The sequence below is a fragment of the Phyllobates terribilis genome, unplaced genomic scaffold (assembly GCF_046119375.1).
Source record: "Phyllobates terribilis strain yellow unplaced genomic scaffold, ASM4611937v1 Scaffold_10__3_contigs__length_209671492, whole genome shotgun sequence".
NCBI lineage: Eukaryota > Metazoa > Chordata > Amphibia > Anura > Dendrobatidae > Phyllobates > Phyllobates terribilis.
Genome location: NW_027362770.1, coordinates 160,236,905 through 160,381,083, shown reverse-complemented (window position 1 = coordinate 160,381,083; position 144,179 = coordinate 160,236,905). Strand labels below are relative to the sequence as shown.

The 144,179-nt window shown below is 46.7% G+C and overlaps 3 protein-coding genes across 6 annotated transcripts; all 3 read right to left on the bottom strand.

Moving 5' to 3' along the window:
- Positions 1-25,256: 25,256 nt before the first annotated feature.
- On the bottom strand, positions 25,257-43,890 carry LOC141164190 (hepatitis A virus cellular receptor 1 homolog). Of its 2 annotated transcripts, none has more exons than XM_073649326.1 (5): positions 43,793-43,890; positions 29,312-29,653; positions 26,730-26,810; positions 25,925-26,001; positions 25,257-25,411 (listed from the first exon to the last, which is right to left on the bottom strand). In XM_073649326.1, the coding sequence occupies exons 1-4, from the start codon at positions 43,839-43,841 to the stop codon at positions 25,973-25,975; spliced, it is 501 nt and encodes a 166-aa protein (XP_073505427.1). In that variant the 5' UTR covers positions 43,842-43,890; the 3' UTR covers positions 25,257-25,411; positions 25,925-25,972. The 2 variants fall into 2 exon arrangements, with proteins under 2 accessions (XP_073505427.1, XP_073505428.1); XM_073649327.1 differs by having other exon boundaries at positions 25,257-25,408.
- Positions 43,891-68,159: 24,269 nt separating this feature from the next.
- Positions 68,160-120,932, bottom strand: LOC141164189 (T-cell immunoglobulin and mucin domain-containing protein 4-like). 3 transcript variants are annotated; one of them, XM_073649322.1, is made up of 4 exons: positions 120,833-120,932; positions 119,761-120,099; positions 69,472-69,606; positions 68,160-68,896 (listed from the first exon to the last, which is right to left on the bottom strand). In XM_073649322.1, the coding sequence occupies exons 1-4, from the start codon at positions 120,879-120,881 to the stop codon at positions 68,868-68,870; spliced, it is 552 nt and encodes a 183-aa protein (XP_073505423.1). In that variant the 5' UTR covers positions 120,882-120,932; the 3' UTR covers positions 68,160-68,867. The 3 variants fall into 3 exon arrangements, with proteins under 3 accessions (XP_073505423.1, XP_073505425.1, XP_073505426.1); XM_073649324.1 differs by having other exon boundaries at positions 69,472-69,576; XM_073649325.1 differs by having other exon boundaries at positions 69,472-69,555.
- A 4,271-nt stretch (positions 120,933-125,203) lies between these two features.
- Positions 125,204-134,893, bottom strand: LOC141164592 (polymeric immunoglobulin receptor-like). The gene is made up of 7 exons (XM_073650006.1): positions 134,735-134,893; positions 132,975-133,310; positions 131,365-131,700; positions 130,524-130,847; positions 128,825-129,148; positions 128,289-128,323; positions 125,204-125,544 (listed from the first exon to the last, which is right to left on the bottom strand). The coding sequence occupies exons 1-6, from the start codon at positions 134,808-134,810 to the stop codon at positions 128,298-128,300; spliced, it is 1,422 nt and encodes a 473-aa protein (XP_073506107.1). The 5' UTR covers positions 134,811-134,893; the 3' UTR covers positions 125,204-125,544; positions 128,289-128,297.
- Positions 134,894-144,179: the final 9,286 nt, after the last annotated feature.

The window sequence follows — 144,179 nt, the reverse complement described above, 5'->3', positions numbered from 1 at the left end:
TGGTTTTGCAGTTCCAAGGGTCAAATCTCTGTATTATCCTGCTTTTTTTGCATTTTTTGCCGTAAAGAAAACCAGTAGTGTCTTCTGATTGTTCAGACACAAATATATCTGTTGAAAATAGTCTGGTGTAGGCCCGAGAAATACATGTGTGGTTTTGCAGTTCCACGGGTCAAATCTCTGTATTATCCTGCTTTTTTGCATTTTTTGCTGTAAAGAAAACCAGTAGTGTCTCCTGATTGTTCCGACACAAATATATCTGTTGAAAATAGTCTGGTGTAGGCCCGAGAAATACAAGTGTGGTTTTGCAGTTTCACGGGTCAAATCTCTGTATTATCCTGCTTTTTTTGCATTTTTTGCTGTAAAGAAAAACAATAGTGTCTCCTGATTGTTCAGACACAAATATATCTGTTGAAAATAGTCTGGTGTAGGCCCGAGAAATACAAGTGTGGTTTTGCAGTTCCACGTGTCAAATCTCTGTATTATCCTGCTTTTTTTTGCATTTTTTGCTGTAAAGAAAAGCAGTAGTGTTTCTTGATTATTCCGACACAAATATATCTGTTGAAAATAGTCTGGTGTAGGCCCGAAAAATACAAGTGTGGTTTTGCAGTTCCACGGGTCAAATCTCTGTATTTTCCTGCTTTTTTGCATTTTTTGCTGTAAAGAAAAACAGTAGTGTCTCCTGATTGTTGAGACACAAATATATCTGTTGAAAATAGTCTGGTGTAGGCCCGAGAAATACAAGTGTGGTTTTGCTGTTCCACGGGTCAAATCTCTGTATTATCCTGCTTTTTTGCATTTTTTGCCATAAAGAAAAACAATAGTGTCTCCTGATTGATCAGACACAAATATATCTGTTGAAAATAGTCTGGTGTAGGCCCGAGAAATACAAGTGTGTTTTTTCAGTTCCATGGGTCAAATCTCTGTATTATCCTGCTTTTTTGCTGTAAAGAAAACCAGTAGTGTCTCCTGATTGTTCAGACACAAATATATCTGTTGAAAATAGTCTGGTGTAGGCCCGAGAAATACAATTGTGGTTTTGCAGTTCCAAGGGTCAAATCTCTGTATTATCCTGCTTTTTTGCATTTTTTGCTGTAAAGAAAACCAGTAGTGTCTCCTGATTGTTCAGACACAAATATATCTGTTGAAAATAGTCTGGTGTAGGCCCGAGAAATACAAGTGTGGTTTTGCAGTTCCACGGGTCAAATCTCTGTATTATCCTGCTTTTTTTGCATTTTTTGCCGTAAAGAAAACCAGTAGTGTCTTCTGATTGTTCAGACACAAATATATCTGTTGAAAATAGTCTGGTGTAGGCCCGAGAAATACATGTGTGGTTTTGCAGTTCCACGGGTCAAATCTCTGTATTGTCCTGCTTTTTTGCATTTTTTGCTGTAAAGAAAACCAGTAGTGTCTCCTGATTGTTCCGACACAAATATATCTGTTGAAAATAGTCTGGTGTAGGCCCGAGAAATACAAGTGTGGTTTTGCAGTTCCACGGGTCAAATCTCTGTATTATCCTGCTTTTTTTGCATTTTTTGCTGTAAAGAAAAACAGTAGTGTCTCCTGATTGTTCAGACACAAATATATCTGTTGAAAATAGTCTGGTGTAGGCCCGAGAAATACAAGTGTGGTTTTGCAGTTCCACGGGTCAAATCTCTGTATTATCCTGCTTTTTTTGCATTTTTTGCTGTAATGAAAAGCAGTAGTGTCTCTTGATTATTCCGACACAAATATATCTGTTGAAAATAGTCTGGTGTAGGCCCGAGAAATACAAGTGTGGTTTTGCAGTTCCACGGGTCAAATCTCTGTATTATCCTGCTTTTTTGCATTTTTTGCTGTAAAGAAAAACAGTAGTGTCTCCTGATTGTTGAGACACAAATATATTTGTTGAAAATAGTCTGGTGTAGGCCCGAGAAATACAAGTGTGGTTTTGCAGTTCCACGGGTCAAATCTCTGTATTATCCTGCTTTTTTGCATATTTTGCCGTATAGAAAACCAGTAGTGTCTCCTGTTTGTTCAGACACAAATATATCTGTTGAAAATAGTCTGGTGTAGGCCCGAGATGTACAAGTGTGGTTGTGCAGTTCCACGGGTCAAATCTCTGTATTATCCTGCTTTTTTGCATTTTTTGCTGTAAAGAAAAACAGTAGTGTCTCCTGATTGATCAGACACAAATATATCTGTTGAAAATAGTCTGGTGTAGGCCTGAGAAATACAAGTGTGGTTTTGCAGTTCCACGGGTCAAATCTCTGTATTATCCTGCTTTTTTGCTGTAAAGAAAAACAGTAGTGTCTCCTGAATGATCAGACACAAATATATCTGTTGAAAATAGTCTGGTGTAGGCCCTAGAAACACAAGTGTGGTTTTGCAGTTCCACGGGTCAAATCTCTGTATTATCCTGCTTTTTTGCATTTTTTCCTGTAAAGAAAACCAGTAGTGTCTCCTGATTGTTCAGACACAAATATATCTTTTGAAAATAGTCTGGTGTAGGACCGAGAAATACAAGTGTGGTTTTGCAGTTCCACGGGTCAAATCTCTGTATTATCCTGCTTTTTTGCCTTGTTTGCTGAAAAGAAAAACAGTAGTGTCTCCTGACTGTTCCGACACAAATATATCTGTTGAAAATAGTCTGGTGTAGGCCCGAGAAATACAAGTGTGGTTTTGCAGTTCCACGGGTCAAATCTCTGTATTATCCTGCTTTTTTGCATATTTTGCCGTAAAGAAAACCAGTAGTGTTTCCTGATTGATCAGACACAAATATATCTGTTGAAAATAGTCTGGTGTAGGCCTGAGAAATACAAGTGTGGTTTTGCAGTTCCACGGGTCAAATCTCTTTATTATCCTGCTTTTTTGCATTTTTTGCTGTAAAGAAAAACAGTAGTGTGTCCTGAATGATCAGACACAAATATATCTGTTGAAAATAGTCTGGTGTAGGCCCGAGAAACACAAGTGTGGTTTTGCAGTTCCACGGGTCAAATCTCTGTATTATCCTGATTTTTTGCATTTTTTACTGTAAAGAAAGCCAGTAGTGTCTCCTGATTGTTCAGACACAAATATATCTTTTGAAAATAGTCTGGTGTAGGCCCGAGAAATACAAGTGTGGTTTTGCAGTTCCACGGGTCAAATCTCTGTATTATCCTGGTTTTTTGCATTTTTTGCTGTAAAGAAAAACAGTAGTGTCTCCTGATTGTTCAGACACAAATATATCTTTTGAAAATAGTCTGGTGTAGGCCCGAGAAATACAAGTGTGGTTTTGCGGTTCCATGGGTCAAATCTCTGTATTATCCTGCTTTTTTGCATTTTTTGCTGTAAAGAAAAACAGTAGTGTCTCCTGATTGTTCCGACACAAATATATCTGTTGAAAATAGTCTGGTGTAGGCCCAAGAAATACAAGTGTGGTTTAGCAGTTCCACGGGTCAAATCTCTGTATTATCCTGCTTTTTTGCATTTTTTGCCATAAAGAAAACCAGTAGTGTCTCCTGATTGTTCAGACACAAACATATCTGTTGAAAATAGTCTGGTGGAGGCCCGAAAAATACAAGTGTGGTTTTGCAGTTCCATGGGTCAAATCTCTGTATTATCCTGCTTTTTTGCATTTTTTGCTGTAAAGATAAACAGTAGTGTCTCCTGTTTGTTCCGACACAAATATATCTATTGAAAATAGTCTGGTGTAGGCCCGAGAAATACAAGTGTGGTTTTGCAGTTCCACGAGTCAAATCTCTGTATTATCCTGCTTTTTTGCATTTTTTGCTGTAAAGAAAACCAGTAGTGTCTCCTGATTGTTCAGACACAAATATATCTTTTGAAAATAGTCTGGTGTAGGACCGAGAAATACAAGTGTGGTTTTGCAGTTCCACGGGTCAAATCTCTGTATTATCCTGCTTTTTTGCATTTTTTGCTGTAAAGAAAAACAGTAGTGTCTCCTGATTGTTGAGACACAAATATATCTGTTGAAAATAGTCTGGTGTAGGCCCGAGAAATACAAGTGTGGTTTTGCAGTTCCACGGGTCAAATCTCTGTATTATCCTGCTTTTTTGCATATTTTGCCGTAAAGAAAACCAGTAGTGTCTCCTGATTGATCAGACACAAATATATCTGTTGAAAATAGTCTGGTGTAGGCCTGAGAAATACAAGTGTGGTTTTGCAGTTCCACGGGTCAAATCTCTGTATTATCCTGCTTTTTTGCATTTTTTGCTGTAAAGAAAAACAGTAGTGTGTCCTGAATGATCAGACACAAATATATCTGTTGAAAATAGTCTGGTGTAGGCCCGAGAAACACAAGTGTGGTTTTGCAGTTCCACGGGTCAAATCTCTGTATTATCCTGCTTTTTTGCATTTTTTGCTGTAAAGAAAGCCAGTAGTGCCTCCTGATTGTTCCGACACAAATATATCTTTTGAAAATAGTCTGGTGTAGGCCCGAGAAATACAAGTGTGGTTTTGCAGTTCCACGGGTCAAATCTCTGTATTATCCTGGTTTTTTGCATTTTTTGCTGTAAAGAAAAACAGTAGTGTCTCCTGATTGTTCAGACACAAATTTATCTTTTGAAAATAGTCTGGTGTAGGCCCGAGAAATACAAGTGTGGTTTTGCGGTTCCATGGGTCAAATCTCTGTATTATCCTGCTTTTTTGCTGTAAAGAAAACCAGTAGTGTCTCCTGATTGTTCAGACACAAATATATCTGTTGAAAATAGTCTGGTGTAGGCCCGAGAAATTCAAGTGTGGTTTTGCAGTTCCACGGGTCAAATCTCTGTATTATCCTGCTTTTTTGCATTTTTTGCTGTAAAGAAAAACAGTAGTGTCTCCTGTTTGTTCCGACACAAATATATCTATTGAAAATAGTCTGGTGTAGGCCCGAGAAATATAAGTGTGGTTTTGCAGTTCCACGAGTCAAATCTCTGTATTATCCTGCTTTTTTGCATTTTTTGCTGTAAAGAAAAACAGTAGTGTCTCCTGATTGTTGAGACACAAATATATCTCTTGAAAATAGTCTGGTGTAGGCCTGAGAAATACAAGTGTGGTTTTGCAGTTCCATGGGTCAAATCTCTGTATTATCCTGCTTTTTTGCATTTTTTGCTGTAAAGAAAAACAGTAGTGTCTCCTGATTGTAAAGACACAAATATATCTGTTGAAAATAGTCTGGTGTAGGCCCGAGAAATTCAAGTGTGGTTTTGAAGTTCCACGAGTCAAATCTCTGTATTATCCTGCTTTTTTGCACTTTTTGCTGTAAAGAAAACCAGTAGTGTCTCCTGATTGTTCAGACACAAATATATCTGTTGAAAATAGTCTGGTGTAGGCCCGAGAAATACAAGTGTGGTTTTGCAGTTCCACGGGTCAAATCTCTGTATTATCCTGCTTTTTTGCATTTTTTACTGTAAAGAAAAACAGTAGTGTCTCCTGATTGTTCAGACACAAATATATCTGTTGAAAATAGTCTGGTGTAGGCCCGAGAAATACAAGCGTGGTTTTGCAGTTCCACGGGTCAAATCTCTGTATTATCCTGCTTTTTTGCATTTTTTGCTGTAAAGAAAACCAGTAGTGTCTCCTGATTGTTCCAGCACAAATATTTCTGTTGAAAATAGTCTGGTGTAGGCCCAAGAAATACAAGTGTGGTTTTGAAGTTCCACGGGTCAAACCTCTGTATTATCCACTTTTGGGCCATTTTTACCTAAAAAAAAAACAGTTTGAGTGTGTCGCTCACTGTTCAGCCGCAAATATATCTATTTAAAATTGTCTGGTATACCCCATTAACCTTAGGACGCATACCTGGGCCCAGCAGGCCCGCCCTGTTAATTGTTTTCTATTTTCTGCACGATTTCTTTAGATAGAATTTTGAAACTCTAGGTATTCCTCAGGTATATAGTTGTTTGTCATTTCCAGTTGGTCATTTATTTATTATTTGCACACGGGCCTAAAAGGCCCCAGGTATGTGAAAGTGTAGATTTTTATGGTCATGCGTTCTAGGGTTAAACAATAACTGTGGTTTTGCCATTCCAAGGTTAAAAATCTCTATTATTCAGCTTTTGGTATTTTTTCCGTAAAGAAAAATAGTAATAGTTTCTCTCTGATTGTTCAGATTGTTTAAAAGAGTCGGGTGTAGGCCAGAGAAATAGAACTGTGGTTTTCCTCTTCCACGGTTCTAATCTACTTTTTATTACCCTTTTTCCATTGATAGTGCGAGTGTAAGCTATTTTACTTACTTTACAATGGGCAAGGGGCGTGGCAAGGGACGGGGAAGTGGACGTTCTGGTGATGGTGCGTGCAGAGGACGGGGCCGTGGCCAAGGTGATAATGTGCCACAACCAACAGCCACATCTTCTCGCTCCCACTTCTTGACCGAATTACTAGGGAAGCACAGAACAACACCAGTATTGCGAACTGATCAGTGTGAACAGGTTATTAATTGGATAGTAGATAATACTTCCAGTTACCTAGGCCCCACCACCTCCGGTCTGTCTTCCACACGGTTAACTCTTAGTAGCCGTGAGTCTCAACCGCATACTCCTCCTCACCATGATGCTCCTTCCTCCCACCATGCCGAGTGTCGTCAGACAGCAACTGATCCCACACTTGGACACTCTGAAGAGCTGTTCACTGGTCCATTTCCAGATTTGTGCCCTTCCCCTGCTCCGCTTGAAGTGGTGGAAGAGGAGATCCCATGTAGCGATGCCCAAATATTTGAACAGCTACGGCCACAGGAAGTCGACGCTGGCAATTTGTCACAAGAGGTTGACGATGACGAGACACAATTGCCAGGAAGTGAGGAGGAGGATCGTGGTGCACAAGTGGAAGAGGAGGAGGTGGTGGATGATCTAGTAACTGACCCAACGTGACAGGAGGACATGCAGAGCGAGGCCAGCAGCACACAGGGTGAGGGAGGCAGAGTACCCCAACAGGCAGGAAGCAGTATGGTGGCCGCACACAGAAGGCGGACAACAGTTCCCCGTAACACCAAAACGAGGGACGTTGCCAGTACAACCTGTAGGTCTTCCAGAGTCTGGAATTTTTTTAAAGACTCTGCTGATAACCCCAAAAAGGCCATTTGTACCACCTGCCATGCCAGCATCAGCAGGGGTGACAAAACTACCAGCCTGACCACCACCAGCATGATCAGGCGCGTGGCAGAAAAGCACCTTACTTTGTGGGGCAAACCCAGGGTCCACGACCAGTGTCAGCGGGTGTCACCACTGCTTCTTCCGCTGTTGTGCGTGCAATAGTACCCCCTGTTGTGTGTGCAAGGCAATCCCCTGTCCAAACTGCATGCAAAGATGCCCCTCCTCTCAGTCTTCACTTGTTACGGCAGTTTCTCAAGAAACAGCATCAACGTCCACGTCCACGTCCCACCGCAGCGTTCAATTGTCCATATCCCAGACCTTTGAACGAAAGCGGAAATTTGCAGCTAACGCATCACAGGCCCCAGTCCTAAACTCGCACATTTCCCGACTGCTTGCGTTGGAAATGCTGCTTGTTAGGCTGGTGGAGACGGAATCCTTCCGCAACTTTATGGCGGTGGCCGTCCCTTGGTACTCGGTCCCCAGCCGACACTATTTTGCCCGGTGTGCCATCCCCACACTACACAAGCACGGGGACGGTACATCTCCCTGATGGCACACTGGGTAAACATAGTGGAAGCCGGGACCCAGTCGCACCTTGGGACGGAACACCTCTTCCCCACACCGAGGATTGCGGGCCCTATGTCAATCAGAGTTGCCCCCACAGTGTACAGCTCCTGCGCATCATCATCCTCCTCCTCCTCCTCATGTTCAGCCTCCATCTCAGATATCACCACATCAGTTACAAGCTGGAAGCACTGCAGTACTGCCTCCGCCAAGCGGCAACAAGCTGTGCTGAAACTCATAAGCTTAGGTGATAAACCTCACACTGCTTGTGAGTTGTGGACAACTGTGAAAGAGCAGGCAGATCTGTGGCTGAGACCGCTGAACCTGCATCCAGGCATGGTTGTGTGTGACAATGGCCGTAACCTGGTGACGGCTCTGAGGCGAGGCGAGATCACACACATACCATGCCTGGCTCATGTGCTTAACCTCGTGGTTCAGCGGTTTCTTAAATCGTACCCCGAGTTGCCAGATCTGCTCGTCAAAGTACGCCACCTGTCAGCTCATTTTTGCAAGTCGGCTACAGCTTCTGCTGCCCTTGCTGTGTTGCAGCAGCGTTTGCAGCTTCCGTCACACCGACTGGTGTGTGATGTCCCCACATGTTGGAACTCTACCCTCCACATGTTGCGAAGGATTTGTGAGCAGAAGAGAGCAGTTGTGGAGTACCAGCTGCAACAAGGCCTTCGATATTCAGGTCAGACTCCACACATAAGACCTCAGGAGTGGACCTGGATGTCTGACATATGTACCATCTCGACAAACTTTGAGGAGTCCCCTAAGATGGTGAGTGGCGAAGACGCCATCATTAGCGTCAGCATTCCACTTGTCTGTCTTTTGCAACGCTCTCTGGAGAGAATTAAAGAGGAGGCATTGCATCCAGAGTATGATGAGATGGATCAAGAAGCAGTAGCGGTCGATTACACACAGCCCAGCCTCATCTCATCCCAATGTGCATTGGGGGACAATGAGGGAGATGAGGAGGAGGAGGAGGAGGAGGAGGAAGAACAGGAGCTTGTATCATGCGCTGTAGACGGTAGTACCTGTACAACTGTCATACGTCGGTTCAGCGTGGGTGGCCTGAGGACAGGGGGGCCTGAGGAGGAGGAGGAGAGCATGGTCAGTCGTCATCTTGGTTAGGACACGGAAGTATTACCTGTTACCAGTCTGGCACGCATGGCTGACTTTATGTTACGCTTTATGTTACACTGCCTTAACCGTGACCCTCGCGTTGTCAAAATGTTGGGTGACAGTCATTACTGGTTGGTGACACTTTTAGACCCACGCTACAAGGAGAACTTTCATTCTCTTATTCCTGAGGTGGAGAGGTCTACAAAATTGGGGCAGTACCAGAAGGCCCTTGCTGCAGAACTGTTAAAAAAATTCCCATCTGAACATGCTAGCGGCAGAGGTCACAGTTCGTTGACCAACCAAGACGTACAAGCGAGAGAGAGGCAACTCCAAACCAGCAGAGGCAGGGGAACACTGTCAACGTTCTGGGACAGTTTTCTGAGACCCGTCCAGCTTACAGGCCCTGAGGCGTGGGGTACTCTCACAAGGAGTGGAAAGTTTCAAAAGATGGTGAGGGAGTACCTTGCCGACCATACCAGCATCTCTGTGATTCCTCTGTGCGTTTTAATTATTGGGTATCCAAGCTGGACACTTGGAATGAACTCGCTCTGTACGCCTTGGAGGTCCTGGCCTGCCCTGCCGCTAGCGTGTTATCAGAACGTGTTTTTAGTGCCGCTGGGGGAATTATAACTGATAAGCGCACTGGCCTGTCAACTGACAATGCTGACAAGCTGACCCTTATCAAAATGAACAAGGACTGGATTGGGCAAGACTTCTCATCACTACCAAATGACAGCAGAGTAACATAAAGTCAAATCCACTGTGTTATTTCGGGAGGTGGATTCACACGCAACGCTTCACACCCACACATGGGTATACGCTTCCTCATTTCGGCTGTTTTATGTTCTTCTCCTTATCCTCAGCCTCCACCACCACTATACCACCAGGGTGACCATGGTCCGTGTTGCCATTATTGAAAGTTCCTCCGTCCTTATTTTTGTCAGCTTTTGCTTGGAAGGCATAAGCAAAGACTGTGGGAGACCCACTCCCCAATAATGGGAATAATATTTTTAAGATGCGGTAATGTATGGCTCTTGTAAGGGACATTAAAAGCGTCTTGTTAAGCTACTGCGACCTCTACCACTTTTCCGAGGGGCATTAACAGCATCTTGTTAAGCTATTGGGACCTCCACGTCTCTTCTGAGGGGCATTAAAAGCGTCTTGTTAAACCACTCTGAACTCCACAGCTCTTCCAAGGGGCATTGAAATGTTGTTTTTAATTAACTCTAACCTCCATGACTCTTCGAACGGGCATTGCATTTCCTTCTAATTTTTGGCAGCTTTTGCTTGGAAGGCATAAGCAAATACTATGGGAGACCCACTCCCCAATAATGGGAATAATGTTTGTAATATGCTGTACTGCATGGCTCTTGTAAGGGGCACTGCAAGTTCCTCCGTCCTAATTTTTGGCAGCTTTTGCTTGGAAGGCATAAGCAAATACTATGGGAGACCCACTCCCTAATAATGGGAATAATGTTTGTAATATGCTGTACTGCATGGCTCTTGTAAGGGCTATTGCAAGTTCCTCCGTCCTAATTTTTGGCAGCTTTTGCTTGGAAGGCATAAGCAAAGACTATGGGAGACGCACTCCCCAATAATGGAAATAATGTTTGTAATATGCTGTACTGCATGGCTCTTGTAAGGAGCATTGCAAGTTCCTCCGTCCTAATTTTTGGCAGCTTTTGCTTGGAAGGCATAAGCAAATACTATGGGAGACCCACTCCCGAATAATGAGAATAATGTTTGTAATATGCTGTACTGCATGGCTCTTGTAAGGGGTATTGCAAGTTCCTCCATCCTAATTTTTGGCAGCTTTTGCTTGGAAGGCATAAGCAAATACTATGGGAGACCCACTCCCCAATAATGGGAATAATGTTTGTAATATGCTGTACTGCATGGCTCTTGTAAGGGGCATTGCAAGTTCCTCCGTCCTAATTTTTGGCAGCTTTTGCTTGGAAGGCATAAGCAAATACTATGGGAGACCCACTCCCCAATAAAGGGAATAATGTTTGTAATATGCTGTACTGCATGGCTCTTGTAAGGGGCATTGCAAGTTCCTCCGTCCTAATTTTTGGCAGCTTTTGCTTGGAAGGCATAAGCAAATACTATGGGAGACCCACACCCCAATAAAGGGAATAATGTTTGTAATATGCTGTACTGCATGGCTCTTGTGAGGGGCATTGCAAGTTCCTCCGTACTAATTTTTGGCAGCTTTTGCTTGGAAGGCATAAGCAAAGACTATGGGAGACACACTCCCCAATAATGGGAATAATGTTTTTAAGATGCGGTACTGTATGGCTCTTGTAAGGGGCATTAAAAGCGTCTTGTTAAGCTACTGCGACCTCCACCACTTTTCCGAGGGGCATTAAAAGCGTCTTGTTAAGCTACTGGGACCTCCACGTCTCTTCTGAGGGGCATTAAAAGTGTCTTGTTAAACCACTCTGAACTCCACAGCTCTTCCAAGGGGCATTGAAATGTTGTTTTTAATTAACTCTAACCTCCACGACTCTTCGAACGGGCATTGCATTTCCTCCTAATTTTTGGCAGCTTTGCTTGGAAGGCATAAGCAAATACTATGGGAGACCCACTCCCCAATAATGGGAATAATGTTTGTGATATGCTGTACTGCATGGCTCTTGTAAGGGGCATTGCAAGTTCCTCCGTACTAATTTTTGGCAGCTTTTGCTTGGAAGGCATAAGCAAAGACTATGGGAGACACACTCCCCAATAATAGGAATAATGTTTTTAAGATGCTGTACTGTATGGCTCTTTAAGGGGCATTAAAAGCGTCTTGTTAAGCTACTGCGACCTCCACCACTTTTCCGAGGGGCATTAAAAGCGTCTTGTTAAGCTACTGGGACCTCCACGTCTCTTCCAAGGGGCATTCAAACCGTCTTGTTAAGCTACTGCGACCTCCACGACTTTTCCAAGGGGCATTAAAACCGTCTTGTTAAGCTACTGGGACCTCCACGTCTCTTCTGAGGGGCAATAAAAGCATCTTGTTAAGCTACTGTGACTTCCACCACTTTTCCGAGGGGCATTAAAACCGTCTTGTTAAGCTACTGGGACCTCCACGTCTCTTCCAAAGGGCATTCAAACCGTCTTGTTAAGCTACTGGGACCTCCACGTCTTTTCTGAGGGGCATTAAAACCGTCTTGTTAAGCTACTGTGACCTCCACGTCTCTTCAAAGGGACATTAAAAGCGTCTTCTTAAGCCACTCTGAACTCCACAGCTCTTCCAAGGGGCATTGAAATGTTGTTTTTAATTACCTCTAACCTCCACGACTCTTCCAACGGGCATTGCATTTCCTCCTAATTTTAGTCAGCTTTTGCTTTTCAATGCAAAGGCGAAAACTAAGGGAGACCCACTCCCCAATAATGGTAGAATGTTTTTAGTATGCTGTAATCCACATCTGTTTCAAGGGGCATTGCAGTTCCTCATAATTTTTGGAAAGTCTTCCATTCACTGCTTAGGCTAACAGTGTACAGGAGACCCAGTTGCTATAAATGGAAAAAAAGGTTTAGTTAAGGCCCTCTGACCTCCATGTCATTTCCAAGGGGCATTGGAGTGCCTCAAAATTTTTGGCAGGCATTGCACTCACTGTATGCCCTATAACTGTGTAGCTGAACCGCTAGTTTTGTTACAGAAACATATCCTACAAGACATATGTGGTTGACTGGCCTGATATTGATGTGAATGGTCCCTGTTCCTCCTGCTCTTTCTCCTTTACCACTACCTCATCCATCATTTATCACCTGAAGCTTTGTTTTAGAGCTGGGATAGTAGCAGGAAAACATCCAGCAATCCTCGGAGGAGGTAGGATATGTGCCAAACGCTGACCACCTCAGGCCTAGCCGCTACTACATACATGCGCTTGCATTCCAAGAAAACAAAGCAGATGCTAACTTCTATCATCATCATCATGCTCCTCACCTTGGCACTCTCAACTCCCCTGATGGAGAAGCCAGGGCCCACCGGAGGAGTCTGGTTCTCTGGTGGGCTCGTCCAATGCTGCCCTAAAGCAGGCCGGGCTAAGAAAAGTGTGTGGGGGGGAAGTTGACAGGAGAAAGAGGGGCGGCTGGGGACCGTTTATGGACACCCGGGTGCCCCCAGGCGGCTGGGGACCGAGTGTGGACACCCGGCCGCGGGGCGGCTGGGGACCGAGTATGGACACCCGGCTGCCCCCTGGCGGCTGGGGACCGAGTGTGGACACCCGGCCGCGGGGCGGCTGGGGACCGAGTATGGACACCCGGCCACCCCCTGGCGGCTGGGGACCGAGTGTGGACACCCGGCCGCCGGGCGGCTGGGGACTGAGTATGGATACCAGGCCGCCAACGCAGCCATGACGTGGTGGCCAGATTCCGCCTCCAGATGCCTAAAAGGCCCAATTTCAAGTGCAAGCAAGCAGTATGGTATTGCAGCCTGGGGGTGGGTGGGTGGCAGGCTGCATACTTGCGCTTGCATTGCAAGGAATGGGAGAGGTAAAATTGAACACTGCCCTGGGACAAGGACTTGAGCGGGGATAGTTGCAAGTCTGCAACGACAGGTGCAGGGTGGGAGGCATCTTCGCATGTACCATGATCAGGGGTTTGGCATGCACACACTACAACGGAATAGGCTGTCCTTCCCACTAAATGCACTGGGGAGGGCACAGGTAATGTTTTGGTATGCGCGCTTAACCTTATGTATAAGGCACACCGGGACAAATAGGGGCGGCTGATGACTGAGTATGAATACCTCGCTGCCGAAGCAGCCATGAGGTAGTGGCCAGCTTCGGCCTCCTCCAAACTAAAAGGCCCCATTTCAAGTGCAAGCTAGCAGTGTGGACACCCGGCCGCGGGGCGGCTGGGGACCGAGTATGGACAACCAGCCACCCCCTGGCGGCTGGGGATCGAGTGTGGACACCCGGCCCCCAGGCGGCTGGGGACCGAGTATGGACACTCGCCCGCTCCCTGGCGGCTGGGGACCGAGTGTGGACACCCGGCCGCCGGGCGGCTGGGGACTAAGTATGGATTCCAGGCCGCCAACGCAGCCATGACGTGGTGGCCAGATTCCGCCTCCACATGCCTAAAAGGCCCAATTTCAAGTGCAAGCAAGCAAGCAGTATGGTATTGCAGCCTGGGGGTGGGTGGGTGGCAGGCTGCACACTTACGCTTGCTTTCCAAGAAAACAAAGCAGAAGAGGAGTCTGGTTCTCTGGTGGGCTCGTTCAATGCTGCCCTAAAGCAGACCAGGCTAAGAAAAGTGTGTGTGGGGAAGTTCCAAGGAGAAATAGGGGCGGCTGGGGACCTTTTATGGACATCCGGCTGCCCCCAGGCGGCTGGGGACCGAGTATGGACACCCGGCCGCGGGGCGGCTGGGGACCGAGTATGGACACCCAGCCACCCCCTGGTGGCTGGGGATCGAGTGTGGACACCCGGCCGCCGGGCAGCTGGGGACTGAGTATGGATTCCAGGTCGCCAACGCAGCCATGACGTGGTGGCCAGATTCCGCCTCCACATGCCTAAAAGGCCCAATTTCAAGTACAAGCAAGCTAGCAGTATAGTATTGCAGCCTGGGGGTGGGTGGGTGGGTGGTTGGCTGCATATTTGCGCTTGCATTGCAAGGAATGGTGGAGGTACAATTGAACAGTGCCCTGGGACAAGAACTTGCACGGGGATAGTTGCAAGTCTGCATCTTCTGATGCGGCAAGGATGACTTCTGATGGGCACACTTTTAGGCAGTGACCTGGGTGTCAGAGATGCTTCCAGGGGTCTTCCCCATGCTGTTCCCATGTCTTTTCAGCACTGTATGCATGTGTCACACAGCACATGGCCAGATAAGGTTGTAAAATGTTAAAATGACATTTCCCGGTGAATGCATTTGTCACGGTTGAAAGCAATACAAAAGTGCAAAAACGCATAAAAATTGCTACTTGTGAACATAGCCCAAGGTGTGGAGGAGTATTTTTTTTTTTGGGTTATTTATTTTACCTTATACACAAGTCTTTACCCTGGAAAGGAACTTCCTTAACATATTTCACAGGAAAGCAGTTTCAGTTTAGTTTTTGAACATTTTATTGTGAGCCCTTAAAAGTGGCTTAATACTTCTGACCACATTGTTGACAGCAGTGACCTGGGGGTCAGAAATGCTTCCTGGGGCGATCCCCATGCTGTCCCCATGTCATTTGAGCACTGTCACTATCGTTTTGGGCACTTGTTAGGCTTTTAAAAGACTGCCGGGGGTGCCGCTGCAAAAATGCTCGGGTCTCCCATAGACTAACATTGGGCTCGTTGCTCGGGTCGAGCACCCGAGAATCACGGGGAGCTCGGGCCGAGCTTCGAGCACCCGAGCATTTTAGTGCTCGCTCAACACTAGTTGTAATCAATGTTTATGAACGTTATACCAATTTTACAATGCCAATTTGTATATAAAGTTATCCAACTTTCGCCACTGTCTTAGAATTGGTCAGATTGACCAATTAAAACAAATGTCGAGGATGACATTCAAAAAGGAGGGAAGAATGTGACATGCAGAAGTAGTGCTGTTAGGCTATGTGCCCACGTTGCATAAATGAAGCAGAAAATTTCTGCTTCATTTCTGCAAGTCCTCTCCCGGAAAAACGCATGCGGAATTCCGCACGCGTTTATCGCGCGTTTTTCGCGCGTTTATCACGCGTTTTCCACATGCGGAATTGCCTTGCGTTTTTTATGCATTGGACAAAGGCAATTCTGCTTGCGGAAACGCAAAATTAATTGACATGCTGCGGATTTTTGAACGCAGCATAAACGCTGCGGAAAAATCCGCAGCATGTGCATAGAACTTGCGGAATCCCATTGGGGACCATGGGGTGCGGGTTACCAAGCGTTTTACAAGCGTTTCCGCTGCGGAAATTCCGCATCAAAAACGCTTGAAAAACGCTACGTGGGCACACAGCCTTACAGAGTGTGACATGCAGAAGTAGTGCTGTTGCAGAGTGTGACATGCAGAAGTAGTGCTGTTGCTTTAAAAGCATTCAGCAACTATTAGAAGTAACACAAGCACAGGAGACAGGAAGTGTTGTGCTCCAGAAGCATCCAGCAACTAAAGGGGTTAACACAGTCACAAGAAAAGAGAAGTGTTTTAGTAGGGCCCCAGGGGGATTGTGGGGAAGTTGTTTACTGTCTGGCCAGAGCAGAAGAGAATGATAGCTTATTATCTCACCAAAGGCAAGGGAACAGAATTCAGGGCAGGAGGGAAGCTAAACAAAGGTCAGTTAGACTCCCTGAGCTAACAGTGTGGAGTATTATCGGCAGGAAGATAAGGACTGGAAGGAAGCCTGTCATAGAGATCATCTCCCTCATCACACCTTTCTCCCTCCATCTCCATGCAGGATAAAGAATGATGTGTACTATTGAGTCCTTGTAAAGGAAAAGTCTGTGGTTGTGTATGCATTAAAACTGTGCTGTACGTGCTACCGGATAATAGACTGTGTACTGCTGTGCTGCAAAGGAGACTGTACTGTTATTTCTGGAGCCTGTTGCTTAAAAATACATTTGCATTGCACTGGGTGTGCCACATTTAATGTTACTGTTCTACCGTTTATGAAGACTCTTGTCAGATGTGTCTGGTCAGCAACTGAATCTATTGTGTGTCTGAGAGAAGCTGCAGCCTATGGTCGCCCTGAGTAACGGTTCCCTCCAGGATTCCAAAGAATTCATGTAACCGGTCTTGCCCCTATCTGAACTTAGGCGACGTGCGTGTAACACAAACCTCCCCACCAAATGATGGAAAATATCATTTATGAAATGCTGGAATATCGCAGGTGCATTGGTCAAACCAAAAGGCATAACCAGACTCTCGAAATGTCCTTCTGGGGTATTGAACGCTGTCTTCCATTCGTCCCCTTCTCTGATTCTAACCAGGTTGTAGGCTCCCCTTAAATCCAACTTGGAGAATACGTTAGCTCCCACAACCTGGCTGAACAAATCAGGAATCAGAGGAAGAGGGTATGGATTGCGGATGGTAATTTAATTTAATTCCCGGAAATCTAAACAGGGACGTAGACCGCCATCTTTTTTTTTTTTCACAAAGAAGAACCCTGCCGCCACAGGCGAAGATGAGGGTCTGATATGTTCCTTCTCCAGACTTTCCGCAATTAAATCCTTCATGGCTTGTTTCTCAGGGCCAGAAAGATTATACAGTCTGGACTTCGGTAGTTTAGCTCCGGGGGTCAGGTTAATAGGACAGTCATAAGCACGATGAGGAGGCAAATCCTGACACCCCTTCTCAGAAAAAACGTCCTCAAAACCAGACAGAAAAGCAGGTAATATTTCCGTAGAGACAGTATCAATGGAAATATCTAGATAGTTCTCATGGCAGTAATCTCCCCATTCAATAATCTCCCCGGTTTGCCAATCCACCATCGGATTATGTTTAACAAGCCAAGATATACCCAAGACAATCGGAGTAGGAAGATTGTCCAGAACATAGCAAGGGATGACTTCACAATGAACTGACCCCACGCTCAGTTTTACATTATGTACAATCTGAGTAAATGCTTTCTGTGCAAGTGGCACCGAGTCAATTGCAAAGATGGGATTAAGTTCAGCTAAAGCACCGCAAGCAAGACCATGAGTTTTCATAAACTCAGCATCAACCATGCTGACTCTGGCACCACTGTCAACAAACACAGACATTTGGTTTTGCTCTCTAGCACCACCTCTGCAGTCAGGACAAAGGGGGAACTGCAGTTTGGCCACAAATGCACCCCTTGTTTATCCAACTCCAGACTACCGAGAGTTAATCAAGTCTCCTTTTGTTTAGGAATTGAAGGACAGGTTCCAACAAAATGTCCCTATATTGCCTCCACAGCAATCGCCGCACTCGTGCCTCCCCCTACTTTCCCTGGCGTATGGCTATGGCTAGGGATGGAATGAGATGAGCACTAGTCAACCTCCACTAAACACTATAGACAACAAGGGAAGACAAAACAGCAGGAAATTGCTTAGCTTTAGATGAGTTCAAATATGCACACGGCCTCAAGCTCCAGAGAGGTCAAAGTGCTGCTCCTGCTAAACTTCACAAGTAGAAATGAATATAGCTGGCGACTCCCTCTTAGACACACCAGGTATATATACACCCAGGCTAGAGAGCTAATTAGCAAGAGAGAGGTAGCCGCTCAGTCCTAAAGATAGCCTCTTATCTAAGAAGCTGTTTGCTATGCCAAACGTAGAGATCTCCTGCAACCCACTGCAGGGCGACTGTCTCACCTCTGACACACCCATGACAGCAGCCCATTTACGCTCTACAGGTAGTCCAGCTGATCTAGGATAGCACCTCTATACGTGCTTATTATGTCTCCTGTGACAGTCTCGGGCACAATCACCAACATATGGACCATTGTACAAAGAGTGCCAGACAGAACCATAGAGAAACATCAACCAAGCAGAAGGACCAATATCTGCTCCTTTGTTTGAAGAACACAGCCAGAGCTCTACAACATGACCTCCAGTGGGCAACAGATGTTCATGTTTCTGACCAACAGATACCATGAGGGTGACTTGATAGTCCCACTGTCCTGTAGTAGGAGCTGTGTTTACAGCCAAGCACTGTGCAGCCCAATTGTCATTCATCAAAGAACACCATTGACGGTTCCTTCTCTACACAGATGTGATCAGGTTCACGCTGAACACATGTGACAAATGTGAAAAAGTCTGAAGATGCTTTGTTGTCTAGTATTATCCAGCATGGTCGGTTTGGGAATGATACCAACGTTACTTAACTGCTGTTAGTTACCAAGAAGAAATCCTTAGGGCCAGTGTCAGACATTACACTGGTGAAATGAGCCCTGGGTTTCTCCCAAGGAAGGACAATGCCTGGGCTCATGTGGCTAATGTGTAGGCAATTCCTGGATGACCAAGCCATCGATGCCATTGACTCACCCTCACCTTCCAAAGATCTGAATTTAATTGAAGGCCTTTGGGACATTATATATTAGTGAATCCAATGCTGTAAAGTAATGCCACAGAATGTCCAGGAGCTCACTGATGCCCTGATCCAGGTCTGGGATCAGACCACGGGGACACCATCTGCCCTTTTCTCAGGAGCATGACATAATATTATCAGGAGTGCATACAGGCAGGTGGGGGCCATACAAACTATGGGTTGTAGTGATGAAATTGACTCAAATTGTATAAGCATCATGGGCGTACCCAGGATCAAAACTAGGGGGGGGCAATCCATGGTCACAGATACCGAAGAGAAATATATATATAGTACAATGCAAAGATTTCACTTCTTACATTACATGAGTGATATCTATTGTAAATTCCACAATAGCTCAGAAACCAGCGAATCGCTCCACACAGTATACTGGCCCCCCATAAAATGCTCCATACAGGATACTGGTCCCCATATAACACTCCATACAGAATACTGGCCCCCATATAACGCTCCATACAGAATACTGGCCGCCATATAACGCTCCATACAGAATACTGGCTCCCATATAACGCTCCATACAGAATATTGGCTTCCATATAACGCTCCATACAGGATACTGGCCCCCATATAATGCTCCATACAGAATACTAGCCCCATATAACGCTCCATAAAGAATACTGGCCCCCATATAACGCTCCATAGGATACTGGCCCTCATATAACGCTCCATACAGAATAATGGCCCCCATAAAATGCTCCATACAGAATACTGGCCCCTATATAATGCTCCATACGAAATACTGGCCCCCATATAACACTCCATACAGGATACTGGCCCCCATATAATGCTCCATACGGAATACTGGCCCCCATATAACACTCCATACAGGATACTGGCCCCCATACAACGCTCCATGTAGGATACTGGCCCCCATATAACGCTCCATGCAGGATACTGGCCCCCATATAATGCTCCATGCAGGATACTGGCCCCCATATAACGCTCCATACAGAATACTGTCTCCCATATAATGCTCCAAACAGAATACTGGCCCCCATATAACGCTCCATACAGAATACTGGCCCCCATATAACGCTCCATGCAAGCTGTTCCCCACACATAATGCCTCATGCAGGCTGTTCCCCCCCACATAATGTCCCACGCAGGCTGTTCCCCCCACATAATGCCCCACGCAGGCTGTTCCCCCCATATAATGCCCCATGCAGGCTGTTCCCCCCCATATAATGCCCCATGTAGGATGTCACCCCACCTTATAATGCCCCATGCAGGATGACACACACGCCCCCCTCCTTATAATGCCCCATGCAGGATGTCACCCCCCCTCCCTTATAATGCCCCATGCAGGATGTCACCCCCCCTCCCCTTATAATGCCCCATGCAGGATGTCACACACCCCCATCTCACCCCCCTCCCTTATATTGCCACAGGCCTCCATACAATAAAAAAAAAATAAAAATCAAATACTCACCTCACATCTCACCTGCTGCCGCTGCTCCGGACTCCTCAGCGTTGCCGGCCTCATCCCGCTCTGCGCTGTGACTGCTCAGGAGAGAGCGCGGTGTAAAAACGTCACCGCGCCCTCTGACCTGAGACGTCACAGTGCAGCAGCCGCGGAGGATGCAGGAGCTGCTGCGGAGGCACTGGGAGGGGTAAGTATTGTGCCGGGTGCCGGGGCCCTGAGCAAGCGGGGGGAGCGGGCGCTGACGGTGAGGGGCCCCCCCGCCTGCTCAGGGCCCTGGCATTTGCCCAGGTGCGCTGGGTGCTGACGCCGGCCCTGGTGTGCGGCTTGCGTGCCTACTTCTAGGGGGGGGGGGGCAGCTGCCCCACGGTGGGTACGCCCATGATAAGCATGACTACATTTTTTTACTTACTGATTTTCAAAGTGATGTGGAACCAGACCTCAATTGGATGATGATTTTGGCTTATGTTGTTGTTCACAAATCTATCCATTGTATAAATGATACATTACTGATCATAGAGGGATCAACCCTGATTGATCACGATAACTCAGGGTTCCCCAACTCCAGTCCTCAAGGCCCACCAACAGGTCATGTTTTCAGGATTTCCTTAGTATTACACAGGTGATAATTGCATCACCTGCACAGGCAATAATTCCATCACCTGTGCAATACTAAGGAAATCCTGAAAACATGACCTGTTGGTGGGCCTTGAGGACTGTAGTTGGGGAACCCTGCGATAACTGACTGGAGAGATGGCCAGACATGTGCTCCATTCATTCTCTAAGGAAAAGTTGGAAAAATCCAAGTACAGTCCCCAGCTTTTTCCAGCAGTCCCATAGAGAATGAGTGGAGCCAAGAGCACATGTAAGGCCAATGCTCCTTTCAGACTTGATTCTGTGCTACTCACCTGTCCTGGATCAGTGCTTTGCACCCCTCACCTGGTCCACTGAACTCTGTTGTGCTCCATGACAGGCTTTGCAGCTGGCCTGGCATGATCCCATGTGATCATCTGAATGGGCCTATATTAGGCCTATGAAGACACACACTTGTGTCTTAGTATTAAAAGGGTTGTCCAGTCCAAAATGGTAGGTCTGCAGTCACTCTGTATCTCATGAATCCCCCCAGCACATGCACTGTGCTCTGTGGGGATTCGCCAGTTTCTGAGTCAGGACCGGCAGGTATGTATGTGACGCGCCCCCTGGGCCGTGGGGTACCTGGTGCCGGGCCAGTAGATGCTGGGGGTTGTAGTCACAGTGGCGGTGACCCGGTCCGTGACCCAGGGCGGTCAATCCAAGGGGATTTTATATGTATGGGTTTTATTAAAGAGTCCGACTACGCCACCTGTGGAATGCGGCTAAGGGGGCCGCCGCTGCGGAACAGTCCTCGGAAGCTGGTGGTATTGCAGCAAGGATGTTATGACTCCCCACAGGAAGAGTTAGCTCCAGGGCAGTGTAAAAGATGTTGCAGGTTGTGCTGGGCGTTGTAGTGCAGGGAGTGTTTGCGCAGCAAGAAACACAGAGACAAGGTGGTGCAGTCCCAGGGTCTTTACTCACGGTTATTGCAGTCCAAGTTACAGGGCTCAGTATAACTGTCCACGTCGTGCTGCCTTTACTCAGTGAGGGGTTCAGTCCACCCTCAGATATCTCTGGAGTACTTAGCAGGACCCCCTTCTTTGTCTTTTCTCTGGCTGTCTCCCTGAACCTCATACCAAGTGTCCCAGTCCAGTACCTGCGGGCCTTGGCGGGCGACGTCTGTTCCGTCCCCTGGGTCCTATGTAGATACCTTCCTGGTGAGACTGGTATGGAACGTTGGCTACAGGACATGAAATGCTGCAGCCTCTGGTTTCTAGTTAAGATGTGCAATCTTTTGCTAGTTGAGGGATCCGGTACCCTGTATGCAGCCTGACCCCTCCACCTCCCGGTAGATGCTGGTGTACGGGTGGCCTTCTGCACGGCCCTTACCCCTAGGGTCCCTTCTTCCATTCCTGGAGCCTTCCTGCTCCCTCTCCTCTCTTCTCTCCTTCTCCTCTCAGCCTTGGGCCTCACTGTCCAGGCCCCCCTCTGGAGCAGAGCTCGTACAGAGCCTCTGCTCCTGTCACTTCTCCTCCTCTGACTGAACACACTGATCTAAGATGGTGTCTCTACTTATATCTTTCTTCTATGTGCTCCCCTTAACTACGTCCTCCACCCACACCCACTACATGGTTCCCCTTTACTAGGTTCCCCCCACTCCAGCCAGGGAAGGGGCTCAGCAATTACGTGGGAGGCATCTTGCCCCTCCAGCTGGCCTGGAGTGGTGTGTTGGATGCAGGTGTTAGGGTCCCGGGCAGTACTCCTTCCTTACCTGAGAGTAAGATACCACACCTCTGGGTGAGATGCAGTACCTCTGTGGCGACCGAACCCTCAGGGGCGCCACATATTCGTTATGTATACTTCTGGCCAGAGCCCAACTAGTGGGAGTGGTCCCGCTCCATATACTAGTATTAAACAAGGCCGTGCCCATCAGTTGGCCATGCCCACTGGACGGCCACGTCACTAGATGGGGCGTGGCCTCAGTGAATACAAGTGTATGGAGCGAGGCTGCGCCCACTAGTCAGGCTCTGGTCGGGAGTATGCATAACGCATACTGTGAAGATCCAGACAACACAGGGTGATGGTAAAACAGTGTGGCAATACTTTATTGAACCACAAAGCGGACAATAAACACATAGAACAGTCCCAGCAAATACCCAAGATGGTACAACATTACACAATCTCACCCTTCTTTCTCCGCCCACCTGGAATAGAACAGCTGCGACTTTGGAGACTTCCAGGGCCGACTACCTCAACCAGTGGCTACCCACTTCTGGCGGGCCTCCACAGAGAGAAGGTAGCGGCAAACTTAGGAAGCTAGCAGTCCATCGAGTTACAAGGCCAGGAGACCCGAGGAGCCCAACCTGGCCTCTCTGAGAGTTTCCATGGGGCTAGATGGCTTCTCTGAATGTCTCCATGAGTTCTAGGTGACCAGTGGGTCCCTCCTGGCAACCACAAACAACATATCCATGGGGCCAGGTGACTTCTTCGTCCCAACCTGGTCTCCCCAAAATGTATCCAAGGTCTCTCTGATGGTTAATGGAGCAGACCTGTATCTTTCCAGTCAGGGCTATATACCCTTAGACTGGAATCATGTAAAATCCAAATCTGTGTCTCTGAATGGATCTGTCATGCAATCAATCTACTCTCCTGAAGAATGTCTCTCATTCTCCTTGTAAAGTCTTTCTGATGCTCCTTGATTCTGCTTGCTGCACTACAGGCATCCCTGTTTATAATTACATCTGTGTAAGGTCATCAGTCACAGATAAGAGGTAAAGGTACATGGCTCACAAGGTCTCATTGTTTGAGCTAATCAATTTACATAGTTGATATCACAGGGACTATTGTAAATAAACATCTAGCTGACTTTTAGTACAATTTGTCATTAGCGTAGTAAACATGATTGCTTCCAAACGAATAGAATTCAACATTCAGGGTTATACAAATGCTGGTCTGTCCTTTAGAAATACACAAACATATACAAATCAATTTAAACACAATAGTGTATTTCTCTTGGCTTAACTAATCTAATCGTCTGGCTTATTAAGATTTTAAGCTGTATCGTCACACATACGTACTCATCAGCTCATAAACGAATCCCTGCAGTGCACTATGCATGTGCTGAGAGGATTCATAAGTCTGCAGTCACACAGATTGACTGCAGACTTATGATTTTGGACTGGAGAACTCCTTTAAGGCTTTTAGTGTTTCTGAGTCCTGTCTGTCTGCAGCTTTCAATACCTCTGCTACCTGCTTCCCAGTCTGCCTGTGGCCTCCAGTATCTCTGCTACCTGCTTCCTGGTCTCCTGTCTGCCTGTAGCCTCCAGTACCTCTGCTACCTGCTTCCTGGTCTCCTGTCTGTCTGCGGTCTCCAGGACCTCTGCTACCTGTTTCCCAGTCTCCTGTCTGCCTGCGGTCTCCAGGACCTCTGCTACCTGCTTCCTGGTCTCCTGTCTGTCTGCGGTCTCCAGGACCTCTGCTACCTGTTTCCCAGTCTCCTGTCTGCCTGCAGCCTCCAGTAACTCTGTTACCTGCTTCCTTGTCTCCAGTCTGCCTGTGGCCTTCACTACATCTGCTATCTGCTTTCCGGTCTCTTGTCTGCCTGCGGCCTCCAACGCTTCCACTACCTATTTTCTGCATGCCTCATCTGCCTATTATACCGATGCCTGTGGCCTCTGTGTCCACCTGGACCTTAGGCTTGGAGGATCTACCTCACCAGGTGAGCAAAAACACTATATAGAGGCCCATCTCAAGATCAGTAGGGGTCCTGATAGTTGGACCCCCACCAATCATCAGTAGAACCTATGAATAGGTACTAATTTCTAAAGATGGGAATAAGCAATGAAATGCTACCTAAACACACCCAATTGTCTGACTCTGTCGCGACAGCACCGCTGCTTCTGTAGTCAATGTTAGTCCAGCAGCTATGATATCATATTCATCATTCCAGGTCAACCCCTTCAGTTTTGTCCAAAGAGAAGATGGATTTATGAGATTTTCGGGGAATTAAGTACATGAAGTCATCACTGCATGACTAGTGAGAGGATTTTAACAATAAGTAACGTGTTTTTTTTATTTTATTCCATTTCTTACTCTTGGGCAACTTTCCCAAATCCCAAAGTACCTCCTTTGAACCTTTGAAAAGACGATAGAGAGACTGTTTATCCGAGAAGGAACCAGGTAGTCAGTCTGTCCCTATTGTGTTAGGAAAACTAACAAAGAATCAATTAGACCAAGACAAGTTAAACAAATCTATACATAGGAGATAACTTGCTAAATTGGGAAAACCCTTTAGCATCCACCTTATAATTCCATTCCATTATGGCAAATAGAGACCCTGTACCAGATCTTGCATTGGGCCTAAGATCTCCAAGTTACCTTAATAGTCCACGGAAGCCAATAAGGTAGGGTCTAAGTCTCACCTTTACTCTACATTAGTGGTCTCCAACTGGTGGCTGTCCTGTTCCTCCACTTCTAGTATGCCATGAGAGCCACCCACTGTCCAGATGTGTTGGAAGCCAGGTGAAGACTATTGGCGTAAACATGTAATAAATAATCAAAAATGTAATAATCTATTTATTATTTGGTTGCATTTGGCTTGATGTCCGCTCCTCCTCTGCTCCCTTATTAAATACACAAGAGATTTTATCACGTCTCTTATTGCACTGTAGTATGTCAGATGTCCGCTTCTCTCATTATTTCTGTTGATTTCATGCTGCTGATAGAGAAGGAGATAAAGTTTCTAAATTATTTATAAAGACTTGATTTTTAAAAATAACTTTGTATAAACTGTCTTTACTGCTTTTTGAACTAACAAAGGATCATGCAATCAGTTTGTAATCGGAAAAATGGTAGTTACAATTGGACAGGGTATTAAAAATCCTCCCAGGGCCTCTACAGGTCATATGCAAGACATCAAGTGGTTGCAATGGCAACATGCAGAATTAGGGAATTGTTACTTATGTGTTCTACTAATAAATTAAAGTAGTTTAAATTCCTTCTCAGTCCAGGAGGCGGAGTCACTCAGACACATGCTCATTCATAGAACCGCCCACTGGACTCATGAGTCCACAGTAAGCAGAAACTTAAGTCTATGATATCACAAGTTCAACTGGATCTTTCGCCACAAAACTATATATCAATCTGCTCAGCTCCTCCTGCTCTGTAACATACTACAAGGAGATAGAAAGCCATATTCAACCTGACAGATCAACTGTAATGAATGTGATACCTGGTTTATGATCCTTTTACTGTGGAAACTTCTTCCTTATATGGGGTTTTAATCTTCATCATCAGGACATTCTTCAACTGGAAGAGAATACAAAGTAATGACATCACAATGCAATATGTACCCATTATATATAGGGGGAGCAGCAGTCAGAAACCTTCCCCATAAGTTTTGACCTGATGGATGAACGATCTTTAGGAAGATTGATTTTATGCAGACCTAAATAGGTCCACCAGGATCTTCCTGCCGTTAACTTCATTGTATCAATCCATTGGGTTGCTGGTCTTCTTCTTCACCTTGTTCCTTTTATTCTTCCGACCATGATGTCCTTCTCCAGTGATTGCGCTCTTCATATGATGTGTCCAAAATAGGCAATTCGTAGCTTGGTGAGCCTTGCTTCAAGTGACATGTCTGGTTTTATGTCACCAAAATTGATTTATTTGTTCTTCTTGCCATTCATGGTATTGATAACATCCTTCTCCAATGCCACCTTTCAACTATGTTGATTCTTCTTCTGTCTTGTTTCTTTATCTTCAAGGTTTCACATCTGTATGTTACTACAGAAAAGACCAAACCATGTACGAGCCGTGTCTTCATCGCTAGTGACATGTTTCTCTATTTTAAGACCTTGTCCAGTGACTTAATTGTTGATTCATCCATACCTATTCTCCTGTTGACTTACTGATGCTTAAATAACCAGATCATTCGAGACAAAGCTGACAACGTGGACCTATGCCTAGATCAGGGATGGAGATGACAAAGCATGACATAGGGAATCACAAAACACCAAATATGATAAATGACTTACGCATGCTGAACATGTCCTCCTCTATAGTCATGGGATGATGATCTGTAGTTACAGTAGTTACTGAAAGAGGCCTACCGCGACCTAAGGAAACGTAAGTATTACAAATGAAACATGGTTGGTTACAAATTTTACACTGGGGCCAACGAGCAACATGTTAAACCTCTGATTTTGCAAATTTTAACATGCCCCACAAATATAGTGTATATCTAGACTATAAAACTTTACTAATAGCAAAATCACCCAGCAGTTAGATAACTAAGTAATAGAAGACCACTGGAGGACACAGACAGAAGAGGGCACTTGTACAAAAACAGAATATGGACCCTTTGCCATCCAATAACTCGTCATATTTCTAATGTAAAATGTTTTTGGATCCTACTAACTAGTTCATGACCCAAATTTGTTTCAAGGAAAGTGGCATTGGTGGTTCTAGAGCACACGTGTCAAACGCTGGCCCATGGGCCAAATGCTGCCCGCAGGTGATTATATTTGGTCCGCGACACTAGAACCACCACCCCTATGTGGGGCCATTATTCTGCATAGAGGACTATGTGGGGCCCATTATAGTGTACTAGATGGTGGCCCGATTCTAATGCATCGGGTATTCTAGAATATGTATGCGGTCGACAGGGCGCAATCAGCAGAGCGGTGTTTAAATTTGGCGCCAAAATCGCTGATTGGTCGCGGCCGGCAACCGTGACCAATCACCAAAGCAGTGTTAAAATTTGGCGGCTATATCGCAGATTGGTCACGGCCGGCGGTCGCGACTAATCAGCAAAGCGGGGTTTAAATTTGGCGCCAATAATGCTGATTGGTTGCGGGCAGCGAACGCGACCAATCAGCAGAGCGGGGTTTAAATTTGGTGCCAATAATGCTGATTGGTTGCGGCCGGCGGTCGCGGCCAATCAGCAGAGCGTTATTTAAATTTGGCGCCAATAATGGTGATTGGTCGCGGCCAGCGACCGCGACTAATCAGCAGAGCGGTGTTTAAATTTGGCGCCAATATTGCTGCTTGGTCGCGGCCGGCCACCGCCACCAATCAGCGAAGCGGTGTTTAAATATCGCTGATTGGTCGCGCACGGCGGTCGCGACCAATCAGCAGAGCGGGGTTTAAATTTGGCGCCAATACCGCTGATTGGTTGCGGCCGGCAACCGCGACCAATCAGCAGAGCGTTGTTTAAATTTGGCGCCAAAATCGCTGATTGGTCGCGCACGGCGGTCGCGACCAATCAGCAGAGCGGGGTTTAAATTTGCCGCCCATATCGCTGATTGTTCGCCGGGGAGCGGCGCTGCCTGTGCGGGTACTTCCGCTGCGAGCAGCTGGGAGATGAGCGGCTGCTCGCAGCAGAAGCATCCCGACCGGCGGCGCCGCTCCTCGGTCCTCCATTCACACTTGCCGTCAGGAGATCAGAGCGTTGTTTAAATTTGGCGCCAATCTCGCTGATTGGTCGCGGTCGGCTGGCGGCCGTGACCAATCAGCAGAGCGTTGTTTATATTTGGCGCCAATCTCGCTGATTGGTCGCGGCTGGCAGCCGCGCCCAATCAGCAGAGCATTGTTTAAATTTGCCGCCCATCTCGCTGATTGGTCGCGGTGGCCGGCCGCTACTAATCAGCAGAGCGACGTTTAAATTTGCCGCCCATCTCACTCATTGGTCGCGGTCGGCCGGCCGCTACCAATCAGCAGAGCGGCGTTTAAATTTGCCGCCCATCTCACTCATTGGTCGCGGTCGGCCACCACGACCAATCAGCAGAGCGGTGTTTAAATTTGCCGCCCATCTCGCTGATTGGTCGCGGTGGCCGGCCGCTACCAATCAGCAGAGCGGCGTTTAAATTTGCCGCCCATCTCCCTGATTGGTCGCGGCCGGCCACTGCGACCAATCAGCGTCGTATTAGTGTGGGCCCGGGAGCGGCGCTGCTTGTGCGGCTCCGTATTAGCGAGGACCAGGGAGCGGCGCTGCCTGTGCGGCTCCTTCTGCTGCGAGAAGCCGGGAGATGAGCGGCTGCTCGCAGCAGAAGCATCCCGACTGGCGGCGCCGCTCCCCGGTCCTCCATTCACACTTGGCCCTGATCTCCGACGTTACCCGCATGGAGGTCAGCGGCGCCGGTCGGGGTAGTTGTGCTGCTAGCGCCGGTCATCTCCCCGCTGCATCGCCGCTGACCTCCGTCCCGCAGATGAGCCGCTAACGGCCGCCATCTTTTTTCAGAAATCCCGCGGCGCTGATTGGCCGCTGCCGGACCAATGAGCGACGCGGGATTTCCAGGACAGACAGACAGACAGACGGGATAAGACAATTATATAGAAGATACTGGTTGGTCCGCGGCTTTGTCCAAGTTTTTCATTTTGGCCCTCTGTGTTTTTGAGTTTCACATGTGTGTTCTAGAAGATGACATTGCAACACTTTGCAATCTGGAAGTAGACATCTTCTACTCTCATCTGGAAGAGTTATATTTTTTGGTGAACCAACTACTATAGTCTTTTTTCTTCTCGCACGAGACCTCTAACTGACCTACTCGAAATGTTTCTCTGTCTCTGTATGCACCTACATGGGTTAATAGATGTATGAAGATGTGAACTCTCTCACCTTCTTGCATCTTCACTCCCACCTCTGTCTTCAAGTCATTGAATAATCCAGGGATCTCCACGCGGCAGCAGTACGTTCCTTCATCTTCTCTAGTGGCCTCAGTGATGGTAAGGGACACATCCCCCTGATTAATGTTCCCCAGCAGCTGATATCGGTCAGATTTCCTCCAGGTCACTTTATAGCCATCTGTCCACATGATCTCATTATTACAACGAGAAAATGAACAGTGTCCTTGTCCCCAGCACATGTAGTATACATTGCTGCCTTGAACGGTGTACCGGCAGGGTAAGCTTAGTGTATCATTCACTGAACCAGTCACAGTTTCAGATGGTGCTGCAGAAGCTGCGGGAGGAAATGAAATCTTAAGACCATATATTATTATATTGCTAAGACGTTTAGAAAGTATTTTAAAAGAGTTTTGGATTTATTTCATGCCTCAGGGAATTCACAAGCTTATTATATACTCTAGAGTTGAAGGCCCTTATGACCATGTTCCCAAAGCCACATTAAAAATTAATTTTTTTCAAGCAGAAAATGCTTCAGGAAATGCTTGGGTTTTTTGAAGAAGTTTTTCTTTTCCTGAAGGAGTTTTTTTCCTGGCGCGTTCTTTGGAGACTTTTTTCTGGACAGTGTCCAGGTTTCTTTCAGGACCTTCTTTAAAAAAAATGTTTTTCAAAACCTCTTCAGAATAAAAATACAAACTCCAAAAACTCATGAACAGAAATGTGGATTTCTCATAAAAAAAAAAGTGTTTGACAAGCTTTTTCGAAGCTGTTTGTGTGGAGAATACACTCAATAAAACTCCTCAAAAACCTCTGTGTGGACATAGTCTTACTAAATTCCCCTTCAAATCCTACAATAAAAGACTTCATGATGTTATAACTTCAAGGTTTTTCTGATTGTGAAGGCAATACACCACTAATTACAAGCCAGGGAAGGCAGGGTTTGTATCTTCTGCACCTTTTCCTATACATTGTATTAACAAATTAATAGAATTTGACTTTCACATGTGAAATTACTTTAATAAGAAATCCCCAAAAGGCACCGTGCCGTGTCCTCAAATCCTTAGGCCAGAGTCATCAAGACAGGCGATGTCTCCTCCCCAGAGATCTTACACTAGTCTGGGACTGGAGTAAGAATTAGGTATAAGGGACACCACAACTCTCCATGAATTAGATGAGCTGTGGTGTCCTGCTATAACCCCCCACCTAAGCTATGTCCATTTTGGCATAGCTGTGAGGAACTGGTGTGAAAACGGCCAAGTCGCAAAAATTTTAAGGATATTCAAAGCAATTCGCGCCAAAATTCTGGCAAAATTGCTTTGACGAATCACAACTGTGGAGTTTACACTCAGTGTCTTCTCCGAAAATTCCTCGAAAAACTTAGTATCAATATACCCTTAAGGAGAAAGAAGCCTTGAAAATATTTAGGGACAAGTGATTTTTGGGATACATCTAGCATATTGACCTCTTCAGGATACTAGAAATTAATGAATACTATCTTACTTAGGATATCACTAATGTTGACATCAGACATCCGAGTTCAGATTGCGATGCACGGCCATGGCACTCATGACACAAAGTTGAAAGGTTCATAGGTATATGTGAGAATGTTGACATGTCTGATTTTGATTAGAGTAATCAAAACCGGCAATGCAAGTCAATGGGTCCATGATCAAATTGGTTCATACATTGGTGACATCCGAGTGTGCTCTGATTTTCACAGACTGTCAGAATAGGAATAAACATGCTAGAAATAGGAGGAAACCACTATGGCTAAATAGAGCTGTAAGAGGCGCAATAAGTGACAAAAAGAAAGCATTTAGAGAACTACAGCAAGTAGGTAGTGATGAGGCATTAAATAAATACAGAAAATTAAATAAATTCTGTAAAAAACAAATCAAGGCAGCAACGATTGAGACAGAGAGACTCATTGCCAGAGAAAGTAAAAATAACCCAAAATATTCTTAAACTACATAAATAGTAAAAAACTAAAAAATGATAGTGTTGGCCCCCTTAAAAATAGTCTGGGTGAAATGGTGGATGAGGATGAGGAAAAAGCCAATATGCTAAATGATTTTTTTTCAACCGTATTTACACAAGAAAATCGAATGACAGAAAACATGATCAGTGATTATAAAAATTCTCCATTAAATGTCACTTGCTTAACCCAGCAGGAATTTACGGCTGCGTCTAAAAATCACTAAAGTTGACAAATCCCCTGGCCCGGATGGGATACACCCGCGAGTACTGCAGGAATTAAGTAACGTCATAGATAGACCATTATTTTTAATCTTTAAAGATTCCATAATAACAGGGTCTGTACCACAGGACTGGCATATAGCAAATGTGGTGCCAATATTCAAAAAGGGGACAAAAGCCGAACTTGGAAATTATAGGCCAGTAAGCTTAACCTCTACTGTGGGTAAAATCCTGGAGGGTTTCCTAAGAGATGCTATACTAGAGTATCTGAAGAAGAATAACCTCATGGCCTGTGATGAACCTGTAGCCGCCATCTTGGTAATGATAAATCATATCCAGGGATGGCCACACTTCAGCAGCCCCCACCCTTGGGACCTTCTGTTAAAACGTCAACTAGATAGTTTCCCCCCATCCAGGCTCCTGTAAGATAAGAAGCCTACTTAACACTTGAATGCTAGGAGCTTCAAAGACTTCGAGAGGAAACACAGCCAGCAGGGGGGGGTGCTTCGTCTATCTGTACCTGACCATTTGTCCCATAGGACTAGTTTCTTTGTCTGTCACAAGCATGGAGGCATAAGATATAGAAACATGAATAGTACACGCATGTTGCGTGGGATGGGCCAATAAAAAAATATCACGGCGTCCCGGAGCCATTGCGCACACAAGCCTCCGCGGTAGACGTTTGTACGTGCTCTGGAAGCCAAGATATAGCGCGGAGCCATTCCTGAGGACCGTATGGTATCATAATTGATATCAAAAGGTCGGTTACGGCGGCCCGAATCCATGGGAACCCCTGGGGGTATCATGAGACCATCCCAGAAGAAGTTATTGGGTTCCATAGAATTTGGGCTTCTGATCGAAGTTAGACCTGAGGGTGGAGACTGAGCCAGCTGACCTCACCAGCAGTGGGCGGGACGGGGCAGGTAAGATAGCAGGACAGACAAGAGACAAGTCAGTTTTTGACCCAAGAGTGGTGTGCTGAACATCTGAGCACCAGCTGAGGCCACCAAGGGGAGGAGCAGTTTGACCATGCGGTGGTAGGCCTCAGCCTGTAACAAAGAACCGTGCCTGCGACCGCAGAATCCTCTCCCTGCGTCACAAGAAAATCAAGAAACCGGTAACTGATATGCTGTGGTGATTCTGTGTGTTGTATTCCATTGTTGTATAGTTTAGCCTGACCTTATACCTGTGTATATTTAGTTGTATATCGTGTATCTAGTGTATTATTATAATCAATTACCTCAAGTAATTGTGGGCCTGCCTTTTATTCTGCATAACGAACGCACGTCCGTGTGAGCTCGGCTCAAGCCAAAACGCTACCCAGGGTTGGTTCCTGACCCGATATAGGCCCATTCACGGACTGGGCGTATATCTAAAATAGGGACTGGTGGCAGCATACCAACTGGGGATTGGGGAAGGCTGGTAGTGACGGTCGGAGGTTCAGATATATATATTCCTGGCGCGGCCAAGGAAGATATATATACCGCCCTCACTACAGAGGGCCCCGATACCCAGTAGGTTACAGGACAGTCTCCCTGGCGACCGCTTATCCTAGGTGCAGTTCCTTGACTGACCTGAGGCTAAGAGGGCGCTAGCGAGTTGTGCTGTGTAGTGACGTTACGGTTTAGTGACGTTGAAGGGATAACACACTACCGTGTTCCCTGCGCTGGTTGCAGCTACCTGGCACTACTTTCTCTAGGTGCAGTACCTTGACTGACCTGAGAGGTAAGGGGGCGCCAGAGAGCTGCACCCACCGGCCGGCTTTCATCACATTGGTGGCAGAGCGGTGGGATTGCAGAATAATAGTGTTGTGGGACCCCTACTCCCAGGCACTAAAGACTGCCAGTGGTAACTTCCACTGCTGGAGTCTTAAGGTCAGCCCAACGTTAGACGGTCAGGCTAAAAGTATAACAAGGTGTGTGCAAACTCAGGGTTGCAGCGGTGTCGGTTACCAAGATGGCAGACGGCACCAGGAGCAAGACCCTGCAGGAGGCTAATGCTACGGTCCGTGTGGCAGGAGGGGAGGACATTGTTACTCATGGCGAGGAGGAGTCCAGCCCGGGCACCTCAGGGAGCCAGTCCCCAGTATACGGTCCCGCAGTGGGCTGCCCACCACCTACCCAGCCCAGCCTGTCCAGATCACAAGCCCTTTTACAAGCGGCTATGGCAAGTCTCCAGTCTCATGGCGATGCCGTCTACAAAACCCTCCTGGCAGCATCAGAGAAGGCAGCGGAGGAGGAGCGCGAAGCTGCGGAGCGCCGGGAGGCTGCGGAGCGTGCAGAGCGGGCTGCAGAGCGCCGGGAGGCTGCGGAGCGTGCAGAGCGAGCTGCGGAGCGCCAGCACCAACTGGACCTGGCCCAGCGGGGGCTTCCGCTAGAGCAACCAACCCATCAGGAGACCAAGTCGTCCAAAGTCCGAGCTGAGGACTTCCCTCTACTGGAGAAGGATGGGGACCTGGACTCCTTTCTGGTGGCATTTGAACGGACCTGTCTTCAGCACCATCTGGCCCGGGATCAGTGGGCCAGATACCTGACCCCCCGTTTGAGGGGTAAGTCCCTGGATGCCTTGGGGGACTTACCTGCCGGGGAGGTACAGAACTACGACTGCATCAAGCGGGCCCTGATCCGGCAGTACAACCTCACTCCCGAGTCGTACCGCCAGAAGTTCCGGAGCCTGCTGCGTGGCCCCAAGGACACCTGGACCGATCATATGCGGGCGCTGTTGAGAGCCGCAGAGCACTGGACCTCGGGTCTAGCGCTTACTACCCGCCAGGAGGTCCAGGAACTGTTCGTCACGGAGCAGTTCTTGTGGAACTGCCCAGAGGACCTCCGACAGTTCCTCCGTGACCGAAAACCAACAGGGGCTTCTGCTACAGCCGCCCTGGCAGACGAGTATGCCAATAACAGGGCGCCTGAGCTGAAGAAGTCTGCCAGCAGCACCTGGAGAGGGGGTAAGCCCAGTCATGCCCCTGTTTCCCCGGCCCCTAGAACACAAGGGGTGTATCCCCCTGTTGCCCTCTCCAGGCAAGGACCAGACGTAAGACGTTGTCATCTATGCAACAAACCAGGACACTTTAGGGCTGAGTGTCCCCAGCGCCAAAAGACCCCATCCCAGTCCCAGAGAGCGCCCAATGTTTTGTGTGTGGGAGGGGGTGGTGGTAGGTCCCTGGACAACATCCAACCCGTCACCATAGGCCGTTCTGCGGTCATGGGACTGCGGGACACGGGCGCTGAACGAACACTGGTACGGCCTGAGGTGGTGTCCCCCCAGGACTTGGTACCAGGAAAGACTCTTTCCGTCTCCGGGGTTGGAGGCGTGGAGCCGGCACTTCCCGTTGCCATGGTGTATTTGGACTGGGGTGCCGGAAGGGGGATGCGGGAGGTGGGAGTAACGCCAAATATTCCCGCAAATGTTTTATTAGGGACCGACTTGGGGCGTCTAGTATCGCAGTATGTACCCTCTGAACCCCCAAGTTCGGCCCCCCAAGAGTGTATTGATTTGTCTGCTGCTAATGCCAACCATGTTGTATGTAGTGTGTGTCCTGCTGAGGAGGAGGGAGTGAAACCTGAGGGTAACACCTGCACAGACACAACACAAACAGGGTTAGTGAAAGCAGGTGGGGAGTGTGGGGATGCCCGCAGAGGTGCTCAGCCGGCGTGCCGTGACCTCTTGTCCTCCGGTGAGGGAGGGGGCGGGCAGGATTCTGTAGAGGGAAGCTCAGGGATGGAGAGGGGGGCAGCTACCGGCAGTGTAGGGCTCCCAGGGGTATCCAGGCTGCTGAGTATAGGCCCACTGCAGGGGGAGGAACAGGCCATGGGAGGTGGGGGTGTCCCAAGAGAGGAGCCGCCAGGTAAGACCCCAGGGCAGGAGTTCCCCACATCCGAGATATCCAAAGGCCTAGGAAGCCTGCCTGATCGGGCGGCTTGGTCAGAAACAGAGGGGAAGCAGGCACTACCCACGGTCACAGCGGTCATAGCCGCTGTCACCAGGAGTGGGAGCGCCGGAGCCCAAGGAGCCTTGCAGAGGTCCGACGGCTTCCCCACTTCTGACCAAGTGTCTGCCGGGTCAGACAGCGGCCAGGTGACATGCCCGGAGGGGCTGACGGAGGATGTGGCAGTTTCGTCGATTCTGGCCACATCAAGTCAGGAATTTCAGGCTGCGTTGGAAGCAGACGACAGCCTGAAAGCTCTCAAGGAACAGGCGGCACAGCCTCCCATGGAGTCAGACTGCGAGCGTGTGGTCTGGGACCAGGGACGGCTGTACCGGGTAACGGTCCAGCAGGGTTCACCGGAGGCGTGGCCCAGGGACCGACAGTTAGTGGTACCCTATCCGTTCAGGGCGGAATTGTTGCGGATCGCACACGAGATTCCGATGGCCGGACACCTAGGGATCGCTAAAACCAAGGCCAGGATAGCTCAGCATTTCTACTGGCCTGGGATGGGAGCCGCGGTGGGTGCCTACTGCCGTTCGTGTGACACCTGTCAGAGGGTGGGGAAGGCAGGGCCGCGCCCCAAAGCCCCACTGGTAACTCTGCCAATCATCGAAGAGCCTTTCTCGAGGGTCGCTGTGGATCTTATTGGACCTCTGTCCACTCCCAGCCACTCCGGGAAATGCTTCATACTCACGGTAGTGGACTATGCCACCCGGTACCCGGAAGCGGTAGCTTTGTCGTCCATTCGGGCCGACAAGGTGGCTACCGCCTTACTGGAGATCTTCTCCAGAGTGGGTTTCCCCCAAGAAATGCTCACCGACCGAGGGACCCAGTTCATGTCGCGGCTGATGGAGTCCCTCTGTAAGCAAATGCAGGTGCAACATCTGGTGGCCAGCCCGTATCACCCACAGACTAATGGCCTGTGTGAGCGGTTCAATGGCACCTTAAAGCAGATGCTTAAGATGTTGGTCGACTCCCACGGGAGAGACTGGGAGCGTTACCTCCCACACCTCCTATTTGCTTACCGGGAGGTTCCGCAGGCCTCAACGGAGTTCTCCCCCCTTTGAGCTCCTGTACGGGCGACGGGTACGGGGCCCCCTGGCTCTGGTGAAGGAAGCATGGGAAGGGGATTTGGCCACCCCCGAGGTGTCGGTCATCGAGTATGTCGTGCGCCACCGGGACAGGATGATGGCCTTGGCAAAGCTGGTGCAGGACAATATGGCCCAGGCCCAGGCCGACCAGAAGCGGTGGTACGACCAGAATGCTTGTGAGAGGACCTACCAGGTGGGTCAAAAGGTGTGGGTACTGGTCCCCGTACCACAGAACAAGCTTCAGGCAGCCTGGGAAGGTCCCTACTTCGTGCACCAGAAACTCAATGCCGTCACCTATCTGGTCACCCTGGATCACGCCCGTGGAAGGAGGAAGGCCTTCCACGTGAACATGATGAAGGCTCATCATGAGCGGGAAGCGACTGCCCACCCAGTGTGCAACCTTCCCGAGGAAGGAGAGGTAGAAACCCTCCTGGATCTGCTCACCCAAGCCAAGGCGGGTGGGTCCATCGAGGATGTGGGGGTTGGCCACCAGCTCACGGAGGACCAACGGTCCCAGCTGGGGACCACCCTGCACCCCTTCCGGGGGCTGTTCAGCAGCCTGCCCGGAAGGACTGAGATGGCTGTCCACGACGTGGACACTGGCGATCACCCGCCGATCCGGCGTTCAGCATATCGGGTCTCTTTCGAGGTGCAGGGAAACATGCGCCAAGAGATAGACGAGATGCTGAAGCTGGGGGTGATCCAGGCATCCAGCAGCGCGTGGGCCTCGCCTGTAGTCCTCGTACCAAAGAAGGACCGAACTACACGGTTCTGCGTGGACTACCGGGGGCTCAACGCTGTAACGGCCACCGATGCGTTCCCCATACCACGCATCGATGACCTGCTCGATCGGATGGCCGGGGCTAAGTACCTGACCATCATGGATCTGAGCCGGGGGTACTGGCAGATTCCTCTGACCCCCGCGGCAAGGAAACGCTCTGCCTTTATCACCCCTTTTGGACTGTACGAGTCCACCGTGATGCCATTCGGCATGAAGAATGCCCCTGCCACTTTTCAGCGGATGGTCAATACGCTGCTTGAGGGACTTGAAGGGTACGCGGCTGCGTACTTGGACGATATTGCAGTCTTCAGTCCCACTTGGGAGGATCACCTAGAGCACCTGCGGCAGGTGCTCGGTCGGATCCACCGGGCAGGCTTGACCATCAAGCCGGAAAAGTGCCAGCTGGGCATGAGTGAGGTCCTCTACCTGGGTCACCGGGTAGGCGGGGGGGTTCTGAAGCCAGAACCTGGTAAAGTGGATGCCATCGCATCCTGGCCCACTCCTAGGACCAAAAAGCAGGTGATGTCCTTCTTGGGGACCGCCGGGTACTATAGGAGGTTCGTCCCACACTATAGCACCCTGGCCAAGCCCCTGACGGACCTCACCAAGAAGAAGCTGCCCGTCGCAGTCGACTGGACAGTCGCCTGCGAGACAGCTTTCGGGGCACTCAAGGCCGCCCTAAGTATCTCCCCTGTACTGCAAGCTGCCGACTTCGACCGGCCGTTTGTGGTACAGACCGACGCCAGTGACTTTGGCCTCGGTGCTGTGCTAAGTCAGGTCAACACGACAGGCCAGGAACATCCTGTCTTGTACCTGAGCAGGAAGCTACTGCCCCGGGAGGTGGCTTACTCCACGGTGGAAAAAGAATGCCTGGCAATTGTATGGGCCCTGCAGCGTCTGCAGCCCTACTTGTACGGGAGCCATTTCACCGTGGAGACGGACCACAACCCCCTCAGCTGGTTACACACGGTCTCTGGGTCGAATGGCAGGTTGCTACGCTGGAGCCTCGCTCTCCAGCAGTACCACTTCTCCATTCGCCACAGAAGAGGCCGTGACCACGGTAACGCTGACGGGTTATCCCGGCAAGGGGAGGGTGCAGAAGGACGCACGGGGGAACACAGGAATGTGCTACCCCCTCGCGCCCTCGTATAGGGGGAGGTGTGATGAACCTGTAGCCGCCATCTTGGTAATGATAAATCATATCCAGGGATGGCCACACTTCAGCAGCCCCCACCCTTGGGACCTTCTGTTAAAACGTCAACTAGATAGTTTCCCCCCATCCAGGCTCCTGTAAGATAAGAAGCCTACTTAACACTTGAATGCTAGGAGCTTCAAAGACTTCGAGAGGAAACACAGCCAGCAGGGGGGGGTGCTTCGTCTATCTGTACCTGACCATTTGTCCCATAGGACTAGTTTCTTTGTCTGTCACAAGCATGGAGGCATAAGATATAGAAACATGAATAGTACACGCATGTTGCGTGGGATGGGCCAATAAAAAAATATCACGGCGTCCCGGAGCCATTGCGCACACAAGCCTCCGCGGTAGACGTTTGTACGTGCTCTGGAAGCCAAGATATAGCGCGGAGCCATTCCTGAGGACCGTATGGTATCATAATTGATATCAAAAGGTCGGTTACGGCGGCCCGAATCCATGGGAACCCCTGGGGGTATCATGAGACCATCCCAGAAGAAGTTATTGGGTTCCATAGAATTTGGGCTTCTGATCGAAGTTAGACCTGAGGGTGGAGACTGAGCCAGCTGACCTCACCAGCAGTGGGCGGGACGGGGCAGGTAAGATAGCAGGACAGACAAGAGACAAGTCAGTTTTTGACCCAAGAGTGGTGTGCTGAACATCTGAGCACCAGCTGAGGCCACCAAGGGGAGGAGCAGTTTGACCATGCGGTGGTAGGCCTCAGCCTGTAACAAAGAACCGTGCCTGCGACCGCAGAATCCTCTCCCTGCGTCACAAGAAAATCAAGAAACCGGTAACTGATATGCTGTGGTGATTCTGTGTGTTGTATTCCATTGTTGTATAGTTTAGCCTGACCTTATACCTGTGTATATTTAGTTGTATATCGTGTATCTAGTGTATTATTATAATCAATTACCTCAAGTAATTGTGGGCCTGCCTTTTATTCTGCATAACGAACGCACGTCCGTGTGAGCTCGGCTCAAGCCAAAACGCTACCCAGGGTTGGTTCCTGACCCGATATAGGCCCATTCACGGACTGGGCGTATATCTAAAATAGGGACTGGTGGCAGCATACCAACTGGGGATTGGGGAAGGCTGGTAGTGACGGTCGGAGGTTCAGATATATATATTCCTGGCGCGGCCAAGGAAGATATATATACCGCCCTCACTACAGAGGGCCCCGATACCCAGTAGGTTACAGGACAGTCTCCCTGGCGACCGCTTATCCTAGGTGCAGTTCCTTGACTGACCTGAGGCTAAGAGGGCGCTAGCGAGTTGTGCTGTGTAGTGACGTTACGGTTTAGTGACGTTGAAGGGATAACACACTACCGTGTTCCCTGCGCTGGTTGCAGCTACCTGGCACTACTTTCTCTAGGTGCAGTACCTTGACTGACCTGAGAGGTAAGGGGGCGCCAGAGAGCTGCACCCACCGGCCGGCTTTCATCACATGGCCCAATATCAACATGGGTTTACGAGGGACCATTCCTGTCAGACTAATCTGATCAGCTTTTATGAGGAGGCAAGTTCTGGACTGGACCAAGGAAATGCAGTGGATGTGTATATGGACTTTTCAAAAGCTTTTGATACTGTTCCACACAAAAGGTTGATACATAAAATGAGAACAATGTGGATAGGGGAAAATATATGTATGTGGGTTAAGAATTGGCTCAGTGATAGGAAACAAAGGGTGGTTATTAATGGAAAACACTCAGACTGGGTCTCAGTTAACAGTGGGGTACCACAGGGGTCAGTATTGGCCCCCCTTCTTTTTAACATATTTATTAATGACTTTGTAGGGGGCATACAGAGTAATATTTCAATATTTGCAGATGACACTAAACTCTGCAGGGTAATCAATACAGAGGAGGACAATTATATATTACAGGAGGGTCTATGTAAACTAGAAGCTTGGGCTGATAAATGGCAAATGAGCTTTAATGAGGATAAATCTAAGGTAATGCACTTGGACAGAGGAAATAAAATGTATAATTATATGTTTAATTGTAAAACACTGGGCAAAACTGTCACTGAAAAAGACCTGGGTGTATTGGTGGACGACAAGCTCACGTTTAGTGGCCAGTGTCAGGCAGCTGCTGCAAAGGCAAATAAAATAATGGGATGCATTAAAAGAGGCATAGATGCTCATGAGGAGAACATAATTTTACCTCTATACAAGTCACTAGTGCGACCACACTTAGAATACTGTGTACAGTTCTGGTCCACGGTGTATAAGAAAGACATAGAGCGGGTGCAGAGAAGAGCGACCAAGGTTATTAGAGGACTGGGGGGTCCGCAATACCAAGACAGGTTATTACACTTGGGGTTATTTAGTTTGGAAAATCAAAATCTTAGGGGTGATCTTATTACTATGTACAAGTATATGAGGGGACAGTACAAAGACCTTTCTACTGATCTTTTTACTCTGGGGCCTGAGACGGTGACAAGGGGGCATCTTCTACATCTGGAGGAAAGAAGGTTTAATCATAATCACAGATGCGGATTCTTTACTGTAAGAGCAGTGAGACTATGGAACTCTCTGCCGCATGATGTTGTAATTAGTGATTCACTATTAAAGTTTAAGAAGGGCCTGGATGCCTTTCTTGAAAAGCATAATATTACAGGTTATATATACTAGATTCCTTGATAGGGCGTTGATCCAGGGAACTAGTCTGATTGTTGTATGGAGTCGAGAAGGAATTTTTTTCCCCAATGTGGAGCTTAGTGTTTGCCACATGGTTTTTTTTTGCCTACTTCTGGATCAACATGTTAGGCTATGGGTTGAACTAGATGGACTTAGTCTTCCTTCAACCTTAAAAACTATGCATGGTGGGGAACTTTTTTTTTTTACTTTCTCCACGTATGAGAAAATTAGATGACACTTGTAACACATTCTGATAACCTTTGATCATAGCCTAATCAGAATAATCAATCTGTTTTTTGATACATTGAAAAATCGAACGTCTGAGTGAGCCTTAGGGTCAAGAGAGTCGTGTGGCCAGATATGCGACAACAAGCCTAAGACATCAATCTTTCTCGTACTAGTGCTAGCTGTGTTTTTCATGGATAGCACTCCTACCTATGATAGTTTATGGGGGCTGTTCACATGTTCCTATTTTTCCGCCGACTGATTCTTACAAAAGCACAGAGACTTGTCCAATATTGATCCGAGTTTTGGAGCAAACTCACCAATGAAAGTCAATGGATCTATGAAAAAAATTGGACGGCATCTCGATGAGATCCATGTGCTTTTGTACTGCTTGATGGAGAGAAACCTGAGAAACCTCCATCAGTTCCTTTTTTTACATCTAAGAAGAAATGATGATACTCATACCAAACTGTGATGAAAAAAAAGTCACATTTACCAAACTGTGATGAAACGCTGACCATATTTTGCATATGAGAAAAATCATTGACATCTGAATGAGCCCTGTGAAGACACGGGGTCTTTCGTGGGCGTAATACCATTCAGACAACGCACGGTGAGGGTAAAACAGCGTGGCAATACTTTATTGAACCACCAAACTGACAATAAACACATAGAACAGTCCCAGCAAATACCCAAGATGGCACAACATTAAACAGTCTCACCTTTCCGCTGGCCCACCTGGGATAGGACAGCTGTGACTTTGGGACTTCCAGGACTGACTACCTAAACCAGTAACCCCCCGCTTTTGGCGGGCCCCCACAGAGAGAAGGTAGCGGCAAACTTAGGAAGCCGACAGTCCATCGAGGTACAAGGTCAGGAGACCCGAGGGTCCCACCCTGGCCTCTCCGAGTGTTTCCATGGAGCCAGATGACCAGCTGGTCCCAATCTGGCTTCTCCAAATGTCTCCATGGGTTCCAGGCGACAGGAGGGTCCCACCTGGCAACCCCAAACAACATATCCATGGGGCCAGGTGACTTCAACATCCCAACCTGGTCTCCCCAAATGTATTCATGGGCTCTCTGATGGTCAATGGAGCAGATCCGTATCTTTCCAGTCACGGCCATATACCCTTAGGCTGGAATCATGTAAAATCCAAATCTGTGTCTCTTTGGTTAAAGCTATGCTTCCAAGCTGATGGTCTGAGAAAGTCTGATCTTTGATTCTCCTTGTAAAGTCTCTTTCAATTCTCTTTTTCAAATCTCTTTGCAGCAGGAAAGAAATTTTTTTTTATATTTACATATGGGGGTAAGGTCATCAGTCACAGCAGAGGTAAAGGTGCAGGGCTCACTCAGGTCTCATTGTTTGAGCTAATCAATTTACATAGTTTGTATTGCAGGGGGCTCTTGTAAATAAACATCTAGCTAGCTTAGTATAATATGCAATTAGCATAGTAACAAATATCATTGTTCACAGACCAATAGAAGACAACATTCAGGGTTATTCAAATACTGGTCTGCCGTTCTTGACCAGTCACAGAAATACACATACATTCATAAGTGTATTTCTAGTGGCTTAACAAATCTAACCATCTGGCTGATTAAGCTTATAAGCTGTATTGCCACAAACCCTTATTCTAAGGTGCTGCCTGCCCATACTTCATTTACTTAAAGGAACTGTAAACCAGGAATTGGATGATGCAGAAAAGATAAAATTCACCCGTAGGTCTGTAGAAATTAAGATCTCATGCAGACGAGTATATAAATTGGATGTGTGCCATCTGATTTTTGATCAGATAGCACACGGACAGCCCACTAATCCATATTATTCAATAGGGGTTTGCAGATGAACAATTTTATTTTTCTCTTGGTCCAAAAAGAAAAAGAAGTCACAGCCTTTCAAATTTAAGATGAGACTCACCCATTCAGGTCCATGGGTACGTAAAAAAAAAATCGGATACCACACAGAACAATGGTGATCTCTGACATTTTCTAGAGCTTGAGATGGAAGGTAGTTTTTATAATTTTTTTTTATATGTTTCTGCATATCCGATGAATACAGCCACACTTGATAAATAAATAATGATGCCATACAGTGTAGGTAGATTATACTGCCATACTACTGCTCATAAATAATACTGCCATGGAGTACACATACTGTAAATAATGTTGTTATACACACCAATACATATTTCCACTTTCTGGGCACAAATTAATTGGATATCAGAATTTGACTATTAGTACTGCCAGCATATCCCACAATGAGCCCTGATGGCATCAACATGTGACTTGTTGTAAGTAAAGTCGATACACATAACACAACACTAACAATCAGATTTGCCAAAATTTTAATAAACGACATGATATAATAGCAACAGAAAAAAGGAAATAAACTGGCAATACACGGCCGATCAGGTACTCACTTGTAATGGATAGGGCAAGGCAAATAATCCAAGCGGTCCACACATCCATTCTGTGCAGTCAAAGGGAAAATGCAGAACTTTCAGAAATATTCTGGGCTAAATGTATAAAAAAACACAGATATATACGAAGAGAAGGGGAACTAATAGAGACTGTGAAATGCGATGGTATCTTGGTGGCAGAATTGATGCAACATTTCTTTAGAATGGAAGAAGCTTAAATAAACTGCTGAAAAAATGAAGGGACCCAACGTCTTGCAGTGGGACCTGTCTGGAGACTCCATGGTGAACGTTATGCGGCCTGCAACATCTTTCAGCATCACAGGTTTGGTGGTGGGTCAGTGCTAATCTGGGGAGGCAAATCCTTGGAGGATCTCACAAATCTCCACATGATAGCCAACAGTATCCAGATTGTTTTTACATACCTGGATGAAATCATCAGAGCCATTGTCACTGGTGCAGTGGGTTCTCAGTTGGGTTTCTCATGGTGCAGGACAATGTCCAGCCTCATGTGGCCAGAGTGTTCCTAGATGATGAAGACATTCATGCCACTGACTGGCTCTCACGTGCCCCAGACCTGAACCAACTGAGAACCTCTGGTACATTATGTATCAGCACATCAAACACTGCCAAGTAGCACCACATTCTGTCCAGGTCTGGGAGGACATCCACCAGGACACCATTACCCATCTCAACAGGAGCAAACCCATAGGTTGTCAGGAGTACAGTCATGGCCAAAAGTATTGAGAATGAGACAAATAATAATTTTTCCAAAGTTTACTGCTTCATTTTTTGTAATGGCAATTTGCATATACTCCTGAATGTCAAAGAGTGATCAGCTTAACAGTAATTACTGTACTTGCAAAGTCAATATTTGCCCAGAAAATGAACTTTAACCCCCAAAACACATTTCAACATCATTGCAGTCCTGCCTTAAAAGGAGCAGCTAACATCGTTTTAGTGATTGATTCATTAACACAGGTGTGGGTGTTGATGAGGACAGGGCTGGCGATCAATCAGTCATGATTAAGTAAGAATGACATCACTGGACACTTTAAAAGGAGGCTGGTTCTTGGTATCATTGTTTCTCTTCAGTTAACCATGGTTATCTCTAAAGAAACACGTGCAGCCATCATTGCATTGCACAAAAATGGCCTAACAGGGAAGAGTATCGCAGCTACAAAGATTGCACCTCAGTCAACAATCTATTGCATCATCAAGAACTTCAAGGAGAGAGCTTCCATTGTTGTCAAAGAGGCTCCAGGGCGCCCAAGAAAGACCAGCAAGCGACAGGACCGTATCTTAAAACTGTTTCAGCTGCGGGATCGGACTACCAGCAGTGCAGAGCTTGCTCAGGAATGGCAGCAGGCTGGTGTGGGTGCTTCTGCACGCACTGTGAGGCGGAGACTCTTTGAGCAAGGGCTGGTTTCAAGGAGGGCAGCAAAGAAACCACTTCTCTCCAGAAAAAACATCAGGGACCGACTGATATTCTGCAAAAGGTACAGGGAGTGGACTGCTGAGGACTGGGGCAAAGTCATTTTCTCTGATGAATCCCCTTTTCGATTGTTTGGGACATCTGGAAAACAGCTTATTCAGAGAAGAAGAGGTGAGCGCTACCACCAGTCTTGTCTCATGCCAACTGTAAAGCATCCTGAAACCATTCATGTGTGGGGTTGCTTCTCAGCCAAGGGAATCGGCTCACTCACAGTGTTGCCTAAAAACACAGCCATGAATAAAGAATGGTACCAGAATGTCCTCCAAGAGCAACTTCTCCCAACCGTCCAAGAGCAGTTTGGCGCCCAACAATGCCTTTTCTAGCATGATGGAGCACCTTGCCATAAAGCAAAGGTGATAACTAAATGGCTCATGGAACAAAACATAGAGATTTTGGGTGCATGGCCTGGAAACTCCCCAGATCTTAATCCCATTGAGAACTTGTGGTCAATCATCAAGAGACGGGTGGACAAACAAAAACCAACAAATTCTGGCAAAATGCAAGCATTGATTATGCAAGAATGGACTGCTATCAGTCAGGACTTGGTCCAAAAGTTGATTGAGAGCATGCCAGGGAGAATTACAGAGGTCTTGAAGAAGAAGGGGCAACACTGCAAATATTGACTTGCTGCATTAACTCATTCTAACTGTCAATATAACCTATTGGTACTCATAATATGATTGCAATTATATTTCTGTATGTGATATAAACATCAGACAAACACTAATAAAAACCAGAGGCCAGCAGATCATGTGAAAATAGAATTTTGGTGTCATTCTCAAAACTTTTGGCCATGACTATACATACAGACATGTGGAGGCCATACACACTACTGATCACATTATGGGATGTCAGGAGTACATACAGACACGTGGGGGCCATACACACTACTTATCACATTATGGGATGTCAGGAGTACATACAGGCACGTCACGTAGGGGCCATACACATTACTGATCACATTATGGGTTGTCAGGAATACATACAGGCAAATGAGGGCCGTACACACTACTGATCACATTATGGGATGTCAGGAGTACATAGAGGCACGTGGGGGCCATACACATTACTGATCACATTATGGGTTGTCAAGAATACATACAGGCATGTGGGGGCCATACACATTACTGATCACATTATGGGATGTCAGGAGTACATACAGGCACGTCACGTAGGGGCCATACACATTACTGATCACATTATGGGTTGTCAGGAATACATACAGGCAAATGAGGGCCGTACACACTACTGATCACATTATGGGATGTCAGGAGTACATAGAGGCACGTGGGGGCCATACACATTACTGATCACATTATGGGGTGTCAGGAGTACATACAGACACTTGGGGGTCAAACACACTACTGATCACATTATGGGTTGTCAGGACAACTTACAGTCATATGGGGGCCATACGCATTACTGATCATGTAGCGGTGTCCAAAGAACACCGCAAGGCAGATTCAAGTACGGCACTGCAGACGAGAAGACTGAAACAAAACTCCGGCTTTATTATGTACAAAGAAATTATATGCCGGGAGATGAAAATAACAATATATACAATAACGATATTTTCAACATGAACATAGGAAGATATAGCTGGAGCGAGTCACAAACTATGCTCCAGCTGCAGCAAATAAAGCTCAGAACAGACAGTGCACAACAACTTTCAAAAACTACTCTGAGCTAATCCCCTATCTGGCTTTCCGCTAGTTAGGCCACGCTGCTACAGCATCCTAGCTGCAGCAAACTACGCTAAACCCTAACAGTTCACGCTGATGAGTCACTCATGGTTGCGCAGATCAGGCGCAGATGGCGGCTGCCGCTTGTTCCTGGTGTGAAAGAGCCGATGAATTCAGTTGTGTCCTTTCCTTGTATACGGGATCGCTTTCTTGCTGACAACAGGCAAGCCTTGTTTCACTCTCACAGGAATGGCTGACACGCTGTGTTGTATGTTCTCAGGTCCTCAGGCTCCAGGGAAAAACGTTCAGGAAAAGGATAAATTTCACTTCTACTTAACACAGTCCCAAACAACAAAACTTGCCATGGTCCGTAATCTTCTCTTTCCATAGAGTAACAGTGTCTTCTTTATAGTCTCGGTGATCAGAATCCTGCAGGAGTTTCTCCCTGTTACCTCAGACACATAGGAGGTATCTACTAGTGTTGAGCCACCCCCGTAGTGTTCGGGTTCGGTTCGGTTCGTCGAACACCGGGATGTTCGAGGAACTGTTCGTTTAACTGTTCGTCGAACACCTTAGAACACCGTCGAACACCGTTAAAACCAATGGCAGGCAAACAAAAACACATAGAAACACATAGAAAACACCTTCAAAGGTGTCCAAAAGCTGACAAACTGCTCAGAAGACGCTTTCTTTAAAAAAGCCGACCGGCAAATTCAGCAGCGGCATACACCGGTACCCGACAATTTAGACAAGAAGGAATAGAGCATCACACATAGATTAGATAGATAGAAACATGTCAGTCACACATATAAGAAGTACAGTGACAGTGTTGATTACTGTACTTGTCATTTAGTGTAAAGGATTTATTAAAAAATATAATAGTGTTTTCGTGCACCGTCTCTTTAAAAAAGCCGGCCGGCAATTCAGCAGCGGTACCCGACAATTTAGAACAGAAAGATAGAGCATCACACATAGATAGATAGATAGAAACATGTCAGTCACATATATATGAAGTACAGTGACAGTGTTGATTACTGTACTTGTCATTTAGTGTTAAAATAAAGGATTTATTATTAAAAAAATTGGCGTCGGGTTCCCCGTAATTTTAGGCTCTAGCGGAGGTTAAGCAGACGGCTGGGGCAGATGTTTGAAGCCTGGGAAGGGGGTAATACCCACGGAGCTTCCCAGGCTACTAATATCAGCCCCCAGCTGAATACCTAGCCTTTACTAGATATTAAAATGGGGGACCCCCCCCAAAAAATGACGTGGGGTCCCCCCTATTTTAATAGCTAGCAAAGGCTAGGCAGACAGCTGGGGGCTGATATTAATAGCCCAGGAAGGGAGCCATGAATATTGGCCCCCTCCCAGGCTAGAAACACCAGCCGTCAGCCGCCCCAGACATGGCGCATCCATAGGATGCGCCAATTCTGGCACTTAGCCTCGCTCTTCCCACTGCCCTGTAGCCGTGGCAGTGGGGTAATAGGGCTGGGGTTGATGTCAGCTTATAATGCCAGCTGACATCAAGCCCAGGTTAGTAATGGAGAGGCGTCTATAAGACACCCCCATTACTAACCCCATAGTCAAAGTTAAAAAAAAAAACACAAACACCCAGAATAAAGTCCTTTAATTGAAATAAACACACAATTCTTTATTGTTCTAAATTAAACTCTACTTACCATCACGCCCATTCCAGCTGAAGCCAACGATCTCCTGCAATAAAAGAAAAATAATAAAGCAACATAATCCTTACCTTTCCATGGTTCCCACTACAGCTTCAGCTCTGCTACATCGAGATGACAGGCTGGACCGCAGCAGAACGCTGCCATCCAGCCTGTCATCCCGCAGACACTGAGAAGCGCAGGCATGCTTGCGCTCCCCAGTGTCTCTCTGTGACGGCATAAAGATGAGCCGAGTTCATGTCCAATGAACTCAGCTCACCTCATGTACGTCACTGACAGCGTGGGAGAATTCTCACGCTGAAGCGCTGAGTGCAGGAGAATTTTCCCACGCTGTCAGTGACGTGCATGAGGCTGATATTTAAATTTGGCGCACAAATCGGTGATTGGTCGCGGGCAGCGTCCGCGACCAATCAGCACAGTAGTGTTTAACTTTGGCGGCAAGATCAGTGATTGGTCGCGGTCAAGACGGCGACCAATCACCGATTTGTGCGGCACATTTAAATAGCGGCAGCACCGCTCCCTGGTCCTCCCTTTACACCCTAGCCGCAAGGATGTCAGCGGCGCTACCTGTGCGGATACTTCCGCTGCGAGAACCCGGGACATGAGCGGGCGCTCGCAGCAGAAGTATCCCGACCCGCAGCGCCGCTCCCCGGTCCTCCCTTCACACCCTAGCCGCTGATGTCCCCACAGTATCCGCATGGTGTTACAAAGGTCCGGACATTTGTGTTAAAAATCGCTGATTGGTCGCTGGCGCTGCCCGCGACCAATCACCGATTTGGGCGCCAAATTTAAATATCGGCCGCGACCAATCACCCATCTTGGCTCCACATTTAAACACCGCTGTACTGATTGGTTGCGGACGCTATTTAAATGTGGCGCCAAAATCGGTGATTGGTCGTGCCCAGCGTCGGCGACCAATCAGCACAGCGGTGTTTAAATGTGGAGCCAAGATCGGTGATTGGTTGCGGCCGATATTTAAATTTGGCGCCCAAATCGGTGATTGGTCGCTGGCAGCGCCAGCGACCAATCAGCGATTTTTAACACAAATGTCCGAATCTTTGTAACACCATGCGGATACTGTGGGGACATCAGCGGCTAGGGTGTCAAGGGAGGACCGGGGAGCGGCGCTGCGGGTCGGGATACTTCTGCTGCGAGCAGTCGCTCATCTCCCGGCTTCTCGCAGCGGAAGTATCCGACCAGGCAGCGGCGCTCCCCGGTCCTCACCAATACGATTCGCTGATTGGTCACGCTCTCCGCACGCGACCAATCAGTGATCTTGGCGCTAAAGTTAAACACCGCTCTGCTGATTGGTCGCGGACGCTGCCCGCGACCAATCACCGATTTGGGCGCCACATTTAAATAGCGGCCGCGACCAATCAGCGAGCTTGGCGCCAAATTTAAACAATGCTCTGCTGATTGGTCGCGGACGCCAGACGCGTCCAATCAGTGAGATTGGCGCCAAATTTAAACAACGCTCTGCTGATTGGTCGCGGACTCCAGCCGCGACCAATCAGCGAGATTGGCACCAAATTTAAACCCCGCTCTGCTAATTGGTCGCGGATGCCGGCCGCGACTAATCAGCATTATTGGCGCCAAATTTAAACACCGCTCTGCTGATTGATCGCGGTCGCCGTCCGCGACCAATCAGCAGTATTGGCGCCAAATTTAAACCCTGCTCGGCTGATTGGTCGCGGATGCCGGCCGCGACTAATCAGCATTATTGGCGCCAAATTTAAACACCGCTCTGCTGATTGATCGCGGTCGCCGTCCACGACCAATCAGCAGTATTGGCGCCAAATTTAAACCCTGCTCGGCTGATTGGTCACAGTTGCCGGCCGCGACCAATCAGCAGTATTGGCGCCAAATTTAAACCCCGCTCTGCTGATTGGTCACAGTTGCCGGCCGCGACCAATCAGCGATTTTGGCGCCAAATTTAAACCCCGCTCTGCTGATTGGTCGCGACCGCGACTAATCAACATTGTTGCCGCCAAATTTAAACACTGCTCTGCTGAATGGTCGCGGTCGTGACCAATCACCATTATTGGCGCCAAATTTAAACACCGCTTTGCTGATTGGTCGCGACCGCAACCAATCAGCATTATTGACACAAAATTTAAACACCGCTTTGCTGATTGGTCGCGACCGCGACCAATCAGCATTATTGGCGCAAAATTTAAACCCCGCTCTGCTGATTAGTCGCGACCGCCGGCCGTGACCAATCAGCGATATAGTCGTCAAATTTCAACACCGCTTTGCTGATTGGTCGCGGTTGCTGGCCGCGACCAGTCAGCGATTTTGGCGCCAAATTTAAACACTGCTCTGCTGATTGCGCCGGGTCTGCCGCATACATATTCTAGAATACCCGATGCGTTAGAATCGGGCCACCATCTAGTTTCATGAAATAATTAAAAAAAAAATTGACGTGGGGCTTCGCACTATATTTGTGTCCAGCCAGGTACAGCAGGCAGGAACGGGCTGCCCCCAACCACCAGCTGCCTATTTGTACCTGGCCAGACACAACAATATAGCAAAGCCCTTTTTTTCTTAATTATTTCATGAATTTCATGAAATAATTAAAAAAAAAATACGTGGGGCTTCGCCCTATTTTTGTGTCCAGCCAGGTACAACTAGGCAGCCAGGTACAACTAGGCAGCTGGGGGCTGGAATCTGCAGCGCAGGGAGGCCCAAGCTTTCTAGGCCCCACCCGCTGCAAATTGCAGTCCGCAGCCACCCCGGAAAATGGCGCATTCATAGAAGCGCCATCTTCTGGCACTATACCCAACTCATCCAGGGTCCTGGTGCGGTGGCTCACTGGGTAATAAAGGGGTTAGGGCCAGCTTGGCATTATCAGCTGGCCCTAAGCCCGAAATTCATGGGGTCACGCCAATATTAGACATGACCGCCATGAATTTCTAGTAAAGTATTTAAAAAAAACACAACACCCAGAAAAAAATCCTGACAGACGGCTCGTGCAGAAGACTCAGCCGTCTGGTCCCGAGTTGGGGTGACCACCGTAAACTTGGAGAAGTGGTCGGTCATTACCAGGCAGTACTGTGGGCCTCTAATCGACTGTCCCTCTAGGAGGTAATCTATCATCAACACTTCAAGTGGCTCCTTGGTCTGTATGGTCTGTATGGGTGCCCTCTGTTCTGTGCTGTTGGTGAGGTCACACATTCGACACTGTCAGCACACTTCTTCAACCATCTCCTCCAGCCGGGGGCAATATACATAACGCTGCAGCCACTTGTAAGTTTTTCCCAAGCCGAAGTGAGCTCCAAACTCATGAGCTTCTTTGGCAATTTCTCATGCCACTCTTCCAGGGATTAGTACTTGCCATCTATCCTCTAACTCAGCAGGCTGTTGCCACTTGCGGTATAGAACGGCTTCTCGAACTTTCAATCTATCCCACTGGTGTATCACGGACTTCGTTTCAAGATCTAGGGCAGATCTTTCTTCCTTGTCGGGTCATTTTCCTTGGACTACCCAGCTTTTCACTTGCTGCAACCCTGCATCCTCATCGTGGACCCGACCTCATTCTTCGTTAGTCCTTCCCAGTGACTTGGGTAGAGGTTAAGCCTCCCCCTTGACTGTGCTGCTAGCACAATGGGTGTGAATTTGTGGAAATCTGGTATCTCCTCTTTTTCTAGGTGCTCTTCATGGCCTTCTCCTGGAGTCTCAAAGGTTACTCTTGACAATCCTTCAGTGTTGGTATTCTCCGTGGCAGAGCGGTAGGGAATCGAGAAGTCAAATTTCGCGAGACGGGCAACCCAACGCTGCTCTATAGCCCCCAGCTTTGCAGTGTCCAGATGGGCCAACGGGTTGTTATACGTTCGCACTTGGATCTTGGCTCCCGTTAAGTACTTTGTGAATTTCTCCATCATGGCCCATACTAGGGTGAGAAATTCCAGCTGGAAGGAGCTGTAGTTATGGGGGTTCCGCTCCGTATCCTTCAAGGACTTACTGGCATAGGTGATGACTCTTTCATGCCCGTCTTGAATCTGCGAGAGGACTGCTCCAAGTCTACGAAGACTGCCATCCGTGTATAAGAGAAACGATCGGTCGAAATCTGCATAGGCCAAGATGGGGGCTGATGTCAGGGCGTCTTCCAGTGTCTGGAAGGCCTCCACCTGTTTCTGTTCCCAGGGTATGCCCTTGTTTCTTGGTCCCACTCAGTAGCTCATGCAGCGGGCCCGCTATTTTTGCATAGTCTTTGATGAACCACCAGTAGTACCTTGTCAATCCAAGGAAGGCCTTTAACTCCTAGGGTTCTAGGTGCTGGCCATTGTTGTATCGCAGCAACTTTAGCTTGAAAGGCAAGACTCCATCCTGAGACACCTTGTGGCCCAGGTACTCAATCTCTTTCTTGAAAAGATGACACTTCTTCGGCTTTATCTTCAGGCCATGGGTCCACAATCGTCCGAACACCTGCCAGAGTCTGTCCAGATGCTCCTGAAAAGTAGCAGAGTAAACGACGATATCATCCAGGTATATCAGAGCAACTTCAATGTTTAGGTCACCAAAACACTTCTCTATCAACCGCTGGAGCGTCCCCGGCGCATTGGATAATCAGAACGGCATCCTATTAAATTCAAACAGTCCCATGGGGAGTATGAACTCTGTCTTTGCCTTGTCCTTTTCTACCACAGGTACTTGCCAGTAGCCGCTAGCCAAATCCCGAATAGAGAAGTACTTCTCTTTTCCCAGGGACCTCAAAGACTCTTCGATACGGGCAGGGGGTATGAACCTCGCACGGTGCACATGTTCAATCGCCTGTAGTCCACGCCGAAATGAAGGGTCCCGTCCTTCTTCTTGACAGACAGTGCACAACAACTTTCAAAAACTACTCTGAGCTAATCCCCTATCTGGCTTCCACTAGTTGGGCCATGCTGCTACAGCATCCTAGCTACAGCAAACTACACTAAACCCTAACAGTTCACGCTGATGAGTCACTCACGGTTGCACAGATAAGGTGCAGATGGCGGCCGCCGCTTGTTCCTGGTGAGAAAGAGCTGATGAGTTCAGTTGAGTCCTTTCCTTGTCTCTTTCTTGCAGACAGCAGGCAAGCCTTGTTTCACTCTCACAGGAATGGCTGACACGCTGTGTTGTGTGTTCTCAGGTCCTTAGTCTCCAGGGAAAATGTTCAGGAAAAGGATAAATTTCACTTCTACTTGACACAGTCCCAAACAACAAAACTTGCTATAGTCCGTAATCTTCTCTTTCCATAGAGTAAAAGTGTCTTCTTTATAGTCTCTGTGATCAGAATCCTGCAGGAGTCTCTCCCTATTACCTTAGACACATACGAGTGTGGAAGTGAGGTTCAAAGGACCCCAGCCCTTTGCTTATCCCTTGCCAAATTAACTTATTCAAGTGTATACGTGAAGCTTTGATATCGGACAGACAGAGTCAGATACTGAACTTCTCTTGAAGAGAAATGGCGCAGGAAAGATGTGTTTATTATTCCAGCATAACATATATATGTTCAGTATAAAGGAAGGTCCCAATAGGGTGTCGCCCTGAGGCAATTGAGCAATCACAGTAGTCTCTGGCCCATGGTATAGATAAGTCTCATTATGTTGTCCTATGGGGTTAAGTGTCTCCCCCCAGGTATTCTCCTCATTCGCCAGAATATTCTTTTGGGAGGTGTCATGTTGAATCCTTTGTTTCCTTCTTCTAAACAATTTGAAAGTCCACTTCTATAACCAGTTCCAAATAGTCCTTTCAGGATATTTATATAGTGACACACGAGTACAGATATCTAATCTATATATATAATTGTCTTATCCCGTCTGTCTGTCTGTCTGTCCAGGAAATCACGCGTCGCTCATTGGTCCAGCAGCGGCCAATCAGCGCCGCGGGATTTCTGAAAAAAGTTGGCGGCCGTTAGCGGCTCATCTGCGGGACGGAGCTCAGCGGCGTTTCAGCCGGGAGATGAGCGCCGCGAGGCGCTCATCTCCCGGCCGGTACCAGCAGAAGGACCCCGACCGCCGGACCCATCTGCGGGACGGAGATGCAGCTGGGAGATGAGTGGCGCTCGGCGCTCATCTCCAGGCCGGTAGCAGCGGAAGGACCGCCGGCGTCGCTGACCTCCATGGGGAAAGGAGGCCCGGGGAGCGGCGCTGCGGGTCGGGATACTTCTGCTGCGAACGCCCGCTCATGTTCCAGGTTCTCGCAGCCGAAGAAGCCGCACAGGCAGCGCCGCTCCCCGGTCCTCACCAAGACGATTCGATGATTGGTCACGGTCTTCGGACCCGACCAATCACTGATCTTAGCGCAAAAGTTAAATACCGCTGTGCTGATTGGTCGCGGACCCTGCCCGCGACCAATCACCGATTTGGGCGCAACATTTAAATATCGGCTGCGACCAATCAGCACAGCGGTGTTTAAATGTGGAATCAAGATCGGTGATTGGTCGCGGCCGATATTTAAATTTGGCGCCCAAATCGGTGATTGGTCGCGGGCCAAGACCGTGACCAATCACCGATTTGTGCGGCACATTTAAATAGCGGCCGCGACCAATCATCCGGCTCAATTTTGGACAAATTTCAAAGAAAATATAATTGAAGATTACTGCTTACGTCTTCACAACAAAAGTGGAAATTGTCACAATTGCGAATCTTATGCCATGCAAGATGTCCAAAATATCCTACTACTGCATGGAAAAACTTTTTCAGACTTTAATTTGCCACAGCCTGCAAGTCAAGTTCCACAAATTCAACAGTATGACGAAGCTTATGAATTATTGTTGGCAACAGAGAAGAAAAACTCCTTAAGGCTGAGTTCACACGATGCGTTTTTCGTGCGTTTCCGCGGCGTTTTTGCAGTTGCGTAAACGCCGCGGAAAAGCATGAAAAACGCATGGTAGAAGGGCAGCAATGTTCCCCAATGGAAATCCGCATGTACTGTGCCCATGATGCGGATTTTTCCGCAGCGTAAACGCTGCGGTCAAAAATCCGCAGCATGTCAATTAATTTTGCGGAAACGCTGCTCTTTTGCCACCATTGACTTGCATTAGAACGCATGGAATCCGCATCACTGTATATGTTGATGCGCTTTTCATGCGGTCTAATGTGCGGATGGTACCCGGGTGTGGATGAGAGGACTCGCATCCAGACCCAGGTACCATTAAAAAAAAAGAATAAAATAAAAAATACATATTATTCTCACCTTCTGACGGCCCGCGCTGCGTCCTGCCGGCTTCCCGCGCACTTCGCGGTTGAATGAAGGACCTTCGCTGACGTCAGAGTCATGTGACGGGTCACGTGACACTGACGTCGGAAGGTCCTAAAGTCTTCACTGCCGGCAGCCGGGACCGATGAAGCAGGACACCGGGGGCCATCAGAGGGTAACGTATAGATTTATTTTTTATTTTTTGACATCACACACTATATAAATCCATGCCGGCTGCATGGATTTATATAGTGTGAAGTTGACAAGCACTTTCCAAGTGATGCTAAAATCGCTTGGGAAGCGCTTGTCAACCCGCATGCGGAAATGAAAGTGAAGACCGCTTCATTTCCGCATGTCCCTGGCAGGAAACCGCATGTACAATCCGCATGCGTTTTTTCCTGCCAGAGAGATGCAGAAACGCTCAGGAAAAAATCCTGAGCATTTCTGCATCGTGTGCACATACCCTAAATCAAGAACAACGGATTGCATATGACACTATTGTGAGCGCTGTAGAAAACCAAGCCGATCCAACGCCAAATGTTTCTTTATTGACGGTCCTGGAGGCAACGGTAAAACATACCTCTATGAAGTTTTAATGCATCACGTTAGAGGGTTAGGAAAAGTCGTATTGCCATCGGCTACAACAGGTATTGCAGCAAACCTTTTACGAGGAGGTCGCACTATGCATTCACTCTTTGGGATACCAGTTCCGGTCAATGAAATCTCCGTTTCCAGATTCAAACAAGACACATTTGCAGGAAAACAGTTGAACAGTGCAAATCTTTTGATACTTGATGAGTGCACCATGGCGCCCAAACATGCTTTGAGCTTAATCGACAGACTTCTGCATGAAGTTATGACTACAAATATTGCTCAAAAAAATGAAATTCCTTTTGGAGGTAAAGTTTTTGTCCTTGGCGGAGATTTTAGGCAATACCTTCCAGTTGTACCGAATGGAACAAGAACAAATATTATCGAGTCAACCTTAAAAATGTCAGACCTTTGGAAAGAGTTTAATAAGCTACAACTAATTAACAACATGCGATCTTCTGACCCAGAGTACAGCAACTGGCTTCTTAAACTTGGTAATGGTGAACTTAGCAATGAATATAACCTTGGAGAAGACATTATTGAAATACCAGAAGACATGTTGTGCACTGACTGCATCGTAAGTGATGTTTTTGGACAACGCGTTGAAATAGATGTAAACGACCAAAGAAGTGTTGAGAGAGCCTCTTCCTATGCAATTCTCTGTCCCAAGAACGATGATGTAGCTCTGCTAAATTCCCGTGTGATGGATAGAATGCCTGGAGAGTATAAATTATACAAAAGTGATGATTCGGTGGATGTCGACAATGAAGATGAACGAGAGCATTATCCAGTTGAATTTTTAAATAGTGTTACGCCATCAGGAATGTCATCCCACAGACTACAACTTAAAGTTGGAGCAATCGTAATGTTGCTTCGGAATCTAAATACAAGAAATGGTCTATGTAATGGAACTCGCCTTATTGTTACTGGACTCCATTCCCACATAATTCAAGCAACAGTGATCACTGGATCTGCAAAAGGAGACGAAGTGTTCATTCCACGCATTGATTTATGTCCTTCAGACACCGGTCTTCCATTTAGGCTTCGACGTCGACAGTTTCCAGTAAAATCAGCATTTGCCATGACAATAAACAAGTCACAAGGTCAAACTCTACAACGTGTTGGCATATATTTACCGGAGCCCGTTTTTGGTCATGGTCATTTTCAAGAGTTAAAATGAGATCCAATGTCAAGGTGCAAGTTTTGGATACCCATTTACAAGGAAAGTTGCTTCCAGATAGTCCAAAAGTATTCACCAAAAATGTCGTGTACAAAAATATTTTAGGTTGATATTGTTAATAAATATATTCTAGGGTCGTACTTCTTTTGTCCGATGATTTATTGTAAAATATTGTTACATATTCATGGAATAGTTTATATATTTTGATCATCTGTTTAATAATTTTGTTCAGTTGTATTAAGTTCTATAACCAATAATAGTTAATAAAGTATTATTTTGTGTATTCAATGTATTATTGTTAAATCTTCATAGCGGCATCTGCAGCATGTGCTACTAAAGTGAATGCAGATTTGTGCCTCTCCTGCACTTAGTCCCGGCGTGGAAAGCAGCGAATCTACAGACAGCAGCTAATCACAGCAGTATCTGAGAGCGCGTGCTGTGCCTCACATCCTGCGAGGAGCTGCTGAAAACAGGACAGACAGCGCCGGAGCAGAGAAAGGAAACAAGGGGAGGATTAGGGTTTAGTTTTTGAACTGTGCTGTGGAGATGGGGGAATGAGAAGGTCATACAAAACCAGGATAAGGGGGCCATACAAGCTAAGATGAGGAAGGCGTACAATCCAAGATAAGGGAGCCATACAAACCAGGATTAGAGGAATGAGGCAGCCATACAAACCACATTGACAGACCGCGCTGTGGATGCTGGATGTGACACGATGAGGGATAACCCCGCCCACAGCCCGTCATTCACCGTGGTACGCGGAACAGCAGACCCCCGGCTGCAACCGCAAATAGTCGTGATGTAAACGGAAGCAAGATCCGGCTGCAGGCGGGAGAATTACGTGCTGGCTGTGCGTCGTCACCGATGTTGTCACAAGCAGGATTGACAACATGACGTAATGACAAAATTCATTAGGGGCACCGAGGGGATACATTGTGAAGTTAATTAAAAGTAGTGCACAACCCATTTAAACACTGCTTCACTGCTTAGTCGCGCCCGGTCAGCCGCATACATATTCTAGATTACCCGATGCATTAGAATCGGGCCACCATCTAGTATATATATATCAAGGTTCTCATAATATATATTAAAGTGAGGGTATATATGACTACATGATATCCAATATAACAGATATATGCAAAACAAGATTCATAACATATAACAGAATATAAGTATAGATATTTAGTATACATCAGAGTTTCATATAATGTTTTTTAGCAGATTTTAGAATCTTAACATGAGGTCTCTACTTCCTGGTTCTTCTCTCTCAGCACATACCAACCACAGCAGGGGGAGGCGACTATTCCAAACACAAGACTCAGAGGGGAGCAAATTCACAGTGTATTCAATGTTCAATAAAAGAGCCAATCCCCTACAATCACATTATGGGATGTCAGGAGTACATACAGACACGTGGGGGCCATACACACTACTGATCACATTATGGGATGTCAGGAGTACATACAGACACGTGGGGGCCATACACACTACCGATGACATTATGGGATGTCAGGAGTACATACAGACACGTGGGAGCCATTCACACTGCTGATCACATTATGGTATGTCAGAACCACCTACAGGCATATGGGGGCCATACCGATTACTGATCACATTATGGGATGTCAGGAACACATACAGTAATGTCGAGACCATACACACTACTGATCACATTATGGGATGTCAGGACTACCTACAGGCATATGGGGGCCATATGCATTGCTGATAACATTATGGGTTGTCAGGAGCACAAACAGACACATGGGGGCCATACACACTACTAATCATGTGGCGCCCCTGAGGGTTCGACCGCCACAGGGATGCTGCACTTCTGTAATGGAGTGTAGTGTTCCTCCTCTGAGGTAAGAACAGTGTGATAGTCGTGACCCAACCTTTGCGTCCAACACCACATTTCCCCACCAGAGGGGGCTAGTATGCACTAGGTGCTGCTCCCCTGGTTACAGAGAGACTGGGGAACCAAAAGTTAGGGGAACCAGTTAGTGGGTGAGGGTGGAGGACATACAAGTTAGTTACACTTTAAATTTCATATTTAATAAAAAGCCATCTTTGGTCTTGGGTCTTTGTGCTGTCAAATACTGTGTGTTACTGTGTCCTCCCACCCTGAGCGTGGATCCTGTGTGGACCTGCAGGGGAGGGAGACGCGGCCCTCGTACCCTGGCCTTGGGACGAGAGGCAGGTTGCAGACGGGGAATGTCTCAACCCGGCCAATGACCAGGACCAAGAAGGCCCGGAGCTTAAGAGTGTGGTTCCACAGCAAATGGATCCCAGGCAGGATGCAGACGGAGCAGTGTACGCCACCTGTCCTCGCCATGCTGATATATTCAGAGGGAGTTCGGCTGCAAGACGGGTACCGGCCCCCGACACCCGACCTTGCTACTCCATGTCCTGGTCGGGAAAGCCCGGTAGACCCAGAGGATCCCACCGGGTATCGGACGGAGCGGAGCTGCCACCCGTGCCCTTGTTCTGAGAGGAGTTCAGAGGGAGTCCCGGCCTATTTGCACACACACAGGCAGGAAAGGATTCGGTCTGTAGTTCAGGAACACTCTGGTGTAGGGTCCCGACGGAATGCTGGACTTACTCGGAGGTTGTCGGACCCCTGTCCTTGGTGACCGCAGGACTCCATGGGGAGCAGGGAGTCGCCTTCCTTCTGCCATCTCTAAAGTGAGTAAAGCCTTGGAAGTTCACCCCTATGGGCTCCGGACTGTTTCTTCTGCGCTACACCGCACGACGCGGCGCCCGTCTTCCTCTACTACTACCCCCTCCATCCTGTCCCTCTGCCCTGAGGCCTTGCTCCGCCTGTGGGGAGTAGTAATAACTTTGGCCGCCGTAACACCATGCCTCAGCGGACTGCAGCGGCGCTGGTGACCTTCACCAGGTGCCACAGGTGGCGTAGTCGTAAATCAGCCACTCAACCCGGATGAGCCCACACCATCCTTTTTAATGTGACGGCCCTGAGCACGGGTTGGGTCCGGGCCACGGCTGCACCCCATCTCTCCATCACAGGACCCGACTCCGAGTCCCCCATCACCCAGGGTAAAATAGAGGGCTTTTTCAAGTAAGAGGCGCCACAATCACATTATGGGATGTCAGGAGTACAAACAGGCACGTGGGGGCTCACATTTTGGGATGTCAGGACTACCTACAGGCATATGGGGGCGATACACACTACTGATCACATTATGGGATGTCAGGAGTACCTATAGGCATGTGGGGGCCATACACATTACTGATCACATTATGGGATGTCAGGAGTACATACAGACATGTGGGGGCCATAAACACTACTGATCACATTATGGGATGTCAGGAGTACATACAGACATGTGGGGGCCATACACACTACTGATCACATTATGGGGTGTCAGGAGTACATACAGACACGTGGGGGCCATACACACTACTGATCACATTATGGGATGTCAGGAGTACATACAGACACGTAGGGGCCATTCACACTATTGATTACATTATGGGATGTCAGGAGTACATACAGACACGTAGGGGCCATGCACACTATTGATTACATTATGGGATGTCAGGAGTACATACAGACACTTGGGAGCCATACACACTACTGATCATATTATGTTTTGTGGTGATAAGATTCAGGCAAATTGGATTGGCCTGTGATTATTTTTTTACTTTTATTTTTTGGTGGTTTTGGAATCCAGCCCTCAATTGGTTGATGATTTTGGTTTCCATTCATCATTCATATGTTATTTTGTTCTCAAGGAATTTCACAATTTATATCAGACCTTCAACTTGAGCCTTTTTTTCCATCAAGATCTGATGTGGTAACTAGTTGGCCCTTTAATTTTTTTGAGCAGTGTTCTTGTATACAAGTGGCATTTTGTCCCTTAAACCTAGGTTGCCCTGGCATGAAGGTCAAAGAGTTGTGTTCTGATGTCTCTTCAACTCCAAAAAACTTCTAATCACGTTTTAGCATACTGTATGGGTGCACTCAGTGCAAACCCCTTCCTTAATATTTTCATCTCCCCAACTTGCTGGGGGTTATGTTCCCTCATTGCATGGAGTTGCATGTAGTTGACGCGCCCCTTGGGCCGTGGGGTACTCGGTGCCGGGCCGGTCGTTGCTAGGGGAGATGTCACAGTGGCGGTGACCCGGTCCGTGACCCAGGGCGGTCAGTAAAAAGTGATTTTTTTAGTTTTTATGTACTAAGTTTGTGACTCCACCTGTGGTATGCGGCTAAAGGGAGCCGCCGCTGCGGAGCAGGTCCTCTGGAGCTGATGTTAGTACAGCAAAGCTGGTGTGGCTCTCCACAGGTAAAGCTTAGCTCCAGGGCAGTGTAGATGTTATAGGTGATGCTGGGTGTTGTAGTGCAGGGTTTGATGGCTCAGCAATAATCAGTCCACAACTTACTGGCGGTTTCCTCTTATCTTTACTAGCGGTGATTAGGCTGACCGGAACACGGGTACTGGCTAGAAGTGGAAGTCCGGGAAGCAAGTAAGGAATCCACCTCACCAGGTGAAGTTGGAGGCCTTCCCTTTCCATTAAACTCTTTGGCCCTGCTGCTTGTAGCTGTGCGGTGGCCCTCATCCCTGAGTGCAACGTCTTTGTGCTCACCCGTATGGCAGGCAGCTCGGGCCTTGCTGATGCGTCTCTCCCACGTGGCGGTGCTGGGCTCTGCGGTGCTGCTGAGCCTCCTGGCGTCTACTGGGGCCAGGAGACCTGCAGTCTCCTGCCCTCCGGTTTCTGCTGCTGGGCCTTCCGTGCCCCACAGCCTCAGACTCCCATGTCCGGTTCCTCTATGCTGATTCCTTCTGGGGTGAACTGCCGCGCAGCTCCACTCCCCAGCTCCTATCTCGTCGACGTCCTCAGATCCTAGTTGCCAAGGGGAGGAGCTCCCCTTGCTGGTCTGGAGCCCGGACAGTGTTACATGTTAGTATACCTGACTACGGGACCCCTGCTTGCTTCCAGGCATGGCATCACCTCTTGTGAGAGAGGTAATGCTAGTGTGGCAACCGGACCCCAGGTGTGCCACATAGTCACTTTGAACCCACCCTTTTGTCCCTAAACCCTTCGACGGTGGAATCCACTTGAAAAATGAAACCGAAATATCTCCCCAATTTGCTAATAGGATTCCGGAGTTATTGCCGATGTTGGAACAGAAGGAAAAACAAGAGTCAAGAACTTTCTACGATGCAGATTTTGTGCTTAGGGATCAGTTTATTTTATATTTAAATGACTAGTCTGATTTTGCGTGAGTGAGACAGTGACGTAATGTCTACAGATACCATGGGCGTCCTATTTATTAGAACAGACCAAGTGCACAATACCATCCAGAGTAATGCAAGCAGACATTTTGTTTTGAGTAGGAAAAGAATTAGTGGTGGTGTAGAGTACAGGAGCTCTCATGACGTTCATGGCCAGGTCCAGTGGGCTGCCGATGCCAGCGCTTATTTTCAGATGAATTTGCGTCCTTAGACCAGCTCTCTGCCCAGCAATACCAATACCAGCCACGAATATCGGAGGTCGACAGGGTGCCTGTTGTGGTCGGCATCATTACAATGTGCCGCACCGGTTGTGGAAGAGAAGAGGATGCTGTTTGCCGAGGGAGCAAGGTCAGGGAGAAGGATCTTTTTTTTTACTAATGAATATATGAAGAGCAGCACAATGGGTGACATTACTACAAAATGGGGACATTACTACAAGATGGAGATTTTACTACAAGATGAGGACAAGGATAGGGGCATTATTACAAGATGAGGACGTTACTAGAAGATGAGGATGGGGACGTTACTACAAGATGAGGATCAGGATGGGGAAAATTACGTAAAAATTGGGACATTAGTACAAGATGAGGACCAGGATGGGGGACATTACTACAAGATAAGTACTAGGATAGAGACATTATTACAAGATGGGGACATTACTAGAAGATGTGGATGGGGACGTTACTACAAGATAGGGACCAGCATGGGGGCATTATTATAAGATGAGGATCAGCATGGGGAACATTACTACAAGATGGGGACATTACTACAAGATGAGGACCAGGATGGGGGAAATTACTACAAGATAATGACCAGGATAGGGACATTACTGCAAGATAGGGACCACGATGGGGACATTATTACAAGATGAGGACCAAGATACGGGACGTTACTACAAGATAATGACCAGGATAGGGACATTACTACAAGATGAGGACCAAGATGGGGGGCATTACTACAAGATAATGACCAGGATAGGGACATTGCTACAAGATAGGGACCAGGATGGGGACATTATAACAAGCTGAAAATAAGGATGGGGACATCACTAAAAGATGAACATCAGGATGGGGAACATTATTACAAGATGGGAACATTACTACAAGATGATGACTAGGATGGGGACATTACTACAAGATGAGTATCAGCACAGGGACATTATTACAAGATGAGGACCAGGAGGGCGAACATTACAAGATGGGGACATTACTACAAGATGAGGACCAGGATGGGGACATTACTACAAGATGAGGATGGAGACATTACTAAAAGATGAGGACCAGGATAGAGAACATTACTACAAGATGGGGACATTACTACAAGATGATAACTAGGATAGAGACATTACTACAAGTTGGGGACCAGCATGGGGACATTATTACAACATGAGTACCAGGATGGGGAACCTTACTACAAGATGAGGACCAGGATGGGGAACATTACTACAAGATGGGGACAGTACTACAAGATGGGGACCAGCATGGGGACATTATTACAATATGAGGACCAGGGTGGGGAACATTACTACAAGATGAGGCCCAGGCTGGGGGATTTTACTACACGATAGGGACCCGGATGAAGACATTACTATAAGATGGGGACTAGGATGGGTGACATTATTATAGGACAGGGACCAGGATAGGAACATTACTACAAGATGTTGGCCAGAATTATTATAATTGCAAGACAATTTTTCTGTTAGGGGCCAATTTGGGGACAATAAAGAGAAAAAATTGTAAAAATGTAAAAAAATCAATTTAAAATAAAGTATGAAAAAATAATAAAAAATATTTTGCCACTAAAAATGCTGTTTCATGTGCAAACTAAAGTAAACAAAAAAAGTGTGTGTTTCTTATCGCTGCATTCGCAAAGACTCAGGCTATAAAGCTGTACCATAACTTTTACAATTACAGACATAAAAAATAAAATAAAAAACACACCAACAATGGCCAAAAAATTATCAAAAAGGTGTATAGAAAAAAATGCTATCCCTAAAAATGTAATCTCATCTTTCAAAGAATGTGGCCCGTCAAGTTAAATTTTTTCTACTTGCAGCCAATATACCCAGTTGAGTTTGAGACCCCTGGACTATAATGTTCCCATTGACCCCAGGATCAATGTGTTGGGAGATGTAGATAGCTTACCACCTTGACACTCGTAAATTCAATGGTTCAGCTGGAGTTCACCCCGTGAGTGCCGCACCCGCTGGTGATCACAGGAATAGTGAAGGAAAAGAATACTTCCGCACTTCCAACAAGAATATAGGTAAAACCTATATCCTTGTTGGAAATGCAAAACTATCCTTTTCCTTCACAGTGAGTATTTTCCACGCTATTAGGATTGGCTAAAGGGCTTCATCTTATAATTAAAGGGCTCATCCAGCTTTGAGATGAAAGTCTGCAGTCACTGTTTGTGACTGCAGGTTTCTGAATTCTCACAGCGCATGCCACGCACACTTTTAGGATTCTTGTTTGCACAAGTATGCAATTTGTATACTTCTGGCCACATTCCCACTAGACGTGTCCGGCCTCGCTCAATTCATTTTCATTGAGTGAGGCCACGCATGTTTAGCCGGCATGTGAGTGCATGAATGCAAATCGCCGACAAGAGAGAATCCTGACAACGTGCAGCGCGCACTGTGAGAATTCAGAAGCCTGCGGTCACGTAGAATGACTGCAGACTCATTACTAACTTGGACAACCCCTTTAATTCTCCTAACATAAATAAAAATATGAGCATTAGTCAGTGTCACAATTTTTTTTTACATCCAGTTACCTAATAGATGATGTCGGTTGTCTCTGGCATCGTTCGCTTTCTTTTCTTCATCTTGTCCAGAAGCCATGATGACTTTTCTCAACCACAGCTCGTCTCTGCAGACTTCCATCTTCTCCGGTCTTCTGCAGCACATCGCCACATGATACCCTTAAAATTAGCAACGTCATTATAATGCTCCTGAATAAAAATATCTGCCCTACTCTGAGCCTCTTAATAAATAATTGCCTCTCACTATATTCGTTACACAAAATATGACCCCCACAATGCACCTCTTATGGTGCATACCCTCCACACTGCTCTCTCCTTTCCATACTGGCCTCTTCTTCACACAGTCCTCTCACACTGTGGCCCCCCAGTCTCTATGCTGTGCCCTTCCCCACACTACCCCTCCTTGGCTTACTACCCTTTCCTGGCTGTGCCCTTACACTGTCCCCCAATGCTACTCCCACACACACACACTACTCAGTCTTTATTCTGTGCCCACTCACACTTTTCTCCCCCATCCTGTCTCCTCACACTATTCCCCTCAATAGTCTACTCACACGTTTTCCCCTCCCTCCTCATACATTTACCCTCTCTCCATACTGCCTCCTCACACATTCCGGGGACTCCCCATACTGTGTCCGCACCCATCCCATCACCCTCGATCCCCATACTGTGTCCGCATATATTTTCCCCTCACTCCCCACACTGTGTCTGCACCCATCCTCCTACTCACCATACTGTGTCTGCACCCATCCCCCATACTGTTTCCCCATACATGCCCCCCATCTCACCCCTTGCTCCTCATATTGTGTCTTCAAGTTTCTCCTGCTCCTCATATTGTGTCTGCACCTGTCCCTTCCTTGCTACTCAAACTTGTGTCCTCAAATCATCTCCCCCATTACACTAAATCTCTCCCACTCAGTAAATCTCCCACACACACACTAAATACCACCTACCCCCACACACAGTAAATGTCCCCACACACAGTAAAAAACCCCACACAGTAAATCTCCCTCAGCCCCATTACACTAAATGTCCCCCACTCTAAATCAACACTCCCCCCCCCGTTACATTTAATCTTAGGTGTCTTCAGTTCCACTAATGTGGAGCACTCACCACTAATGTTCTTCGCGCTTCTGCACGCCTGTGTGATTGGCATCAACAGCATAACCACATGACCTGATCATGCTGCTGATTTTGCTCTTGACAGCTGGCTCAGAGAACCGCTGACTCCCAGTCCGGGGGACGGAAAAATGCAGCCACCGGGGGATAAACTTGGGACAGCCGTATTAGGCCGACTGCGCCCGGGGCACATGCCTTGGCTGTCCCCGCCCCAGATACGCCTCTGGCTATAGCAGTGTTGGATCCAGAAAGTTGGTGGCCCTGTTGTATCAAGATAACCGTGTCGGACCTGTAAGAGGTGACCATGAGGCATGAGGTGTTAGCACTCCTACTCATTAGCACTAGAAACAAATAAGAGTATGAAGCAGTAAAGAACAGCTGTGGCTCAAACTCAAGAGGATGGTGAATGTAACTCAACAAACGCTGGTCCTGATGCCTTGTTAAAATGGACTTCAGCCTGACCAACAAAACAAAAGGGAGGTCAACGGACCATTTGTGAGCATTACCGTCAGATCTTTCCAGCTCAACATTTGGAAGCAATGACATTATTAAGGGACAAGCCATAGAGCAACATTATTAAGAACAGTAAAAGTCAATGGACGTCTCTCATTATGTTGGTGAAGTAGAAACATGGAAAACTATGGACTTGCGATAGCTTAATTCCTTCACAATGTGGGATGCATAACAACTGCCCCAAATAGAGGATGGCAGATTTAAGCCACACAATAAACCTGGCTAGTGGATATTGGCAGATTCCTGTACTTACGCCCTAGAAACCGTGAGGAGACCGATGATGCGTTGGTAGACCTAAATTTCTGCAGAGCCCTGTCTAAATAGAATGGTGGACTGACATGCCCTCCATTTATTCTCTATGGAACAGAGTGCAACACTATTTTTCCAACAATCCAAAATGAGAGGAGTGGAAATGGCTCCATTCAGATCGGTCTGTGCAGAGCTCCATTAAGCTCAGTTGGAGTCCCAGTGCTTGGACCTCCATCAATGATTAGTTGGACCTTTGGATAAGTGCTAAGGATGGGAATAACCCTTTAGATAAAACTATACTAAACCACACCCAATTGTCTGCCTCTGCAGCACCACCATTTTTTACTTTCTATAAAATCCCAGACCAACGCCTTGAAAAATCGATAGCAGGACCATTGATCCAAGAAGGCACTAAACAGTGGGCACGTCCTGATTGTGTTAGGAAAACTTACACAGAACCCAGTTGGACCAGGTCTTGATTTTTGAAGCAAATTAAACAGATTTTGTAGATAGGAGAAACTTTTTAAATTGGGGAAACTCTTTATTATCCACACAAGAGATTTTTATATATATATATATATATATATATATATATATATATATATATTATATATATTTTTTTTTTTATATATCATTTTTTTTAAACATTACATTTTTATTTACACATATCTTTTATTACATGGAAGCATTTTGGTTTTCCACGTCTTGCATTAGCTCTGTTCATTTCATGCTGTGGAGACGACATAAGTTACTAGATCATTTATAAGGGTTTCGAGAAATTAGTAAGAACACGTATAAACACTGTTTTGTCTATTTTTTTTTTAGCTTTCCAACAAAGGGTCATGCAATCAGTTTGTAATGATAGTCAAAATTGGACGAAGTATTAAAAGTCGCCAAAATGCTCCTACAGGTCATAACTGAGACAGACGATAATTTCAATGGCAGCAGACAGTATTAGAGAATTGTTACTTATATAATTTATTAATAAATTTAATTATTTAAATTCTTGTTCAGTCCAGGAGGCGGTGTGTAAGGCTGGCGGTGGAGTGTTTGGCATTTAAGGTGGAGTTACAGGTCTGTGCTCACTGCTGGCTTGCAGCTACAAAAAGGTAGTAAGAAGGGAACAGAGGATTCCGAAGCGGAAGTGATCGCTATGACAACAGAGCTGGTGCCAGGGCATGGGAAGTGAAGCAGAAAGTTTTAAAATAACATGAAACTTGGCAGAAAAGGTACGGTATATAGATATTTTTAGCGGCAGCATTCTTAAGCATTTGTGGCAAAACCAGTAACTGAGTTAGGGTAGTGGACAATCCCTTTAAGAAATGTGATTCCAACCAAGTGATACCTGATCTTTTTAACGTGGAAGATTCTTATTGATCAGGATTTTAATCTTCATTATCAGGACATTCTTCAACTGGAAGAAGATACAAAATAATAATATCACAATACAGAATTTTTCCATTAAATATAAAAGAAACAGAAGTGTAAAATCTAGCCTTTTCTAGGACTTAAAGGGGATCTGTCACTTTCCATAAATATGTATTTTTTTTACCAGCTGTAAATGCTGCTTTTCTCCTGAATCCGGCGTTGTTTTTCTTTTCTTCCTGCGCGACTCCATTACTGAGATATTGTCTCCTCTTCCCTGCATTTTACTCATCTATTTAATGTGTGTGGCCGTCAACTCTTCTCTGTGGGCGTATTCTTGACCACCATGCTCAGTTGGCTAAAAAGACTAGATTTATGTACAAATAAGAGCGGGCGATATCTCGGGAACGCAGAGGCGCAGGAACAAAAGAAAAACACTGCTGAATTCAGGAGAACAACGGCATTTACACTAGGTAAATATTTATGGTAAGTGATGGGTCTTCTTTAAAAGACCAGATTTCTCCATTCAAAGTTGACTATTCAGACCTATGCTTAGTTCAAAGTCTGAGAGAATGAAGCACGACTTAGGGATTTGCAGAAAATCAAATATGATAAATGACTTACGCATGCTGAACATATCCTCCTCTGTGGTTGTGGGATGATGATATGCAGTTTTGGGATGATGATCTGTGGTTGTGAGATGATGACCTGTGATTGTGGGATGATGATCTGTAGTTGCAGAAGTTACTGCGTATTGTACTTAAAAAAACAATAATATATTAGAAGTTCTACATCGGTGGTGTATATATAAAGGGTGCTGAGGCAATAATTGCACCCTGGCACCTGTACCTCCTAAAAAAAACATTTTTTTTTTTTATAAATGGCACTTGTTTGGTGAGAGGCTAGTTACCCTCATGATTTTTTTTTATTTAAACCCACCCCAAATCTATCTCTAGACTATATTATTACAATATAAATTAGATATTTTATTTGTAGCAATTAGTGATGATCGAGCATGCTCGTTGCCCGAGCAGGAATGCTGGAAAAACAGCCATTCCTCACATGTAATAAAGCTGTCAAACAGTCGCAAATCATGTTCACGGAGCAACGAAAACGTAACGCCCGAGCACGCTGAAGATAAAAAGTACTGGCCCGAGCATGCTCGTAAATCTCGAGCAACCAGCATGCTCGATCATCACTAGTAGCAATACATCTATATATATAATCATCTTATCCCGTCTGTCTGTCTGTCTTTCTGTCTGTCTGTCTGTCTGTCCAGGAAATCCCGCGTCGCTCATTGGTCCGGCAGCGGCCAATCAGCGCAGCGGGATTTCTGAAAAAAGATGGTGGCCGTTAGCAGCTCATCTGCGGAACGGAGCTGAGCGGCGATGAAGCCGGGAGATGAGCGCCGCGAGCCGGTACCAGCAGAAGGACCTCGACCGCCGGACCCATCTGCGGGACGGAGATGCAGCCGGGAGATGAGCGTCGCGAGGCGCTCATCTCCTGGCCGATAGCAGCGGAAGGACCGCCGGCGTCGCTGACCAATTGGATGTCAGCACCGCTCCCCGGTCCTCCCTTCACACCCTAGCCGCATGGATGTCAGCGCCGCTCCCCGGTCCTCCCTTCACACCCTAGCGGCATGGATGTCAGCGGCGCTGCCTGTGCGGATACTTCCGCTGCGAGAACCCGGGACATGAGCGGGCGCTCGCAGCAGAAGTATCCGGACCAATCAGTACAGCGGTGTTTAAATGTGGAGCCAAGATCGGTGATTGGCCGCGGCCGATATTTAAATTTGGCGCCCAAATCGGTGATTGGTCGCGGGCAACGACAGCGACCAATCAGCGATTTTTAACACAAATGTCCGGACATTTGTAACACCATGCGGATACTGTGGGGACATCAGTGGCTAGGGTGTGAAGGGAGGACCGGGGAGCGGCGCTGCGGGTCGGGATACTTCTGCTGCGAGCAGTCGCTCATGTCCCGGCTTCTCGCAGCGGAAGTAGCCGCTCCCCGGTCCTCACTAATACGATTCCGCTCCCCGCTCCTCACCAATACGATTCGCTGATTGGTTGCGCTCTCCACACTCGACCAATCAGTGATCTTGGCGCTAAAGTTAAACACCGCTCTGCTGATTGGTCGCGGCCGCTGCCCGCGACCAGTCGCCGATTTGGGCGCCGCATTTAAATAGCAGCCGCGACCAATCACCAATTTTGACGCCACATTTAAACACTGCTGTGCTAATTAGTCGCAGACGTAAATATTATATACTAGATGGTGGCCCGATTCTAACGCATCGGGTATTCTAGAATATGCATGCGGCCGACCGGGCGCAATCAGCAAAACGGTGTTTAAATTTGGCGGCAATCTCGGTGATTGGTCGCGGGTGGCGGCCGCGACCAATCAGCGAACTGTGTTAGTGAGGACCTGAGAGCTTGTTTCAATTTGGCGACCAATCAGCAGAGGGGTGTTTAAATTTGGCACCAATAATGCTCATTGGTCACGGCCGGCGGCCGCGACCAATCAGCAGAGAGTTGTTTAAATTTGGCGCCAATCTCGCTGATTGGTCGCGGCTGGCGGCTAGTATCCTTCCCCTGAACAACTATGTTGAATAATCTTTGTTTTCGAATCATTTTGACAGTTGTTTTGAGGAGCCCATGATGCCACTCTTCAGAGGAGATTCAAACAGGAGAACAACTTGCAAGTGGTCACTTTAAGTAGCTTTTCTCATGATCACACCTGGCTATGAAGTTCAAAGCTCAATGAGGTTACAAAACCAAAAAAAGTGCTTTAGTAAGTCAGTAAAAAAGTAGGTAGGAGTATTTAAAACAAGAAAATGATAAGGGTGCCCATACTTATGCACCTGTCAAATTTTGTTTGAATGCAGATTGCACATTTTCTGTCAGTACAATAAACCTCATTTCAAGGCAGAAACATTACTGTGTCCAACAGTTATTACATATATCAAACTGAAATAGCTGTTGCAAAAACACCAATTTTTATAAAACATTAAGCTTGAGATTAATAGGGGTGCCCAAACTTTTTCATATAACTGTATATATAGAAGTTTGTTATATTTCGGTTTAGCAGCAAACTTTCAGGAAAGTTATCATGAGGGCAAATTGCAACAACTCTTGTATATTGTTTAGCCTTATTTATGGTTTTGCTTCTACATATTTCTTAAAGCTTCTCCTTTTTTTAAGAGTCTGAAGGTAGTCTGTTGTTAGGACCCAAATAGCATGTTTAGCCGTGGCTTAAAATTTTCAGGCTGACACAAATTTTGTTTTTCACAAAGTATGCTGCTTCACTATTTTAAGATCTGTATTCGGACGTTTCTCTGCTTACTGAAGTACAATTATCAGCATTTCATAAGTATTTAAATTCATCAAGTTTATGCAAAAACTCAATATTTCCAGCGCTGACCCTTAATTTACAAGACTTCTGCCCTTCGCCCTATGGGCTGGATAACAGTGTTTAGGCCAAATCCTGACTGATCACAGCACATTTTTATCTAATCAGGGCTCGGAGTTTATCACAATTTCTGTGTTTTTATTTGTCCTCCAGCTTTTTGAGGATTGACCACAGGTTTTCAATGGGATTGAGATCTGAGGAGTTTCCTGACCATCGATCCAAAAGTTCAATGTATTCTTCACCGAGCCACTTAGTAATCACTTTTCCCTTGTGACGTGGTCTCCATTATGGTGGAAAAAGCATTGATCATCACCACATTGCTCCTGGAGCTTTGTGAGAAGTTGCTCTTGGAGGAGGATTAGATTCCATTCTACACAGCTCAAAAAAATAAACTCAAATAACACATCCTAGATCTGAATGAATGAAATATTCTCATTCAATACTTTGCTCTGTACAAAGTTGAATGTGCTGACAACAAAATCACACAAAAATCATCAATGGAAATCACATTTATTAACCAATGGAGGCCTGGATTTGGAGTCACCCCCAAAATTAAAGTGGAAAAACACACTACAGGCTGATCCAACTTTGATGTAATGTCCTTAAAACAAGTCAAAATGAGGCTCAGTATTGTGTGTGGCCTCCACGTGCCTGTATGACCTCCCTACAACGCCTGGGCATGCTCCTGATGAGGCTGAGTATTGTGTGTGGCCTCCACGTGCCTGTATGACCTCCCTACAACGCCTGGGCATGCTCCTGATGAGGCTGAGTATTGTGTGTGGCCTCCACGTGCCTGTATGACCTCCCTACAACGCCTGGGCATGCTCCTGATGAGGTTGCGGATGGTCTCCTGTGGGATCTCCTCCCAGACCTGGACTAAAGCATCCGCCAACTCCTGGACAGTCTGTGGTGCAACGTGGCGTTGGTGGATGGAGCGAGACATGATGTCCCAGATGTGCTCAATCGGATTCAGGTCTGGGGAACGGGCGGGCAAGTCCATAGCTTCAATGCCTTCATCTTGCAGGAACTGCTGACACACTCCAGCCACATGAGGTCTGGCATTGTCCTGCATTAGGAGGAACCCAGGGCCAATCGCACCAGCATATGGTCTCACAAGGGGTCTGAGGATCTCATCTCAGTACCTAATGGCTGTCAGGCTACCTCTGGTGAGCACATGGAGGGCTGTACGGCCCTCCAAAGAAATGCCACCCCACACTATTACTGACCCACTGCCAAACCGGTCATGCTGCAGGATGTGCCAGGCCGCAGATCGCTCTCCACGGCGTCTCCAGACTCTGTCACGTCTGTCACATGTGCTCGTGTGAACCTGCTTTCATCTGTGAAGAGCACAGGGCGCCAGCGGCGACTTTGCCAATCCTGGTGTTCTGTGGCAAATGCAAAGCGTCCTGCACGGTGTTGGGCTGTGAGCACAACCCCATCTGTGGACGTCGGGCCCTCATACCACCCTCATGGAGTCGGTTTCTAACCATTTGTGCAGACACATGCACATTTGTGGCCTGCTGGAGGTCATTTTGCAGGGCTCTGGCAGTGCTCCTCCTGTTCCTCTTTGCACAAAGGCGGAGGTAGCGGTCCTGCTGCTGGGTTGTTGCCCTCCTACGACCCCCTCCACGTCTCCTGGTGTACTGGCCTGTCTCCTGGTAGCACCTCCAGGCTCTGGACACTACGCTGACAGACAGCAAACCTTCTTGCCACAGCTCGCATTGATGTGCCATCCTGGATGAGCGGCACTACCTGACCAACTTCTGTGGGTTGTAGAGTCCGTCTCATGCTACCACGACTGTGAAAGCACAACCAACATTCAAAAGTGACCAAAACATCAGCCAGAAAGCATTGGTACTGAGATGTGGTCTGTGGTCCCCTCCTGCAGAACCACTCCTTTATTGAGGGTGTCTTGATAATTTCCAACAATTTCCATCTATTGTCTATTCCATTTGCACAACAGCATGTGAAATTGATTGTCAATCAGTGTTGCTTCCTAAGTGGACAGTTTTATTTCACAGAAGTTTTGATTTACAGAAGTTATATTCTGTTGTTTAAGTGTTCCCTTTATTTTTTTGAGCAGTGTATATTCCTGGCAATATTCTTAGGCAAATTTGTGAGTGAGCCCCTTCAATGGATGAAAAGCAACTCAAAACATGAATGGTCTCAGGATTATTGATGAGCGAGCACTAAATTGCTCGGGTACTCGTTGCTCGAGTCGAGCAAATTGGAATACTCGGGTTGCTCGACCCGAGCAACGAGCCCAATGTAAGTCTATGGAAAACTCGAGCATTTTTCAGGCGCCCACACCCCCCCCCCAGCCGGTCTGCAGAGGGCCTAAAAATTGCCCAAATTGATGGGTACAGTGCTCAAATAACATGGGAACAGCATGGGGAAGACACTTGGGAGCATTTCTGACTCCCAGGTCACTTCTGTCAACAACGTTGTCAGAGTATTACGCCACTTTTACAGACTCACAATACATACATACAAAACCAAAACCAAAATTTTCCTGGGAAATATATTAAGGAACATCCTTTCCAGGGTAATGACTTGTATATAAGGCAAAATAAATAACCAAAACAAAAAATACTCCTCCACACCTTGGGCTATGTTCACACGTAGCGTTTTTGATGCGTTTTTGCACTTTTACATTGCTTTCAACAAAGACAAATGCATTCACTGGGAAATGTCATTTGAACATTTTACAACCTTATCTGGCCATGTGGTGTGTGACACATCATCAGACACATGCATACAGTGCTGAATAGACATGAGAACAGCATGGGGAAGACCTCTGGAAGCATTTCTGACTCCCAGGTCACTGCCTAAAAGTGTGCCCATCATAAGTGATCCTTGGCCCATGCAAAGATGCCTCCCACCATGCACCTGTCATTGCAGACGTCCAACAATCACGGTCTACGTTCTTGTCCCAGTGCAGCGTTCAGTTGTCCTTACCCTATTCCTTGGAATGCAAGCGCAAGTATGCAGCCAGCCACCCACCCACCCACAGGCTGCAATACTATACTGCCAATTTTTTGACAGCTGCTTGCACTTGAAATGTGGCCTTTTAGGCTCGTGGAGGCGGAAGCTTTTCATAACCTCATGCCGGCGGCGGCCGGGTGTCCATACTCGGTCCCCAGCCACCACTGTTTCTCCCGGTGTCGTCTCCGCCTTCTACAAGCACGGGTCCCACAACATTACCCATGCCCTCCCCAGTGCACTTACTGGGAAGGACCGCCTAAACACAAACATGTGGACAGTAGTGTTGACCGAGCATGCTTGACACTGCTCTGTACTCGCCCGAGCATCTCACTACTCGGGATGTTCGGCGAGCACCGAGCATTTCTGAGTTACTCGGGCGGGAGCTCGAGTCTCCGCCCTGCACGTTTGGCGCTCTTTACAGAGCCAATGAACATGCAGGAATTGCCAGCCAGTCACAGTAATGCCGCAGCCATGTTGGTTGTGGGCATTACAGTGATTGGCTGGCCGCACAGCATCATCTTGAGTATTTAAAACCGGGCGCCGCCATCTTGGACAAAGTCGCTCCAGATCAGACAGTGTAGGGTCAGTGCTGCCGAGCTAGGGAGAGATTTATACTGTGAAATCGGTAGTGTAGGGTCTCTAAAGCCTGCCAAATCAAACAAACAGTCCTTCTCAGGCCATATCCATCCCAGATATCAGGCAGGGCGGCAGGCAGGCTGTATAGGAGACACAGTGGTTATACCAACAAACACTGTCCTGTGTGCTCCTGCTGGTCAAATTGCAAGACTTATCCCCAGGTCTCAGGGGCCAGGAAAAATCCTTTTTTTTTTCATCTAAATCCTATTTTGTTTTTTCCTCAGTCAGACTGTACAAATACCCGTCTTATTAACCTTTTGGTATTCCCCCCCCCCAAAAAAAAAAAAATTGAGTGTGTCTGTGAGTGTTCAGACACAAATATATCTATTTAAAAGATTCTGGTGTAGGCCAGAGAACTAGAACTGTGTTTTTCCTCTTCCACGGTTCAAATCTGGGTGTTATCCACCTGCTTGCCCTTTTTCCATAAAAAAAAACAGTTTGAGTGTGTCGCTGACTGTTCAGACATAAATATATCTATTTTAACAAGTCTGGTATACACCAGGAAATTATAACTGTGGTTTTGCAGTTCCACGGTTCAAATCTCTGTATTATCCACTTTTTTGTCTGTTTTCCATAAAAAAAAACATTTTCAGTGTCTCGCTGACTGTTCAGACACCAATATATCTGTTTAAAAGATTCTGGTGTAAGCCAGAGAAATAGAACTGTGGTTTTCCTCTTCCACAGTTCTAATCTCCTTTTTATTACCCTTTTGCCATTGATAGTGCGAGTGTAAGCTATTTTACTTCATTTACAATGGCAAAAAAGAAGCAAGACAAAAATATATCTCATACCCTACCATAATTATATATAAATGTAAAGCAAAGTTGCATAATAAATATAGGGTACTTAGTGAACTATTTTTGATCAAAAAAAAAAAAAAAAAATAGTTCACTAAGTACCCTATATTTATTATGCAACTTTGCTTTACATTTATATATAATTATGGTAGGGTATGAGATATATTTTTGTCTTGCTTCTTTTTTGCTAGTGTGAACATGCCTCTGTTTCTTGTATGTCTGCCATCTTAGACCTCAGTTCACATTGTCTGGTTCATTTACAATGGGCAAGGTTCATGGCAAGGGACGTGGAACTGGACGTTCTGGTGATGGTGCATGCAGAGGACGGGGCCGTGGCCAAGGTGAAAATGTGCCACAACCAACAGCCACATCTTCTCGCTCCCAGTTCTTGACCGAATTACTAGGGAAGCACACAACAAGACCACTATTGCGAACGTATCAGTGTGAACAGGTTATTAATTGGATAGCAGATAATACTTCCAGTCACCTGGGCACCACCACCTCCGGTCTGTCTTCCACACGGTCAAGTGTTAGTAGCCGTGAGTCTCGACTGCATATGTAGCACCCTGAGGATTCGGCTGCTACAGGGGTATTGCACCTCAACCCAGAGGTGTGATATTCCACTCCCGGGTAAGGATGGAGTGTGGATCTGAGCTCGGTAGGCTGCATGCACTACACACATCCCATTTCCGAGGAGCAGACCGACGGTACTCCCACTTAGAAATGTGCAGGTACGACCGAGTCTGTTCCTGGCTGGAGTGGGAGGGGGGTGGAACATCCCAAGTAGTGTAGGGGCAGATAGGGGGAGCAGCCTGGGTAAAGATAGGAGCTCATTGGGTGCTGGTCACCTGAGCTCACACATAGAGGGTGTATATAAGGTGGGCACCAACTAAGAACAGGGTCAGTTGCAGAGAGAAAGTCAGCGAGCGGAGGAGAAGAGAGACCCAGAGTGAGAGAGGAGCAAGAGAGACCCAGAGGGGGAAGCAGAAAAAAAGGACTCCAAGACCCCAACTTAAATCCCCGGGTGAAGAGTCGGCACAGGGTACCGGAACCCAAGCTGGTGGGGGCAAAAAACACACCCCAGCCAGAGACCGGAGACCGTGGGCAGCGTTTGCCACGGTCACCCACCACATCCACCACGAAGGCATACCACGTGGAGGGTCAGGGAACCCGAGGCCAAGGGTCTCCCAACAGAAGGCCCGAGGGAGCTGGACCTGGGTGGATCAATAGTGGGGACGGCCAGAGAAAGGACAGAAGGAGAGCTCAGGGTCACGCTCCGGACTTATTTGGGGGTTGGCTGGATCCAGAACCTGGTGGACGCAGCACGGCTCGGGAGGTCACTCGAAGCTGGAGTGACCAGAACATCAGCAGTGAGTAAACATCCTAAACTGCATAACCCGACTCTGTCTCTGATTGCCGCCTACACTGCATCACCACAACCCCCATCCTCTGCACCTGATCCCCCTGAGGCTATACCCCACCCGTTGGGGGTTATATCATCACAAGCTGCACCTGCACCATCAGCCTCAGCGGACCCTGCTGCAGCGGCGGCCATAGTGACCGCAACACAACGGGTGGCGTAGTCGACATTAAGAACTTAGTAACATCTGTAGGACTGCCACATACAACTCAGTTTGACACCCTGGGCACGGACCGGGTCACAGCCACTCGGAAGACTACAACCCCCATCTGATCCGGCTCCGGATATTCCCCCTAAAAGAATATGGCCCAGGGGGCGCGTCAACTTTGGCGTAGTCGGCAGGATTACGTGCCCGCAACACCCGGGTACTGCGTGCCTGAAGAAAAGAACGAGTTTACCTCAGAAAGAAGTCTCCTGCCGGTTCCGGAGGGTCCCCGCCATCGGACCCCATCACCAGTCGATTCCAGCCGGTTGTCCGCCATTAACCGCGTTTTCCCGCCATCTGCAGAGTTTCCCGCCACTGGGAAGCGATTCCCGCCATTTCCAAAGGTTTCCCGCCTTGGAAGAGCGGACGCCATTATGGGCGTGCCAGAGGGTGGCTAGAGGCCACCTCCCATCGTGGGCCAGGACCGAAAATGGCGCCAAAAGTGGAAACCGCCCCCACCAACAGAGACTGTGATGCTAGAGGTGTCTGTCAGCAAGAAAGAACTGCCCCTGGAGCTGACAATCACCAAGTGGCCCCGGGACCGCCCTCGAAGGGGGAGGAGACGAAAGGAGAGGAAAAAGATGGGTGTCGCTTGGAGCAGTCTGGAGCGAGCGCACCCGGAGGCAAGAAGCCTGGAGAGGAGTAGCAGAGAAGCTCACCCGGAGATGGCCAGAGAGCAGAGCAGCACCGGCCCGCTGGCCAGGAGCCTGCTGGAAGAAGAGCAGAGCAGCACCGACCCGTTGGTCAGGAGCCTGCTGGAAACCACGACCCCACTAGGCCTAGTGGAGGTCCTCGCACAGCTCCCCCGAGACCGGGAGTGTGCACAGACTGCCCTGGAGGGCCTCGCACGGAGGATGGCCCGGGTACAGCGAGAGACATTGGCGGAGTGGAGCCGAGAGATGGCCCAGCAAACCAAGACCCGGAGCACGCCAGCCAAGATGAGGAGACAGACCGCCTCTGAGGATGGCGCGGGAGGACCCAAGGCCGGAGACGGCGCCGAGAAGGGAGCCGAACGCATGGAGGCAGGTAAAGGGGACGTCTATACCCCAAACCAGGACACCGCTTACCTGCCCCAGCTCCCCGTCGCAGAGCCCGAAAGTCCCCCTGCTGTGCCCGAAAACGCCATGTCACCGACGCAGACTAGGCCCCAACCGGAAGCCGCCGCCGCGACCCCTGTGACGCCATGTGCACCGACCCCGAGCGTGGCAAAACAGGAAGTAACACCAGCCTGGTCGCAGGGCCTAGAATTCCCGGGCGTCGCATCACCAACAGCGCCCCCTACCTCCGCGGAGCCTCCGGCCTGGCCGCAAGGCCAGGTAGCCCAGGGCGCCGCCGTCCTGACGGTGCCCTTCACCTTCCAGGTGCCCCAGGCCTGGCCGCAAGGCCTGGGCAACCCGGGCGCCACCACCACCGCGCCCGCACCCGTAAAACCAAGGGTGCCGCGTCTGGGAGAGGACTTGTTTGCCCAGCACACGTGGCCGGACGGGCAGCCTTTCATCTGGCCCCAGAGATATTATGAACTGGAGCACCAGAGGAGAGTTGGGGCCATGTGTGCACCCCTGATTCCGGCTCCGAAGCCCGTGATAAGGATCTCGCCCCCGCTTGAAGAGACCCAATTTGAGTGGGACCCCACCGGAGAAGACCTAATGGGGTTCACTCAAGAAACCAGGGCAGCTGCAGCGGAGCGTGCTGAGTGCTGCCGCCAACAGCTCGAGGACTTCGAGAAGGAGCGGAGAGAGAGGCGGGTCCGGGAACAACAGGCCCAAATAAGGAGCGCCGAGCAGAAGAGCCGAACCAGGAGGGACCCCCGTGCAGCGCACAGTCCCCGCACCACCGGGACTGTAATTAAGTTCAACATGCAGCATGGGTGGGGCTTCATCAGAGACCACAACACCCCCGGCGACGTCTTTGTCACGCGCAGAGATGTGGAGTCCCATCTGCCGGAGGGGCACAGAGGTCGTGACCTTTATATCGGGGACGAGGTCACCTTTACCCGGCACAAGTGTGCCAAAGGACCTTACGCCCTCCATGTGCATCGCCTGACAGAGGAGGAGCTGCGATGTGAGGAGGAAGAGCAAGAGGATCCGGACGGGTCTGAAGCTGAGATCCCTAAAGAAGGAGCAGGAGGAAGACGTTGTTGAGTACAGCGGAGTAGGTGCTGTAAATAGTTACCCGATCGGGGTATAAAGAAACTGTTACTGCAAATATAGTCCCCGTTGGGACCAGCTGAGTGAACTGTTTACCCGTTTATCCTTAATCCCACAGGCTGAGGACTGTGAGCAGCCATTCCCTTTCCCTCCTTAACTGGCCGAGGACTGAGAGCGGCCATATCCCTGTATATAGTAGCGCGTCCTAAAGCGCCCCCTACCGGTTTTATAGGAAAACCAGTTTTCCAGAGAGACTGTCGCACTTTACCCGGTCACACGTTGCACAGTGACCGGAGGAGGAGCCAGAGGCGACGAGAATGTTTTATATGCTAATATATTGATAATGTTTTATATGTTTTATATGTTTAATGAAAAAAATTTTGTATGTTTTTGGTGTTATGTCTTACAGCCCGAGGGCGTGCTGTGATTTACCAGGGGGGAATGTAGCACCCTGAGGATTCGGCTGCTACAGGGGTATTGCACCTCAACCCAGAGGTGTGATATTCCACTCCCGGGTAAGGATGGAGTGTGGATCTGAGCTCGGTAGGCTGCATGCACTACACACATCCCATTTCCGAGGAGCAGACCGACGGTACTCCCACTTAGAAATGTGCAGGTACGACCGAGTCTGTTCCTGGCTGGAGTGGGAGGGGGGTGGAACATCCCAAGTAGTGTAGGGGCAGATAGGGGGAGCAGCCTGGGTAAAGATAGGAGCTCATTGGGTGCTGGTCACCTGAGCTCACACATAGAGGGTGTATATAAGGTGGGCACCAACTAAGAACAGGGTCAGTTGCAGAGAGAAAGTCAGCGAGCGGAGGAGAAGAGAGACCCAGAGTGAGAGAGGAGCAAGAGAGACCCAGAGGGGGAAGCAGAAAAAAAGGACTCCAAGACCCCAACTTAAATCCCCGGGTGAAGAGTCGGCACAGGGTACCGGAACCCAAGCTGGTGGGGGCAAAAAACACACCCCAGCCAGAGACCGGAGACCGTGGGCAGCGTTTGCCACGGTCACCCTCCACATCCACCACGAAGGCATACCACGTGGAGGGTCAGGGAACCCGAGGCCAAGGGTCTCCCAACAGAAGGCCCGAGGGAGCTGGACCTGGGTGGATCAATAGTGGGGACGGCCAGAGAAAGGACAGAAGGAGAGCTCAGGGTCACGCTCCGGACTTATTTGGGGGTTGGCTGGATCCAGAACCTGGTGGACGCAGCACGGCTCGGGAGGTCACTCGAAGCTGGAGTGACCAGAACATCAGCAGTGAGTAAACATCCTAAACTGCATAACCCGACTCTGTCTCTGATTGCCGCCTACACTGCATCACCACAACCCCCATCCTCTGCACCTGATCCCCCTGAGGCTATACCCCACCCGTTGGGGGTTATATCATCACAAGCTGCACCTGCACCATCAGCCTCAGCGGACCCTGCTGCAGCGGCGGCCATAGTGACCGCAACACAACGGGTGGCGTAGTCGACATTAAGAACTTAGTAACATCTGTAGGACTGCCACATACAACTCAGTTTGACACCCTGGGCACGGACCGGGTCACAGCCACTCGGAAGACTACAACCCCCATCTGATCCGGCTCCGGATATTCCCCCTAAAAGAATATGGCCCAGGGGGCGCGTCACATACTCCTCCTCACCCTGATGCTACTTCCTCCCACCATGCCGAGTGTCGTCAGACAGCAACTGATCCCACAGTTGGACACTCTGAAGAGCTGTTCACTGGTCCATTTCCATATTTGGGCCCCTCGCCTGCTCTGCTTGAAGTGGTGGAAGATCCCATGTAGCGATGGCCAAATATTTGAACAGCCACGGCCACAGGAAGGCGACGCTGGCAATTTGTCACAAGAGGTGGACGATGACGAGACACAATTGCCACAAAGTGAGGAGGAGGACCGGGGTGCAGAAGTGGAAGAGTAGGAGGTGGTGGATGATCTAGTTACTGACCCAGCGTGGCAGGAGGACACGCAGAGCGAGGCCAGCAGCACACAGGGGGAGGGAGGCAGAGTACCCCAACAGGCAGGAAGAAGCAGTGTGGTGGACGCAGACAGAAGGCGGGCAACCGTTCCCCGTAACACCAACACGAGGGACGTTGCCAGTACAACTGGTAGGTCTTCCAGAGTCTGGAATTTTCTTAAAGACGCTGCTGATAACCCCAAAAAGGCCATTTGTACCACCTGCCAGGCCAGCATCAGCAGGGGTGACAAAACTACCAGCCTGACCACCACCAGCATGATCAGGCACATGTCAGCAAAGCACCCGACTTTGTGGGGCGAACCCCAGGGTCCACGACCCGTGTCAGCGGGTGTCACCACTGCTTCTTCCGCTGTTGTGCGCATAAGAGAACCCCCTGTTGTGCATGAAAGGCAATCCTCTGTCCATACTGCATGCAAAGATGCCCCCTCCTCTCAGTCTTCACTTGTTATGGCAGTTTCTCAAGAAACAGCATCCACGTCCACGTCCCACCGCAGCGTTCAATTGTCCATATCCCAGAGCTTTGAATGAAAGCGCAAATTCGCAGCCAACGCCCCACAGGCCACAGTCCTAAATTCGCACATTTCATGACTGCTTGCGTTGGAAATGCTGCCTTTTAGGCTGGTGGAGACAGAATCCTTCTGCAACCTTATGGCAGTGGCCGACCCTCGGTACTCGGTCCCCAGTCGACACTATTTTGCCCGTGTGCCATCCCCGCACTACACAAGCACGTGTCCCAAAACATCTGCCGTGCCCTCAGCAACGCAGTTACTGGGAGAGTCCACCTGACAACGGACACGTGGACAAGTGCTTGTGGCCAGGGACGGTACATCTCCCTGACGGCACACTGGGCAAACATAGTGGAAGCCGGGAACCAGTCGGACCTTGGGACGGAACACATCCTCCCCACACCGAGGATTGCGGGCCCTATGTCAGTCAGAGTTGCCCCCACAGTGTTAAGCTCCTGCGCATCATCCTCCTCCTCCTCCTCATGCTCAGCCTCCATCTCAGATATCACCACATCCGTTACAAGCTGGAAGCACTGCAGTACTGCCTCAGCCAAGCGGCAACAGGCTGTGCTGAAACTCATAAGCTTAGGTGATAAACCTCACACTGCTTGTGAGTTGTGGAAAGCTGTGAAAGAGCAGGCAGATCTGTGACTGAGACCGCTGAACCTACATCCAGGCATGGTCGTGTGTGACAATGGCCGTAACCTGGTGGCAGCTCTGAGGCGAAGCGAGATCACACACGTACCATGCCTGGCTCATGTGCTTAACCTCGTGGTTCAGCGGTTTCTTAAATTGTACCCCGAGTTGCCAGATCTGCTCGTGAAAGTACGCCGCCTGTCAGCTCATTTTCGGAAGTCAGCTACAGCTTCCGCCACCCTTGCTGTGTTGCAGCAGCGTTTGCAGCTTCCGGCACACCGACTGGTGTGTGATGTCCCCACACGTTGGAACTTTACCCTCCTCATGTTGCAAAGGATTTGTGAGCAGAAGAGAGCAGTGGTGGAGTACCAGCTGCAACAAGGCCGTCGATATTCAGGTCAGACTCCACACATAAGACCTCAGGAGTGGAGCTGGATGTCTGACATATGTACCATCCTGACAAACTTTGAGGAGTCCACCAAGATGGTGAGTGGCGATGACGCCGTCATTAGCGTCAGCATCCCACTTGTCTGTCTTTTGCAACACTCTCTGCAGAGAATTAAAGAGGAGGCATTGCAGCCAAAGTATGATGAGATGGATCAAGAAGCCGTAGCGGGCGATTACACACAGCCCAGCCTCATCTTATCACAACGTGCATTGGGGGACAATGAGGGAGAGGAGGAGGAGGAGGAAGAACAGGAGCTGGTATCATGTGCTGTAGACGGTAGTACCTGTACAACTGTCATACAGTCGGTTCAGCGTGGGTGGCCTGGGAACAGGGGGGAGGAAGAGGAGAGCATGGTCTGTCGTCATCTTGGTGAGGACACGGAAGTCTTGCCCATTACCAGTCTGGCACGCATGGCTGACTTTATGTTACTCTGCCTTAACCGTGACCCTCGCGTTGTCAAAATGCAAAATGTTGGGTGACAGTCATTACTGGTTGGTGACACTTTTAGACCCCCGCTACAAGGAGAACTTTCACTCTCTTATTCCTGAGGTGGAGAGGTCTACAAAAATGGGGCAGTACCAGAAGGCCCTTGCTGCAGAACTGTTAAAAAAATTCCCATCTGAACACGCTAGCGGCAGAGATCACAGTTCGTTGCCCAACCAAGGAGTACAGGCGAGAGAGACGCAACTCCAATTAAGCAGAGGCAGGGGAACACTGTCAACGTTCTGGGACAGTTTTCTGAGACCCGCCCAGCTTACAGGCCCTGAGGCGCGGGGTACTTTCACAAGGAGTGGAAAGTTTCAAAAGATGGTGAGGGAGTACCTTACCGAACGTACCAGCGTCCTCCGTGATTCCTCTGTGCCTTTTAATTATTGGGTATCCAAGCAGGACACTTGGAATGAACTCGCTCTGTACGCCTTGGAGGTCCTGGCCTGCCCTGCCGCTAGCGTGTTATCAGTGCGTGTTTTTAGTGCCGCTGGGGGAATTATAACTGGTAAGCGCACTCACCTGTCAACTGACAATGCTGACAAGCTGACCCTTATCAAAATGAACAAGGGCTTCTCATCACCACCAAATGACAGCAGAGTAACATAAAGTCAAATCCACACATGGGTATACGCTTCCTCATTTCGGCTGTTTTTTGCTCTTCTCCTTATCCTCAGCCTCCACCACCACTATACCACAAGGGTGACCGTGGTCCATGTTGCCAGCATTGCAAGTTCCTCCGTCTTAATTTTTGGCAGCTTTTCCTTGGAAGGCATAGGCGAAGACTATGGGAGACACACTGCCCCATAATGGGAATAATGTTTTTAATATGTTGTACTGCATGGCTCTTGTACGGGGCATTGCAAGTTCCTCCGTCCTAATTTTTGGCAGCTTTTGCTTGAAAGGCATAGGCAAAGACTATGGGAGACCCATTCCCCCATAATGGGAATAATGTTTTTAATATGCTGTACAGCATGGCTCTTGGAAGGGGCATTAAAATCGTCTTGTTAAGCTACTGTGACCTCCATGTCTCTTCCACGGGGCATTGATATTGTCTTTTTATTCTACTGCGACCTCCACCACTCTTCCAAGGGGCATTGATATTGTCTTTTTATTCCACTGCGACCTCCACCACTCTTCCAAGGGGCATTAAAACTGTCTTGTTAAGCTACTGTGACCTCCACCACTCTTCCAAGGGGCATTAAAACCGTCTTGTTAAGCTACTGTGACCTCCACGTCTCTTCCACGGGGCATTGATATTGTCTTTTTATTCCACTGCGACCACCACCACTCTTCCAAGGGGCATTGATATTGTTTTTTTATTCCACTGCGACCTCCACCACTCTTCCAAGGGGCATTAAAACCATCTTGTTAAGCTACTGTGACCTCCACGTCTCTTCCAAGGGGCATTAAAACCGTCTTGTTAAGCTACTGTGACCTCCACGTCTCTTCCACTTGGCTTTGATATTGTCTATTTACTTCACTGCGACCTCCACCACTCTTCCAAGGGGCATTAAAACCGTCTTGTTATGCTACTGTGACCGCCAAGTCTCTTCCAAGGGGCATTAAAACTGTCTTGTTAAGCTACTGTGACCTCCATGTCTCTTCCATGGGGCATTGATATTGTCTTTTTATTCCACTGCGACCTCCACCACTCTTCCAAGGGGCATTAAAACCATCTTGTTAAGCTACTGTGACCTCCACGTCTCTTCCAAGGGGCATTGATATTGTCTTTTTCTTCCACTGCGACCTCCACCACTCTTACAAGGGGCATTAAAACCGTCTTGTTAAGCTACTGTGACCTCCACGTCTCTTCCAAGCGGCATTAAAACCGTCTTGTTAAGCTACTGTGACCTCCACGTCTCTTCCACGGGGCATTGATATTGTCTTTTTATTCCACTGCGACCTCCACCACTCTTCCAAGGGGCATTGATATTGTCTTTTTATTCAACTGCGACCTCCACCACTCTTCCAAGGGGCATTAAAACAGTCTTGTTAAGCTACTGTGACCTCCATGTCTCTTCCACGGGGCATTGATATTGTCTTTTTATTCCACTACGACCTCCACCACTCTTCCAAGGGGCATTAAAACCGTCTTGTTAAGCTACTATGACCTCCACGTCTCTTCCAAGGGGCATTAAAACCGTCTTGTTAAGCTACTGTGACCTCCACGTCTCTTCCACGGGGCATTGATATTGTCTTTTTATTCCACTGCGACATCCACCTGTTAGAACTCTCCTGTTAGGTTTTTTTTAGTTTGCTGCTCACATGACCATTTTTGCCTATTTAATCCGGCTCCACCCTCCTGGTCTTGCTGGACTTCATTGTATTTACTACTCTTGAGCTAGCTTGGTGCTCTGTTGCCGTTCTCTGTTAGTTGTGCTAGGTCTTCTGACCTCTATGCTTTTTGTTGTGTGTTTGTCTTTGACTGCTACTATTTCTGCTAGGAGGTGTCCAACTTATCCCAGTCCCTAGTTCTTGTAGGGATCCCTCCCTTACATCTATAGGTCTTCGTACAGACTAGCCGAGGACTTTAGCGGGTCTGATCGCAGGATCAGGTTCCCCGTTACATCGTAGGGATCTAGTTTAGTTCTATTGTAGGAACAGTTCTCCTGTCTTTTCTTAGTCCCTGTAGCAGATCATAACAGTAAGTCCAGCCCTAAAAGAAAAAAAAAAATTTTCTCTAAGGAAAGACCTCCAGTTTTCCATCATGGTCTCGGTTCAAGATTTGGCTCAACGCTTGCAGGGACTCTCTCTGGAGGTGGCCGAGCTCCAACAACACGTGAGTAGCTGTTCTGGAGCGCATTTTGTGGAACCAAAGGTACGTCTGCCTGATCTATTTTTTGGCGAACAACAAGAATTTTTTTCTTTTAAAAATGCTTGTTTATTGTATTTTCGTTTGAGACCCGGATCCTCAGGTGATGAATCACAGCGCATAGGGTTCATAATGTCACTTTTGCGCAAAGATCCTCAGGGATGAGCATTCTCTCTCCAACCTAGTGATCCGTGCTTTAGATCAGTGGATAGTTTTTTTCTGCTCAGGATGAATTAATTGAATTTCGGGTATTTGTGGATTGTGGTTCTACTCTGAATGTGATTGATGGGGGATTCTTGGAAAAACTTAGATTAGAACCTAAAACTTTGTCATCCCCTATTGCTGTGGTTTCTGTCGATGGCTCTCCCTTGAAGAGTGTTACTCACAAGGTCTGTGAATTTCCCCTCACTATTAATGGTATTCACCAAGAAAATTTGGATTTGGTGGTATTGGATAATTTGCCTTCTCCAGTAATATTGGGGTTGCCCTGGTTAAAATTGCATAATCCTGTACTGGATTAGTCTACCAATGAAATTAAGTCCTGGAGCCCTAAGTGTTATGACAAGTGTTGTAACGGACGTATTGCTGCTGTGGGAATTGCCTGTACCTATTCAGGATTTTTGGAGAGTTTTTTCTGAGGAGGAGTCACAAATTTTGCCTCCCCATAGAGACTATGATTGTACCATTGAATTTGTCCCTGGAGCGACTCTTCCTAAAAGTCGTTTATTTAATCTTACTATTCCTGAGAGAAAGGCTTTGGAGGAATACATACAGACAAGCTTGGCCGCCGGTCACATTAGGCCTTCCAAGTCTCCTGTGGCTGTTGGATTTTTTTTTTGTAAAAAAAAAAGATGGCGGTTTACGTCCTTGTCTGGACTTTCGTGAGATTAATAAAATTACTGTACGCAATCCTTACCCACTGCCATTGATTTCTGATTTATTTAACCAGCTAGTGGGGGCCAAGTGGTTCTCTAAAATTGATCTCCGGGGGGCATACAATTTGTTGCGCATGAAGGATGGTGATGAATGGAAGACTGCTTTTAACACTCCTGTGGGTCATTTTGAGAATCTGGTTATGCCTTTTGGTCTTACCAATGCTCCAGCATTTTTTCAGAATCTTATTAATGACATCCTTAGACCTTTAATCGGCAAAAATGTGGTTGTGTATTTGGATGACATTCTGATTTATTCGCCTGATCTGGAGTCTCATTGGCGGAGCGTACGTGAGGTATTACAGTTATTAATGGACAATTCGCTTTTTGCTAAGCTGGAGAAATGTGAGTTCGCTGTACAGAGAATTCGTTTTTTGGGCTACATTATCTCCAGTGAAGGTTTTGAGATGGACCCGGTTAAAGTTCAAGCTGTGCAGGAATGGCCTAGGCCTATTGGTTTGAAATCGATACAGAGGTTTTTAGGTTTCGCCAATTATTACAGAAAATTCATAAAAAAATTTTCTATTATTGTCAAACCGCTGACCGATCTCACCAGGAAAGGTGCTAATGCGGTTCAGTGGACTTCTGAGGCCATTGAAGCTTTTGTGTTTCTAAAGGAGAGGTTCACCTCTGCTCCCATCCTTATGCAGCCTGATGTGACTAAGCCGTTTTTGGTTGAGGTTGATGCTTCTTCGGTGGGGGTCGGTGCGGTGTTGTCTCAGGAAAACAAGGATGGAGTACATCCCTGTGCCTTTTTTTCAAAAAAATTTTCTGAGACTGAACTTAATTACGATATTGGTAATCGGGAATTGCTGGCGATTAAACTCGCATTTGAACACTGGCGTCACCTCTTGGAAGGTGCTGAATTTTCCATTCAGGTTTCACTGATCATAAAAATCTGATCTATCTTGATGCTGCCAAGCGCTTGAATGCCCGTCAGGCTAGGTGGGCACTTTTTTTCTTGCGTTTTAATTTTTCCGTTACTTACATCCCGGGTACCAAGAATGTTAAAGCGGATGCTTTGTCTCGCAGCTTTTCTCCCATGGTCGGTGTTGTGGAGGAAGAGGAGAGCATTTTACAAGAAGGTGTTGTGATTGCTGCTTTGGACTCCGTTTTGGAGCATGAGATTCTTAAAGCTCAGGAGAATGCCCCATCTAACACTCCCCATGGGAGGTTGTTTGTGCCTAGGACCTTTAGGAGAGATTTGTTTGTTGAGTGTCATGAGTCTCGATTGGCAGGTCGTCCAGGAATTTCTGAGACCAAGAGACTTGTGGGTCGCAGTTTTTGGTGGCCTGGATGGCAGAAGGAAGTCATTAAGTGGGTGCGCCAATGTACTGTGTGTGCTAGATCCAAGTCTTCGCATGCTCCTGCTGCGGGGTTGCTTTGCCCTCTGGAGGTTCCTAGTGCACCTTGGACACATCTGGCTATGGACTTTATTACTGACCTTCCCCCCTCTGAAGGTTTCACGGTCATCTTGGTGGTCGTGGACCGTTTTAGCAAGATGTGTCACTTGGTTCCCTTCATCAAACTGCCTTGCGCTAAGACACTCGCTAAGGCCTTTGTCAAGGAAATTGTCAGACTACATGGTGTTCCTACTGACATTGTTTCTGATAGGGGACCTCAGTTCGTGGCTCTTTTTTGGCGTGCCTTTTGTGACAGGTTGGGAGTTCATTTGTCGTTTTCATCTGGATATCATCCTGAGTCTAATGGCCAGACAGAAAGGAAGAACCAGGATGTTGAGCAGTTCTTGCGTTGTTTTGTGGCAGACAATCAAGAGGGGTGGTCTGAGTTTCTGACACTTGCTGAATTTGCTCTTAACAATCATACATCCTCTTCTGCTGGGTGTTCGCCTTTTTTTTGTTGTTCTGGGAGACATCCGTCTTTTGGGTCATTCTCCAAATTGGTTTCGGCTGTGCCTGAGGAGGAGAGTTTTTCCGGTGATTTGGAGAGAGTTTGGACGGATGTGCATGGTAATCTTCAGGAGGCTAACAAAAAATCTAAGAGGTACTTTGATAGGAAACGGCAAGAGGTTTTGTTTGCTGTTGGTGACATGGTTTGGTTGTCCTCTAAGAATCTGCGATTGAGGATTCCTTCTAAAAAATTGGGTCCCAAGTTTGTAGGGCCCTTTAAGGTGCTTCAGATAGTTAACCAATCTGCTGTTAGGTTGGAGGTTCCTACGTCCTGGAAGATTAACCCGGTGTTTCATGTTTCTCTGTTGAAAAAAGCTGATGTGTCGGATGGTGACGCCTCTGCCACTGTTCCTCCGGTGGTGGAGGACGGGGAATATGAAATTTCCCGCATCCTAAATTCTAGACGGTATAGAGGGAGTTTGCAGTATCTCGTCGCTTGGAAGGGTTTCGGACCTGAGGATAACTCATGGGTGAGGGCGGATGATGTTTCTGCTTCCAGACTTGTCAGAGCATTTCACAGGAGGTTTCCTGGTAAGCCTGGGCCTAGGGGATCCGGAGGATCCTCTTAGAAGAAGGGGTACTGTTAGAACTCTCCTGTTAGTTTTTTTTTAGTTTGCTGGTCACATGACCATTTTTGCCTATTTAATCCGGCTCCGCCCTCCTGGTCTTGCTGGACTTCATTGTATTTACTACTCTTGAGCTAGCTTGGTGCTCTGTTGCCGTTCTCTGTTAGTTGTGCTAGGTCTTCTGACCTCTATGCTTTTTGTTGTGTGTTTGTCTTTGACTGCTACTATTTCTGCTAGGAGGTGTCCAACTTATCCCAGTCCCTAGTTCTTGTAGGGATCCCTCCATCACATCTATAGGTCTTCGTACAGACTAGCCGAGGACTTTAGCGGGTCTGATCGCAGGATCAGGTTCCCCGTTACATCGTAGGGATCTAGTTTAGTTCTGTTGTAGGGACAGTTCTCCTGTCTTTCCTTAGTCCCTGTAGCAGATCATAACACCACCACTCTTCCAAGGGGCATTAAAACCGTCTTGTTAAGCTAATGTGACCTCCACGTCTCTTCCAAGGGGTATTGATATTGTCTTTTTATTCCACTGCGACCTCCACCACTCTTCCAAGGGGCATTAAAACCATCTTGTTAAGCTACTGTGACCACCACATCTCTTCCAAGGGGCATTAAAACCATCTTGTTAAGCTACTGTGACCTCCACGTCTCTTCCAACTGGCATTGATATTGTCTTTTTATTCCACTGCAACCTCCACCACTCTTCCAAGGGGCATTGATATTGTCTTTTTATTCCACTGCGACCTCCACCACTCTTCCAATGGGCATTAAAACTTTCTTGTTAAACCACTCTGAACTCCACGTCTCTTCCACGGGGCATTTATATTGTCTTTTTATTCCACTGCGACCTCCACCACTCTTCCAAGGACATTGATATTGTCTTTTTATTCCACTGCGACCTCCACCGCTCTTCCAAGGGGCAATAAAACGGTCTTGTTAAGCTACTGTGACCTCCACGTCTCTTCCAAGGGGCATTAAAACCGTCTTGTTAAGCTACTGTGACCTCCACGTCTCTTCCACGGGGCTTTGATATTGTCTATTTATTTCACTACGACCTCCACCACTCTTCCAAGGGGCATTAAAACCGTCTTGCTAAGCTACTGTGACCGCCACGTCTCTTCCAAGGGGCATTAAAACCATCTTGTTAAGCTACTGTGACCTCCACGCCTCTTCCACGGGGCATTGATATTGTCATTTATTCCACTGCGACCTCCACCACTCCTCCAAGGGGCATTAAAACCGTCTTGTTAAGCTACTGTGACCTCCACGTCTCTTCCACGGGGCATTGATATTGTCTTTTTATTCCACTGCAACCTACACCACTCTTCCAAGGGGCATTAAAACCGTCTTGTTAAGCTACTGTGACCTCCACGTCCCTTCCAAGGGGCATTAAAACCATCTTGTTAAGCTACTGTGACCTCCACGTCTCTTCCAAGGGGCATTGATATTGTCTTTTTATTCCACTGTGACCTCCACCACTCTTCCAAGGGGCATTGATATTGTCTTTTTATTCCACTGCGACCTCCACCACTCTTCCAAGGGGCATTGATATTGTCTTTTTATTCCACTGCGACCTCCACCACTCTTCCAAGGGGCATTAAAACCGTCTTGTTAAGCTACTGTGACCTCCACGTGTCTTCCAAGGGGCATTAAAACCGTCTTGTTAAGCTACTGTGACCACCACGTCTCTTCCAAGGGGCATTAAAACCATCTTGTTAAGCTACTGTGACCTCCACGTCTCTTCCAACTGGCATTGATATTGTCTTTTTATTCCACTGCAACCTCCACCACTCTTCCAAGGGGCATTGATATTGTCTTTTTATTCCACTGCGACCTCCACCACTCTTCCAATGGGCATTAAAACTTTCTTGTTAAACCACTCTGAACTCCACGTCTCTTCCACGGGGCATTTATATTGTCTTTTTATTCCACTGCGACCTCCACCACTCTTCCAAGGGCATTGATATTGTCTTTTTATTCCACTGCGACCTCCACCGCTCTTCCAAGGGGCAATAAAACGGTCTTGTTAAGCTACTGTGACCTCCACGTCTCTTCCAAGGGGCATTAAAACCGTCTTGTTAAGCTACTGTGACCTCCACGTCTCTTCCACGGGGCTTTGATATTGTCTATTTATTTCACTACGACCTCCACCACTCTTCCAAGGGGCATTAAAACCGTCTTGCTAAGCTACTGTGACCGCCACGTCTCTTCCAAGGGGCATTAAAACCATCTTGTTAAGCTACTGTGACCTCCACGCCTCTTCCACGGGGCATTGATATTGTCATTTATTCCACTGCGACCTCCACCACTCCTCCAAGGGGCATTAAAACCGTCTTGTTAAGCTACTGTGACCTCCACGTCTCTTCCACGGGGCATTGATATTGTCTTTTTATTCCACTGCAACCTACACCACTCTTCCAAGGGGCATTAAAACCGTCTTGTTAAGCTACTGTGACCTCCACGTCCCTTCCAAGGGGCATTAAAACCATCTTGTTAAGCTACTGTGACCTCCACGTCTCTTCCAAGGGGCATTGATATTGTCTTTTTATTCCACTGTGACCTCCACCACTCTTCCAAGGGGCATTGATATTGTCTCTTTATTCCACTGCGAACTCCACCACTCTTCCAAGGGCCATTCAAACCGTCTTGTTAAGCTACTGTGACCTCCAAGTCTCTTCCAAGCGGAATTAAAACCGTCTTGTTAAGCTACTGTGACCTCCACGTCTCTTCCACGGGGCATTGATATTGTCTTTTTATTCCACTGCGACCTCCACCACTCTTCCAAGGGGCATTGATATTGTCTTTTTATTCCACTGCGACCTCCACCACTCTTCCAAGGGGCATTAAAACCGTCTTGTTAAGCTACTGTGACCTCCACGTGTCTTCCAAGGGGCATTAAAACCGTCTTGTTAAGCTACTGTGACTTCCATGTCTCTTCCATGGGGCATTGATATTGTCTTTTTATTCCACTGCGACCTCCACCACTCTTCCAAGGGACATTAAAACCGTCTTGTTATGCTACTGTGACCTCCACGTCTCTTCCAAGGGGCATTGATATTGTCTTTTTCTTCCACTGCGACCTCCACCACTCTTCCAAGGGGCATTAAAACCGTCTTGTTAAGCTACTGTGACCTCCACGTCTCTTCCAAGCGGCATTAAAACCGTCTTGTTAAGCTACTGTGACCTCCACGTCTCTTCCACGGGGCATTGATATTGTCTTTTTATTCCACTGCTACCTCCACCACTCTTCCAAGGGGCATTAAAACCGTCTTGTTAAGCTACTGTGACCTCCACGTCTCTTCCACGGGGCATTTATATTGTCTTTTTATTCCACTGCGACCTCCACCACTCTTCCAAGGGGCATTGATATCGTCTTTTTATTCCACTGCGACCTCCACCACTCTTCCAAGGGGCATTAAAACAGTCTTGTTAAGCTACTGTGACCTCCACGTCTCTTCCACGGGGCATTTATATTGTCTTTTTATTCCACTGCGACCTCCACCACTCTTCCAAGGGGCATTAAAACCGTCTTGTTAAGCTACTGTGACCTCCACGTCTCTTCCACGGGGCATTTATATTGTCTTTTTATTCCACTGCGACCTCCACCACTGTTCCAAGGGGCATTGATATCGTCTTTTTATTCCACTGCGACCTCCACCACTCTTCCAAGGGGCATTAAAACAGTCTTGTTAAGCTACTGTGACCTCCTCGTCTCTTCCACGGGGCATTGATATTGTCTTTTTATTCCACTACGACCTCCACCACTCTTCCAAGGGGCATTAAAACCGTCTTGTTAAGCTACTGTGACCTCCACTTCTCTTCCACGGGGCATTGATATTGTCTTTTTATTCCACTGCGACCTCCACCACTCTTCCAAGGGGCATTAAAACCGTCTTGTTAAGCTAATGTGACCTCCACGTCTCTTCCAAGGGGCATTGATATTGTCTTTTTATTCCACTGCGACCTCCACCACTCTTCCAAGGGGCATTAAAACCGTCTTGTTAAGCTACTGTGACCTCCACGTCTCTTCCAAGGGGCATTGATATTGTCTTTTTATTCCACTGTGACCTCCACCACTCTTCCAAGGGGCATTGATATTGTCTTTTTATTCCACTGCGACCTCCACCACTCTTCCAAGGGGCATTAAAACCGCCTTGTTAAACCACTCTGAACTCCACAGCTCTTCCAAGGGGCATTGAAATGTTGTTTTTTATTTCCTCTAACCTCTACGACTCTTCCAATGGGCATTGCATTTCCTCCTAATTTTAGTCAGCTTTTTCTTTTCAATGCATAGGCGACCACTAAGGGAGACACACTCCCCAATAATGGGTAGAAGGTTTTTAGTACGCTGTAATCCATGTCTGTTTCAAGGGGCATTGCAGTTCCTCATAATTTTTGGAAAGCCTTCCATTCACTGCTTAGGCCAACAGTGTACAGGAGACCCAGTTGCTATAAATAGAAAAAACGGTTTAGTTAAGGCTCTCTGACCTCGATGTCACTTCCATTTGGCATTGGAGTGCTTCAAAATTTTTGGTAGGCATTGCACTCACTGCATGCCCTATAACTGTGTAGCTGAACCGCTCCTTTTGGTACAGAAACATATCCTACAAGCAAGGCCGGCTCCAGGTTTTTGTGGGCCCTGGGCGAAAGAGTCTCAGTGGGCCCCTTTAACACATATCTATTGTCAATTCTACAATAGCTCAGAAACCGGCGAATCCTCAACGCACAGTGCAGACTGGACAGTATAGTTCTCCATACTGTATAATAGACCCCATATAATGCTCCATACAGGATACTGACCCCCATAAAATGCTCCATACAGGATACTGACCCCCATATAACGCTCCATACAGGATACTAGCCCCCATATAATGCCCCATACAGGATACTGACCCCCATATAACGTTCCATACAGGATACTGGTCCCCATATAAACTTCCATACAGAATACTGGCCCCCATAAAATGCTCCATACAGGATACTGGTGACCATATAAAGCTCCATACAGGATACTGGTCCCCATATAACGCTCCATAAGGAATACTGGCCCCATTAAAATGCTCCATACAGGATACTAGTCCCCATATAAAGCTCCATACAGGATACTGGTCCCCATATAACGCTCCATACAGGATACTGGTCCCCATATAACGCTCCATACAGAATACTGGCCCCCATATAACGCTTCCTACAGAATACTGGCCCCCATATAACGCTCCATGCAGGCTGTTCCCCCTTATAATGCCCTATGCAGGATGTCACCCTCCCCCCCTTTTAATGCCCTATGCAGGATGTCATCTCTCCCCCCATATAATGCCCCATGCAGGATGTCACCTCTCCCCCCCATATAATGCCCCTTGCAGGATGTCACTTCCCCCCCTTTAATGCCCCATGCAGGATGTCAGACACCCACCCTCCTTATAATGCCCTATGCAGAATGTCACCCACCCACCCTCCTAATAATGCCCCATGCAGGATGTCGCACACCCCCTCCCTTATAATGCCCTATGCAGGATGTCACCCCCCCTTATAATGCTCCATGCAGGATGTCACTTCCCCCCTCCCCTCTTATAATGCCCCATGCAGAATGTCACCCCCTCCCTTATAATGACCCATGCAGAATGTCACACCCCCTCACCTTATAATTAATGCCCCATGCAGGATGTCACCCCCCCTTATAATGCCCCATGCAGGATGTCACTTCCCCCCTCCCCCTCTTATAATGCCCCATGCAGGATGTCGCACCCCCCCTCACCTTATAATTAATGCCCCATGCAGGATGTCACCCCCCTCCCTTATACTGCCCCATGCAGGATGTCACATCCCCCCCTCCCTTATAATGCCCCATGCAGGATGTCACATAACCCCCTCCCTTATAATGCCCCATGCAGGATGACACACACCCCCCCTCCCTTATAATCCCCCATGCAGGATGTCACATCCCCCCTCCCTTGTAATGCCCCATGCAGGATGTCACATCCCCCCTCCCTTATAATGCCCCATGCAGGATGTCACACATACCCCCCTTATAATGCCCCATGCAGGATGTCACACCCCCCCTCCCTTATAATGCCCCATGCAGGATGTCACCCCACACCATATAATGCCCCATGCAGGATGTCACCCCCCCACCATATAATGCCCCATGCCTACATGAAAAAAAAAATCCAATACTCACCTCACTTCTCACCTGTTGCTGCCGCTGTCCCGGACTCCAGCGTTGCGCGCGTCTTCCCGCTCTGCACTGTGTTGGCTCAGGAGAAAGCGCGCGCGGTGTACAGACGTCACCGCGCCCTCTGACCTGAGATGTCACAGTCAAAGGACGCAGAAGACGCTGCAGAGGCACGGGGAGGGGTAAGTATTGTGCTGGCTGCCGGGGCCCTGAGCAAGTGGGGGGGTGATGGCGGGCGTTGACTCAGCTCTCCTCCGCTCACGGGTCCCATAGCGCGGCGGGTGCCCGATGGCAGTGGGCCCCTCCCCCAGCTCAGGGCCCCGGCACTTGCCCGGGTGCGCCGGGTGCTGACGCTGGCCCTGCCTACAAGACATGTGTGGTTGACTGGCCTGATATTGATGTGAATGGTCCCTGTTCCTCCTGCTCTTTCTCCTTTGCCACCATCTCATCCATCATTCATCACCTGAAGCTTTGTTTTAATAGGAGTCATAGAACTGGGATAGTAGCAGGAAAACATCCAGCTATCCTCGGAGGAGGTAGGATATGCGCCAAAACGCTGACCACCTCAGGCCTAGCCGCTACTACATACATGCGCTTGCATTCCAAGGAACAGAAAGCTAAGGAGATGGATGGCCTCATGATCATGAATAATTTACTCGTTGTGTAGGAGGCCGACCACTGCTGCTGTCTACCTTCTGAACTTTGTGTTGAAGCATGATTGACCCAGGACCCGCAATCCTCTATGTCTGGAGGACGTATTGCATCCAAGTGTCCAACTGTGTCCCGGCTTCCACAATATTTACCCAGTGTGAAGGCATCAGTGAGATGGACCATCCCTGACCACATTCACTTGTCCACGTGTTTGTGGTTAGGCTGTCCTTCCCACTAAATGCACTGGGGAGTGCACAGGTAATGTTTTGGTACGCGTGATTGTGTATAAGGCGCACCGGGACAAATAGGGGCGGCTGGGGACCGTTTATGGACACCCGGCCGCCGGGCGGCTGGGGACTGAGTATGGATACCAGGCCGCCAACGCAGCCATGACATGGTGGCCGGCGTCTGCCTCCACAAGCCTAAAAGGCCTCATTTCAAGTGCAAGCAAGGGTGGGTGGGTGGCAGGCTGCACACTTACGCTTGCATTCCAAGAAAACAAAGCAGATGCTAACTACTATCATCATCATTAGTGTTGAGCGAACATGCTCGACACTGCTCGGTACTCGCCCGAGCATCACGCTACTCGGGATGTTCGGCGAGCACCGAGCATTTCCGGGTTACTCGGGCAGGAGCTCGGGTCTCCGCCCTGCATGTTTGGCGCTCTTTACAGAGCCAATGAACATGCAGGGATTGCCAGCCAGTCACTGTAATGCCGCAGCCATGTTGTTTGTGGGCATTACAGTGATTGGCTGGCTGCACAGCGTCACCTCGAGTATTTAAAACCAGGTGCCGCCATCTTGGACACAGTCGCTCCGGATCAGACAGTGTAGGGACAGCGCTGCTGATTTAGGGAGAGATATATCCTGCAAAATAGTTAGTGTAGGGTCTGTAAAGGCTGCCAGATCAAACAAACAGTCCTTCTCAGGACTAATATCCATCCCAGGTATATCAGGCAGGCAGGCAGGCAGGCTGTATAGGAGACGCAGTGGTTATACCAGCAAACGCTGCATTACAGTCCTGTGTGCTGCTCCTGTTGCTGAAATTGCTGGACTTAGCTCCAGGTCCCGGGGGCCAGGAAAAATCCTTTTTTTTTATCTAAATCCTCTTTTTTTTTTCCTCCTTCACAATGTACAAATACCCATCTTATTAACCTTTTGGTGCCCCCCCCCCCCCCCCAAAAAAAAAAAAGTGTGCCTCTGATTTTTCAGACACAAATATATCTGTTGAAAATAGTCTGGTGTAGGCCAGAGAAATAGAAGTGTGGTTTTGCAGTTCTATGGGCCATTTGTATCTAAAAAAAACAGTTTGAGTGTGTCGCTCACTGTTCAGCCGCAGATATATATATATTTTAAAAAGCCTGGTATACACCAGTAAATTATTACTGTGGTTTTGATGTTCCACGGTAAAACATCTCTATTATCCTGCTTTTGTCATTTTTTGCTGTATAAAAATAATAAGTGTCTCCCTGATTTTTCAGACACAAATATATCTGTTGAAAATAGTCTTGTGTAGGCCAGAGAGACAGAAGTGTGCTTTTGCTGTTCCACGGTAAAAAAATCTCTATTATCCTGCTTTTTGCATTTTTTGCTGTAAAAAAAAAAAAAATAGTGTCTCCCTGATTTTTCAGACACAAATATATCTGTTGAAAATAGTCTTGTGTAGGCCCGAGAAATACAAGTGTGGTTTTGCAGTTCCACGGTACAAACCTCTGTATTATCCACTTTTGGGCCATTTGTATCTAAAAAAAACAGTTTGAGTGTGTCGCTCACTGTTCAGCCGCAAATATATATATATTTTAAAAAGCCTGGTATACACCAGTAAATTATTACTGTGGTTTTGATGTTCCACGGTAAAACATCTCTATTATCCTGTTTTTGGCATTTTTTGCTGTATAAAAATAATAATAGTGTCTCCCTGATTTTTCATACACAAATATATCTGTTGAAAATAGTCTGGTGTAGGCCAGAGAGACAGAAGTGTGCTTTTGCTGTTCCACGGTAAAAAATCTCTATTATCCTGCTTTTTGCATTTTTTGCTGTAAAAAGAAAAAAAAAATAGCGTCTCCCTGATTTTTCAGACACAAATATATCTGTTGAATATAGTCTGGTGTAGGCCCGAGAAGTACAAGTGTGGTTTTGCAGTTCCACGGTACAAACCTCTGTATTATCCACTTTTGAGCCATTTGTATCTAAAAAAAACAGTTTGAGTGTGTCGCTCACTGTTCAGCCGCAAATACATATATATTTTAAAAAGCCTGGTATACACCAGTAAATTATTACTGTGGTTTTGATGTTCCACGGTAAAACATCTCTATTATCCTGTTTTTGGCATTTTTTGCTGTATAAAAATAATAATAGTGTCTCCCTGATTTTTCAGACACAAATATATCTGTTGAAAATAGTCTGGTGTAGGCCCGAGAAATACAAGTGTGGTTTTGCAGTTCCACGGTACAAACCTCTGTATTATCCACTTTTGGGCCATTTGTATCTAAAAAAAACAGTTTGAGTGTGTCGCTCACTGTTCAGCCGCAAATATATATATATTTTAAAAAGCCTGGTATACACCAGTAAATTATAACTGTGGTTTTGCTGTTCCACGGTAAAAAATCTCTATTATTCAGGTTTTGGTAGTTTTTTCCGTAAAGAAAAACAGTAGTGTCTCCTGACTGTTGTGACACAAAAATATATCTGTTGAAAATAGTCTTGTGTAGGCCCGACTTCCCAGTGTGGTTTCGCAGTTCCACGGGTCAAATCGCTGTACTATCCAGTTTTGGGCCTTTGGTATCTAAAAAAAAAGCAGTTTGAGTGTGTCGCTCACTGTTCAGCCGCAAATATCTCTATTTAAAAAAGTGTGGTATACCCCAGTAAACAATAACTGTGGTTTTCCTCTTCCACGGTTCTAATCTACTCTTTATTACCCTTTTCCATTGATAGTGCAAGTGTAAGCTATTTTACTTCATTTACAATGGGCAAGGCGCATGGCAAGGGACGTGGAAGTGGACGTTCTGGTGATGGTTCGTGCAGAGGACGGGGCCGTGGCCAAGGTGAAAATGTGCCACAACCAACAGCCACATCTTCTCGCTCCCACTTCTTGACCGAATTACTAGGGAAGCACAGAACAACACCAGTATTGAGAACTGATCAGTGTGAACAGGTTATTAATTGGATAGCAGACAATACTTCCAGTTACCTGGGCACCACCACCTCCGGTCTGTCTTCCACACGGTCAACTCTTAGTAGCCGTGAGTCTCGACCGCATACTCCTCCTCACTCTGATGCTCCTTCCTCCCACCATGCCGAGTGTCGTCAGACAGCAAGTGATCCCACACTTGGACACTCTGAAGAGCTGTTCACTGGTCCATTTCCATATTTGGGCCCCTCGCCTGATACGCTTGAAGTGGTGGAAGAGGAGATCCCATGTTGCGATGCCCAAATATTTGAACAGCCACGGCCACAGGAAGTCGACGTTGGCAATCTGTCACAAGAGGTGGACGATGACGAGACACAATTGCCAGGAGGTGAGAAGGAGGATCGTGGTGCGCAAGTGGAAGAGGAGGAGGTGGTGGATGATCTAGTAACTGACCCAACGTGGAAGGAGGACATGCAGAGTGAGGCCAGCAGCACACAGGGGGAGGGAGGCAGAGTACCCCAACAGGCAGGAAGAAGCAGTGTGGTGGCCGCAGACAGAAGGCAGCCAACCGTTCACCGTAACACCAACACGAGGGACGTTGCCAGTACAAGCGGTAGGTCTTCCAGAGTCTGGAATTTTTTTAAAGACTCTGCTGATAACCCCAAAAAGGCCATATGTTCCACTTGCCATGCCAGCATCAGCAGGGGTGACAAAACTACCAGCCTGACCACCACCAGCATGATCAGGCACATGGCAGCAAAGCACCCGACTTTGTGGGGCGAAAACCAGGGTCCACGACCAGTGTCAGCGGGTGTCACCACTGCTTCTTCCACTGTTGTGCGTGCAATAGAACCCCCTGTTGTGTGTGCAAGGCAATCCCCTGTCCATACTGCATGTAAAGATGCCCCCTCCTCTCAGTCTTCACTTGTTATGGCAGTTTCTCAAGAAACAGCATCAACGTCCACGTCCACGTCCCACCGCAGCGTTCAATTGTCCATATCCCAGACCTTTGAACGAAAGCGGAAATTCGCAGCTAACGCCCCACAGGCCAAAGTCCTAAATTCGCACATTTCACGACTGCTTGCATTGGAAATGCTGCCTTTTAGGCTGGTGGAGACGGAATCCTTCCACAATCTTATGGCGGTGGCCGTCCCTCGGTACTCGGTCCCCAGCCGACACTATTTTGCCCGGTGTGCCATCCCCGCACTACACAAGCACGTGTCCCAAAGCATCTGCCGTGCCCTCAACAACGCAGTTACTGGGAGAGTCCACCTGACAACGGACACATGGACAAGTGCTTGTGGCCAGGGACGGTACATCTCTCTGACGGCACACTGGGTAAACATAGTGGAAGCCGGGACCCAGTCGGACCTTGGGACGGAACACATCCTCCCCACACCGAGGATTGCGGGCCCTATGTCAGTCAGAGTTGCCCCCACAGTGTACAGCTCCTGCGCATCCTCCTCCTCCTCCTCCTCTTCATGTTCAGCCTCCATCTCAGATATCACCACATCAGCTACAAGCTGGAAGCATTGCAGTACTGCCTCCGCCAAGCGGCAACAGGCTGTGCTGAAACTCATAAGCTTAGGTGATAAACCTCACACTGCTTGTGAGTTGTGGACAGCTGTGAAAGAGCAGGCAGATCTGTGGCTGAGACCGCTGAACCTACATGCCGGCATGGTCGTGTGTGACAATGGCCGTAACCTGGTGGCGGCTCTGAGGCGAGGTGAGATCACACACGTACCATGCCTGGCTCATGTGCTTAACCTCGTGGTTCAGCGGTTTCTTAAATCGTACCCCGAGTTTCCAGATCTGCTCGTGAAAGTACGCCGCCTGTCAGCTCATTTTCGCAAGTTGGCTACAGCTTCCGCCGCCCTTGCTGTGTTGCAGCAGCGTTTGCAGCTTCCGGCACACCGACTGGTGTGTGATGTCCCCACACGTTGGAACTCTACCCTCCACATGTTGCAAAGGATTTGTGAGCAGAAGAGAGCAGTTGTGGAGTACCAGCTGCAACAAGGCCATCGATATTCAGGTCAGACTCCACACATAAGACCTCAGGAGTGGACCTGGATGTCTGACATATGTACCATCCTGGCAAACTTTGAGGAGGCCACCAAGATGGTGAGTGGCGATGACGCCATCATTAGTGTCAGCATCCCACTTGTCTGTCTTTTGCAACGCTCTCTGCAGAGAATTAAAGAGGAGGCATTGCAGCCAGAGTATGATGAGATGGATCAAGAAGCCGTAGCGGGCGATTACACACAGCCCAGCCTCATCTCATCCCAACGTGCATTGGGGGACAATGAGGGAGAGGAGGAGGAGGAGGAGGAAGAACAGGAGCTGCTATCATGCGTTGTAGACGGTAGTACCTGTACAAGTGTCATACCGTCGGTTCAGCGTGGGTGGCCTGAGGACAGGGGGGAGGAGGAAGAGGAGGAGGAGGAGGAGGAGGAGAGCATGGTTAGTCGTCATCTTGGTGAGGACACGGAAATCTTGCCCATTACCAGTCTGGCACGCATGGCTGACTTTATGTTACGCTGCCTTAACCGTGACCCTCGCGTTGTCAAAATGTTGGGTGACAGTCATTACTGGTTGGTGACACTTGTAGACCCCCGCTACAAGGAGAACTTTCACTCTGTTATTCCTGAGGTGGAGAGGTCTACAAAAATGGGGCAATACCAGAAGGCCCTTGCTGCAGAACTCTTAAAAAAATTCCCATCTGAACACGCTAGCGGCAGAGGTCACATTTCGTTGCCCAACCAAGGCGTACAGGCGAGAGAGATGCAACTCCAATCCAGCAGAGGCAGGGGAACACTGTCAACGTTCTGGGACAGTTTTCTGACACCCGCCCAGCTTACAGGCCCTGAGGCGCGGGGTACTCTCACAAGGAGTGGAAAGTTTCAAAAGATGGTGAGGGAGTACCTTGCCGATCGTACCAGCGTCCTCCGTGATTCCTCTGTGCCTTTTAATTATTGGGTATCCAAGCTGGACACTTGGAATGAACTCGCTCTGTACGCCTTGGAGGTCCTGGCCTGCCCTGCCGCTAGCGTGCTATCGGAGCGTGTTTTTAGTGCCGCTGGGGGAATTATAACTGATAAGCGCAGTTATGTCACTTCCATGTCACTTCCAAGGGGCATTGGAGTGCCTCGAAATTTTTGGTAGGCATTGCATTCACTGTATGCCTTATAACTGTGTAGCTGAACCGCTCCTTTTGGTACGGAAACATATCCTACAAGACATGTGTGGTTGACTGGCCTGATATTGATGTGAATAGTCCCTGTTCCTCCTGCTCTTTCTCCTTTGCCACCACCTCATCCATCATTTATCACCTGAAGCTTTGTTTTAACGGGAGTCATAGAACTGGGATAGTAGCAGGAAAACATCCAGCAATCCTCGAAGGAGGTAGAATATGCGCCAAAACGCTGACCACCTCAGGCCTAGCTGCTACTACATACATGCGCTTGCATTCCAAGGAACAGAAAGCTAAGGAGGTGGATGGCCTCATGATCATGAATAATTTACTCGTTGTGTAGGAGGCCGACCACTGCTGCTGTCTACCTTCTGAACTTTGTGTTGAAGCCTGATTGACCCAGGACCCGCAATCCTCTATGTCTGGAGGACGTGTTGCATCCCAGTGTCCAACTGTGTCCCGGCTTCCACAATATTAACCCAGTGTGAAGGCGTCAGTGAGATGGACCATTCCTGGCCACATTCACTTGTCCACGTGTTTGTGGTTAAGCTGTCCTTCCCACTAAATGCACTGGGGAGGGCACAGGTAATGTTTTGGTATGCGCGCTTGTGTATAAGGCGCACCGGGACAAATAGGGGCGGCTGGGGACCGTCTATGGACACCCGGCCACCCCCACGCGGCTGGGGACTGTGTGTGGGCACCCGGCCGCGGGGCGGCTGGGGACTGAGTATGGACACCCGCCCGCCTCCTGGCGGCTGGGGACCAAGCGTGGACACCCGGCCGCCACCTGGCGGCTGGGGACTGAGTATGAATACCAGGCTACCGACGCAGCCATGATGTGGTGGCCAGATTCCACCTCCACATGCCTAAAAGGCCCAATTTCAAGTGCAAGCAAGCTAGCAGTATGGTATTGCAGCCTGGGGGGTGGGTGGGTGGCAGGCTGCATACTCGCGCTTGTATTGCAAGTTATGGGGGAGGTACAATTAAACACTGCCCTGGGACAAGGACTTGCACGGGGATAGTTGCAAGTCTGCATCTTCTGATGCGGCAAGGATCACTTCTGATGGGCACACTTTTAGGCAGTGACCTGGGTGTCAGAGATGCTTCCAGGGGTCTTCCCCATGCTGTTCCCATGTCTTTTCAGCACTGTATGCATGTGTCACACAGCACATGGCCAGATAAGGTTGTAAAATGTTAAAATGACATTTCCCGGTGAATGCATTTGTCACGGTTGAAAGCAATACAAACGTGCAAAAACGCATAAAAAATGCTACTTGTGAACATAGCCCAAGGTGTGGAGGAGTATTTTTGTTTTTGGTTATTTATTTTACCTTATACACAAGTCTTTACCCTGGAAAGGATGTTCCTTAACCCCTTTCCGACCTGGTCAGTAATAGTACGCACCAGGTCGGGAAGGCCGGTTCAGCGGGGGCTCCGGCGGTGAGCCCGCACTGAAGCAAGCACATGTCAGCTGATTATTGGAATCGCAATCCACCCGCGTCTGTTAATATGTTAAATCTCTGACAGTGGCATTTAACTCGCGCTTCCGGGAGTCCTAAGCCCCGCCCATCAGTGACCCCGTCACGTGATCGCGGGTCACCAAGGGGTGGGCATGACAACTCAGGGTCTGCAGCAGACGCCTGTGGTTGTCATGTCTCAATTGCTATGAGCGCCACCTAGTGGTCAGCGCTCATAGCAAGTGAGCATTTCTCCTGCATACAAGCGATCTGCTCATCGCTTGTATGCAGTAGAAGCAATCAGACAACTGCTGCTTCTAGTCTCCTCTGGAGACTATAGAAGCAAGCAGAAAGTGTAAAAAAACGTTTTTAAAAAAATAAAAGAAATAAAAAATATATAAAAGTTTAAGTCACCCCCCTTTTGCCCCATTCAAAATAAAATATATATATATAAAAAAAAAAACACATACACATATTTGGTATCGCCGCGTTCAGAATCGCCCTATCTATCAATATAAAAGAAGAATTAATACAATCAGTAAACGGCGTAACGAGAAAAAAATTTGAAACGCCAGAATTAAGTTTTTTTGGTCGCTACAACTTTGCAATAAAATGCAATAACGGGCGATCAAAACATCGGATCTACCCCAAAATGGTATCAATAAAAACGTCAGCCCGGCACGCAAAAAATAAGCCCTCACCTGGCCCCAGATCCCGAAAAATGGAGAAGCTAAGGGTCTCGGAAAATATCGTCATTTTTTTTTGTTTTTTTAGCAAGCTTTGGATTTTTTTTCACCACTTAAATAAAAAAGAACCTATACATGTTTGGTGTCTATGAACTCGTAACGACCTGGAAAATAATGATGGCAGGTCAGTTTTAGCAATCTGTGAACGTGGTAAAAAAAGGACCCAAAAAACAACTGTGGAATTGCATTTTTTTTGCAGTTTCACTGCACTTGGAATTTTTTTCCCATTTTCCAGCACACGATATGGTAAAACCAGTGATGTTGTTTAAAAGTACAACTCGTCCCGCAAAAAATAAGCCATCACATGGCCATATTGAATGAAAATTAAAAAAGTTCTGGCTCTGGGAAGAAGGGGAGCAAAAAAGGAAAACACAAAAACAGAAAGACCCATGGTCGTTAAGGGGTTAACATATTTCAGAGGAAAGCCCTTTCACTTTCGTTTTTGAACGTTTTATTGTGAGCCTGTAAAAGTGGCTTAATACCTCTGACCACGTTGTTGACAGCAGTGACCTGGGGGTCAGAAATGCTTCCAGGGGCGATCCCCATGCTGTCCCCATGTCATTTGAGCACTGTCACTATCGTTTTGGGCACTTTTTAGGCTGTCTACAGACTGCCGGGGGAGCCGCCGCAAAAATGTTCGGGTCTCCCATAGACTAACATTGGGCTCGTTGCTCGGGTCGAGCACCCGAGTATCACAGTGAGCTCGGCCCGAGCTTCGAGCACCCGAGCATTTTAGTGCTCGCTCAACACTAATCATCATCATGCTCCTCACCTTGGCACTCTCAACTCCCCTGATGGAGAAGCCAGGGCCCACTGGAGGAGTCTGGTTGTCTGTTGGGCTCAGCCAATGCTGCCCTAAAGCAGGCCAGGCTAAGAAAAGTGTGGGGAAGGTTACCGGGACAAAAAGGGGCTGCTAAGGACCGAGTATGGACACCCGGCTGCCCCCTGGCGGCTGGAGACCGAGTGTGGACACCCGGCCGCCGGGTGGCTGGCGACTGAGTATGGATACCAGGCCGCCGACACAGCCATGACATGGTGGCCGGCGTCTGCCTCCACAAGCCCAAAAGGCCTCATTTCAAGTGCAAGCAAGCAGTATGGTATTGCAGCCTGGGGGTGGGTGGGTGGCAGGCTGCATACTTACGCTTACATTGCAAGAAAACAAAGCAGATGCTAACTACTAACATCATCATCATGCTCCTCACCTTGGCACTCTGAAATCCCCTGATGGAGAAGCCAGTGCCTACCGGAGGAGTCTGGTTGTCTGGTGGGCTCAGCCAATGCTGCCCTAAAGCAGGCCAGGCTAAGAAAAGTGTGGGGACGGTTACCGGGACAAATAGGGGCGGCTGGGGACCGTTTATGGACACCCGGCCGCCTCCAGGCGGCTGGGGAACGTGTGTGGGCACCCGGCCGCGGGGCAGCTCGGGACCGAGTATGGATACCAGACCGCCAACGCAGCCATGACGTGGTGGCCAGATTCCGCCTCCACATGCCTAAAAGGCCCAATTTCAAGTGCAAGCAAGCAAGCAGTATGGTATTGCAGCCTGGGGGTGGGTGGGTGGGTGGCAGGCTGCATACTTGTGCTTGCATTGCAAGGAATGGGGGAGGTACAATTGAACACTGCTCTGGGACAAGGACTTGCACGGGATAGTTGCAAGCCTGAATCTTCTGATGCGGCAAGGATCACTTCTGATGGGCACACTTTTAGGCAGTGACCTGGGTGTCAGAGATGCTTCCTGGGGTCTTCCCCATGCTGTTCCCATGTCTTTTCAGCACTGTATGCATGTGTCACACAACACATGGCCAGATAAGGTTGTAAAATGTTAAAATGACATTTCCCGGTGAATGCATTTGTCACGGTTGAAAGCAATACAAAAATGCAAACACGCATAAAAAATGCTACTTGTGAACATAGCCCAAGGTGTGGAGGAGTATTTTTGTTTCAGGTTATTTATTTTACCTTATACACAAGTATTTACCCTGGAAAGGATGTTCCTTAACATATTTCACAGGAAAGCAGTTTAGTTTTTGAACGTTTTATTGTGTGCCCGTAAAAGTGGCTTAATACCTCTGACCACGTTGTTGACAGCAGTGACCTGGGGGTCAGAAATGCTTCCTGGGGCGATCCCCATGCTGTCCCTGTGTCATTTGACCACTGTCACTATCGTTTTGGGCACTTTTTAGGCTTTCTACAGACTGCCGGGGGTGCCGACGCAAAAATGCTCGGGTCTCCCATGGACTAACATTGGGCTCGTTGCTCGGGTCGAGCACCCGAGTATCACGGTGATCTCGGCCCGAGCTTCGAGCACCCGAGCATTTTAGTGCTCGCTCAACACTAGCGGACAGGTGAATGTGGCCAGGGACGGTACGGAGCCAGTTCACTGCTCTTTCTGATGAGAGTTGTATTTAGCACGGTGAAAGGACTGGCAAAGAGGGAAACCGTATCTAACCTGGGTGTCATTTCACCCAGGAAGTCTTCTAATGCAGTTTGGTGCAGAAGCAAGGGCAGCCCGTCCAATATCAACTCGCACTTGTTGTGGTGCTTTGACACACAAACATCTTTCTTTGCGCATTTAATTTCATGAATACAGAGTTTGACAATGGCCTGATCTGCAATGCGGTTTAAGAAATAACATGCATAAGCATGTCCAATCCACATTAAAAAAGCAGCCATAGAGTGTCCGAGAACCTTCCCCCACACATTTCTTAGCCAGGGCTGCTTCTCGGCAGTGTTGGACGGGCCCACCAGAAAACCGGAGACTCCTCCGGTGGGCCCTGGCTTCTCCTTTAGGAGAGTTCATAGTGCCGAGGTGAGGCCATGATGATGATAGAGGCCACCATCTGCTTAGTTTTCTGTTACTTCGAATGCAAGCGCAAGTATGCAGCCAACCACCCACCCACAGGCCGTAACACGAAACTGCCAGATTTCTGGGCAGCTGCTTGCACTTGAAATGTGGCATTTTAGGCTCGTGGAGGTGAAAGCTTTTCACAACCTCATGCCAACGGCGGCCGGGTGTCCATACTCGGTCCCCAGCCACCACTGTTTCTCCCGGTGTCGTCTCCGCCTTCCACAAGCACAGGTCCCACAACATTACCCATGCCCTCCCCAGTGCACTTACTGGGAAGGACCGCCTAACCACAAACACGTGGACAGGTGAATGTGGCCAGGGACGGTACGGAGCCAGTCCACAACTTTTTTTGATTAGAGTTGTATTTAGCTCGGTGAAAGGACTGGCATAGAGGGAAACTGTATCTACTCTGGGTGTCATTTCTCCGTCACCAGGTTCCGCCCATTGTCACACACGACCATGCCTGGCTGTATGTTCAGCGGTGAGAGCCACAGATCAGGCTGCTGTGTTACAGCTTTCAACAACTCTGCAACGCTGGGCGGTTTGTCAATCAAGCATTAAGCATGTTATCTTCAGCACAGCCTGTTGACGCTTGGCCAAGGCAGTGCTGCAGTGCTGTCAGCTTGTGACTGATGTGGTCATTTCGGAGATGGAGGAGGAGGAGCAGGAGCTGAACAATGTGATTACATTGAGGTTAAATTGGTGACGCTGTTTTTTATACTAAAGAAAGATCCTATTGTTTTGTTTATTTTACGTTATTTTTTAAGACAAATGCATTTACCGGGAAATGTCATTTTAACATTTTACAACCTTATCTGGCAATGTGGTGTGTGACACATCATCAGACACATACTGTTTTATTTATGACTAAATGGTGGCCCGATTCTAACGCATCGGGTATTCTAGAATAGGTATGCGGCCGACCGGGCGCAATCAGCAGAGCGGTGTTTAAATTTGGCGCCAAAATCGCTGATTTGTAAAGGCCGGCAACCGCGACCAATCAGCAAAGCGGTGTTAAAATTTGGCACCTATATCGCAGATTGGTCACGGCTGGCGGTCGCGACTAATCAGCAGAGCAGGGTTTAAATTTGGCGCCAATAATGCTGATTGGTCGTGGCCAGCGAACGCGACCAATCAGCAGAGCGGTATTTAAATTTGTCGCCAATAATGCTGGTTATTCGTGACCGGTAACCGCGACCAATGAGCAGAGCGGTGTTTAAATATGGCGCCAATATCGCTGATTGCTCACGTCCAGCCACCGCGACCAATCAGCGAAGCGGTATTTAAATTTGGCGCCAATATCGCTGATTGGTCACGGCCGGTGGTTGCGACTAATCAGCAGAGCGGGGTTTAAATTTGGCGCCAATACTGCTCATTGGTTGCGGCCGGCGACCGCGACCAATCAGCAGAGCGGTGTTTCAAATTGGCACCAAAATCGCTGATTGGTCGCGGCCGGCCACCACAACCAATCAGCAGAGCGGGGTTTAAATTTGCCGCCCATATCGCTGATTGGTCGCGGCTGGCAGTCGCGACCAATCAGCAGAGCGATGTTTAAATTTGGCGCCAATCTCGCTGATTGGTCGCTTCTGACGTCCGCGACCAATCAGCAGAGCGTTGTTTAAATTTGGCGCCAATCTCGCTGATTGGTCGCGGCTGGCGTCCGCGACCAATCAGCAGAGAGTTGTTTAAATTTTGCGCCAAAATCGCTGATTGGTTGCGGCTCGCGGTCGCGACCAATCAGCAGAGCGGGGTTTATATTTGGCGGCAATACTGCTGATTGGTCAGGGCCGGCCACCGCGACCAATCAGCAGAGCGGGGTTTAAATTTGCCGCCCATATCGATGATTGGTCGCGGGCGGCGGCCGCAACCAATCAGCGACGTATTAGTGAGGACCGGGGAGCGGCGCTGCCTGTGCGGGTACTTCCGCTGCGAGCAGCTGGGAGATGAGCGGCTGCTCGCAGCAGAAGCATCCCGACCGGCGGCGCCGCTCCTCGGTCCTCCGTTCACACTTGCCGTCGGGAGATCATAGCGCTGTTTAAATAAGGCGCCAATCTCGCTGATTGGTCGCGGTCGGCTGGCGGCCGCAACCAATCAGCAGAGCGTTGTTTAAATTTGGTGCCAATCTCGCTGATTGGTCGCGGCTGCGACCAATCAGCAGAGCGCTGTTTAAATTTGGCGCCAATCTCGCTGATTGGTTGCGGCTGGAGTCCGCGACCAATCAGCAGAGTGTTGTTTAAATTTGGCGCCAAAATCGCTGATTGGTCGCGGGCAGCGTCCGCGACCAGTCAGCACAGCGGTGTTTAACTTTAGCGCCAAGATCACTGATTGGTCGGGTGCGGAGATCGCGACCAATCATCGAATCGTCTTGGTGAGGACCGGGGAGCGGCGCTGCCTGTGCGGCTACTTCCGCTGCGAGAACCCGGGACATGAGCGGGCGCTCGCAGCAGCAGTATCCCGACCCGCAGCGCCGCTCCCCGGTCTTCCCTTCACACCCTAGCTGCTGATGCCCCCACAGTATCCGCATGGTGTTACAAAGGTCCGGACATTTGTGCTAAAAATCGCTGATTGGTCGCTGGCGCTGCCCGCGACCAATCACCGATTTGGGCGCCAAATTTAAATATCGGCCGCGACCAATCACCAATCTTGGCTCCACATTTAAACACCGCTGTGCTGATTGGTCGCCGACGCTGGGCGCGACCAATCACCGATTTTGGCGCCACATTTAAATAGCGTCCGTGACCAATCAGTACAGCGGTGTTTAAATGTGGAGCCAAGATCGGTGATTGGTCGCGGCCGATATTTAAATGTGGAGCCAAGATCGGTGATTGGTCGCGGCCGATATTTAAATTTTTCGCCCAAATCGGTGATTGGTCGCGGGCACCCGCTCATGTCCCGGGTTCTCGCAGCGGAAGTATCCGCATAGGCAGCGCCGCTGACATCCATGCGGCAAGGGTGTGAAGGGAGGACCGGGGAGCGGCGCTGACATCCATGCGGCAAGGGTGTGAAGGGAGGACCGGGGAGCGGCGCTGACATCCAATTGGTCGCGGCCGCTATTTAAATGTGCCGCACAAATCGGTGATTGGTCGCGGTCTTGGCCCGCGACCAATCACTGATCTTGCGGCTAAAGTTAACCACTACTGTGCTGATTGGTCGCGGCCGATATTTAAATTTGGCGCCCAGGAAATCCCGCGGCGCTCATCTCCCGGCTGCAACGCCGCTGAGCTCTGTCCCGCAGATGAGCCGCTAACGGCCGCCATCTTTTTTCAGAAATCCCGTGGCGCTGATTGGCCGCTGCCGGACCAATGAGCGACGCGGGATTTCCTGGACAGACAGACAGACAGACAGATAGACAGACAGATAGACAGACAGACAGACAGGATAAGACAATTATATAGTAGATAGATGGAGGGACTCTGAAAGTCATAAAGTCTATTTTTATAGGGCCATCAGACAGCCCTTACTATTCTTAAAAGGCCAGCAGTCGGCCCTCGCTATTGTTAGAGAGCCATCAGCCTGCTATGCTTTTTTGTTCCCATTATTAACAAGTGGGTCTCCTATACTTTTATTGCGTATCCAGTGACTGCAAGGGCTGCCAAAAATTTGGACGCAACCCAATACCCCTTTGAAGAGACATAGAGGAGGGTCTCAGTAAAAAAAATGTTCCATTATAAAGGTGCGGGTCTCCTATAGTGTTAATGCCCATGCTGTGACTGCAAGGGCTGCCAAAATTTGGGAAAAACCCCACTAAGAATTTAAAGACACATAGAGCAGGGCCACAGTAGCGACAAACTCTCATTAGAAAAGAGAGAGTCTGCTATACAGTTATAGGGTATGCAGTGAGTCCAAAGGCTGACCAATTTTAGGAAAAACCCCACTAAGAATTTAAAGACACACAGTAACAAGTACGACATGTTCCCATTAGAAAGGAGAGGGTCTGCTATACAGTTATAGGGTATACCGTGAGTCCAACGGCTGAACAATTTTAGGAAAAGCCCCACTAAGAATTAATAGTGGCAACCCGGTTCCGTGGCTCAGGGTGGTCAGGCCAGTGGTAGTCCATTATGTGCTATTGATTATGTCCGACTACGCCACCCGTGGATTTGCGGTCATTAGGTACCGCCGCTGCAAGGCAGACCGCTGGGGCTGATGAGGTGTGCAGCTGGGATGGTGTGACTCCCCACGGGAAGAGTGCGGCCCCAGGGCAGTGTAGTGGATGTTGGGAGTGATGGTGGTGAGAGTCCCAATACCGGTAGTGCTGGAGGCGCGAAGGAGCACACAGACAATAGGTTGCGGTCCAGGGTCTTTACTGAAACAGGTAAACTGACCCATAAACAGTCCCAGCTAGGAGGGGACCTGGATGTCTGAGAGCAACGGGGAAATTGGCCCTGGTCAGGGTGAGGGTGTAGGCCTACCGTGCTTCCTGCGCTCCTTCTGGCTATCTCCTCGTTATAGGGTAACAGCCCACGTTTCCGAGCTTTCCGTGTATTCTCGCCTGTATGGCCTGCGACGTGGGTTCCTTTCTGCTCCCAGCCTTGTACGGCTTTACTGGTCCCTTCGGTTGTGGCAGGGCCTCCAGGCTTCTTAGGCCAAGGAATATACAGTCCCTTGCGGACTGGTTCTTTGCTGGGGGATGTAGAATCCTCCCAGCCTCAGACACCAAAGTCTGGTAAAGTAAGTCTTTTATCTGCCAAGACAGGCTTGCTTCGCCTCTCGTCTCTGGCTTGTGGCTCTCCTCCTGCCACACTTCCTCTTAGGTGCAATACAACTTTCTGTCCCTGCTCTGCTCTGGGACAAGTCTCAGTCCCGAGACAGGCCTTCAAGTTCTCTCTAACCCTGCCCCCAGTACCAGCTTTTATAGGGGCAGCCTGCTCCCCCTACTGGCCTAAGACAGGAGGCATTGCATGCTAATGTTCCCCTTGCTCTCAGACACAGCTTTAATTACACTTGTGGCATCCAGGCCAGGGTGACACAAATTTAAAGACACATAGAGCAGGGCCACAGTAACGACAAATTCCCATTAGAAAGGAGAGAGTCTGCTATACAGTTATAGGGTATGCAGTGAGTCCAACGGCTGACCAATTTTAGGAAAAACCCCACTAAGAATTTAAAGACAGATAGAGGAGGGCCACAGTAACAACAAATTCCCATTAGAAAGGAGAGTGTCTGCTATACAGTTATAGGGTATGCAGTGAGTCCAACTGCTGACCAATTTTAGGAAAAACCCCACTAAGAATTTAAAGACACATAGAGCAGGGCCACAGTAACAAGGTACGACATGTTCCCATTAGAAAGGAGAGAGTCTGCTATACAGTTATAGGGTATGCAGTGAGTCCAACAGCTGACCAATTTTAGGAAAAACCCCACTAAGAATTTAAAGACACACGGAGCAGGGCCACAGTAACGACAAATTCCCATTAGAAAGGAGAGAGTCTCCCATAGTGTTGGCCTATGCAGTGAATGTAAGGGCTGCCAAAAATTTGGAGGCACTTCAAAGCCCCTTGGAAGAGACGTGGAGGAGGGCCTCATAAAAAAATGTTCCCATTAGAAAGGAGCGGGCCTCCTATACTTGTAATGCCCATGCACAAATGTATAGGCTGACAAACATTTACCCCTGGGGGGTATACATGAACATACTGTATAAAAAAAATTTTTTCCGGGCATCATAAACACCCTTTAAAAAAATTATGTGGGTGTTGCATCACGGACCACAGTCACCCTGGTGATATGGTGGTGGAGGATGAGGAGAAGGAGGAGGACAAGAGCAAATAGACAAAATCAGGAAGCGTATACCCATGTGTGGGTGTGAAAAGGTGCATGGGAATATACCTCTCAAGAAAAGACACTGGATTTGATTTTATGTTATGCTGCTATCATTCGGTGGTGTTGAGAAGTCTGGCCCAATCCAGCCCTTGTTCATTTTTATAAGAGTCAGCCTGTCAGTATTTTCCTTTGATAGGTGGATGCGCTTATCAGTTATAATTCCACCAGCGGCACTAAAAACCCGCTCTGATAAAACGCTGGCGGCAGGGCAGGCCAGGGCCTCCAAGGCATAGAGAGCCAGTTCATTCCACATATCCAGCTTGGATACCCAATAATTGAAAGGCACAGAGGAATCCCGGAGGACGTTGGTATGGTCGGCATGGTACTCCCTCAGCATCTTCCCAAACTTTGCACTCCTTGTGAGTGACCCCGCGCCTCATGGCATGTGCGATGGGAGGGTCTGAGAAAACTCTCCCAGAACTTTGACAGTGTTCCCCTGCCTCTGCTGGATTGAAGTTGTGTCTCTCTTGCCTGTACTCCTTGGTTGTCCAACGAAGTGTGCCCTCTGCCGCCAGCGTTTTCAGATGGGAATATTTTTAATAATTCCGCAACAAGGGCCTTCTGGTACAGCCCCATTTTTGTAGACCTGTCCGCCTCAGGAATAAGAGATATAAAGTTCTCCTTGTAGCATGGGTCTAGAAGTGTCACCAAGCAGTAATGACTGTCACCCAAAATTTTGAGAACGCGAGGGTCATGGGAAAGGCAGCGTAACATAAACTCAGCCATGAGTGCCAGACTACTAACAGGCAAGACTTCCATGTCCTCACCAAGAGGATGACTGACCATGCTCTCCTCCTCCTCCTCTTCTCTGTCCTCTGGCCATCCACGCTAAATAGACGGTATGACAGCTGTGCAGGTAGTACCGTCTATAGTGCATGAAACTAGCTCCTATCCTTCCTCCTTCTCCTCCTGTTCCTCATTGTCACCCAATCCACGTTGGGATGAGATGAGGCTTGGCAGTGTGTAATCACCATGTATGGTTCCTTGCACCATTTCATCATGCTCCACCTGCAATGCATCCTCTTTGATTGTGAGCAGAGAGCGTTTCAGAAGACAGAGAAGCGGGATGGTGACGCTAAATATGGCGTCATCGCCGCACACCATCTTGGTGGAGTCCTCAAAGTTTTGGAGGATGGTACATATATTTGACATCCATGCCCACTCCTGAGGTCTTATGTGTGGAGTCTGAACTGAATACCGACGGCCTTGTTGATGCTGGTACTCAACAACTGCCCTCTTCTGCTCACAAATCCATCCCAACATCTGCAGTGTAGAGTTCCAACTTGTGGGAACATCACACACCACTCTGTGAGCCGGAAGCTGCAAACGCTGCTGAAACACGGCAAGGGCGGCGGAAGCTGTAGCTGACTTTCTAAAATGGGCACACAGGCGGCGTACTTTAACAAGCAGATCCGGCAGCTCGGGGTAGGATTTGAGAAACCGCTGAACCACGAGGTTAAGCACATGGGCCAGGCATGGTACGTGTGTGAGCTCGCCTCGCCTCAGAGCCGCCACCAGGTTCTGGCCATTGTCACACACGACCATGCCTGGCTGTAGGTTCAGCGGTGTGAGCCACAGATCTCCCTGCTCTTTCAGAGCTGTCCACAACTCTTCAGCATTGTGCGGTTTTTCACCTAAGCATATTAGCTTCAGCACAGCCTGTTGCCGCTTGGCCGAGGCAGTGCTGCAGTGCTTCCATCTTGTGACTGATGTGGTCATTTTGGAGATGGAGGCTGAAGAGAAGAAGGAGGCTGAGGAGGATGAGGTGCAGGAGCTGTAGACCGTGGGGGCAACCCTGATTGGCCTAGGGCCCGCAATCCTTGGTGTCGGGAGGACGTGTTCCATCCTGAGGTCCGACTGGGTCCCGGCTTCCACTTTGTTAACCCAGTGTGCCGTCAGCGAGATGTACCATCCCTGCCCACAAGCACTTGTACACGTTTCCGTGGTTAGGTGGACTTTCCCGGTAACTGCGTTGTTGAGGGCACGGCTAATGTTTTGGGACACATGCTTGTGTAATGTGGGGATGGCACACCGGGAGAAATAGTGGCGGCTGGGGACCGAGTACCGAGGGACGGCCGCCGCCATCAGGTTGCGGAATGCTTCCGTCTCCACGAGCCTAAAAGGCAACATTTCGAGTGCAAGCAGTCATGAAATGTGAGAATTTAGTAGTGTGGCCTGTGGGGCATTGGCTGCATATTTGTGCTTGCGTTCCAAGAACTGGGGTATGGACAACTGAACGCTGCACTGGGACAAGGACATGGACGTGCTTCCTGATGCAGCTACTTGAGAGTGTGCAATGACAGGTGCAGGGCAGGAGGCATCTTCACATGCACCATGGACAGGGGATTGGCTTGCATGCACAACAGCGGAAGAAGCAATGGTGCCACCTGCAGACACTGTTCCTGAACCCTGGGGTTCGGCCCACAAAGTCGGTTGCTGTGCTGCCATGTGCCTGATCATGCTGGTGGTGGTCAGGCTGGTTGTTTTGCCACCCCTGCTGATGCTGTCCTGGCAGGTGGTGCAAATGGCCTTTTTGGGGTTATCAGCAGAGTCTTTAAAAAACAACCAGACTTGGGAAGACCTAACAGTTGTACTGGCAACTTCCTTCGTGTTGGTGTTACGGGGAACAGTTGCCTGCCTTCTGTCTGCGGCCACCACACTGCTTCTTCCTGCCTGTTGGGGTGCTCTGCCTCCCTCCCCCTGTGTGCTGCTGTCCTCGCTCTGCATGTCGTCCTGCCAGGTTGGGTCAGTTACTATATCATCCACCACCTCGTCTTCCACTTCCGTACCCTGGTCCTCCTCCTGACTTTCTGGCAATTGTGTCTCGTCATCGTCCACCTCTTGTGACATTTTCCCACCGTCGCCATCGTGTGACCGTATCTTCTCAAATATTTGGGCATTGCTACACACGATCTCCTCTTGCCCCACTTCAAGTGGAACGGGTGAGAGGCCCGAATCTATAAATGGAAAAGTGAACAGCTCTTCAGAGTGTCCAAGTGTGGGATCAGTTGTCTCTGGGTACTCGGCATGGTGGGAGGAAGGAGTATCAGGGTGAGGAATATGCTTTCCAGACTCATGGCTACTTAGACTTGATCGTGTGGAAGACAGGGTGGTGGTGGAGGTGGGTAAGCGACTGGAAGCATTATCCGCTATCCAACCAACAACCTTTTGACACAGCTCTGGGTTCAATAGTGGTGTGCTGCGGTCCCCTAGAAATTGGGACAGGAAGGTCAGGCGAGAAGATGTGGGTGTTTGTTGTGGCACAATTTCAGCTTGCCCACGGCCTTGTCCTCGGCCTCTGCATGCACCATTACCATCACATCCAGTTCCCCGTCCCTTGGCACGTGCCTTGCCCATTTTAAATGGAGGACAGTATCTTCCACGCTCACTACAAATGACTGAGTTTGGAGCGAACTTATATGTGATCCGTGTGATGGAGAAAACAGAGTTTCAAATACCTGGCCTGTAGGTAAGTAGTTTGAACAGCAAACTGGTGTGAATTGCTTCACTGACACACGAAAGGGAATTTTTAATGGAGGCCAGAAATGGCAGTATTTTCTGACAACGTATATGTGATCCCTTTGACGGAGAAAACACAGTTTTAAATAGCTGGATTTCTAGCGCTGTAATATGGAAAGGACCTGGCTGTATTCTGCAGTGCAGAACAAGCAAATGGCGCAGAAAAATTGTGTTCTCTGGATTGCTTTTTAAGCAAATAATGAGGATTAATATCCCCAAAAAACTATTCCTGGCCCCTGATACCTGGGCCTTTGTATAGAAATATCTAACAGCAGCAGAAGGCAGAACTGGAATGGAGCCTCTTGTGCTATATGCTCTGCAGTCTGCTATATACCCTGCCTGCATGCCTATATACACTGCCTGCCTGATATCTCTGCAGATGGATTAGTTAGTCCTCAAAAGGACTGTTTGTTAAGATGGATATGTGTAATGTACGTTTTTTCTCCCTACACTACCTAATACACAAGCACATCTCTCCCTGACTCAGCAGCACTTCTCCCTACACTGTCTGATTCCGGAGTGACTGTGACGAGCATGGCGGCGCCAGGTCTGATATACACCTGATGACGCTGTGCGGCCAGCCAATCACTGTAATGCCACAACCAACATGGCTACGGGATTACAGTGAGTGGCAGGCAATCCCTGCATGTTCATTGGTGCTCTAAAGAGCGCCAAACATGCAGGGAGGGTACCCGAGCTCCCGCCGAGCAACCCTGGAAATACTCGTCGAGCGTCGAGCATCTCGAGCAGTAAGATGCTCGGACGAGCACCGAGCAGTAGTGAGCATGATCGCTCATCACTACTCAGGATGCTTTACAATTGGCATGATACGGGACTCAAGGTAGAGCTCACCACATCTTCTTCAGACAATCATTCTTCCAGATGTCCCAAACAGTGTAAACATGAAAGACTGGAATAAAATGGGTTAAAAATGTGCTGACATCAGAAGGATGATGAGGAGACAGGCATCCAAGATTTTAGTTTATTGGTCAAAGCATTTTGAAGTATCAAACTTCATCAGGACAAACCACTTCGCTGTGGTTTTTCCTGATGAAGAAGTTTGATACTTCGAAACGCGTTGACCAATAAACCACAATCTTGGATTCCTATCTCATCATTATCCTTCCAGTGGCAGAGCAGTTTTAACTAATTTTATTCCAGTCTTTTATCTTTCCATAACTGTGGGTCTGCAGCAGCCTAAGCCTTTCTAGTGGTTGTGAGCACACAACCCAACAAGGTGAGCACTATTGTCCACATTTTCCCAATTTATTAAGACTCTATTGCGCTTTTTGTCCTCCTGCTTTTTACTACAGTGTGAAGGCAGCTTCATCAGAGAAAGTAAGTACAGGGGTTGGACTACAAAGAACAAGGGTAGAGTTATTTTCTCTCATGAAGGCACTTTCTCTTGGACGTTTTCATTTTCTTAGGAGACTTCCAATTGACCAACTCAAATAATTTTTCCTATGGTCATAAAGACTACAGAGATGTGGAATATCTCACCTCCTTGTATCTTCAACTCCAGATTTTTCTTCTGACCATTGTTTGGTCCTGGTATCTCCACGTGGCAGCAGAAAATTCCTTCATCTTCTTTAGTGACCCCAATGATGGTCAGGGATACGTCCCCTCTAGCTATGTTCCCCAGTAACTGGTATCGGTCAGATTTCCTTAAGATGACATTTTTGCCATCCGTCTTGATGACTTCATTACTACAACCAGAATTTGGACAGTCCCCATGTCCCCAGCACATGGCATATCCAATGCCTTGAAAGGTGTACTTGCAGGGTAAGTTTAATATGTCATTCACTGATCCTTTTACAATTTCAGCTGATGCTGACAAAGCTGCGGGGAACAAAATGAGATTTTGAGAATAAATGTCAATTTATTGATGAGATTTTTAGAAATTAAGGAAATTTATAAAATGTTACTAGGCAGGGAAGACAAGCCTTGCTTCTCCTGCACTTTCTCCTATACAATGTATGGAACAACTACAAGAACATGGCTTTCACACTGGGAATTACTTTACTAAGGAGCTTTGTAAATCTTCTCAAAAACTGTCAAGGATAATCCATTGATTCCATGACCTCCTAAGATGGTGGAAGTCTTTAAAATATTTAGGGGCGAGTGATGGATGTTTTTCATCTGGTGGTAGGTGATTTATTACTAATACTATGTTCATGTATATGAAACTGCAAACTTAATAGACACCTTTAGGGCCCTTATTATTAAATGAATAGATAATGGCGCCATACAGTGTACATAGACCATACTGCTATTAGTAATGCTACCATACAGTACACATAAATGATGCTACCATACTGTACAAATACATAATGCTGCTTTCAGAGGACAAATGAAAGTGACATCAAATTCTACGTATTAACAACGCCCTTATGTAAAAAAAAGTGTTCCTGATGACACCAACATGAGTTTACGTATCCATTAAAAATGTGCATTTTAGCCCTCAATACACAAGCAATCTCATGATGCTAAAAGTTTAACCAATGGGATGTGATATAAAAAAAAAAAAAGAATAAAAATCAATCCAAAAACCACAATAAATGGCTTAACCCACCTGTAATGGACACAATAAGGCAAGTAATCCAAAGTGAGCACACATCCATTATGTGCAGTCAACGGGAAGATGGAGATCAGAAAAACTCTGAGCTTAGTATGGGAAAATATAAATATATACATAGAGAAGCAGAAGTAACAGATACAATCTTTGCACAAGTGAAATATTGCTACAGCATTTGTTTTTTAGAACTAGTAAAAAATATAGTTTGTATAGAATTGGCATTAGTTTGCAAGAACATAAAGTTTTGTTTTAATATCCCCTCAACACACCACTGAATTTAATCGCATTTTAACATATAGGTGCACCCCCTTCCTAAATATTTTCATCTCTTGTTCCTGCTTTTCGTGGTCTTATGGTTGTTGTGTGCCCTGCTTGATTTACAAAGGAAGAATACATGAATATTTTTTTACACATATAATGAGTTGTACAGTGTTGGCCAAAAGTATTGGCACCCCTGCAATTCTGTCAGATAATACTCAGTTTCTTTCTGAAAATGATTGCAATCACAAATTCTTTGGTATTATTCTCTTCATTTAATTTGTCTTCAATGAAAAAAACACAAAAAGAATTGTCCTAAAGCCAAATTGGATATAATTCCACACCAAACCTAAAAAAGGGGGTGGACAAAAGTATTGGCACCCTTTGAATAATCATGTGATGCTTCTCTAATTCGTGTAATTAACAGCACCTGTAACTTACCTGTGGCACCTAACAGGTGTTGGCAATAACTATATCACACTTGTAGCCAGTTAACATGGATTAAAGTTGACTCAACCTCTGTCCTGTGTCCTTGTGTGTACCACATTGAGCATGGAGAAAAGAAAGACGACCAAAGAACTGTCTGAGGACTTTAGAAACCAAATTGTGAGGAAGCATGAGCAATCTCAAGGCTACAAGTCCATCTCCAAAGACCTGAATGTTCCTGTGTCTTCCGTGCGCAGTGTCATCAAGAAGTTTAAAGCCCATGGTACTGTGGCTAACCTCCCTAGATGTGGATGGAAAAGAAAAATTGACGAGAGATTTCAACGCAAGATTGTGCGGATGGTGGATAAAGAACCTCGACTAACATCCAAACAAGTTCAAGCTGCCCTGCAGTCCGAGGGTACAACAGTGTCAACCCAGTACTATCCGTCGGCATGTGAATGAAAAGGGACTGTATGGTAGGATACCCAGGAAGACCCCACTTCTTACCCCGAGACATCAAAAAGCCAGGCTGGAGTTTGCCAAAACTTACCTGAGAAAGCCTAAAACGTTTTGGAAGAATGTTCTCTGGTCAGATGAGACAAAAGTAGAGCTTTTTTGGGAAAAAGCATCAACATAGAGTGTACAGGAAAAAAAAAAGAGGCATTCAAAGAAAAGAACACGGTCCCTACAGTCAAACATGGTGGAGGTTCCCTGATGTTTTGGGGTTGCTTTGCTGCCTCTGGCACTGGACTGCTTGACCGTGTGCATGGCATTATGAAGTCTGAACACTACCAACAAATTTTGCAGCATAATGTAGGGCCCAGTGTGAGAAAGCTGGGTCTCCCTCAGAGGTTATGGGTCTTCCAGCAGGACAATGACCCAAAACACACTTCCAAAAGAACTATAAAATGGTTTGAGAGAAAGCACTGGAGACTTCTAAGGTGGCCAGCAATGAGTCCAGACCTGAATCCCATAGAACACCTGTGGAGAGATCTCAAAATGGCAGTTTGGAGAAGGCACCCTTCAAATATCAGGGACCTGGAGCAGTTTGCCAAAGAAGAATGGTCTACAATTCCAGCAGAGCATTGTAAGAAACTCATTGATGGTTACCGGAAGCGGTTGTTCGCAGTTATTTTGGCTAAAGGTTGTGCAACCAAGTATTAGGCTGAGGGTGCCAATACTTTTGTCCGGCCCTTTTTGGAGTTTTGTGTGAAATGATCAATGATTTGATTTTAGCTTCATTCTCTTTTGTGTTTTTTCCTTGCAAGCAAATTAGATTGTGATTGCAATAATTTTCAGGAAGAAACTGAGTATTATCTGACAGAATTGCAGGGGTGCCAATACTTTTTGCCAGCACTGTATGTTATATTATTATACTACAACCATGCCTGTAGCTTATACAACACAAGATACAGATCAAGTATAAGACAAATTATAATTGTCACCCTCGTGTACTAAGGGAGCTAATACAGTTTAAATTGATTGCATATCTGCAATGTTGGTTAACTGATACTTTTGGTTATAAAATATCAATTAGTAAAACGATTTTGATTAAAAACTTACAGGGCACTTTATTGTCAGTAGGAAAATGTACTTTCACCCTTGTGTACTAGGTAAGTTAAGTTTTGTTTTTTTTCTTTTAGTTCCTTAGCACAAAAACAAAAGTTATACGACATAACCTACATGACACAAGCACCACAATTTTGTGCACATTTGATGCCCTTGCGTGTGGAGCATTGGCAGACCACTGTGCACGATGCCTTTAAAAGACCTTGCATGTGGTGCTGGGTATGGGGCAACCAGGTGTCAAACATCAGTTTTGGTTCAATGTAGCACCAGGAGCTGATATGTTGGCGAGCGTTGATGTACTGAGTGCTCACCGTGATCTTGGCATGTGCAGAGAGACCCCGTGAGGTGCCAGAGAAGCTTGTTCAGTGTATGAGCAGAGCAAGAACTTTCAAGACTTTTGGTTGGCCATTGTTTGAGATCAGAGGATTTAGAGTGGAGAGAGGAACTACAACATAAGGTCCAAGTGCTGGGAAAAAAACTGGTGAAGGATGAGACAGAAACTATTAAAGTTTGTAAACCATTGCTGGGTCAATATATGCCCTGACAGAAAGAGAGTGTTACCATCAAATATTCAGAGACATTCTGTCCTAAGGCGAAAGGCCCACATACACACTAGACTAATGTTGGCTGAACCCACTTATATCAACAGGTTTGGATGATGAACCAATGTTGATGAGGCGCGGGCCGACTGATGGTCGGTAGAGAAGTCGATTGCACATGTTCGATTTTAGTTTGCAGATTGTTCTCCCTGAGATAAGCCGCCAACCTACATGTCATTCAGGGGCTTTCTCATAAAGAACACAAGACTGCTTGGCCAAGTAAGTGCTCCTGTGTATTGGATTGTCGGCTGAGGTGGCTGTTGGCCAAACAATCGCTGGATTCCATTCAGAAATTTTGGATTTGCCAACTCTTCTGGATTTGCAAAGTCTTCTAGGAGTCCAGGAGATCTTTCCTTTTTCTGGGTGCCTCGTAGACGTTCCAAGAGAGTTAAAAAGTATGGCAATTCTTTAGGGCATGATACCTCTTTCTAATAAAGACTTTTACTAACACTGCATGGCCAGGGACCATAGCCCTGCTGTGTAGAGTGTAGTGCAATGTGCATGATTTCAGCCATAGGTAGTTGAGCACCTGTGGCATACCATGAGGACTAATGGAAGGGCAAAGTTAGTACTCACTAAGTGTATACAGCTTATAATTGGGACCAGCAATTGTGGGGAGTGACCAACTCGAGAACCTTTGTGGCACTTCAGGATGCCGAAAGTCACTTTGTTGACATGTTGGCTTATGTCATGGTCTTGGCCAATGGAGAAGAATCACTCCAAATTTATTATTCCACTGTCATGAAGTAAAGTTGACTAATGGAAGTGCAAAGTAAGTACTCACTAAGTGTACACAGCTTATAATTGGGACCAGCAATTGTGGGGAGTGACCGAATCAAGAACCACTTCGGGATGCCGACAGTCACTTTGTTGACCCTTTGGTTTATCTTTTGGCCAATGGAGAAGAATCATTTATTATTCCACTGTCATAAAGTAAATTTTTGCTTCAATCTCAAATGGAGCCTGCCCCTTACAAAACTTTGAAAATAAAAAAGAGGAACTGTCTACTGCACAAACTTTTCTCTGTGTAAATGCAGTGTGCTCAGGTGCCCACATTTGTCTCATTACCCTTTTTTTTAAGTCAGTTCCAAAGTTTTGTTTTGCATGGTGTGTAATCAGATATTCCATACCATGCCTTAGATCACAGTTACACCGCACACATATACTCGCTCACAATACACAAAATACAATATGCTCATCACACACGAACACAGAAAAAATGCACACTGATCATGTCATAGACACATTCATATCACAGAGACACACATGCAACCAATCCATAAGCGCTGCTGAAGGGAGTGAAGCAGTAATGTGTCAATAGGGGGGAGTTGTGTTTTTGACATCGCACCTCTAGACTCCTCTCTGGTGAGGTATCCCCTAATAGATCCCAATAATAATGCCATTCCAAAAAGTGATTATTTGTGCCAGGGTTTTTTTTTTCTTTTAGCCTAGAACACATAATTTGGTTTATTTCAAATTTTCAAAAAAATTTGTCGTCTTTTTCCATAGTAGAGACTAGGTTAGCGGTATTTTTTATTGTAACTGCATGAAGACCACAATGTTGTTATGAAAAGCAATCTAGAGGTAAGACAATATAATGAAAAGGGAACCAGACTGACTAATCCATATGGCCCATAGTACTATAGAGTCAACAGAAACATAAGAAATGTAATAAAACAGCACAGATAGGGAATAATTATACAACTTAAGCAAAACTAATTTATAGACTTAGTAAAGGTAATCATGTCTGGCGAAGTGTTGACTGCCGCATAGACTTCTGTGCATTGAGTACATCATGGCCATCCTTACATTGTAAAGTCATATGCTTTTCCGGTCCTTCATCTGTAGCATCTAAAGCTGTGGGGATATAAATAGCATGTATTTGGTCAAACTATTTTGAACATCTGCAATCAAAATGAGGAAAAAATGAGGGCAACATGGCCATCCTTTCTTTGAGACAGCATATAGTCCAATGAACCTTATCTACTTTACTGGCGGGACCAGAATCTGTATTTAGACCAAGTATTATATTCAGAAGATTTCAACTAGAGAAAATCTGGAACTGTAATAACGAATATTGGTCAATATTGGTCAGCCCAAGAAATACCAATTTTCTCTTAGGCATCAAGACTAAAGCCCCAAATACACAATAGATCACTGTTGGCCAAACAATAGCTTGGATGATCATTCATCTGATAGCCAGCTCTCTTGAACTCTCCTATACACCGGAGCGCTTGGCCCAGTGGAGCATGTCTATGTTTTCTATAAGAGAGGCACTGCCAGACTTCTCTGACTGCAGCATAATTTCCAGAGAACAAAAGTTTTAAACTGGACATACCAGATCTCACTTGGAAAAGAGTTGGGAGGTCCTCATACATATTAGATTGTTGGCCATTCCCACCAATACTGACGGGTTCAGCTCACGTTGGTCTATTTGGTCTATTTGGCGGACATGTGGCTAATGTGTATGGCCAAGCTTAGGGCCCCCATACACATTAGCTACATGTTCGCCAAACAATTTTTCGTTCAGTAGCTATCTCTCCCGACTCTAACATACATAGGAATGCTCGGATCGACCGAGCATGATTGTGTTCTCTATGGGAGAGACTATGCCAAATTACTCTGTACTCCTCCTCCAGATGCCTTTGTCAATGACTTATCTCTGCTTTGAACAAAAAGACCAACCATTGAAATTCAACATGATAGCTCATTCTCTCCTCCGCCATCCCACCGATATTGGCAGATTCACACAAATTTTATTTAATATGTATGTGGACCTTTTAAGGGTAAGTTTACTTACTACACTGTATGTGCTCATTTAGTTGTTTTCTTGGGTTTTGGCAGTGAAATGGCCACAGTATGAATGTGCACTTACACAATGCATGTGTACCACTTATGCTCCAGCTCATTTTTTTGGTTTTCCTTTAAGGGAACCTGTCAGAAACTTTAACAACCCTAAATTATTTATATGATTGTAGCCTTTTAAAATACAAGCCAATTAATCCCTTTATGACCTCAGCAGCAAGATTTCACATTTTGAAGTTGTGTCTGATGCATTGGTGCATGATGATGCACTTACAGCTTCTCAGCCTCTAGCAGAATTTCCTACCTAGCAGCACACTCCCCTGACTGACTGGAAAGAAAGTGTCCATGTACCAGTGGAAACAGCCTGTTAATCAGCCAAGGCAGAGTGCTGCTAGATAGGAAATACCGTGTGAGGTTGAGGAGCTGTAAGTGCACCGTCACACCCAAATGCACTTCCAGACACAACTTTAAAACATGATTTATCACTGGTAGTGCAGTGCTTTGGGGTCATAAAGAGATTGCCTGGCTTATTGTTAGGAACTGTGGTTCTGTGCTCCCACCTGGGAATGGAGCAGGTCCGGTGCTGAGCTGCTGTGGTCGCAGGCGTCGCCATTTTCCTGACCTGGAGGTGAAGCTACTACGTGTTCAAGGAAACAGTTCAATCTTATGGAGCATCGCCTTCTGGAGTGGTGAGATGTGTGAGGATGCGGGACACTGTATTTCCCACTGATTTCTCTGCCCGGGAAACATGGGACGCTGTGTTACCCGGTTGCCATGCAACGCAGGACGCTGCTGTGTCTGGCACTAGGCAGTGGTGGGATTGTGTCCATTCTGCTATGCAAGTTAGCAGGGAGTGGTTGTCTGGGAATGATTGGGAGGCATTCAACACCTGATCATTTCCTTCAGCATTGGGCAGGCTATTTAACACTTTTCCCTGCTCAGTCCTTTGCTGGTTATTGCAGATCCTATGCGCTGTGGTGGTGAGTGGTGCTAGCATTATTGGTTGTTATCCTTCCAGGTTTTTTCCTAGGGGTCTTCTCCTTCCTTCTTCTATCTTCCTAGGGGTTCTTGCAGAGGTCCCGACTAGGTTCTTGACTAGGCACTGCCAAAGTCCCCTTTCCATTTACTGGGAGCTGGGTGAAGAATATTCCCGGCCCTCAAGGGCTCACTTAGCTGGGCAGCATGCGCCAAGTGCGTCTGTGGCTGCGCCTTTGCTGGTTTGGTGCCAGTCTTGCTGGTTTCTCTCTGCCATAGAGTATAACACTTACATTTTAAAGGGCTACTCAATCATATTAATGATTTGGGCAGTGGGGAACGTTTCTAACAAGTTCCCTTTAAGTTCTAATGTCAAGAATACTTGTGAAAAATGTAGATTTGTCTCTGACTGAATGCATCTTGCAATAGCAGCTGGTGCGCTGTATGCTATGGAACTTTTGCGAGGCTACATAATGTACAATAGTTGTTCACTTTTATCTGACTGCTCTCTCTTCTGAAGCCTCCATACACATCAATGCTCAAACTTGTGTGCATTTGACCCTAAAGAGAGGAGGCGTGAAAGAGAAGTGGTGGCTTATTTCATTGCCCAGTCTTCTCTCCCAACAACTGATGTACAGAGTGACTCAGTGGCTGACACACATTTCATGGCCACATGGTCCTGCCCCAACTCTTTCCTATTCTTTTGGGATATGAAAGATTCTTAAGTGTGTTCTAGTTTCTACAAGGCTCATGTAAAAATGTGGAATCAGAGATAGGAAAGTGGTTTTCTTAGTTTGCTTGATACTGAGTAGGTCGATTACCTTCCCAAATTAGTTTTTTGATCCTTGGAATCCGTCTGGGAAAAAAATAAGAAAAAATTCTGATATTAGCCTTTTGTACTCTCTATTTCCAAGTTTTTCAATGTATAGGCAAATCTCCAATTGAAAACAAAAGATAAGAAGAAGCCCTGAGATTTAGATGAGCCAGGATCATCTACTTAGACCCCACCATAGAAAGCTCATTGTAGATTTTTTGCTAGCCACGGTCATAGCTTGACCTGTTCACACATTACCTGCCCAGCTTTGCAATCTGACCACAAATGTATTAATGTGAAGGACCAATTTTTTATTGCACATAGTTGATTTATTGCAATGATAAATATTAGATTGCTTTTCAGCAGCACCATGACACCACCATACTCCTAACCATCCACAACACCAGAGTATAGTAGGCCTCCTCTATAAGAGCTACCAGTGAATGTAGATACATCCTTGATCTTCTCTTTTAAATGTCTTGTAAAATAAATAAATTATAGATTTAATCTAAATTTTTCCCAATTAAAAATTAAATAATTTACCATCAATGACTTTCAAATTGATTTCTTTCATGTTGTCATTGAAAAGTCCTGGGATCTCCACGCGGCAGCAGTACATTCCTTCATCCTCCTTTGTCACTCTCTTGATGGTCAAAGACACATCTCCAGTTTCTAATTTTCCCCTCAGCATGTATTTTCCTGACTCGACAAAGGACACATCATCGCCATCAGTCGAGACAACGGTGTCGGTGCATTTAAATGTTGGGCAGGTGCCTCGTCCCCAGCACATTGGGGTAGTGCCGTCACTAACATTGTATTTGCAGGGTAATGTGATGGTGTCACCAACAAGTCCAGACAAATGGTCAGCTGTGAAAATGGAACAGAGAAAATAAGGAGGACATGTCACTAGCCATTAATGTGTAATGTTTATACCTGGTGTAAATGCCGGTGTTCTGAATCCGGTGATGTTTTTCTTTTGTTCCTGTGCCTCTCCGTCCCTGAGATAGGTCCCTCTCTTCAATGTATATAAATCTAGTTTTGTTTGTCAAGTGGGTGTGGTTCCCAAGATCCTCCACAAAGAAGAATTGAGGACTTGGATAAAAATACTAGAATTAAACAATAGGAATAGGCGGCCATATTTCAGGAACAGAGAAGATCAGGAACAAAAAAAACAACACCAGATTCAGGAGAACAGTGGCATTTACACCAAGTATAAAAATGTAAAGAATCAAGGGTTCGTCATGTTGAAGGAACATGGCAATTTTTGCAGATCTGTAATATGGCGCCAATTAACTACTATGCGCCTATAGCATAACCTTTGTTTGCCATTGATTATACACAAATGCAATCTGAGTTTTTTTCTCATTAATTCACATGGATTTTACTTGTGAATACTTTTGTAAAAATGAACAATAAAGGGTTTATATTTAAGGAGAACCTGTCACTTGTTCTAAAGATTGAGTTGTAAAATTCCCTGAGCTCTTCTGATTCTGCCACTCTTTGCCATTTTGTGCTGCGTCGCTCCATTGCAGAGATATTCACATTTGTTATTTTTGGAGCGCAGTATGTGAAATCTCTGCTTGAAGACCAACTGAGCATTTCTTCACCCTCCCCTCCCAGATGGTGCCAATCACAGCTGATCAGCTGAAGCAGTCTCAGATGCTGTCCAGCTGTGGTTGGCAGTGTCTAGCAGGGAGGAGCGAAAGTATACTCTCCCCCCAGAGAAAGTTGAAGAAACACCCAGTTGGAGTACAAGCTGAGACTTCACATACTGCTCTCCAAAAGCAATAAATATGAATATCTCTGCAATGGAAAGCCACAGTTTAAAATGGAAAAGAACGGCAATATCAGGAGAGCTCAGGGAATTTTTTTCTACAAGGTATTTAACTTAATTTTTTTTGTCGTTTGCCTGCCCAATAGGCCACATCTACATCACCATACTTAACTAATCTATGTATAATTAAACACATCAATTTATTCATACGTTAATTTTCATTTTAGCTGGTTACCTTTCTCCATGCTTGCCTATAGACGCTTGCCTACTGTACCTAGTGGCCCAGGCTTACCTTTCAAAAAATACAATATGAGTAAATAGATTCAACTATAAAGGGCATATACGTAAATACAGATGAAGAAGGTAAACTGGGTTAGATATGACGAACAGCCACATGTCCCCTATACCTCTTCCACATATGTTCTCTCCACCATACACATTAGTATATCAGCACGGGAAATACTATACCATCTCGTATCTCTACACGGATTTCCTTCTTTATATCGTTGAAGGCTCCAAAGACTTTCACTCTGCAGCAATAGACTCCACCGTCATCTGCATTTGCCGATTTGATGGTCAGGGACACGTTCCCCATGGCCAAGTTCCCATCTAATTCATATCTGTTTGACTCTCTCCAAGTCACTTCATCGCCATCACTTTTGAGGACAGTATTGTGACATTTGAAAAGTCCGCAATGACCGTGACCCCAGCAGATTGGGTTTGTGCCACTGTCGGTGGAGTACGAACATGGTAACACCAGTTTATCCTTCACTGACCCTCTAACAAGATGGACTGGGGAAGAAAAGAGCAATAAATAAGCAGATACAGTACTAAATTAATAAATAATAATACATAAAAATCATAATAGATCGAATATTGGGGGTCCTAATCTGTCATAATCTTTTAAAAGTCAATAGAATCTGTCAGGGTTTGTTGGAATCAGTTTGAAAACTGATCCATCACAATGGTCATCATAGAAGCCATGCCCGTAGTGTGAACAGCGTCTGACAAATATGAAACTTTTTGACCTCAAACCTTTGGCCCTTTGCTACCTAGTTGGGGATGAGTAAAGGGGAATATTGGGAAACCAAAAGAAATTTTCAAAACATTAAAAATCCCTTGACATTGGGTCATTCTTGTCATTGGAAATGCTCGATAGCTTTCTATACATGGTCCATTTCACGGCCTTATTTTCACTAAGTGATGAAATACTGGACTATGTATTTCCAGTTCATCACCATGTTGAGATCGACTTTTTTTTGTTTTCCAAAATGTTGCACAAATAGTAAATCTATAACAAAATTCTTACCGTCTTGTATTTCCAATTTTATCTCATTTTTAATGTCATTTAACATTCCTGGGATCCGGACACGGCAACAATAGGTTCCCTCCTGATCCTTTGATAACCTGCTGATGGTTAGAGATGAGTCCCCCTGTGAGATATTTCTCAATAAATTATATCTGCTGGATTCGCTCCAGGTCACTTTGGTGCCATCAGTTTGGAGGATCTTGTTTTTGCAGCCAGTGAAAGAACAACCACCCTTTCCCCAGCAAACCTCTCTTGGACCATCACTCACTGAATATTTGCAGGGTAAAGTCAATGTGTCGTCCACTGACCCTCGCACAAGATTGTTTGGCATCATGGCTGTGGAGAGAAAGGAACAAACATGAGACATTTCATTCTGGGCTTCTCTTTGTGCTGTCGATCTTGTTGGAGTTCACCTGTTTTCAAGACTATTAGGAATTCTACTCCCAGATTAAAGGAAATGTTGAGCCTTGACAATACCTATTGTGTATATTGATAGAAGTCTGATGAAATGTCTTCTATTGAGTAAGAGTCTAGTATTAGGCTTGGTGGGCAGCGTGAAAAAAGCAATATATTTTTTCATAACTTATTGATTAAGTGAAAGTTCTATTTATTTTCTGAGGACATATTCCATTTAATAATTAGACCAGTTTACCTAGGGGAGTAAGTGAACAATGCTGTGTAGCCTGTTGATGTTCGGTTTTACTATCTTAGTATGTATTATTGGTCTAAAATGCTTCCAAGATGAAGCTGTGTTTATTGTAATTTTCTATACACTATTGTATATTAGAACCTTAAAATTAGCACATTTCCTGAAATCATGTAACATAGCTAGCTAGCAAGTGGGTGTGAGTAGCACTCGGTAGTAAAGTGCACCACCCTATATTTTAGTGAGGTCCACATTAGAGCAAGCAAAGACTCAAACCTCAGGTGCAGAAGGAATTATTTGTTTCAAGTGGAAGAGACTAGTGATGAGCCAGCATACTTGTTACTCGAGATTTACGAGCATGCTCGGGAGTTTTCCGAGTATCTTCAGCGTGCTCAGGTGTTAGGTTTGAGTCACTCTGTGTGCATGATTTGCAATTGTTTGACAGCTTTAATACAGGAATGCCTGTTTCTTACATAAGTAAGTAAAAAAACACTCAAAAAGGGCAAGGGGGTTGCCAATCCTGAGGAGTCTAAAAGCACTAGAGTGTGAAGAAAGGCCTGAATGTTAGGGATTGTAGTGTGATAATTGTGTTCGGTATGCCACAAATGTTTGCAAAATGAAGACTATCTTATGTAGGACATTGAACAGTGATTGTGAAAGGGTTTGTGACTAGAAGTGGGAGGGTGTGCTGATCTGCTGAAGAATTGACACAGAGACTGTTGCAAAGTAATGGATGTGCTGCTGAGGAGATTGCCAGCGGATTGTTTCAAGTGTTAGCAAATTATGACAAGTGTAAAATCACTGTTGTTAATACCAATTGTTCACCACAATTCAAGTCAACCTGTTGATTAATCTGTTGACTTATTTTGACATAAAGGTCTTTTAATATGAACGCTTTAAGGACTGCATTCAATGACGAGTAGATGGAATGGTGCATGATCAACTTGTATAGGAAATTACTTACGATGTTGTATCTCCACTTCGACCTCGCTCTTCAGGTCGATCCCAAGATTTGGGAACCTTACACGGCAACAATATTTTCCTGAATCATCCAGGTTCACATCTGTGATTGTCAGCGGCAGATCTACTTTACTAGCATCCCTATTCACTTGGTATCTCGTAGATTTTGTCCAGATCACTCTGCTTCCATTGACTGTGGCTACTGGATGGTTACAACTGGTTTGTGAACAAGCTCCCCTTCCCCAACATGCGAGACTTGTGTCTTTGATCTCAGGATGTAAACAGGGTAAAATCAAGGTATCGCCGACTATTCCTGTAGCACGATAAGCCGAGATGAGACCTAAGAAGGAAGATATAGAGCAGAAGGTGAGTGTATATGTTGGGCTGTATTTGGATTCATTCTGCTTGCTCCTGTAGACAGAAGCATATCTAGGATGGTCTGATGAGGCATGTGCTGGAGAGTTGGGCGATTGAACAAAAGGGGCATCACCATACCACTCTGCGTTAGGCAGGATATTTAGATTTTAGATACAGGGTTATGGCATAAAACTTTATATTTGAGCCCAGTTAAAGGAAAGCCAAGGTGTACTTCTTCCTGTAGATGCAGAACATTTAGTGTCCTACTCCTAATGAGGATTGGGACAACCATTAGGCAAGGTGAATATCTTCTCTGATGTAGACGGCAGCAATTTTCCATTTTTGCCATTTCATTTTTGTTTAAAGCAGTATGTAGTCTAGTTGCACCCCTGGCCAATAGCCACAACAGGCGTATAGCTATAGTTGGTGTAGAAGTAGCAGGTGCCCCCAGGTTCTAGTGCCTAAGGGGCGTAAAAATTACTTTACCAGGTAAGAACCTTACATTGCCAGTATTATAAAAGGCACATGAAAGGTAGAGGCCCTGCTACAAATTGGGGCCAAAAAACGTGTATCAAAAAGGCATCTATCAAGAAGGCAAGAACAGGCACGGAAATGGCCACTAAATCGGGTCATCTAAATCAGGGTTCCCCAACTCCAGTCCTCAAGGCCCACCAACAGGTCATGTTTTCAGGATTTCCTTAGTATTACACAGGTGATAATTCCATCACCTGCACAGGCAATAATTCCATCACCTGTGCAATACTAAGGAAATCCTGAAAACATGACCTGTTGGTGGGCCTTGAGGACTGGAGTTGGGGAACCCTGATCTAAATGATACAATCATTATGACTATTTATACACCATCATCTAACATTTTCAGACCAAGAAGTGCCACAAATACAATAGTTTCATGGGTCATTTGTTAACCCCTTTGTGACAATGTATCATTAACGGTTTTGAGATGGGTGCAAAAATTTAGCTTTTGGAATGATAAAGGTACCTAAACATTGGACCTGGGGTATAGCAGCTAAAAATGGGATTGTAGAATGTGATCTGTGAGGCAGGAGAATGCAGGGAAGGAATGTCCCCTCTACTCCATGTATAACTGAGTTGTTCTATGATATCATGATTACCATTGAAATCGGACCTATTGTGGATGCATTGTTTTGGCTTTCACATGCATTCCTTATCGTTTTGATCAGATTAGTTTATTTAAGAGGGGTATACCTTTGCTAGACCCTTGATAAATGAAAGAATCCCTTATAACACATTACATTGAGGTTCCTAGGTTTTTGCTAGAGGTGTAGGGGTAGAGGTAGGAGGGTACTCTAATATCTATTATCTATCTATCAACTATCTATCTTATTTCTCTATTCTATCTATCTATGAAACTGGCGTTGCACTTACCCGGTGATAGGACCACCAGCACAGTCACCAGTAGTGTGTACATCCCCATCTTGTAGAACGCACTGCAAAATCTCATAGGTGAAAAGTAGATATACTAGGAAAAGGAAGCGGGTGGACACAGAAAAAAGACACCATCATTTAATAATTAACAAACATATAAAAATACATCTGTTTGTTAAGCAAATAGAAAAGTGACCTCTGGAATTTTGTCTTCAAACAAGAGAACATTGGGAAAACTTGATTCATGTAAACACTTGTTGAAGCCAAGAGCAAGGTTTTCGATGGTCTATCACTTTAATTTGTCACTGTCTCTTCAATAAATTTAGGATTATGTGATTATATTATTATGAACCATTGATAGTTTGAGAAATATCCTATGATTTGTGCTGACCCACTGATTCTGGAATGTTTTTTTTGTTTTCCATCTGTGCCCTTAAGTTCCAAGTTTTATTTCATCTGTGCACTTATGTTCCAATTTTTTTTCATCTGTGCACTTATGTTCCAATTTTTTTTCATATGTGACCTTAATTTCCAAATTCATTTAATCTTTGCCCTTAAGTTCCAAGTTTTTTTCATCTGTGCCCTTACATTTCAATTTCTTTTCATCTGTTCCCTTGCGTTCCAATTTTTTTCATATGTGCACTTATGTTCCAAATTTATTTCATCTGTGCCCTTAAGTTCCAAGTTTTTTTTTTCATCTGTGCCCTTACGTTCCAAATTTTTTTTCATCTGTGCCCTTACGTTCCAATTTTTTTCTCCAAGTCCCTGCTGCACAATATGTTGTTACAGAGATGTACCTCCGCTATACAGTACACATAGAGTGTTGATGACAAGTATGCTCTATACCAACATGTGCCCTGATGTATCAATTAAAATATTAGCATTTCAACGACCAATGTATCATGTGACAATAACAATCACTTGCTGCCAAAGATTTAATAAATGGAAACTGATCCTATCCATGCAGCCAAAATCACAAGGCCAAGGTTCAACTCTACGCTGATAATGCTTTGGCACACTTTAAGTTTACAAAACTGGGGGCATGGGAACAGCCATGGGTCCCAAGACAAGTCCACCTCATCAAGAGATTCCACTAACATGGTTGTTTGAATTCCAATACAGATACAATGTTGCTGGGCAAAGTGGAAGACAACATATATGCTGCCCAAGGATAGTGTCAAGAGTCCTTCCCTGCAGATGCTGCAACTGTCTGATCCAGGACAGGGGCAGTTTTGCCAGGTTTGGGCACCACATTTTAAAAAAGACATGAAGAAACTGGAGCACGTTCAGAGAAGAGCGACCAAAATGAAAAACAATGTACTATGAGGAACGGTTAGCTAATTTGGGAATGTTGTGCTTGCAAAAGAGAAGGCTAAGAGGAGACTTAATAGCTGTCTACAAATATCTCAAGGGCTGTCACACTGTAGAGGGATCAGCTTTATTCTCATTTGCACAAAGAAAGACTAGTAGCAATGGGATGAAACTGAAAGGGAGAAGATACAGATTAGATATCAGAAAAAAACTTTTGACAGTGAGGGTGATCAATGAGTGGAACAGGCGGCCACGAGAGGTGGTGAGTTCTCCTTCAATGGACGTCTTCAAACAGAGGTTGGACAGACATCTGTCTGAGATGGTTTAGCGAATCCTGTATTGAGCAGGGGGTTGGACCAGGTGACCCTGGAGGTCCCTTCCAACTCTAAAATACTATGTTTCTATGTAACAAAAGTTCTCGGACATGTATTCTCTATTTGCGAGAGTGGGTTTAGCTTTAGCTGGAAAGTCAGGATCAGAAGAGGATCAAGCAGTAGGAGCGATAATGCCATCATCAGCACAAAATGCAAATAGTTGCCCAATAATGGTGGTTCAGAAAATAATTCTATACTCCAGAGCAGTGCTCCTGTGAGGACACAAAGAGGTCTAGCAGCTTGTTTTATCCCAGTCCTAAATTCATCTCAGGAAGGTACTTTAGTTGGGTCCTCCAACACCTCCATTCCTGCATTGCACCTGTCTGCTCATGGGTCACGTCCCAAAATAAGATCTTGGCCTCTTGTGTGTGCTAAATGACTCTGAGTCTAGCCATTGTCAAAGTGTCAAAAAGTTTAAGGACCTTCTCAGTGTTTTGCACCAGAACAATAAGGCTCTTGATGTCTTGTTATCTATAATTAAAATTATTTTTCTTTCTAGACCACATTCTCCTATCTGCTGCTAGATCTGACATCTGCCTGCTCTCTGCTTACAACAGAACTCTGTTAGCCTTGACCATCGCACTGTCTGACTACCTCTCCTGCCTTTCGCCTTTGTATTATGAATTAGAAATACCTTCCTGTCTACTTATCAGCTGAGGATAACACAGATCCCACCGTTAGGGATCCCCCTTGGGGAAACTTCAGACCCTTCAGATCTCTGCTACTGGAAGTGGAAAGGAAGAACAAAGACAAAACAATTTAAATAATAAAAATATGGGAGGAAGAGAAACCAATCACAAACTAAAATGTTTTTATACAAATGCACAAAGCATGGGCAACAAACAAGGAGAATTGGAACTACTAACGCAGGAAAAGAAATATGATGTCATTGGAATCACTGAAACTTGGTGGGACGATACACATGATTGGAATAAAAGGCTAAAAGGATACAACTTATTTGCAAGAAACAGACTTGATAAACGAGGAGGAGGTGTCGCATTGTATGTTAGAAAAGCGTATATCTGCACAGAGATTGAAGCTTCAGAGACTGGGAGTTCTGTGGAAACTGTTTGGGTAAGAATACAAGGAGAGAACAACGGAAAGGACACCATTGTAGGCATTTACTACAGGCCACCAGGGCAAGCTGAAGATATGGATGAACTCTTTATGTATCAAATGACCAAGTTCTCCAAAAAATATGACGTAGTGGTCATGGGAGATTTCAACTATCCAGACATTTGTTGGGAATCTCTCTCAAGTAAAACTAACAGGTCAAGCAAATTCTTATCCTCTCTTGCTGACAACTTTATCTTCCAAAAGGTAGGGGAGAAAACAAGGGGATCTGCTACTTTGGATCTAATCCTTATAAACAGGGAGGAAATGGTTGAGGAGGTAAAGGTGGCTGGGACCCTAGGAGGCAGCGATCATGCTATTATAGAATTTTGGATAACTAGAGGAGGAAGACATGTGAAGACTCAAACTTCAAGGTTAGATTTTAGAAAGGCAGATTTTAAGAGACTCAGAAAGAGAATAGGAGGGATCCAATGGCTGGATGTCCTTAAGGACAAAAATGTACAGGAAGGATGGGAAATTTTTAAAAATGAGATTCTCAAAGCACAATCGTTAACAATCCCGAAAAGTAGGAAGAATGGGAAGCATTTAAGGAAACCAGGATGGATGAACACAGAACTTAAACACATTCTAAAAAGAAGGAAAGAAATGTTTATTAAATGGAAAGAGGGAGGCATATCTAAAGAAGATTATAATGCAGTCTGCAGATCCTGTAGGGCACGTATCAGGTTAGCTAAAGCTGACAATGAATTAAGGCTTGCAAGAGATGTCAAAAGCAATAAAAAAGGATTTTGGGGGTATGTCAAAAGTAAAAGAAAAGTCAAAGATGCTATAGGATTTTTACAGGATGAAAATGGAGAAATGGTAAGAGAGGATGTTGAGAAGGCCGAACTTTTTAATTCCTATTTTGCATCTGTTTTCTCTCAGAAATAAAATGTAACATCAACTGATCTTCACTGTCCATTTAAAGGAATAGAGGAATCCAAGTTATCTGTAAACAGAAAGATTGTGAGGGAATATTTAGCTAACATAAATGAGTTCAAGTCTCCAGGTCCAGATGAATTACACCCCAGAGTACTGAAGGAGATCGAGGAAGAAATTTTAGAACCACTCTCCATAATCTTTGAAATTTCTTGGAGAACAGGAGAAGTCCCAGAAGACTGGAGAAGAGCAAATGTTGTTCCTATCTTCAAAAAGGGGAAGAAGGTGGACCCAGGGAACTATAGGCCGGTGAGTCTGACTTCTATACCAGGAAAGATCTTTGAACAAATTATTAAACAACATGTATGTAAGTACATGGATAAGAATGAAGTGATTAACCAGAGTCAGCATGGGTTTGTAACTAACAAGTCATGTCAGACTAACTTAATTTCCTTCTATGACAGAATCACTGACTGGGTAGATCAGGGAAATACTGTAGATATAGTATATCTTGACTTCAGCAAAGCATTTGACAAAGTATCTCACACCATCCTTATTGAAAAAATGACCAAGTATGCAATGGACCAGGCAACTGTTAGGTGGATTCATAACTGGCTTAGTGATCGGACTCAAAGGGTGGTTGTAAATGGCTTCACATCCAGCTGGATGAATGTCTCAAGTGGGGTACCACAGGGCTCCGTCCTGGGACCTGTATTGTTCAACATCTTTATCAATGATTTAGATGAAGGAATTGAGGGTAAACTGATTAAATTTGCTGATGACACAAAGCTAGGAGGGATAGCTAATACTAGAGAAGAGAGAGTGAGGATTCAAAAAGACCTAAATAAACTGGAGCAGTGGGCAGCAACCAACAGAATGGTTTTTAACAGGGAAAAATGCAAAGTACTACATCTGGGCAATAAAAATGAAAAAAGCATATACAGAATGGGAGAAATAGAGCTAAGCAACAGTACATGTGAAAAAGACTTAGGTATACTAATAGATCATAGACTGAACATGAGTCAACAGTGTGATGCAGCAGCAAAAAAGGCAAATACAATTCTGGGATGTATTAACAGAAGCATACAGTCTAGATCACGTGAAGTCATTATCGGTCTTTACTCCTCTTTGGTCAGACCTCATCTGGAATACTGTGTACAGTTTTGGGCACCACATTTTAAAAAAGACAGAGACAAACTGGAGCAAGTTCAGAGAAGAGCGACCAGAATGGTGACTGGTCTGCAAACCATGTCCTATGAGGAACGGTTGTAGGATTTGGGAATGTTTAGCTTGCAAAAAAGAAGACTGAGAGGAGACTTAATAGCTGTCTACAAATATGTCAAGGACTGTCACATTGTAGAAGGATCATCTTTATTCTCATTTGCACAAGGAAAGACTAGAAGCAATGGGATGAAACTTAATGGGAGGAGACACAGATTAGATATTAGAAAAAACTTTTTGACAGTTAGGGTGATTAATGAGTGGAACAGGCTGCCACGAGAGGTGGTGAGTTCCCCTTCAATGGACGTCTTCAAACAGAGGCTGGACAGACATCTGTCTGAGATGATTAAGTGAATCCTGCTTTGAGCAGGGGGTTGGACCAGATGACCCAGGAGGTCCCTTCCAACTCTACCATTCTATGATTCTATGAAATAAGGGTGCTTTCACACTGCGTTTTGGCACCCATTCGTTGGATCCATCAAGGCTTATGTCCAAACCCCCCTGCAAAACAGGATTCGGGTGTATGCACAGACAGGACCATAGACTATGATGGTGTCAACAGAGTGAATGTGTGCACTGCCATGCATCATGTTAGGGTATGTACGCTTAATAGAGGTGGACAATCAGAAATACTCGCCCACTGTGTCACCTCTAACATACTGTGGGCCCCCTCCCCCAAAGTATCACATCTAATTTACTGTGGACCCCCTCGCCCACAGTATCACATCTAATTTACTGTGGGACCCTTCCCCTGCTCACTCACCTTTAATTGTATGAGGAGCTCTGTATATAGTGTCAGTGTACAGGTAATACAGGGATCACCTGTGACATTATACACAGGAGCTCTGTATATAGTGTCAGTGTACAGGTAATACAGTGATCACCAGTGCCATTATGCCCAGGAACTCTGTATATAGTGTCAGTGTACAGGTAATTCAGTGATCACCAGTGACATTATACACAGCATCTCTGTATATAGTGTCAGTTTACAGGTAATACCGTGATCACCAGTGACATTATGCACAGGATCTCTGTATATAGTGTCAGTGTACAGGTAATACAGGGATCACCGGTGGCATTATACACAGGAGCTCTGTATATAGTGTCAATGTACAGGTAATACAGTGATCTCCAGTGACATTATGCACAGGAGCTCTGTATATAGTGTATAGTGTACAGGTAATACAGTGATCACCGGTGGCATTATACACAGGAGCTCTGTATATAGTGTCAATGTACAGGTAATACAGTGATCTCCAGTGACATTATACACAGGATCTCTGTATATAGTGTCAGTGTACAGGTAATACAGTGATCATCGGTGGCATTATACACAGGAGCTCTGTATATAGTATCAGTGTACAGGTAATACAGTGATCACCAGTGACATTATACACAGGAGCTCTGTATATAGTATCAGTGTACAGGTAATACAGTGATCTCCAGTGACATTATACACAGGAGCTCTGTACATATTGTCAATGTACAGGTAATACAGGGATCACCAGTTAAATTATAGACAGGAGCTATGTATATAATGTCAGTGTACAGGTAATGCCGTTATCGCGCGTGACATTATACACAGAAGCTTTCTATATAATGTCAGTGTACATGTAATACAGTGATCACCAGTGTCATTATACGCAGGAGCTCTGTATATAGTGTATAGTGTATACTGTACACCTAATACAGTGATCACCAGCTACATTATACACAGGAACTATGCATATAGTGTCAGTGTACAGGTAATATAGTGATCACCAGTGACATTATGCACAGGAGCTCAGTATATAGTGTATAGTATACAGGTAATACAGTGATCACCAGTGAAATTATACACAGGAGCTCTGTATATAGTGTCGATGTACAGGTAATACAATGATCACCAGTGCCATTATACGCAGGAGCTCTGTATATAGTGCATAGAGTACAGGTAATGCAGTGAATATGGCACATTCGGATTCGTGATCGGAAACCAGAGCAATTTTTCTTAAAATCTGCAAAAATTGGTAAAATTCAGTAAAAGTGCGGGAAATTATTGCATTGTAACTAAAGTAATTTTATCACTTTGGCTAGGATAGTGGTAGTGAATGATGCGCAGGGGGACGTGTTTGATAAGGGGAGGGGCTGGGGAGAGCTCAGAGGGGCTAAGAGCAGCGGCGTGCTTGTAATCTTTTATTTTTTTTCCTAACTTTATGTGTGCAAATCATGGCTAGCCAATCGGGGCGCAGGAACCATCCACAATGTCCAGACAAAAGGGCTTGTGCCATTGGCTGCTCAAATCACATGTCCCTCTCTATATAAAGAGAGGACATGTTATTTTAACGCCATTTTGTCATTATAACAGGTCACAGAGGCTGCTGCTGACTTTGCTCCTGGATTCATTAGAGACTTTAACTAGTTAGCTAGGTGGTTGATTCTAAGTCATATAGTTTAGGTAGCTAGTGTCCTGTGTGGCTGTGAAATTGACATTCCAGCAGATTTTTTTTTTCTTGAGCCATTACTGAAGTCCACACAAAGACAGCAAAGCAAATTTCATAGAAGTCTGTTTTGCACTGCTTCTATTGTGCTTCATGCAGGAGTACACCATTAAAAATCTATTTTTTTCAGTTGCTAATGTTATAAAGCAAGCCATACTAACCCACCTTGTTATTTTCTGGTCATTAAATTCAGCTGGATGAAGAGCTCCTGCAGAGTAAAAAAAAATTATATTTTTTTCAGTTGCTAACGTGATAAAGCAAATGAGTGTCAGTAACGTGATGCAGCACATCATTGGCCACCTTGTCATTTTGTGGCGGTGAAATTCAGCTGTGTGCAGAGTAAAAAAAAATTTTTTTCTATGAGTAAATTGACGCTGCACACCATAGACCACCTTGTAATTTTGTGGCGGCGAAATTCACCTCTATGCAGAGTAAAAAAAAAACTTTTTTTTTGTGAATAATGTTGCGCACCATGCCATAGGCCACCTTGTCATTTTGTGGCAGTTAAATTCATCTATATGCAGTGTAAAAAAATATATTTTTCTGTGAGTAATGTGACACAGCACGCCATAGGCCACCTTGTCATTTTGTGGCTGTGAAATTCAGCTGTATGCAGAGTAAAAAAATCTATCTTTTTTTATAAGTAACATGACTCAGCATGCCATAAGCCACCTTGTCATTCGGTGGTGGTGAAAATTAGCTGTATGCAGGGTAAAAAAATCTATTTTTTTCTGTGAGTAACATGACGCAGCATGCCATAAGCCACCTTGTTATTCTGTGGTGGTGAAAATTAGCTGTATGCAGAGTAAAAAAAAACTATTTTTTTCTGTGACTAACGTGATACAGCAAGCCATATCTCACCTTGTCATTTAGTGCTGCTGAAATTCAGCTGTGTGCAGAGCTGTTGCAGAGTAAAAAAATCAATTTTTTTCACTTGCTAACATGATACAACAAGCCATATCTCACCTTGTAATTTTGTGGCGGTGAAATTCAGCTGTATGCAGAGTAAAAAAATCCATTGTTCTCTGTGAGTAGGGTGACGCAGTACGCCATAGGCCACCTTGTCATTTTGTGGGGTTGAAATTCAGCTGTATGCAGAGTTAAAAAATCTATTTTTTTCTGTGACTAACCTGATACAACAAGCCATATCCCACCTCTTCATATAGTGACACTGAAATTTAGCTGTGTGCAGAGCTGTTGCAGAGTAAAAAAAATATTTTTTTCAGTTGCTAACGTGACACAGCGAGACATATCTCACCTTGTCATTTTGTGGTGGTGAAATTCAGCTGTATGCACTGATCAGGCAGAGTAAAAAAAACTATTTTTTTCTGAGACAAACGTAATACAGCAGGGTAGATCTGAGTTTGAAATTGTTTGGCGCATATATTGTATGTTACACAGCCCTCATTCACACAAAAAAATACTTTCTTCTGTTACTAACATGATACAGTAGGAAAGATCTCAGATTGAAATTGTTTGGAGCATATCTTGTATGTTATACAGGCCTCATCCACACTAAAAAATACTTTCCACTGTTACTAACGTGATACAGTAGGGGAGATCTCAGTTTTAAATTGTTGGAGCATATCTTGTATGTTATACAGGCCTCATCCAAACTTAAAAAATACTTTCTTCTGTGACTAACGTGATACAGTAGAGAAGATCTCAGTTTCAAATAGTTTGGAGGATGTCTTGTATGTTATACAGGTCTCATTCATACTTTCTTCTCTTACTAACGTGATATAGTAGAGGAGATCTCAGTTTGAATTTGTTTGGAGCATATCTTGTATGTTATACAGGCCTCATCCACACTAAACAAAATACTTTCTTCTGTTACTAACGTGATACAGTAGGGGAGATGTTAGCTTGAAATTGTTTGGATCATATCTTCTATGTTATGCAGGTCTCATTCACACTAAAAAAAATACTTTCTTCTCTTACTAACGTGATACAGTAGGGAGATGTCAGTTTGAAATTGTTTGGAGCATATCTTCTATGTTATACAGGCCTCATCCACACTAAAAAAATATTTTCTTCTGTTACTAACATGATACAGCAGGGGAGATC

What these genes read in the sequence shown, in the direction of transcription:
- LOC141164190 (XM_073649326.1), bottom strand. Translation starts at nt 43,841, where the DNA reads ATGGATGTGTGGACCGCTTGGATTATTTGCCTTGCCCTATCCATTACA. An exon ending in GGGAGTGAAGATGCAAGAAG is followed by an intron (nt 26,811 to 29,311) that starts GTGAGAGAGTTC and finishes ACGTTTCCTTAG; the next exon opens with GTCGCGGTAGGCCTCTTTCA. An exon ending in GGAGGACATGTTCAGCATGC is followed by an intron (nt 26,002 to 26,729) that starts GTAAGTCATTTA and finishes ATTCTCTTCCAG; the next exon opens with TTGAAGAATGTCCTGATGAT.
- LOC141164189 (XM_073649322.1), bottom strand. Translation starts at nt 120,881, where the DNA reads ATGGATGTGTGCTCACTTTGGATTACTTGCCTTATTGTGTCCATTACA. An exon ending in GGAGTTGAAGATACAAGGAG is followed by an intron (nt 69,607 to 119,760) that starts GTGAGATATTCC and finishes TGTTTTTTTAAG; the next exon opens with TACAATACGCAGTAACTTCT. An exon ending in GGAGGATATGTTCAGCATGC is followed by an intron (nt 68,897 to 69,471) that starts GTAAGTCATTTA and finishes ATCTTCTTCCAG; the next exon opens with TTGAAGAATGTCCTGATAAT.
- LOC141164592 (XM_073650006.1), bottom strand. Translation starts at nt 134,810, where the DNA reads ATGAGATTTTGCAGTGCGTTCTACAAGATGGGGATGTACACACTACTG. An exon ending in GCTGGTGGTCCTATCACCGG is followed by an intron (nt 133,311 to 134,734) that starts GTAAGTGCAACG and finishes CTTCCTTCTTAG; the next exon opens with GTCTCATCTCGGCTTATCGT. An exon ending in AAAATTGGAAATACAAGACG is followed by an intron (nt 130,848 to 131,364) that starts GTAAGAATTTTG and finishes TTTCTTCCCCAG; the next exon opens with TCCATCTTGTTAGAGGGTCA.